Source organism: Castor canadensis, chromosome 17, assembly GCF_047511655.1.
Source record: "Castor canadensis chromosome 17, mCasCan1.hap1v2, whole genome shotgun sequence".
Taxonomy (NCBI): Eukaryota; Metazoa; Chordata; class Mammalia; order Rodentia; family Castoridae; genus Castor; species Castor canadensis.
The window spans coordinates 27,650,959-27,795,137 of NC_133402.1; positions in this window are offsets into that span (position 1 = coordinate 27,650,959).

Here is a 144,179-nt window from a genome sequence, read left to right on the forward strand (position 1 = left end):
CGGCCTATACAGTGTAGAAGAAAAACCACATCTATGACTCGAAAGATAGCCATCTGTTTTAGGAGCAGAAGCATCGAGCACCAGCACATTGTTTCCCTGTGAGAATTCAGTAAGTCTTTGATAGGAATCCATCCTGCAACTCAGGTTTCTCATGGTGGAGATAGGCTCACTATGTGCTAAGTAGACCCATACCTGTGAGTTGAAGAAACAAATGTATCTCTCCAAAGAAAACCACCTGTGTTAGGAGCTGCAGCAGGTAGCACATTGTTTCCCTGTGAGAATTGAGTTAATTTTTCAAAAGAATAATTCCTGCAGAAAAGGTTTTTCAAGGTGGAATTAGGATCACTTGGTTCCAAATAGGTGTATTGGGCTGAGTCGAAGAGACACATGTATCTGTCAAAAGAAAACCATTTTCTCCGAACCAGGAGTTTCCAGCACTTTGTACTCCTGAACGAATTGAGTTAGTATTTAAAAGGAGTACTTCCTAAAAGTTAGGTTTTTCAATGTGGAGCTAGGCTGTCTTTTTTCCAAATTGTCTTATTTAGCTAAGTTGAAGAAACGCATGTATTTCTTGACCGAAAACTTTCTCTCTTAGAAGCAGGAGAATCTAGCACATTGTTTCCCTGTGAGAACTGACTTAGTTTTTGAAAAGAATTCTTTCTGCAACTTCGGTTTTTCAAAGTGGAGTTTCTTTGTTCCAACTAGGCCTTTTCAGCTCATTTATGAAACACATTTATCTCTCCAAAGGAAAACATCTATCTATGTTGGAAGCTGCAGCTTGTGTGAGATTTGAGTTCGTGTTTAAACGGAATATTGCTGTAACAGGATTTTCACGGTGGACATAGGCTATGTTTATTCCAATTACGCCTCTTCAGCTGAGTTGAAGGAACACATGTATATCCTGAAAGAAAACCATGTGTGTTAGAAGCAGAAGCATCAAGCACATTGATTCCATGTGATATTTGAGTTGGTTTGGAAAGGAATACCTCCTGTCACATAAGGTCTGCAAGGCAGAAGTAGGGTCTCTTCGTTCCAATAGTGCATTGTAGCTAGTTGAAGAAACAAATGTATCTCTCGACAGAAAATCATATCTGTTAGAAGAAGGAGGATCTAGAGTATATTTTCCCTGTACGAATTGAGTTCCTTTGTGGAAGGAACACTTCATGCAACTTCGGATTTTCAAGGATGAGATTGGCACTCTTTGTTCCAAATAGACCTATTAAGCTAAGTTGAAGAAACACAGGTATCACCCGAAAGAAAATAATCTGTGTTAGAAGCAGGAGGATGTTAAACAATACTTCCCTGTGAAAGTTGAGTTAGTTTTTTAAAGGACTACTTCCAGCACTTAGGTATTTCAAGGTGGAGATGGGCTCTCGTTTTTCACAAGAGGCCTGTTTAGCTGAGTTGGAGAAACCCATGTGTCTCTCAAAAGAAACCCACTTATGTTAGAATCAGGAACACCTACAACGTTGTGTCCCAGTGAGAACTGAGTGAGTTTTTGAAGGGAATATTGACTGCAGCTTAGAATTCAAGGTAGACATAGGCTACGTTTGTTCCTATTCTGTATTTTCAGTTGAGTTGAAGAGACACGTGAATCTCTTGAAAGAAAACCTTCTGTGTTAGAAGCAGTCAGCTCTAGCACATTGATTCCCTGAGGGAATTGAGTTTCTTCTGAAATGAATACCTTTTCAACGTAAATTTTCCAAGGCACAGATAGGGTCTCTTTGCCCCAAATAGTCCTATTTACGTAAGTTGAAGAAACACATGGAGAACTAGAAAGAAAGACCATATTTGTTAGAGCATGTGCATGTAGGCCCAATTTGCCCTCTGACAGTTGAGTTAGTTCTGAAAGGAATTCATACACCCAATCCCAGTTTTCAAGGTGAAGAAAGGCTCATTTTGTGCCAAATAGGACTGTCCAGATAACTTGAAGAAACACATGAATTTCTCGGAAGAAATCCATCTATATTAGAAGCACAAGCATCAACCACATTGTTTCACTGTGAGGACGCAGTTAGTGTACTTAAGGCATATTTTTTGCAACTTAGGATTTTCAGCGTAGAGATAAGCTCTCCTTATTCCAATAGACCTATTCAGCTGACTTCAAAACCACGTGAATCGAACCAGAGAAAACCATCTACGTGGTAAGCCTCAGAATTTAGGTCATTGTTTCCCTGTGAGTACTGACTTAGTTAGTGGAAGGAATTCACATGGCCATCAGAGTTTTCAAGGTGGAGAGTGGCTCATTTTGTTCCAAATAGGCCTCTCCAGACAAGTTGAAGGAACTCATGTATCTCTCAAAGAAAACCATGGATGATAGAAGGAGGTGCATCTAGTCCATTATTTCTCTGTGAGAATTGAGTTAGTGTTTTAAAAGGAAACTTCCTGCAACTTAAGTATTTCAAGGTGGAGATTGCCTCTCTTTGTTCCAAACAGTCCAGTTCAGCTGACTTAATGAAACCCATGTATCTCTGAAAAGAAAACAGTCTATGTTAGAAGCAGGAGCATCTCACACTTTCTTTCAATGTAAGAATTGAGGTAGATTTTGCAAAGAATGCTTCCTTCAACTTAGGTTTTTCCAGGTGGACATAGGCTCTCTTGGTTCCAAGTAGGCTTATTAGGCTGGGGTGAAGAAACACATGCATCTCGCCAAAGAAACCCACTTGTGTTAGATGCGGGAAGATGGAGAACATTATTGCCCTCTGAGAACTGAGTTAGATTTGGCAAAGAATACCTCCTGAAACATAGGATTTTCAAGGTGCAGATAGGCTATGTATATTCCAAATTGGCCTTTTCAGCTGAGTTTAAGAAACACATTCATCTCTCAAAAGAAAACCGTTTGTGTCACAAACAGGAGTATCTAGCACATTGTTTCCCTCTGACAATCGAGTTAGTTCTCGAAAGGAATACCTCCTGCAACTTAGGTTTTTCAAAGTGCAGACGGGCCCTCTTTGTCCCAAACTGGTCTATACAGGTGAGTTGATGAAGCACGTAACTATCTCATTGGAAAACCATCTGTGTTAGAAGCAGGAGCAGCTAACACTTTGTATCCCTCTGAGAACTGAGGTAGGTTTTGAGAGGAACACTTCCTACACACTAGGTTTTTCAAGGTGGAGATAGGCTGTCTTTGTTCCAAATAGGCCTATTTAGCTAAGGTGTAGAAACACATATACGTCACAAAAGACAATGATTTAGGTTAGAAGCAGGAGCACCTAGCACAGTTTTCCTCTGAGAATTGATTTAGATTTTGTAAGGAATACACACTGCCAATGAGAATTTTCAAACAGGAGAAATGCTTATTTGGTTCCAAAGAGGACTGCCCAGCAAATTTGAAGGAACTCTTGTCACTCTCCAAAGAAAACTGTGTATGTTAGATGACTCAGACCCTAGGGCGTTGTTTCCTGTGAGAATTGATTTACTGTTCAGAGGAATTCCTACCGCCAGTCTGAGTGTCAAGGTGGAGACATGCATATTTTGTTCGAGCTAAGTGGAAGCAGCACATGTATCTCTGGAAAGAAATAAATCTGTGTTTGGAGCAGGAGGACCTAGCACATTGTTTTCCTGTGAGAATTGTGAGAGTTTTTGTCAGAAATACTTCCTGCAACTTTCAGTTTTAAAGGAGAAACATGATCTCTTTGATCCCAATCAGCCTATACAGTGTAGAAGAAAAACCACATCTATGACTCGAAAGATAGCCATCTGTTTTAGGAGCAGAAGCATCGAGCAGCAGCACATTGTTTCCCTGTGAGAATTGAGTAAGTCTTTGATAGGAATCCATCCTGCAACTCAGGTTTCTCATGGTGGAGATAGGCTCACTATGTGCTAAGTAGACCCATACCTGTGAGTAGAAGAAACAAATGTATCTCTCCAAAGAAAACCACCTGTGTTAGGAGCTGCAGCAGGTAGCACATTGTTTCCCTGTGAGAATTGAGTTAATTTTTGAAAAGAATAATTCCTGCAGAAAAGGTTTTTCAAGGTGGAATTAGGATCACTTGCTTCCAAATAGGTGTATTGGGCTGAGTTGAAGAGACACATGTATCTGTCAAAAGAAAACCATTTTCTCCGAACCAGGAGTTTCCAGCACTTTGTAGTCCTGAACGAATTGAGTTAGTATTTAAAAGGAGTACTTCCTAAAAGTTAGGTTTTTCAATGTGGAGCTAGGCTGTCTTTTTTCCAAATTGTCTTATTTAGCTAAGTTGAAGAAACGCATGTATTTCTTGACCGAAAACTTTCTCTCTTAGAAGCAGGAGAATCTAGCACATTGTTTCCCTGTGAGAACTGACTTAGTTTTTGAAAAGAATTCTTTCTGCAACTTCGGTTTTTCAAAGTGGAGTTTCTTTGTTCCATCTAGGCCTTTTCAGCTCATTTATGAAACACATTTATCTCTCCAAAGGAAAACATCTATCTATGTTGGAAGCTGCAGCTTGTGTGAGATTTGAGTTCGTGTTTAAACGGAATATTGCTGTAACAGGATTTTCACGGTGGACATAGGCTATGTTTACTCCAATTACGCCTCTTCAGCTGAGTTGAAGGAACACATGTATATCCTGAAAGAAAACCATGTGTGTTAGAAGCAGAAGCATCAAGCACATTGATTCCATGTGATATTTGACTTTGTTTGGAAAGGAATACCTCCTGTCACGTAAGGTCTGCAAGGCAGAAGTAGGGTCTCTTCGTTCCAATAGTGCATTGTAGCTAGTTGAAGAAACAAATGTATCTCTCGACAGAAAATCATATCTGTTAGAAGCAGGAGCATCTAGTAGAGTATTTTTTCCCTGTAAGAATTGAGTTCCTTTGTGGAAGGAACACTTCATGCAACTTCGGATTTTCAAGGATGAGATTGGCACTCTTTGTTCCAAATAGGCCTATTAAGCTAAGTTGAAGAAACACAGGTATCACCCGAAAGAAAATAATCTGTGTTAGAAGCAGGAGGATGTTAAACAATACTTCCCTGTGAAAGTTGAGTTAGTTTTTTAAAGGACTACTTCCAGCACTTAGGTATTTCAAGGTGGAGATGGGCTCTCGTTTTTCACAAGAGGCCTGTTTAGCTGAGTTGGAGAAACCCATGTGTCTCTCAAAAGAAACCCACTTGTGTTAGAAGCAGGAACACCTACAACGTTGTGTCCCAGTGAGAACTGAGTGAGTTTTTGAAGGGAATATTGACTGCAGCTTAGAATTCAAGGTAGAGATAGGCTACGTTTGTTCCTATTCTGTAATTTCAGTTGAGTTGAAGAGACATGTGAATCTCTTGAAAGAAAACCTTCTGTGTTAGAAGCAGGCACCTCAAGCACTTTGATTCCCTGAGGGAATTGAGTTTCTTCTGAAATGAGTACCTTTTCAACGTAAATTTTCCAAGGCAGAGATAGGGTCTCTTTGCCCCAAATAGTCCTATTTACGTAAGTTGAAGAAACACATGGAGAACTAGAAAGAAAGACCATATTTGTTAGAGCATGTGCATGTAGGCCCAATTTGCCCTCTGACAGTTGAGTTAGTTCTGAAAGGAATTCATACACCCAATCCCAGTTTTCAAGGTGAAGAAACGCTCATTTTGTGCCAAATAGGACTGTCCAGATAACTTGAAGAAACACATGAATTTCTCGGAAGAAATCCATCTATATTAGAATCACAAGCATCAACCACATTGTTTTACTGTGAGGACGCAGTTAGTGTACTTAAGGCATATTTTTTGCAACTTAGGATTTTCAGCGTAGAGATAAGCTCTCCTTATTCCAATAGACCTATTCAGCTGACTTCAAAACCACGTGAATCGAACCAGAGAAAACCATCTACGTGGTAAGCCTCAGAACTTAGGTCATGGTTTCCCTGCAAGTACTGACTTAGTTAGTGGAAGGAATTCACATGGCCATCAGAGTTTTCAAGGTGGAGAGTGGCTCATTTTGTTCCAAATAGGCCTCTCCAGACAAGTTGAAGGAACTCATGTATCTCTCAAAGAAAACCATGGATGATAGAAGGAGGTGCATCTAGTCCATTATTTCTCTGTGAGAATTGAGTTAGTGTTTTAAAAGGAAACTTCCTGCAACTTAAGTATTTCAAGGTGGAGATTGCCTCTCTTTGTTCCAAACAGTCCAGTTCAGCTGACTTGATGAAACCCATGTATCTCTGAAAAGAAAACAGTCTATGTTAGAAGCAGGAGCATCTCACACTTTCTTTCAATGTAAGAATTGAGGTAGATTTTGAAAAGAATGCTTCCTTCAACTTAGGTTTTTCCAGGTGGACATAGGCTCTCTTGGTTCCAAGTAGGCTTATTAGGCTGAGGTGAAAAAACACATGCATCTCGCCAAAGAAACCCACTTGTGTTAGATGAGGGAAGATGGAGAACATTATTGCCCTCTGAGAACTGAGTTAGATTTGGCAAAGAATACCTCCTGAAACATAGGATTTTCAAGGTGCAGATAGGCTATATATATTCCAAATTGGCCTTTTCAGCTGAGTTTAAGAAACACATTCATCTCTCAAAAGAAAACCGTTTGTGTCACAAGCAGGAGTATCTAGCACATTGTTTCCCTCTGACAATCAAGTTAGTTCTCGAAAGGAATACCTCCTGCAACTTAGGTTTTTCAAAGTGCAGATGGGCCCTCTTTGTCCCTAACAGGTCTATACAGGTGAGTTGATGAAGCACGTAACTATCGCATTGGAAAACCATCTGTGTTAGAAGCAGGAGCAGCTAACACTTTGTATCTCTCTGAGAACTGAGGTAGGTTTTGACAGGAACACTTCCTACACACTAGGTTTTTCAAGGTGGAGATAGGCTGTCTTTGTTCCAAATAGGCCTATTTAGCTAAGGTGTAGAAACACACATACGTCACAAAAGACAATGATTTAGGTTAGAAGCAGGAGCACCTAGCACATAGTTTTCCTCTGAGAAGTGATTTAGATTTTGTAAGGAATACACACTGCCAAGGAGAATTTTCAAACAGGAGAAATGCTTAGTTGGTTCCAAAGAGGACTGCCCAGCTAATTTGAAGGAACTCTTGTAACTCTCCAAAGAAAACTGTGTATGTTAGATGCCTCAGAACCTACGGCGTTGTTTCCTATGAGAACTGAGTTACTTTTCAGAGGAATTCCTACCGCCACTCTGAGTGTCCAGGTGGAAACATGCATATTTTGTTCGAGCTAAGTGGAAGCAGCACATGTATCTCTGGAAAGAAATAAATCTGTATGTGAAGCAGAAGGATCTAGCACATTGTTTTCCTGTGAGAATTGTGAGAGTTTTTGTCAGAAATGCTTCCTGCAACTTTCAGTTTTAAAGGAGAAACATGATCTCTTTGATCCAAATCGGCCTATACAGTGAAGATGAAAAACCACATCTATGACTCGAAAGATAGCCATCTGTTTTAGGAGCAGAAGCATCGAGCACCAGCACATTGTTTCCCTGTGAGAATTGAGTAAGTCTTTGATAGGAATACATCCTGCAACTCAGGTTTCTCATCGTGGAGATCGGCTCACTATGAGCTAAGTAGACCCATACCTGTGAGTTGAAGAAACACATGTATCTCTCCAAAGAAAACCACCTGTGTTAGGAGATGCAGCATGTAGCACGTTGTTTCCCTGTGAGAATTGAGTTAATTTTTGAAAAGAATAATTCCTGCAGAGAAGGTTTTTCAAGGTGGAATTAGGATCACTTGCTTCCAAATAGGTGTATTGGGCTGAGTCGAAGAGACACATGTATCTGTCAAAAGAAAACCATTTCCTCCGAACCAGGAGTTTCCAGCACTTTGTAGTCCTGAACGAATTGAGTTAGTATTTAAAAGGAGTACTTCCTAAAAGTTAGGTTTTTCAATGTGGAGCTAGGCTGTCTTTTTTCCAAATTGTCTTATTTAGCTAAGTTGAAGAAACGCATGTATTTCTTGACCGAAAACTTTCTCTCTTAGAAGCAGGAGAATCTAGCACATTGTTTCCCTGTGAGAACTGACTTAGTTTTTGAAAAGAATTCTTTCTGCAACTTCGGTTTTTCAAAGTGGAGTTTCTTTGTTCCAACTAGGCCTTTTCAGCTCATTTATGAAACACATTTATCTCTCCAAAGGAAAACATCTATCTATGTTGGAAGCTGCAGCTTGTGTGAGATTTGAGTTCGTGTTTAAACGGAATATTGCTGTAACAGGATTTTCACTGTCTACATAGGCTATGTTTATTCCAATTACGCCTCTTCAGCTGAGTTGAAGGAACACATGTATATCCTGAAAGAAAACCATGTGTGTTAGAAGCAGAAGCATCAAGCACATTGATTCCATGTGATATTTGAGTTTGTTTGGAAAGGAATACCTCCTGTCACGTAAGGTCTGCAAGGCAGAAGTAGGGTCTCTTCGTTCCAATAGTGCATTGTAGCTAGTTGAAGAAACAAATGTATCTCTCGACAGAAAATCATATCTGTTAGAAGCAGGAGCATCTAGTAGAGTATTTTTTCCCTGTAAGAATTGAGTTCCTTTGTGGAAGGAACACTTCATGCAACTTCGGATTTTCAAGGATGAGATTGGCACTCTTTGTTCCAAATAGGCCTATTAAGCTAAGTTGAAGAAACACAGGTATCACCCGAAAGAAAATAATCTGTGTTAGAAGCAGGAGGATGTTAAACAATACTTCCCTGTGAAAGTTGAGTTAGTTTTTTAAAGGACTACTTCCAGCACTTAGGTATTTCAAGGTGGAGATGGGCTCTCGTTTTCACAAGAGGCCTGTTTAGCTGAGTTAGAGAAACCTATGTGTCTCTCAAAAGAAACCCACTTGTGTTAGAAGCAGGAACACCTACAACGTTGTGTCCCAGTGAGAACTGAGTGAGTTTTTGAAGGGAATATTGACTGCAGCTTAGAATTCAAGGTAGAGATAGGCTACGTTTGTTCCTATTCTGTAATTTCAGTTGAGTTGAAGAGACATGTGAATCTCTTGAAAGAAAACCTTCTGTGTTAGAAGCAGGCACCTCAAGCACTTTGATTCCCTGAGGGAATTGAGTTTCTTCTGAAATGAATACCTTTTCAACGTAAATTTTCCAAGGCAGAGATAGGGTCTCTTTGCCCCAAATAGTCCTATTTACGTAAGTTGAAGAGACACATGGAGAACTAGAAAGAAAGACCATATTTGTTAGAGCATGTGCATGTAGGCCCAATTTGCCCTCTGACAGTTGAGTTAGTTCTGAAAGGAATTCATACACCCAATCCCAGTTTTCAAGGTGAAGAAAGGCTCATTTTGTGCCAAATAGGACTGTCCAGATAACTTGAAGAAACACGTGAACTTCTCGAAAGAAATCCATCTATATTAGAAGCACAAGCATCAACCACATTGTTTTACTGTGAGAACACAGTTAGTGTACTTAAGGCATATTTTTTGCAACTTAGGATTTTCAGCGTAGAGATAAGCTCTCCTTATTCCAATAGACCTATTCAACTGACTTCAAAACCACGTGAATCGAACCAGAGAAAACCATCTACGTGGTAAGCCTCAGAATTTAGGTCATGGTTTCCCTGCAAGTACTGACTTAGTTAGTGGAAGGAATTCACATGGCCATCAGAGTTTTTAAGGTGGAGAGTGGCTCATTTTGTTCCAAATAGGCCTCTCCAGACAAGTTGAAGGAACTCATGTATCTCTCAAAGAAAACCATGGATGATAGAAGGAGGTGCATCTAGTCCATTATTTCTCTGTGAGAATTGAGTTAGTGTTTTAAAAGGAAACTTCCTGCAACTTAAGTATTTCAAGGTGGAGATTGCCTCTCTTTGTTCCAAACAGTCCAGTTCAGCTGACTTGATGAAACCCATGTATCTCTGAAAAGAAAACAGTCTATGTTAGAAGCAGGAGCATCTCACACTTTCTTTCAATGTAAGAATTGAGGTAGATTTTGAAAAGAATGCTTCCTTCAACTTAGGTTTTTCCAGGTGGACATACGCTCTCTTGGTTCCAAGTAGGCTTATTAGGCTGAGGTGAAGAAACACATGCATCTCGCCAAAGAAACCCACTTGTGTTAGATGCGGGAAGATGGAGAACATTATTGCCCTCTGAGAACAGAGTTAGATTTGGCAAAGAATACCTCCTGAAACATAGGATTTTCAAGGTGCAGATAGGCTATATATATTCCAAATTGGCCTTTTCAGCTGAGTTTAAGAAACACATTCATCTCTCAAAAGAAAACCGTTTGTGTCACAAGCAGGAGTATCTAGCACATTGTTTCCCTCTGACAATCGAGTTAGTACTCGAAAGGAATACCTCCTGCAACTTAGGTTTTTCAAAGTGCAGATGGGCCCTCTTTGTCCCTAACAGGCCTATACAGGTGAGTTGATGAAGCACGTAACTATCTCATTGGAAAACCATCTGTGTTAGAAGCAGGAGCAGCTAACACTTTGTATCTCTCTGAGAACTGAGGTAGGTTTTGACAGGAACACTTCCTACACACTAGGTTTTTCAAGGTGGAGATAGGCTGTCTTTGTTCCAAATAGGCCTATTTAGCTAAGGTGTAGAAACACACATACGTCACAAAAGACAATGATTTAGGTTAGAAGCAGGAGCATGTAGCACATAGTTTTCCTCTGAGAATTGATTTAGATTTTGTAAGGAATACACACTGCCAATGAGAATTTTCAAACAGGAGAAATGCTTAGTTGGTTCCAAAGAGGACTGCCCAGCTAATTTGAAGGAACTCTTGTAACTCTCCAAAGAAAACTGTGTATGTTAGATGCCTCAGAACCTATTGCGTTGTTTCCTGTGAGAACTGAGTTACTTTTCAGAGGAATTCCTACCGCCAGTCTGAGTGTCAAGGTGGAGACATGCATATTTTGTTCGAGCTAAGTGGAAGCAGCACATGTATCTCTGGAAAGAAATAAATCTGTATGTGAAGCAGAAGGATCTAGCACATTGTTTTCCTGTGAGAATTGTGAGAGTTTTTGTCAGAAATGCTTCCTGCAACTTTCAGTTTTAAAGGAGAAACATGATCTCTTTGATCCAAATCGGCCTATACAGTGAAGATGAAAAACCACATCTATGACTCGAAAGATAGCCATCTGTTTTAGGAGCAGAAGCATCGAGCACCAGCACATTGTTTCCCTGTGAGAATTGAGTAAGTCTTTGATAGGAATACATCCTGCAACTCAGGTTTCTCATCGTGGAGATCGGCTCACTATGAGCTAAGTAGACCCATACCTGTGAGTTGAAGAAACACATGTATCTCTCCAAAGAAAACCACCTGTGTTAGGAGATGCAGCATGTAGCACGTTGTTTCCCTGTGAGAATTGAGTTAATTTTTGAAAAGAATAATTCCTGCAGAGAAGGTTTTTCAAGGTGGAATTACGATCACTTGCTTCCAAATAGGTGTATTGGGCTGAGTCGAAGAGACACATGTATCTGTCAAAAGAAAACCATTTCCTCCGAACCAGGAGTTTCCAGCACTTTGTAGTCCTGAACGAATTGAGTTAGTATTTAAAAGGAGTACTTCCTAAAAGTTAGGTTTTTCAATGTGGAGCTAGGCTGTCTTTTTTCCAAATTGTCTTATTTAGCTAAGTTGAAGAAACGCATGTATTTCTTGACCGAAAACTTTCTCTCTTAGAAGCAGGAGAATCTAGCACATTGTTTCCCTGTGAGAACTGACTTAGTTTTTGAAAAGAATTCTTTCTGCAACTTCGGTTTTTCAAAGTGGAGTTTCTTTGTTCCAACTAGGCCTTTTCAGCTCATTTATGAAACACATTTATCTCTCCAAAGGAAAACATCTATCTATGTTGGAAGCTGCAGCTTGTGTGAGATTTGAGTTCGTGTTTAAACGGAATATTGCTGTAACAGGATTTTCACTGTCTACATAGGCTATGTTTATTCCAATTACGCCTCTTCAGCTGAGTTGAAGGAACACATGTATATCCTGAAAGAAAACCATGTGTGTTAGAAGCAGAAGCATCAAGCACATTGATTCCATGTGATATTTGAGTTGGTTTGGAAAGGAATACCTCCTGTCACGTAAGGTCTGCAAGGCAGAAGTAGGGTCTCTTCGTTCCAATAGTGCATTGTAGCTAGTTGAAGAAACAAATGTATCTCTCGACAGAAAATCATATCTGTTAGAAGCAGGAGCATCTAGTAGAGTATTTTTTCCCTGTAAGAATTGAGTTCCTTTGTGGAAGGAACACTTCATGCAACTTCGGATTTTCAAGGATGAGATTGGCACTCTTTGTTCCAAATAGGCCTATTAAGCTAAGTTGAAGAAACACAGGTATCACCCGAAAGAAAATAATCTGTGTTAGAAGCAGGAGGATGTTAAACAATACTTCCCTGTGAAAGTTGAGTTAGTTTTTTAAAGGACTACTTCCAGCACTTAGGTATTTCAAGGTGGAGATGGGCTCTCGTTTTTCACAAGAGGCCTGTTTAGCTGAGTTGGAGAAACCCATGTGTCTCTCAAAAGAAACCCACTTGTGTTAGAAGCAGGAACACCTACAACGTTGTGTCCCAGTGAGAACTGAGTGAGTTTTTGAAGGGAATATTGACTGCAGCTTAGAATTCAAGGTAGAGATAGGCTACGTTTGTTCCTATTCTGTATTTTCAGTTGAGTTGAAGAGACACGTGAATCTCTTGAAAGAAAACCTTCTGTGTTAGAAGCAGGCAGCTCTAGCACATTGATTCCCTGAGGGAATTGAGTTTCTTCTGAAATGAATACCTATTCAACGTAAATTTTCCAAGGCACAGATAGGGTCTCTTTGCCCCAAATAGTCCTATTTACGTAAGTTGAAGAAACACATGGAGCACTCGAAAGAAAGACCATATTTGTTAGAGCATGTGCATGTAGGCCCAATTTGCCCTCTGACAGTTGACTTAGTTCTGAAAGGAATTCATACACCCAATCCCAGTTTTCAAGGTGAAGAAAGGCTCATTTTGTGCCAAATAGGACTGTCCAGATAACTTGAAGAAACATATGAATTTCTCGGAAGAAATCCATCTATATTAGAAGCACAAGCATCAACCACATTGTTTTACTGTGAGGACGCAGTTAGTGTACTTAAGGCATATTTTTTGCAACTTAGGATTTTCAGCGTAGAGATAAGCTCTCCTTATTCCAATAGACCTATTCAGCTGACTTCAAAACCACGTGAATCGAACCAGAGAAAACCATCTACGTGGTAAGCCTCAGAATTTAGGTCATTGTTTCCCTGCGAGTATTGACTTAGTTAGTGGAAGGAATTCACATGGCCATCAGAGTTTTCAAGGTGGAGAGTGGCTCATTTTGTTCCAAATAGGCCTCTCCAGACAAGTTGAAGGAACTCATGTATCTCTCAAAGAAAACCATGGATGATAGAAGGAGGTGCATCTAGTCCATTATTTCTCTGTGAGAATTGAGTTAGTGTTTTAAAAGGAAACTTCCTGCAACTTAAGTATTTCAAGGTGGAGATTGCCTCTCTTTGATCCAAACAGTCCAGTTCAGCTGACTTGATGAAACCCATGTATCTCTGAAAAGAAAACAGTCTATGTTAGAAGCAGGAGCATCTCACACTTTCTTTCAATGTAAGAATTGAGGTAGATTTTGAAAAGAATGCTTCCTTCAACTTAGGTTTTTCCAGGTGGACATAGGCACTCTTGGTTCCAAGTAGGCTTATTAGGCTGAGGTGAAGAAACACATGCATCTCGCCAAAGAAACCCACTTCTGTTAGATGCGGGAAGATGGAGAACATTATTGCCCTCTGAGAACTGAGTTAGATTTGGCAAAGAATACCTCCTGAAACATAGGATTTTCAAGGTGCAGATAGGCTATGTATATTCCAAATTGGCCTTTTCAGCTGAGTTTAAGAAACACATTCATCTCTCAAAAGAAAACCGTTTGTGTCACAAGCAGGAGTATCTAGCACATTGTTTCCCTCTGACAATCGAGTTAGTTCTTGAAAGGAATATCTCCCTTAACTTAGGTTTTTCAATAGAAGATTGACTCTCTTTTTCCAAATAGGCTTTTTTTAGCAAAATTGAAGAAACACATGTATCTCATGAAAGAAAACAATCTCTTTTCGAAGTTGGAGCATCTACAACATTCTTTCCTGTGAAAACTGAGTTAGTTTTTGAAAGGAATACTTCCTGCAACTTAGGCTTTCAATATGTAGGTTCGTTTTTTTTGTTCCAAATTGGCCTATTTAGCCTAGTGTAAAAAACACATGTATATCTCCAAAGAAAACTATCTGTGTTATAGGCCTCAACATCTAGGACATTATTTCCCTGTGAGAATTGATGTAGTTTTTGAATGCAATACATACTTCCAATCAGAGTTTTCAAGTTGGAGAAAAGCTTATTTTTTTCCAACTAAGCCTATGTAGTTTAGTTGAAGAAACACTTGTATCTCTCCAAAGAAAACTATCTGTGTTAGGACCAGGAGCACCTAGCCCAATGATATCCCATAAGAATTGAGTTAGTTTTTAAAAGAAATACTTCCTGCAATTATGTTTTTCCAGGTGGACATGGGCTCTCTTACTGCATATAGTCCTATTAAGTTGAGTTGAATAACCACATGAATCTCTCCAAGGAAAGCCATTCATGTTAGGAGCAGGACCATCTAGAACTTTGTTTCCCTGTGAGAACGTAGTCAATTTTTGAATGGAATATTTCCTTCAACTTCATTTTTCAAGGTTGGTATTGGCTGTGTGTTGTCCAAATAAGCCTTGTCAGCTGAATTGAAGAAACACATGTATTTCTCAAAAGAAAACAGTTAGTGTCAGAAGCAGGACGTTCTAGCCCATTGTTTCCTGTGAGATCTGAGTTAGTTTTTAAGTGGAATACTTCCTGCCACTTAGGATTTTCAACGTGGAGACGGGCTATTTCTCTATCAAATAGGTCTTTTGATCTGAGTTGCAAAAATACATTTGTGTCAGAAGCAGGAGTATGGAGTACATTGTTTGCCTGTGAGAAGTGAGTTAGTTTATGAAAGGAATACTTTCTGAAGCGTGGGTTTTTCAAGGTGCAGTTTGGTTTTCATTGTTCTAAATAGGACTATTTACTCGAGTGGAAAAACACATATAACTCTCCAAAGACAGATATCTATGTTATAAGCTTCAGCATCTAGGACATTATTTCTCTGTGAGAATTGAGGTAGTGTCTGAAAGCAATACATACTTCCAATCAGTATTTTCAAGGTGGATTAAGGCTACATTTTTTTCCAAATAGGCCTATCCAGCTTAGTTGAGGAAACACATGAATCTTTCGAAAGAAAACTATCTGTGTTAGAATCAGGAGCATCTAGCACATTGGTTCCCTGTGAGAATTCAGGGAATTTTTAAAAGATATACTTCCTGCAACTTAAGTTTTTCCAACTGGAGATATACTCTCTTTGTTCCAAATATGCCTATTAAGCTGAGTTGAATAACCACATGTATCTCTCCAAAGAAAACCACCTACGTTATAAACTTCCACATGTAGCACATTGTTTCCCTGTGAGAAATGCCTTAGTTTTTGAAAGGAATCCATCCTCCAACTTAGGTATTTCAAGGTGGACATAGCTTCTCTTTGTTCCAAATAGGGTTATTCAGCTGAGTTGAAGAAGCACATGTATCTCTCAGAAGAAAACTGTTACTGTCAAAAGCAGGAGCATCTAGCATAATGTTTCCCTAGGTTAACTGAGTTAGTTTTTGAAGGATACATTCTTCAACTTAGGACTTTCAAGGTGGTGATAGGCTGTGTTTTTTCCAAATAGGCCTTTTCAGCTGAGTTGAAGGAACAGATATATCTCTCAAAAGAAAACCATTTGTGTCAGAAGAAAGAGTATCTAGCACTTTGCTCCCTTTATGGATTGAGCTAGTCTTTGAAAGGAATAGCCTCTCTTTATTCCAAAAGGCCTATTCATATGAGTGGAAGACAAACATGTATCTCTCTGAAAAAAAGTTTCTACGTTATAAACTTCAGTGTCTAGAACACTGTTTCCCTGTGAGAATTGTGTTAGTTTTTGAAAAGAATACTTCCTGCAACATAGATATTTTTAAGGAGTATATTTGCTCTCTTAGATTCAAACAGGCCTATTCAGTTGAGTTGAAGAAATACATGTATCTCTCGAGAAAAATCCTCTGTGTTAGGATCAGTAACATGTAGCACATTGTTTCCTGAGGAATTCACTTAGTTTTTGAAAGGAATACTTCCCATAATTACTGTTTTTTAAAGTGAAGATCTGATCTCTTTGTTCCAATAGGCCTATGCTGCTGAGGGGAAGAAACACACCTATCTCTCCAAAGAAACCCATTTGTGATAGATTCAGGAATATCTAGCACATTGTTTGTCTGTGAGAACAGAGTTAGTTTTTGAAGGGAATACTTCTTGCAACTTAGGTTTTTCAAGGTGGTGATAGGCTCCCATTGCTTCAAATTGGCCTACTCAGATGATTTAGAAACACATGTATCTCTCCAAAGAAAACCATCTGTGTTAGAAGCAGGACCATCTAGCACATTGTTTCCCTGTGAGAATTGTATTACTTTTGAAAGGAAAACTTCCTGAAACTCAGGATTTTCCAGGCGGAGTTAGCTTCTTTTTTATACATAGGCCTATTCAGCTGAGTTGAAGAAACACATGTATGTCTCAAAAGAAAAGCATCTATGTTAGAACAGCAGCATCTAGCACATTGCTTCCCTGTGATAATTAAGTTAGTTTTTGATAGGAATACTTCGTGGAACTTACATTTTTCAATTTGGAGATAGGCTCAATTTGTAACAAATAGGCCTATTCAACTAAGTTGAAGAAACTCAGATATCTCTCGAAAGAAAACATCTGTGTAAGAAGTGGGAGCATTGAACACATTGCTTCCCAGTGAGAACTGAGTTAGTTGTAGAAAAGAATACTTTCTAGAAATTATGTTATTCCAGGTGAAGAAAGGCTCTTTGTTTGAAATATTCCTATTCAGCTGACTTGAAGGCAGACATGTATCTCTTGAAAGAAAACTGTCTGTGTTAGAAGCAGGAGTATCTAGCACATTGTTTCCCTGTGAGAATTGAGTTAGTGTTTGAAAGGAATATTTCCTTCAACTTAGTTTTTTCTAGGTAGAAGTAGGCTCTCTTTGTTTCAAATGGCTTATTCACCTGAGTTGATGAAACACATGTATCTCTTAAAAGAAAACAGTTGGTGTCAGTAGCAGGTACATCTTGCACATTGTTTCCCTGTGAGAACTGAGTTAGATTTGAAAGGAATAACACCTGCAACTCAGGTTTTTCAAGGTGGAGACAGGCTCTCTTTGTTCCAAATAATCCTATTAAGCTGAGTTGAAGAAATACATGTATCTCTTCAAAGAAAAAAATATATGTTAGAAGCATGAGCATCTAGCACACTGTTTACCTTTGAGAATTGAGATAGTGTTTAAAAAGAATGTTTCCATCCTTCACAGAACTGTAAATAAAGAAGCCAGCTGATGAAGGCTGGAATGGCAGCACCAGCCCAGCAAACAGGAGTGGGAAAGCTTGTAAAAGTGTCAGTGTGAGGAAAACTCCACTGGTGATGGGGGAAGAGACACTCTTCACGTGAACTGTAAAAAAAAACAAGTGGCTAGAGAAGGTGTGTGTTGTGTTACCTCCCTAAGTGTGCTTGGAAAGGGGAAAGCTTGTAATGGTGGTGGTCGTGCTCAGGAGAACTCTAAATAAACAAACCTTGAGGGGCTATGTGAGTGTTAAACTCACTCCTGAGACCTGCAATCAATAAAGACTGTAGCAACAGCTGGCTGAGAGCAGTGGACAGGTGAGTCGCAGCCTCAAGTAGACATTCACAAAGCTGTCTCTAGTCTCTTTTTTTGTCTTCCTTTGATGAGACAACTGAACTAAACCTGCATGCTGAAAAACTTACTAAAACTGTTTTTCATTTGAACTTGGGACACTTTGTTGTGTTTTTTTTTCCCCTTTGATGAGACAACGTCAGAACTACTTCTGAGACATCATCTCCAGTATTGGAGGCTGAGGGACTAACACAAAAATAATTGATACTGAAACTTTATTTCATTTGAACTTGGAGATTTTCTTTTATTCTCTCTCTGTCTCTCTAATGCCGGTTTAGCTTAATGTTAATTAGTACACTATCTCTCCCTGTTTATATCATTGACACTGTTGTTTGTTTTCTTTTCTTGTTTTGTTTTTTTACTTGTTTGTTTGTTTTTCCTTTCTTTACCTTCATTGCTTTCCCTCTCCTCTCACCCTTCATTCTAAATATGACCATTGTTATTATTACTAGCTAGAAAATACTTAATTGCACACAGTAAAGGGACAGTAACAATACCAGGAGCAATGACGGGAAGACAGAAAAAACAGGATAACCAGTTTCCCCACAGCAAAAACATAGTACAGGAACCAGAGGGAAATGAAGAAAACAGATACTCAGATCCAGACTCCAACAAAATGAAGATAAACTATGCCAAAGAACCCAATGAAGCCCACAAGAATAAACTGAAAGATGAAATCCTTCAAGTAATTTCAATGAGAATTTTATGGAGATGATGCTGGATATGGTCAACCAAAATGTACAGAAGACACTCAAGAAATTCCAAGGTAACAAAAAATAGAGAATTTGAGAAGGCACAAGAAGAAATAAAAGAAACCATAGATGCACTGTATAACACCAAAGTGAAACAAAGAACATGATTAATAAAGAGATAAATGAACTCAGGATGAAAATAGGCAATATTAAAGAGGAAGTGACTCAGGATATGGAAAACCTCAGAAAAAAGGACGAAACAGAAATGCAAAACAAAATGGAAGGCCAATCCAGCAGAATAGAACTAGCAGAAGACAGAATCTCAGAACTTGAAGATAAAATGGTAATTAAAGGAAAAACCAAAGAACTACTAGTTAAACAACTCAAGACCTGTGAAAAGAAAATGCAAGAACTCACTGACTCCATCAAAAGACCAAACCTGAGAATCATGGGCATTGAAGAAGGAGAAGAGGTGCAAGCAAAGGGAATGCATAATATATTCAACAAAATAATGGCAGAAAATTTCCCAAATCTAGAGAAAACTAAGCCCATACAGATGCAAGAGGCCTCCAGAGCACCAAACAGACTAAACCAAAATAGAACCACCCAACAGCATATTATCATTAAAATAACAAATACAGAGACTCGAGAAAGAATATTGAAGGGTGTAATAGAGAAAAAACAAATAACATACAAAGGTAAGCACATCAAAATTACAGCAGACTTCTCAACAGAAACATTAAAAGCAAGAAGAGTTTGGTGTGAGATATTCTGGGCACTGAATGAAAATAACTTCAACCCTAGGATACTCTATCCAGCAAAACAATCATTCAAAATACATGGAGCAATAAAAGTATTCCATGATAAGCAAAAACTAAAACAATATGTGACCACAAAGCCACCAATACAAAAGATTCTTCAAGGGATTCTACGCACAGAAAGTGAAACCCAACATAACCATAAGTTTGGTGCAGGCAGCACCAAACTACAGAAAAAGAAAAAGCAAGAAAGTAGAGAGTAACATCGATTTAGATACACACAATCAAACCTTCAAACAACTAAGACAACTAAATGACAGGAATCGCCACATATCTATCAGTACTAACATTTAGCATTCATGGACTTAATTCCCACATCAAAAGGCACCATTTGACAAATTGGATTAAAAAGGAAGATCCAACTATTTGTTGCTTACAGGAGACCTATCTCACTGACAGAAATAAGCATAGGCCTAGGATGAAAGGCTGGAAGATTTACCAAGCCAATGGCACCCCAAAACAGGCAGGAGTAGCAGTACTTATCTCTGACAAAGTAGACTTCAAAGTACATTGATCAAATGAAATAAAGAAGGACATTCCATACTAATTAAAGGGGAAATAGACCAAAAGGAAATAATAATCATTAACCTATATGCACCCAATGTCAATGCACACAATTTCATCAAACATACCAAGAAGGACTTAAAAGCATTTATTGATTCCAACACAGTGGTCGTGGGAGACTTTAACACCCCATTACCATCAATAAATAGGTTATCCAAACAAAAAATCAATAAAGAAATCCTAGGTCTAAAATATACCATAGATCAACTGGACCTAGTTGATGTCTACAGAACATTTCATCCAACTTCTACACAACATACATTCTTCTCAGCAGCACACAGAACCTTCTCCAAAATAGACCATATCCTAGGGCACAAAGCAAGCCTCAGCAAGTATAAGAAAATAGAAATTATACCATGCATTGTATCTGATCGCAGTGCAATAAAAGTAGAACTCAACAACAAAAATAAAGACAAAAAATATGCAAACAGCTGTAAACTGAATAAGTCATTGCTTAATGAACAATGGGTCTTTGATGAAATAATAGAGGAAATTAAAAAGTTCCTGGAATTCAATGAAAATTAAAACACAACCTACCAGCACCTATGGGACACAGCAAAGGCAGTCCTGACAGGAAAGTTTATATCTATGAATGCATATACTAAAAAGACTGAAAGATCTCAAATCAATGACCTAATGATACACCTCAAAGTCCTAGAAAAACAAGAAGAAGCAAATCCCAAAACAAACAGAAGGACAAAAATAATAAACAGAAGAACTGAAATTAATGAAATAGAAACCAGAAAAACCATACAAAGAATTAATGAAACAAAAAGTTGGCTCTTTGAAAAAATGAGCAATATCGACAGACCCCTGGCAAACCTGACAAAAATGAGGAGAGAAAAAACCCAAATTATTAGCATCAGGGATGCAAAAGGGGAGATAACAACAAACACCATGGAAGTCCAGGAAAACATTAGAGACTACTTCCAGAACCTATATTCAAACAAATTCTAAAATCTTAAAGAAATGGACAGATTTATAGATATATATGATCATCCAAAACTGAACCAAGAGGGTATTAATCACCTGAATGGATCTATAACACAAAATGAAATTGAAGCAGCAACCAAGAGTCTCCCTAAAAAGAAAAGTCTAGGACATGATGGATTCTCTGCTGAATTCTATCAGACTTTTAAAGAAGAACTGCTACCAACCCTCCTTAAATTGTTCCATGAAATAGAAAGGGAAGGAAAACTGCCTAACACATTTTCTGAAGCCAGTAAGTATTACAGTTATCCCAAAACCAGGCAAAGACACCTCCAAAAAGGAGAACTATAGGCCAATCTCCTTAATGAACATTGATGGAAAAATCCTCAGTAAAATAATGGCAAACCGAATTCAACAACACATCAAAAAGATCATTCACCACTACCAAATAGACTTCATCTCAGGAATTCAGGGGTAGTTCAACATATGAAAATCAATAAACATAATAAACCACATTATCAGAAGCAAAGACAAAAACCACTTGATCATCTCAATAGGTGCAGAAAAAGCCTTTGATAAGATCCAACACTATCTCTTGATAAAAGCTCTAAGAAAACTAGGAATAGAAGGAAAGTATCTCAATATTATAAAAGATATATATGACAAATCTACAACCACCATTATACTTAATGGTGAAAAACTGAAAACTTTCCCTCTAAAATCAGGAACAAGACAAGAATGCCCACTATCTCCACTCCTGTTTAACATACTGCTGGAATTTCCAGCCAGTTCAATTAGGCAAGAAGAAGGAATAAAAGGAATATAAATAGGTAAAGAAACTGTCAAAGCATCCCTATTTGCAGACGATATGATCCTATACCTTAAAGACCCAAAAAACTCAATTCAAAAGCTCCTAGATAGCATCAATAGCTATAACAAGGTAGCAGGATATAAAACCAACATAGAAAAATCAGTAGCATTTTTATACACTAATAACAAACAAACTGAGAAAGAATATATGAAAATAATTCCATTTACAATAACCTTAAAAAAAAATCAAATACCTAAGTGTAAACTTAAAAAAGGATGTGAACGACCTCATCAAGGAAAACTATAAACTTCTGAAGACAGAGATTGAGGAAGACTATAGAAATTGAAGAACAACACTGAAAGTATCATGATACCTGACTTCAAACTATATTACAAAGCAATAACAATAAAAACAGTATGGTACTGACACAAGAACAGACATGAAGACCGGTGGAACAGAATAGAAGACTCAGATATGAAGCCACACAACTATAACCAACTTGACTTTGTCAAATATATGATGGAGAAAAGACAACCTTTTCAACAAAAAACTGCTGGGAAAACTGCTTAACAGTCTGCAAAAAACTGAAACTAGATCCAGGTTTATCACCCTGCTCATGGATTGGCAGAATCAACATAGTAAAAATGTCTATACTGCCAAAAGTAATCTACAGGTTTAATGAAATTCCCATCAAAATTGCAATGACATTCATTAAAGAGATTGAAAAATCTACTGCTAAATTTATATGGAAACACAAGAGACCATGAATAGCCAAGGCAATTCTCAGTCAAAAGAACAATGCTAGACCTGACTTCAAAATACATTACAATGTAATAACAATAAAAACAGCATGGTGCTGGCACAAAAACAGACATGAAGACCAGTGGAACAGAAGAGAGGACCCAGATATGAAGCCACACAACTATAACCAACTTGTCTTTGACAAAAGCACTAAAAATATATGATGGAGAAAAGACAGCCTCTTCAACAAAAACTTCTGGGAAAACTGGTTAGCAATCTGCAAAAAACTGAAACTAGATCCATGTATATCACCTTATACCAATATTAACTCGAAATGGATCAAAGATCTCAATATCAGACCCAAAACTCTAAAGTTGATACAGGAAAGAGTAGGAAATACTCTGAAATTAATAGGTATAGGTAAGAACTTTCTCAATGGAACCCCAGCAGCACAGCAACTAAGAGAAAGCATATGTAAATGGGACTTCATAAAACTAAAAAGCTTCTGCTCTACAAAAGAAATGGTCTCTAAACTGAAGAGAACATCCACAGAGTGGGAGAAAATATTTGCCAGCTACACATCAGACAAATGACTGATTACAAGAATATATAGGGAACTTAAAAATCTAAATTCTCCCAAAATTAATGAACCAATAAAGAAATGGGCAAGTGAACTAAACAGAAATTTCTCAAAAGAAGAAATTCAAATGACCAAAACACACATGAAAAAATGCTCACCATCTCTAGCAATAACGGAAATGCAAATTAAAACCACACTAAGATTCCACCTCACCCCTGTTAGAATAGCCATCATTAGCAATACCACTAACAACAGGTTTTGGCGAGGATGTGGGGAAAAAGGAACACTCTTACACTGCTGGTGGGAATGTAAACTAGTACAACCACTCTGGAAAAAATTTTGGAGGCTACTTAAAAAGCTAAACATTGATCTACCATATGATCCATCAATACCACTCTTGGGGATATACCCAAAACACCGTGACACAGGTTACTCCAGAGGCACCTGCACACCCATGTTTATTGCAGCACTATTCATAATAGTCAAGTTATGGAAACAGCCACGATGCCCCACTACTGACAAATGGATTAAGAAAATGTGGTATTTATATGCAATGGAATTTTATAGAGCGAAGAAGAAGAATGAAATATTATCATTTGCTGGTAAATGGATGGAATTGGAGATCATCATTCTGAGTGAGGTTAGCCTGGCCCAAAATACCAAAAATCATATGTTCTACCTCATATGTGGATCAAGGGCAAACACAACAAGGGGATTGGACTTGATCACATGATAAAGCGAGAAAACAGAAGGACAGTACGAGGATAGGTAAGACACCCAAAAAATTAGAAAGCATTTGTTGCCCTCAACACAGAGACACTAAAACAGATACTTTAAAACAAATGAGGCCAATAAGAGAAGGGGATCAGGAACTAGAGAAAAGGTTAGTTCAAGAAGAATTAACTTAGAAGGTAACACAAATGTACAGGAAATTAGTCCGTGTCAGCTGCCTGTATAGCTATCCTTATCTGAACTAGCAAAAACACTTGGTCCTTCGTATTATTGCTCATACTCTCTCTTCAACAAAATAAGAAATATGGGCAGAACAGTTTCTGCCTGGTAGTGACAGGTAAGGGGGGTAAGGGAGAGAGTAGAAAGGGGAGGAGAGGGGGAAGGAACAGGAGGAAGGGGGAAGAAATGACCCAACATTGTACGCACATATGAATAAAATAAAATTTAAAAAAAAATCAAACAACTTAGGTTTTTCAAGGTGGAGATAGGCTATGTTTTTTCCAAATAGTCCATATCAGTTGAGTTTAAGAAACACATGTATTTCTCAAAAGAAAACAGACAGTGTCAAAAGCAGGAACATCTAGCACATTATTTCCCAGTGAGAACTGAGTTAGTTTTTCAAAGGAATACTTCCTGCAACTTAAGATTTTCCAGGTAGAGATAGCCTCTCTTGTTTCAAATAGGTATACTCAGCTGAGTTGAAGAAACACATGTGTCTCTCCAAAGAAAACCATCTATGTTAGAAGCTGCAACACCTAGCTCATGGTTTCCCTGTGAGAATTGAGTTCGTTTTTGTAAGGATTACTACCTGCAACTTAGATTTTTTAAGGTGGAGATAAGCTCTCATTTGTCCAAGTAGTCCTATACAGCTGAGCTAAAGAAATATAGATATTTCTTGAAAGATAACCATCTGTGTTAGAAGCAGGAGCATGTAGCACATTGTTTTCCTGTGAGAATTGAGTTAGCTTTTGAAAAAAATACATCCTGCCAATCAGTGTTTTTAAGGTGGAGAAATGCTCATTTTGATCCAAATAGGTCTATCCAGCTACCACAAAGAAACATATTTGTCTCTTGAAGAAAACCATTTATGTTAGGAGCCACAGCACGTAGCACATTGTTTCCCTGTGAGAACTTAGTTAGTTTTTAAAAGGAATACACCCTGCAACTTAGCTTTTTTAGCTCTCTCTGTTCCAAACAGGCCTATTCAGCTGAGTTGAAGAAACACCTGTACTTCTCCAAGGAAAACCATTAGTGTCAGAAAAGGAGCATCAAGCACATTGTTTCATTGTAACAAGTGAGTTAGTTTTAGAAAGGAATACCTCCTGACAATCAGAGTTTTCAAGGTAGAAAAAGGCTAATTTTCTTCAAAATAGGCCTACCAAGTAAACTTGAAGAAACACATGTATCTCGACAGAAAACCAACTGTGTGAGAGGCAGGAGCATCTAGCCCATTGTTTCCATATGAGAATTGAGTAAGTTTGCAAAGGAATATTTCCTTCAACTTAGATTTTTCAAGGTTGGGATAGACTCACTTTGTTTCAAATAAGCAACTTCAGCTGAGTTGAAGAAACACGTGTGTCTCTCCAAAGAAAACCGTCTGTGTTAGAAGCTGCAGCATCTAGCACATTGTTTCCCTGTGAGACTTGAGTTAATTTTTGACATGAATACTTCCTGCAACATAGGTTTTTCAAGGTGGAAATAAGCTCCCTTGGTTCAAAGTAGACCTATTCAGCTGAGTTGAAGAAACACATGTATCTCTGATAGAGAACTATCTATGTTAGAAACGGCAGCATCTAGCACATTGTTTTCTGTAAGAAATGATTTAGTTTTTAAAAGGTATACTTCAAGATACTTAGGTATATCAAGGTGTAGAAAGGCTTTCTTTGTTCCAAGTAGGCCTACTCAGCTGAGTTGAAAAAAACACATGTATCTCTCCAAAGAAAACCAGCTATGTTACAAACTTAAGCATCTAGCACATTGTTTCCCCCTTAGAAATGAGTTCGTTTTCTAAGAAATATTTCCTGCCAATCAGTGTTTTCAAGGTGGAAAAAGGCTCATTTTGTTCAAAACAGGCTTATCCAGCTAATTTGAAGAAACACATGTATCTCACAACAGAAAACCATCTGTGTTAGAATCAGGAGCATCCAGCATATTGTTTCCCTGTGATAATTGAGTAGGTTTTGCAAAGGAATACTTCCAGCAACTCAGGTTTTCAAGGTTGGGATAGGCTCAATTTGATCCAAATAGACACATTCAGGTGAGATGATGAAACACATGTATCTTTAAAAGAAAACCATCTATGTTAGAAGCTGCAGCATTTAGCACATTGTTTTCTTATGAGTATTTACTTAAAATTTAAAAGGAGTACTTCAGGTAACTTAGGTTTTTGAGGTGTAGGTAGGCTCTCTTTGTTCCAAATAGGCCTGTTGAGCTGATTTGAAGAAACACATATATCTTCCAAAGAAAACCACGTGTGTTAGAAGCAGGAGCATCTAGCACATTGTTTCCCTGTGAGAATTGAGTTAGTGTTTAATAGAAATACTTTCCACAACTAGCGTTTTTCAAGGTAGAGATAGGATTTCTTTGTTCCAAATATGCCTATTCTGCTGATTTGAAGAAACACCTGTGTCTCTCCAAAAAAAATGAACGTTGAAGCTGCATCACTCAGCACATCATTTCCCTGTGAGAACTAAGTAAGTTTTGAGGAGGAATACTTCCTGCAACATAGGTTTTTCAAGGTTGTGATAGCCTCACTTTGTTCCAAATAGGCAATTTCCAGTGAGTTGAAGAAACTCATGTATCTCTAAAAGAAAACCACATGTGTTAGCAGCTGCAACATGTAGCACAATGTTTCCTGTGTGTATTGAGTTACATTTTGAAAGAAATACTTCCTGCATCATAGATTTTTCAAGGTGGAGTTAGGCTGTTTTTGTTTCAAATGATCTATTCACCTGAGATGAAGAAACACGTGTATCTCTCAAAAGAAAACAGTTAGTGTCAGAAGCAGGAACATCTTGCACATTGTTTCCCTGTGAAAATTGAGTTAGTTTATGAAACAAATACTTCCTGCATCATAGGTTTTTCAAGGTGTAGATTGGTTTTCTTTGTTCCAAATAGGCCTATTTAGTTGAGTGGAAAAAACACACATATCTCTCCTAAGATGTTGGAGATGTCCAACGTCTAGGGCATTATTTCCTGTGAGAATTGAGGTAGTTTTTGAAAGCAATACATACTTCCAATCAGTGTTTTCAAGTTGGAGACAGGCTCATTATGTTCCAAATAGGCTTATCTAGCTAAGTTGAAGAAACACATGTATCTCTCACAAGACAACCATCTGTGTTAGAACCCAGATCATCTAGCACATTGTTTCCCTGTGAGAATAGAGTTAGTTTTTGAATGGAATACTTCTTGCAACTTAGGTTTTTCCAGGTGGAGATAGGCTCATTTTTTTCCATGTAGGCCAATTAAGCTGAGTTGAATAACCACATGTACCTCTCCAAGGAAACCCATTTGTGTTAGAAGCAGGAACATCTAGAACATTGTTTCCCTGTGAGAACTGAGTGAATTTTTGAAAGGAATAGTTCCTCCAACTTTGATTTTCAAGGTTGGGATAGGCTATGGTTTTTCCAAATAAGCCTTTCAGCTGAGTTGAAGAAACACATGTCTCTCTCAAAACAAAGCAGTTAGTGTCAGAAGCAGGAGCATAAGGCACATTGTTTTTCTGTGAGAACTAAGTTAGTTTTTGAAAGGAATACTTCCACCAACTTAGGATTTTCAAGGTGGAGATAGGCAATTTTTGTTCCAAATAGGCCTTTTTAGCTGAGTTGAAAAACACATGCATCTCTCCAAAGAAAACCATCTATGTCACAAACTTCAGCATCTAACACATTGTTTTCCCCTTAGAAATGAGTTAGTTTTTTTAAGAAATCCTTCTTGCCTATCAGAGATTTCAAGTTCGAGAAAGGCTCTTTTTGTTCCAAATAGGCCTGTTCACCTATGTTTAAGAAACACATGTATCTGTCAAAAGAAAACCATCTGTTTTTGTAGCAGGAGCACCTAGCACATTGTTTCCTTGTGAGAACTGAGTTAGTTTTAGAACGGAATATGTCCTGTGAATCATAGTTTCCAAGGTGGAGACAGGCTCATTTTGTTCAAAATAGGCCTAATCAGCTAATTTGAAGAAACATATGTATCTCTCCACATAAAACCAAGTTTGTGTGAAGCAGAACCATCTAGCACACATTTTCACTGTGTGAATTTAATAAGTTTTTGAAAAAAATACATCCTGCACCTTTGGTTTTTCAAGGTTGACATAGCCTCTCTATGTTCCAAATAGGCTATTCAGCTGAGTTGAAGAAACACATGTATCTCCCAAAAGAAAACCATCTGTGTTAGAAGCAGGACCATCTTGCACATTGTTTCCCTATGAGAATTGAGAAAGTTTTTAAGAGACTACTTCCTGCAGTATAGGTTTTTCAACGTTAAGATATGATCACTTTGTTCCAAATAGGCCCATTCAGCTGAGTTGAAGAAACATTTATCTCTCCAAGGAAACCATCCATGTTAGAAGCTGCAGAATCTAGCATATTGTTTCCCTGTGAGAATTCAGTAGTTTTCAAAAGAAATATTTCTGGCAACTTAAGTTTTCAAGTTGGAGATAGGCTCTCTTTCTTCCAAATAGGCCTATTCAGCTGAGCTGAAGAAACACATGTATCTCTCTAAAGAAAAAGATCTATATTGTAAACTTCAGCATCTAGCACATTGCTTCCCTGTGAGATATAAGTTTGCTTTTCAAGGAATACTACCTGCAACTTGGGATTTTCAAGGTGGAGATGGGCTATGATTTTCCAAATAAGCCTTTTCAGCTGAGTTGAAGAAATACATATATCTCTCAAAAGGAAACCAATAGTGTCAGAAGCAGGAGCATCTAGAACATTGTTTCTTTGTAACAAGTGAGTTAGTTTTAGAAAGGTATATGACCTGCCAATCAGAGTTTTCAAGAGTTTATAGAGTAAGGCTCCCTATATTCCAAATATGCCTCTTCAGCTGTGTTGAAGAAACACGTGTCTCTCAAAAGAACACCATCTGGGTTAGAAGCACAGGCATCTAGCACATTGTTTCCCTGTGAGAACTGAGGGGTTTTTTAAAAAGGAATAAGTCCTGTCATTCAGAGTTTTCAAGATGGAGATTGGTTCTCGTGGTTCCATAAAGTCCTATACAGCTGATTTGAAGAAAAATATGTATCTCTCCAAAGAAAACCATCTATGTTAGAAGCAAGAGTATCTAGCACATTGTTTCTCTCTGAGACTGAGTTAGTTTTTGAAGGAACTATCTCCTGCAACTTAGGTTTTTCAATGTCGACAGAGAATCTCTTTTTTCTAAATATGCCTATTCAGATGAGGTGAAGAAACATGAGTCTCTTCATAGAAAACCATCTATTTTAGATGCTGTACCTCTTAGTATATTGTTTTCCTGTGAGAATTAAATTATTTTTTGAAAGAAATACTCCCTGAAATTTAAGTTTTTCAAGGTGGAGATAGGCTCCCTGTGTTCCAAATAGATGTATTCAGCTGAGTTGAGGAAATACATGTGTCTTTCACAAGAACACCTTTTGGGTTAGAAGCAGGAACATATAGCATATTGTTTCCCTGTGAGAATTCAGTAAGTTTTTGAAAGGACTACTTCCTTCAAATTAGGATTTTAAAATTTGAGATAGGATCACTTTGTTCCAAATAGGCCCATTCAGCTGTGTTCAGGAAACACATATATCTCTGCAAGAAACACATTTATGCTAGAAGCTGCAGCATCTAGCACATTGTTTCCTATGAGATTTCAGTGAGTTTTCAAAAGGTATAGTTCGAACAAGTTAGGTTTTTCAAGGTGGAGATAGCTCTCTTTGTTCCAAGTAGGCCTATTAAGCTTGAGTTGACAAAACACATGTATCTCTACAAAGAAAGCCATCTACATTACAAGCTTCAGCAATTAGCACATTGTTTCTCTGTTAGAAATGAGTTAATTTTGTAAGAAATACTTCTTGCCAATCAGAGTTTGCAAGGTGGAGAAATGCTTGTTTTATTCCCATTAATCCTATCGAGCTAAATGGAAGAAATACATGTACCTCTAGAAATAAAATCATCTGTGCTAAGCAGAAGCATCTAGCACATTGTTTCCTTCTGAGAATTGAGTTAGCTTTGGAAAGGAATACGTCCTGCCAATCAGAGATTTCAAGGTGGAGAAAGGCTCATTTTGTTCAAAACATGCTTATCCAGCTAGCTTGAAGAAACACATGTATCTCTTGACAGAAAACCATCAGGTTAGAAGCAGAAGTATCCATCACATTGTCTCCCTGTGAGAATAGAGTTAGTTTTTGAAAGGAACACTTCCCACAACTTAGGTTTTTCAAGGTTGGTATAGGCTCACTTTGTTCCAAATAGACACATTCAGGTGAGCTGATGAAACACATGTATCTCTAAAAGAAAACCATCTTTGTTGAAGCTGCAGCTCCCAGGACATTGTTTCCTTGTGAGAAATCAGTAACCTTGTATGGGAATTCATGCTGCAACTTAGGTTCTGCAAGGATGAGACAGGCTCAGTTTATTCCAAATATGCACATTCAGGTGAGTTGAAGAAACTCATGTATCTTTAAAAGAAAACCATCTTTGTAAGGAGCTGTGGCATGTAGCAAATTATTTCACTGCATGTATTGAGTTACTTTTTAAAAGGAATACATCAGGAAACTTAGGTTTTTGAAGGTGGACATAGGCTATGGTTTTTTCCAAATAGACCTATTCAGCTGATGTGAAAAAACTTATATATCTCTCCAAAGAAAACCAACTATGTTAGAAGCAGGAGGGTCAAGCACATAGTTTCCCTGTGAGAATTGATTTTGTTTTTAAAAGGAATACTTTGGGCAGCTTAAGTTTTTCAAAGTGGATAGAGTCGCACTTCCTTGCAAATAAGCCTCCTCAGTTGAGTTGAAGAAACACATGTGCCTCTTGAAAGAACACCATCTGGGTTAGAAGAAGGAGCATCTAGAACATTGTTTCCCTGTGAGAATTGAGTTAGTTTTTGAAATGAAAACATCCTGCCATTCGTGTTTTCAAGATGGAGATAAGTCCTCTTGTTCCTTATGGCCTATTCAGCTGATTTGAAGAAAAACATGTATCTCTCGGAAAGAAAACCATGTATGTTAGAAGCAGGAGTATCTGGCACCATGTTTCCCTATGAGATTGAGTTAGTTCTTGAAGGAAATACCTCCTGCAACTTCGGTTTTCCAATGTCAAGTGAGAATCTCTTTGTTCCTAATACACCTGTTCAACTGAGTTGAAGAAACACATTGTGTGTCCAAGACAACCATCTATGTTAGAAGCTGCAGCACCTAGCACATTGTTTCCCAGGGAAAAGTGAGTTAGTTTTTGAGAGGAATACTTCCAGCAACTTAGGTTTTAAAGGTTGAGAGAGGCTCCCTTTGTTCCAAATAAACCTATCCAGCTGAGTTGAAGTAACACATGTGTCTCTCACAAGCAAACCATCTGGCCTTGAAGCAGGAGTATCTAGCACACTGATTCCCTGTGAGAACTGAGTTACTTTTTGAAAGAAATAAGTCATACAACTTTGCTTTTTCAAGGTGGACTTAGTCTCTCCATTCTAAATAGGTATAATCTCCGGTGTTGAAGAAACATATATCTCTCCCAGGAAAACCTTCCATGTTCAAAGCACAATCGTCTAGCACATTGCATCCTGATGAGAATGCAGAAGGTTTTTGGAAGGAATTCTTCCTGCCAATCATAGTTTTCAAGATGGAGAAGGGCTTGTATTGTTCCAAATGGGCCTATTCAGCTCATTATAAGAAACACATATATCTCTCCAAAGAAACCATGTATGTTAGAAGCAGGAGGGTCTAACACATTGTTTCCCTGTGAGATCTGAGTTAGTTTTTGAAAGGAATACTTTCTGCAACTTAGGTTTTTCAAGGCTGAGATAGACTCTTTTTTTCCAATTAGGCCTATTCTGCTCAGTTGATGAAGCACATGTGTCTGTCTGAAGAAAACCATCTATGTTAGAAGGTGCAACAACTAGCATATTGATTCCCTGTGAGAATTTGCTTAGTTTTTAAAAGGAATTGTTCCTGGAACTTAGGATTTCCAAGGAGTGAAAAGGCTGTTTTCATTCCAAATAGGCCTTTTCAGCTGAGTTGAAGAAACACATGCATCTCTCAAAAGAAAACCATCTGTGTCTGAAGCAGAAGCATCAGGCACATTGTTTTTTTGTGAGAACTGAGTTAGTTTTTGAAAGGAATACCTTCTTCAGCATTGCTTTTTGAAGATGGAGATAGGCTCTTTTTGTTTGTAATAGACCCATTAAGCCTATTTGAAGAAACACAGGTATCTCCTGAAAGAAAACCATCCACTTTAGTAGCAGGACCATCTAGCACATTGTTTCCTGTGAGAATTGAATAAGTTTTTTGAAAGACTGCTACCTGACACTTGTGTTTTTGATGTTGTGATGGAAACACTTTTTTCCAAATACACCCTTTCAGCTCAGTTGTAGAAACACATGTATCTCTTCATGAAAACCATCTATGTTAGGAGTGGCAGTGTATTGCACATTGTTTCCTATGAGAATTGAGTTAGTTTTTAAAAGGCATACTTAGGGTAATTCGGTTTTTCAAGGTGGATTTAGACTCTCTGTTTTCCAAGTAGGACTGTTCAGCTGAGTTGAAAAAACACATGTATCTCTTAAAGAAAACCATCTATATTACAAACTTCAGCATCTAGCACATTGTTTCCCAGGGAGAGCTGACTTAGTTTTTGAGAAGAATACTTCATGCCACCTAGGTTTTAAAGGTAGAGAGAGGCTCCCTTTGTTCCAAATAGACATATCCAGCTGAGTTGAAGAAACACATGTGTCTCTCACAAGCACAGCATCTGACCTTGAAGCTGGCATATCTAGAACAATGCATCCCTGTGAGAACTGAGTTACTTTTTGAAAGAAATACGTCCGGCAACTTTGCTTTTTCAAGGTGGACTTGGGCTGTCTTTATTCTAAATAGGTCTGATCTCCTACATTGAGGAAACACATGTATCTCTCCCAGGGAAAACTTTCATGTTTGAAGCATGAACATATAGCACATTTTCAAGATGTTGATAGGTCCACATTGTTCCATATAGGCCTATTCTGGTGAATTGAAGAAAAAAATGTATCTCTGTTTTCCAAGTTGGCCTGTTCAAATGAGTTGAAAAAACACAGTTTTCTCTACAAACAAAACCATCTATGTTACAAACTGCAGCATGTAGCACATTGTTCCCCTTTTAGAAATGAGTGAGTTTTCATAAGAAATATTTCCTGCCATTCAGAGTGTTCCAGGTAGAGAAAGTATTGGTTTTGCCCAAATAGCCTTATCCAGCTAAGTTGAAGAAATCTATGTATATCTCAAAAGAATATCATGTGTGTCAGAAGCAGGAGCATTGATCATTTGTTTGCTTTGGAAATTGAGTTGGTGTTAGGAAGGAAAACCTTCTGACAGTCACCATTTTCAAGGTGGAGAAAGGTCATGTTTTTCAAAAATGGCATATACAGCAAGTTGAAGGAACACATAGATCTCTCAACAGAAAAGCATGTGTGTTAGAAGAAGAAGCATCGAGCATATTTTTTTACCAGTGAGAATTGAGTGTATTTGTCAAAGGAATACTTCCCACAACTTAGGTTTAACAAGGATGAGGTAGGCTTACTTCATTCCATGTGGGCACAATCATATGTTTTGAAGAAACACTTGTATCTCTAAAAGAAAACGATCTATGTTAGAAGCTCCAGCAAGTAGCACATTGATTCCCCGTGAGAATTGAGCTACTTTTTAAAAAGAACACTTCAGGCAACTTAGGTGTTTCAAGGTGGAGATAGGCTCCCTTTCTTCCAAATAGGTCTCTTTAGCTGAGTTGAAAAAGAACATGTGTCTCTTGAAAGAATACCATCTTGTTTAGAAGCAGGAGGAACTAGCACATGTTTCCATGTGAGAATTGTGTTAGTTTTTGAAAGGAAAACATCCCGCCAATCAAAGTTTTCAAGACAAAGATAGTCTTCGTTGTTCCATATAGGCCTATTCAGGTGATTTGAAGAAAAAAAATGTATCTCTCTAAAGAAAACCATGAATTCAGCAAGGAGGAGTATCTAACACATTGTTTCCCTCCTAGATACATTTACTTTTTGAATGAAATACCTCCTGCAACTTCGGTTTATCATTACTGAGTGAGAATCTTTTTATTCCAAATATGCCTGTTCAGCTGAGTTGAAAAACACATTTATGTCTCTGAGAGAACCATCTATGTTAGAAGCTGGAGCACCAGGCACATTTTATCCCAGAGAGAACTGACTTAGTTTTTTGAATACTTCCTGCAACTTAGGTTTTAAAGGTTGAGAGAGACTCCCTTTTTTCAAAATATACCTATCCAGCTGAGTTGATGAAACTCATGTGTCTCTCACAAGCATAGCATCTGGCCTTGAAGCAGGCGTATTCAGCACATTGTGTCCCTGTGAGAACTGAGTTACTTTTTGAAAGAAATACGTATGGCAACTTTGCTTTTTCATAGTGGATTTAGGCTCTGTTTGTGCTAAATAGGTCTGATCTCCTGCATTGAAGAAACACATGTAATTCTCACAGGGAAAACTTCTGTGTTTGAAGCATGAACATCTAGCACATTGCTTCCAGTGAGAAAGGAGATTGTTTTTGGAAGCAATTCTTCCTGACAACCATAGTTTTCAAGATGGAGAAAGGCTTGTTTTCATCGAACTAGGCCTATCCAGCTAATTTGAAGAAACACATATATCTCTCCAAAGAAAACCATGTATGTTAGAAGCAGAAGGGACTAGCAGATTGTTTCCCTGGGAGAGTTCAGTTAGTTTATGAAAGGAATACTTCCAGCACCTTAGGATGTTCAAGGTGGAGGTAGGCTCTCTTTGTTCCATATAGGTTTATTCAGCTGAGGTGAAGGAACACACACATATTTTGAAAGAAATCCATGTGTGTTAGAAGCAGGAGTATCTAGCACATTGATTCCCTGTGAGAATTGAGATCGTTTTTGAAAGAAGTTCCTCCTGCACCTTAGGATTTTCTAGGCTGAGATAGGCCCACTTTTTCCAATTAGGCCTGCTCTGCTCAGTTGATGAAACACATGTGTTTTTCAAAAGAAAACCATGTATATTAGAAGGTGCAGCCCCTAGCACATTGATTCGCTGTGAATTTGGTTAATTTTTGAAAGGAATAAATCCTGGAAGTAGGATCTCCAAGGTATAGATTCGTGATTTTCGTTCCACAGTGGCCCTTTCTGCTGAGTTGAAGAAACACATGCATCTCTCAAATGAAAACCATTTGTGTCAGAAGTAGAAGCACAAGGCACATTGTTTTTCTGTGAAAACTAAGATAGTTTTTGAAAGGAATACCTACTCCAGCATAACTTTGTCAAGGCGGAGATAAGCTCTTTTGGTTTCTAATAGACGTATTTCATGACTTTGAACAAACACAGGCATCTCCTGAAAGAAAACACTCCACGTCAGAAGCAGTACGATCTAGCACATTGTTTCCCTGTGAGATTTGAATACGTTTTTTGAAAGACTACTTCCTGCAATTTATGTTTTTGAGGTGGTGATGGAATCACTTTTTTCCAAATAGGCCCTTTCAGCTCAGTTGAAGAAACACATGTATCTCTTCATGAAAACCATCTATGTTAGAAGCTGCAGCATCTTGCAGATTGTTTCCTATGAAATTGAGATAGTTTTGAAAAGGCATACTTCGGGTAATTCGGCTGTTCAAGTTGGATTTAGGCTGTCTTTTTTCCAAGTAGGGCTATTCAGCTGAGTTGAAAAAACACATGTATCTCTTCACAAAAACCACCTATATTACAAACTTCAACGTCTAGCACATTGTTCCCCTTTTAGAAATGAGTGAGTTTTTGTAGAAATACTTCCTGCCAGTTAGAGTGTTCAAGGTAGAGAAAGCCTCCTTTTGTCACAAATAGGCTTATTCAGCAAAATTGTAGAAATCAATGTATTGCCCCAAAGGAACTCATGTGTTTTAGAAGCAGGAGCATTGAGCGAATTCTTTCCTTTTGAGAACTGAGTTAGTTTTAGTAAGGAAAACCTTCAGACAATTGGAGTTTAGAAGGTGGAGAAAGGTCATATTTTTCAAAATTGACCTATTCAGCAATTTGAAGGAACACATGGATCTCTCTACAGAAAAGCATGTGTGTTAGAAGAATAAGATTCCAGCATATTTTTTTACCAGTGAGAATTGAGTGTATTTGTCAAAGGAATACTTCCTACAACTTAGGTTTAATAAGGATGAGGTCGGCTTACTTAGTTCCAAGTGGGCACATTCATGTGAGTTGAAGAAACACATGTATCTCTAAAAGTAAACGATCTATGTTATAATCTCCAGCCTGTAGCACATTGATTCCTTGTGAGAATTGAGCTACTTTTTAAAAAGAACACTTCAGGCAACTTAAGTGTTTCAAGGTAGAGATAGGTTCCCTTTCTTCCAAGTAGGCCTCTTCAGCTGAGTTGAAGAAACACATGTGTCTCTTGAAAGAACACCATCTGGTGTTCTGGTGCAGCCCCTAGCACATTGATTTGTGGTGAATTCGGTTAGTTTTTGAAATGAATACATTCTGGAAGTTAGGACCACCAAGGTGTAGATTCGCGATTTTCATTCCAACATAGACAAAGCCTCCTTTTGTCACAAATAGGCTTATGCAGCTAAATTTTAGAAACCCATGTATTTCTCCAAAGAAACTCTTGTGTTTTAGAAGTAGGAGATTCGAGCACATTGTTTCCCTTTGAGAACTGAGTTGGTTTTAGTAAGGAAAACCTTCTGACAATCAGAGTTAAGAAGGTGGAGAAAGGTGATGTTTTTCAAAATTGGCCTATACAGCAAGTGGAAGGAACACATGGATCTCTCGACAAAAACCCATGTGTGTTAGAAGAATAAGCATCCAGCATACTTTTTTACCAATGAGAATTGAGTATATTTGTCAAAGAAATACTTCCTACAACTTAGGTGTATCAAGGATGGGGTAGGCTTGCTTTGTTCCAAGTGGGTACGTTCATGTGAGTTGAAGAAACACATGAATCTCTAAAAGAAAACCATCTATATTAGAAGCTCCAGCATGTAGCACATTGATTCCCTGTGAGAATTGAACTTCTTTTTAAAAGAACAGTTCTGGCAACTTAGGTGTTTCAACATGGAGAAAGGCAAAGTTTGTTCCAAATAGGCCTATTCAGCTGATTTGAAGAAACATATAAATCTCTCCAAAGAAAACCAGCCATGTTGGAAGTAGAAGTGTGAAACACATGGTTTCCCGATGAGAATTAAATTTGTTTTTAAAAAGAATGCTTCAGGCAACTTTGGTTTTTCAACGTGGGGATAGAATCCCTTTCTTCCAAAAAGGCCTCTTCAGCTGAGTTGAAGAAACACTTGTGTCTCTTGAAAGAACACCATCTGGGTTAGAAGCAGGAGCATTTGACACATTGTTTCCCTGTGAGAATGGCATTAGTTTTTGAAAGGGAAGCGTCCTGCCATTCAGAGTTTTCAAGAGCGAGATAGGTCCTCTTTGTTCCATATAGGCCTATTCAGCTGATTTGAAGAAAAACATGTACCTCTCCAAAGAAAACCATGAATGGTGGAAGCAGGAGTATATAGTACATTGTTTCCCTCTGAGATTGAGTTAGTTTTTGAACAAAATACCTCCTGCAACTTCACTTTTCCATTATCGAGTGGGAATCTCTCAGTTCCAAATATGCCTGTTCAGCTGAGTTGAAGAAACACATTTATGTCTCCCAGAGAACCATCTATGTTAGAAGCTGCAGCACCTAGCACATTGTTTCCCAGGGAGAGCAGAGTTAGTTTTTGAGAGGAATTCTTCCTGGAACTTAGGATTTCCAAGGTGTAGAAAGGCTGTTTCATTCCAAATAGGCCTTTTCAGCGGAGTTGAAGAAACACATGCATCACTCAAAAAAAATCATTTGTGTTGAAGTAAAAGCATCAGGCACAAGGTTTTTCTTTGAGAAATGAGTTAGTTATTGAAAGGAATACTCCTCCAGTATTGCTTTTTCAAAGTGGAGATAGGCTCTTTTTGTTTCTAATAGACCTGTTTAACTTCTTTGAACAAACTCACCTATCTCCTGAAAGAACACCATCCACGTTAGAAGCAGAACTATGTAGCACATTGTTCCCCTTGAGAATTGAATAATTTTTTTAAAGACTACTTCTTGCAACTAAGGTTTTCTAAGGGTGAGATGGAATCCCTTTGTTCCAAATAGGCCCTTTCAGCTCAGTTGAAGAAACACATGTATCTCTACACGATAGCATCTATGTTAGAAGCTGCAGCATGTAGCACAGTGTTTTCTTTGAGAATTGAGTTAGTTTTTACAAGGCATATTTCGGGTAATTCGGTTTTTGCAGGTGGATTTATGCTCTCTGTTTTCCAACTAGTACTGTTCAGTTGAGTTGAATAAACACATGTATCTCTTAAAGAAAACCATCTATGTTACAAACTTCAGCATCTAGCACATTGTTACCCTTTTAGAATTGAGTGAGTTTTCATAGAAATACTTCCTGCCAGTCAGAGTGTTCAAGGTAGAAAAAGCTTCCTTTTGTTATAAATAGGATTATTCAGGTAAATTGTAGAAATCCATGTAAATCTCGAAAGAAAATCATGTGTGTTAGAAGCAGCAGCATCAAGCACATTATTTCCTTTTGAGACTGAGTTGGTTTTAGCAAGGAAAACCTTCTGACAATCAGTGTTAAGAAGGTGGAGAAAGGTCATGTTTTTCAAAATTGACCTATTCAGCAAGTTGAAGGAACACATGGATCTCTTGACAAAAAACCGTGTGTGTTAGAAGAATAAGCATCCAGCATATTTTTTTACCAATGAGAATTGAGTGTATTTGTCAAAGGAAGACTTCCTACAACTTAGGTGTATTAAGGATGAAGTAGGCTTACTTTGTTCCAAGTAGGCACATTCAAGTGTGTTGAAGAAATACATGTATCTCTAAAAGTAAATGATCTATGTTAAAAGCTCCAGCCTGTAGCACATTGATTCCCTGTGAGAATTGAACTACTTTTTAAAAAGAACACTTCAGGCAACTTAGGTTTTCAAGGTGGAGATAGGCTCCCTTTCTTCCAAATAGGCCTCTTCAACTGAGTTGAAGAAATACGTGTCTTTTGAAAGAACACCATCTCGTTGAGAAGCAGGAGCAACTAGCACATTGTTTCCCAGTGAGAATTGCATTAGTTTTTGAAAGGAAAACTTCCTGCCATTCAAAGTTTTCAAGATGGAGATAGGTCCTCGTTGTTCCTTATAGGCCTATTCAGCTGATTTAAGAAAAACATGTATCTCTCTAAAAAAAACTGTGAATGGTAGAAGCAGGAGTATCTAGCACATTGTTTCCCTCTGAGATTGAGTTAGTTTTTGAACAACATACCTCCTGCAACTTTTGTTTTCCATTATCGATTGGGAATATGTTTGTTCCAAGCATGCCTGTTCAGTTGAGTTGAAAAACACATTTATGTCTCCAAGAGAACCATCCATGTTAGAATCTGCAGCACCTAGCACATTTTTTCCCCTGAGAAAGCTGAGTTAGATTTTGAGAGGAATACTTCCTGCAAGTTAACATTTACAGTTTGAGAGAGGCTACCTTTGTTGCAAAAAGACCTATCCAGCTTAGGTAAGGAAACACATGTGTCACTCACAAGCACACCATCTGGCCTTGAGGCAGGCATATCTAGCACATTGCTTCCCTGTGAGAATTGAGTTGCTTTTTGAAAGAAATAAGTCCTACAACATTGCTTTTTCAAGGTGGAATTAGGCTCCCTTTGTTTTAATAGGTCTACTCTCCTGCGTTGAAGAAACACCTGTATCTCTCCTAGGAAAATCTTCCTTGTTCCAAGCACGAACATCTAGCATATTGCTTCCCAGTGGGAATGGAGATTGTTTTTGGAAGTAATTCTTCCTGCTAATCATAGTTTTCACGATGGAGAAAGACCCGTTTTGTTCCAAATGGGCCTATCCAGCTAATTTGAAGAAACACATATATCTCTCAAAAGAAAACCATGTATGTTAGAAGCAGGAGGATCTAACACATTTTTTCCCTGTGAGATCTGAGTTAGTTTTTGAAAGGAATACTTCCTGCAACTTAGGTTGTTCAAGGTGGAGATGGGTTCTCTTTGTTCCAAATAGGCCTATTCAGCTGAGCTGAAGACACACATGTATCTTGTGAAAGAAATCCATCTGTGTTAGAAGCAGGAGTATCTAGGACATTGATTCCCTGTGAGAATTGAGATAGTTTTTGAAGGAAATACCTATATCAACTTAGGTTTTTTCAAGGCTGAGATAGGCTCTTTTTTTTGAAATAGGCCTATTCTGCTCAGTTGATGAGGCACATGTGTCTGTCCGAAGATAACCATCTATGTTAGAAGGTGCAACACCTAGCACATTGATTCCCTTTGAGAATTTGCTTAGTTTTTGAAAGGAATTTTTCCTGGAACTTAGGATTTCCAAGGGGTAGATAGCCTGTTTCATTCCAAATAGAACTTTTCAGCTGAGTTGAAGAAACATATGCATCTCTCAAAAGAAAACCATTTGTTTCTGAAGAAGAAGCATCCGGCACATGGTTTGTCTGTGAGAACTGAATTAATTTTTGAAAGGAATACCTCTTTCAACATTGCTTTTTCAAGGTAGAGATAGACTCTTTTTGTTTCTAATAGACCTATTTAGCCTATTTGAAGAAACACAGGTAACTCCTGAAAGAAAACCATCGACATTAGAAGCAGGACCATCTGGCACATTTTTTCACTGTGAGAATTGAATAAATTTTTTAAAAGACTATTCCTGTAAATAGGGTTTTTAAGGGTGTGAGGGAATCACTTTCTTCCAAATAGGCGCATTCAGCTCAGTTGAAGGAACACATGTATTTCTACGTGAAACCATCTATGTTAGAAGCTGAAGCATCTAGCACATGGTTTTTTGAGAATTGAGTTTGTCATACTTAGGGTTTTTCAGTTTTTTTAAAGGTGAATTTAGGCTCTCTGTTTTCCAAGTTGGACTATTCAGCTGAGTTGAAAAAACACATGTATCTCTTAATGAAAACCATCTATGTTACAAACCTCAGCTTCTAGAACATTGTTCCCCTTTTAGAAATGAGTGAGTTTTCGTAGAAATACTTCCTGCCAGTTAGAGTGTTCAAGGTAGAGAAAGCCTCCTTTCATCACAAATAGGTTTATTTAGCTAAAATGTAGAAACCCATGCATTTCCCCAATGAAAATCATATGTGCTAGAAGCAGGAGCATCGAGCACATTCTTTCCTTTTGAGAACTGAGTTGGTTTTAGTAAGGAAAACCTTCTGACAATCAGAGTTTAGAAGGTGGAGAAAGGCCATGTTTTTCAAAATTGGCCTATAAAGCAAGTTGAAGGTACACATGGATCTCTCAACAGAAAAGCATGTGTGTTAGAAGAATCATCCAGCATATTTTTTACCAGTGAGACTAGAGTGTATTTGTCAAAGGAATACTTCCCACATCTTAGGTTTATCAAGGATGAGCTAGGCTTACTTTGTTCCATGTGGGCACATTCATGTGAGTTGAAGAAACATATATACCTCCAAAAGAAAATGCTCTATGTTAGAAGCTCCAGCATGTAGCACCTTGATTCCCTGTGAGAATTGAGCTACTTTTTAAAAAGAACACTTCAGGCAACTTAGGTGTTTCAAGGTGGAGATGGGCTCCCTTTCTTCCAAATAGGTCTCTTCAGCTGAGTTGAAGAAACACATGTGACTCTTGGAAGAACACTATCTGGATTAGAAGCAGGAGGAATTAGCACATTGTTTCCATGTGAGAATTGCATTAGTTTTTGAAAGGAAAACGTTTGGCCATTCAAAGTTTGAAGATGGAGATGGGTCCTCGTTGTTCCATGTAGGCTATTCAGGTGATTTAAGCAAAACAACTGTATCTCTCCAAAGAAAAAAATGACTTGAGGAAGGAGGAGTATCTAGCATATTGTTTCCCTATGAGATAGCATTAGTTTTTGAAGGAGATACCTCCTGCAACTTCGGTTTTCCATATTGAGTGAGAATCTCTTTGTTCCAAATATGCCTGTTCAGCTGAATTGAAAAACACATTTATGTCTCCAAGAGAACCATCTATGTTAGAAGCCACAGCACTTAGCACATTGTTTCCCAGGGAGAACAGACTTAGTTTTTGAGAGGAATACCTCATGCAACTTAGGTTTTAAAGGTTGAGATTGGCTCCCTTTGTTCCAAATAGATCTCTCCAGCTGAGTTGAAGAAATACATGTGTCTCTCACAAGCACAGCATCTGGCTTTGAAGCAGGTGTATCTAGCACATTGCATCCCTGTGAGAACTGAGTTACTTTTTGAAATAAATATGTCTGGCAACTTTGCTTTTTCAAGGTGGACTTAGGCTCTCTTTGTTCTAAATAGATCTGATCTCCTGGTTGAAGAAACCCATGTATCTCTCCGAGGGAAACCTTCCATTTTTGAAGCATGAACATCTAGCACATTGCTTCCCAGTGAGAAAGAAGATTGGTTTTGGAGAGTATTCTTCCTGGCAACCATAGTTTTCAAATGGAGAAATGCTCGTTTTCTTCCAACTAGGCCTATCCAGCTAATTTAAGGAAACACATATATCTCTCCAAAGAGAACCATGTATGTTAGAATTGGGAGGGACTAGCAGATTGTTCCCTGGGAGAGTTAAGTTAGTTTATGAAAGGAATATTTCCTGCACCTTAGGTTGTTCAAGGTAGTGATAGGCTCTCTTTGTTCCAAATTATTTTTATTCAGCCTAGGTGAAGGAACACACTCATATTTTGAAAGAAATCCATCTGTGTTAGAAGCAAGAGTATCTAGCACATTGATTCCCTGTGAGAATTGAGATAGTTTTTGAAAGAAGTTCCTCCTGCACCTTAGGATTTTCAAGGCTGAGATAGGCCCTGCTTTTCCAACTAGGCCTGCTCTGCTAAGTTGATGAAACACTTGTGTTACTCCAAAGAAAACCATGTATGTTAGAAGGTGAAGCCCCTACCACATTCATTCACTGTGAATTCAGTTAGTTTTTGAAATTAATACAAGCTGGGATTTAGGATCTCCAAGGTGTAGATTCACGATATTCATTCCATACAGGCCATTTCTGCTGAGTTGAAAAACACATGCATCTCTCAAAAGAAAACCATTTGTGTCAGAAGCAGAAACACAAGGCACAGTGTTTTTCTGTGAAAACTGAGTTAATTTTTTAAAGGAATACATACTCTAGCATAGCTTTGTCAAGGAGGAGATAGGCTCTTTTGGTTTCTAAGATACGTATCTCACAACTTTGAACAGCATAGGTATCTCCTGAAAGAAAACACTCCACGTTAGAAGCAGGACAATTTAGTACATTGTTTCCCTGTGAGATTTCAATAAGTCTTTTGAAAGACTACTTCCTGCAACTTATGTTTTTGGGGTTGTGATGGAATCACTTTTTTCCATTAGGCCCATTCAGCTCAGTTGAAGAAACAGATGTATCTCTTCACAAAAACCATCTATGTTAGAAGCTGCAGCATCTTGCACATTGTTTCCTATGAGAATTGAGTTAGTTTTTAAAGAGCATACTTTGGGTAATTCGGTTTTTCAAGGTGGATTTAGGCTCTCTGTTTTCCAAGTAGGACTATTCAACTGAGTTGAAAAAACACATGTATCTCTTAACGAAAACCGTCTATGTTACAAACTTCAGCATCTAGCACATTGTTCCCCTTTCAGAAATGAGTGAGCTTTTGTAAAAAATGCATCCTGCCTGTCAGAGTATTCAAGGTAGAGAAAGCATCCTTTTGTCACAAATATGCTTATTCAGCTAAACTGTAGAAACCCATGTATTTCTCCAAAGAAAATCATGTGTGTTAGAATGAGGAGCATCAAGCACCTTGTTTCCTTTTGAGAACTGGGTTGGTTTTAGTAAGGAAAACCTTCCAACAATCAGAGTTTAGAAGGTCGAGAAAGGTCATGTTTTTTAAAATTGGCCAATAAAGCAAGTTGAAGGAACACATGGATCTATCGACAGAAAAACATGTGTGTTAGAAGAAGGAGCATGCAGCATATTTTTTTACCAGTGAGAATTGAGTGTATTTGTCAAAGGAATACTTCCTACAACTTAAGTTTATCAAAGATGAGATAGTTCTACTGTGTTCCAAGAGGGCACATTCATGTGAGTTGAAGAAACACATGGACCTCCAAAAGAAAATGCTCTATGTTAGAAGGTCCAGCATGTAGCACATTGATTCCCTGTGAGAATTGAGCTACTTTTTTAAAAGAACAGTTCAGGCAACTTAGGTGTTTCAAGGTGGAGATAGGGTCCCTTTCTTTCAAATAGGTCTCTTCAGCTGAGTTGAAGAAACACATGTATCTCTTGAAAGAACAACATCTGGTATAGAAGGAGGCGGAACTAGCACATGTTTCCAAGTGAGAACTGCATTAGTTTTTGAAAGGAAAATGTCCTGCCATTCAGAGTTTTCCAAAGGGAGATAGGTCCTCTTTGTTTCATGTAGACCGATTCAGCTGATTTGAAGAAAAACATGTATCTCTCCAAAGAAAACCATGAATCATAGAAGTAGGAGGATCTAGCACATTGTTTCCCTCTGAAATTGAGTTAGTTTTTGAATGAAATACCTCCTGCAGCTTTGGTTTTCCATTATCAAGTGAGAATCTCTTTCTTCCAAATATGTCCTTTCAGAGGAGGTGAAAAACACAGTTATGTCTCCAAGAGAACCATCTATGTTAGAAGCTGCAGTACCTAGCACATTTTCTCCCAGGGAGAAATGACTTCGTTTTTCAGAGGACTATTTCCTACAATTTAGGTTTTCAAGGTTGAGAGAGGCTCCCTTTGGTCCAAACAGACCTGTCCAGCTGAGTTGAAGAAACACATGTGTCTCTCACCAGCACACCATATGGCCTTGAAGCAGGAGTATCTAGCACATTGCTTCCATGTGAGAATTGAGTTACTGTTAGCTAAAAGACAGCCTGCAACTTTGATTATTCCAAGTGGACTTAGGCCCTCTTTCTTCTAAATAGGCCTATTCTGCTGAGTTGAAGAAACACATGTATCTCTACAAGAAAACATTCCCCATTACAAGTAGGAACATCTAGCAGATTGCACACCGGTGAGAATGGAGATAGTTTTTGGAAGAAAATCTTCCTGCCAATCATAGCTTTCAAGATGGAGAAAGGATCGTTTTCTTCCAAATAGGCCTATCCAGCTAATTTGAAGAAGCACATATATCTCTCCAAAGAAGAAGCAGAAGGATCTAGCACATTGTTTCACTTTGAGATCTGAGTAAGTTTTTGAAAGGAATACTTCCCTGCAACTTAGGTTGTTCAAGGTGGAGATGGGCTCTCTCTGTTCCAAACAGGCCTATTCAGAGGAGAAGACCCACACGTATCTTTTGAAAGAAATCCATCTGTGTGCGAAGCAGGAGTATCTAGGACCTTGATTCCCTGTGAGAATTGAGGTAGTTTTGGAAAGAAATATCTCCTGCAACTTAGGTTTTTCAAGGATATGTTAGGCTCTCTTTTGTCCAATTAGGCCTATTCTGCTCAGCTATTGAAGCATATGTCTCTGTCCAAAGAAAACCATCTGTGTTAGAAGGTGCAGCGCTCAGCACATATATTCCCTGTGAGAATTTATTTGTTTTTGGAAGGAATTGTTCCTGGAACTTAGGATTTCTAAGGGGTAGAGAGGCTATATTCCTTCCAAAGAGGCCTTTTCAGCAGAGTTGAAGAAACACATGCAATACTGAAAAGGAAACCATTTGTGTCTGAAGCAGTAGCATCAGACACATTGCTTTTCTGGGGGAACTGAGTTAGTTTTTGAAAGGAATACATCCTCCAGCATTGGCTTTTCAAGGTGGAGATCGGCTCCTTTTGCTTCTAGTAGACATCTTGAGCTTACTTGAACAAATAACGGTATCTCCTGAAAGAAAACCATCCAGGTTAGAAGCAGGTCCATCTAGCACATTGTTTCCCTGTTGGAATTGAAGAAGTGATTTTCAGAGACTCTCTCCTGCAACTTAGGTTTCTTTAGGGTGAGATGGAATCACTTTCTTCCAAATAGGCCCTTTCAGCTCAGTTGAAGAAACACATGTATCGCTACATGATAGCATCTATGTTAGAAGCTGCAGCATCTAGCACAGTGTTTTCTTTGAGAATTGAGTTAGTTTTTACAAGGCTTACTTCGGGTAATTCGGTTTTTGCAGGTGGATTTATGCTCTCTGTTTTCCAACTAGTACTGTTCAGTTGAGTTGAGAAAACACATGTATCTCTTAAAGAAAACCATCTATGTTGCAAACTTCATCATCTAGCACATTGTTCCCCTTTTAGAAATGAGTGAGTTGTCGTAGAAATACTTCCTGTGAGTCAGGGTGTTCCAGGTGGACAAAGCCTCAGTTTGTGACAAACAGACTTATCCAGCTAAGTTGAAGAAACCCACGTGTATCTCGAGCGAAAACGATGTGTGTTAGAAGCAGGAGCATCGACCACGTTGGTTCCTTTTGAGAACTGAGTTGGTTTTACTAAGGAAAACCTACTCACAATCAGAGTTTTCAAGGTGGAGAAAGGCTCGTTTTGTCCCAAGTAGGCCTATCAAGCTAATTTGAACACATATATCTTTCCAAAGAAAACCATGTACGTTAGAAGAAGGAGGGTCTAGCACATTGTTTCCCTGTGAGATCTGAGCGAGTTCGTGAAAGGAATACTTCCTGCAACTTACGTCCTGCAAGGTGGAGATGGGCTCTCTTTCTTCCAATAGGACTATTCAGAGGAGTGGAAGACACAGCCATGTCTTTGGAAAGAAATCCGTCTGTTTTAGAAGCAGCAGTATCTAGGACATTGATTCCCTGTGAGAATTGAGATAGTTTTTAAAAGAAATACCTCCTGCAACGTAGGTTTTCCAAGGCTCACATAGGCTCTCTTTTTTTTTCCGTTTAGGCGTATTCTTCTCATCTGATGAAGCACATGTGTCTGTCCGAAGAAAACCAGCTATGTTAGAATGTGCAACACCAAGCATGTTGATTCCCTGTGAGAATTTACTTAGTTTCTGAAAGGAATTGTTCCTGGAACTTAGGGTTTCCAAGGGGTAGATCGGATACTGTCCTTCCAAATAGGCCTTTTCAGCAGAGATGAAGAAACACATGCAATTCTCAAAAGAAAACCATTTGTGTCTGAAGCAGAAGCATCAGGCATATTGTTTTTCTGTGAGAACTGAGTTAGTTTATGAAAAGAATACATCCTCCACCCTTGTTTTCTCACGGTGGAGTTTAGCTCTTTTAGTTTCTAGTAGACGTATTCAGGTTATTTGAACAAATACAAGTATCTCCTGAAAGAAAACCATCCACGTTAGAAGGAGGAACATCTAGCGCATTGTATCCCTGTGAGAACTGAATAGGTGTTTTAACAGACTACTTCCTGCAAGTTCGATTTTTTGAGGGTGAGATGAAATCACTTCCTTCCTTATAGGCCTTTTCAGCTACTTTGAAGAAACACATTTATCTCTACAGGAAACCATCTGTGTTGGAAACTGCCACATCTAAGACATTGTTTTCTTTGAGAATTGAGTTAGTTTCTAAAAGGTACACTTCGGGTAATTCGGTTTTTCAAGGTGGATTTAGGTTCTCTGTTTTCCCACTAGGGCTGTTCAGCCGAGTTGAAAAAACACATTTATGTCTTAAAGAAAACCATTAATGTTGCAAACTTCAGCATCTAGCACATTGTTCGCCTTTGAGAAGTGAGTGAGTTTTCCCAGAAATACTTCCTGCCAATGAGAGTGTACAAGGTGGAGAAAGCCTCGTTTTGTCACAAATAGGCTTATCCAGCAACGTTGAAGAAACCCATGTGAATCTCCAAAGTAAATCACGTGTGTTAGAAGCATGAGCACAGAGCACATTGTTTCCTTTTGAAACTGAGCAGGTTTCACCAAGGAAAACCTTCCCACAATCAGAGATTTCAAGGTGGAGAAAGGTCATATTGTTCAAAATTGGCCTATTCAGCAAGTTGAAGGAACACATGTATATGTCGACAGAAAAGCATGTGTGTTAGAAGCAGAGCATTCAGCATAATTTTTAACAGTGAGAATTGGGTGTATTTGTCAAAGGAATATTTCGTACAACTTAGGATTATCAACGATGAGGTAGGCTTCCTTTGTTTATCGTGGGCACATTCATGTTAGTTGAAGAAACACATGTATCTCTAAAAGAAAACCATGTATGTTAGAAGCTCCAGTATGTAGCACATTGATTCCCTCTGAGAATGGAGCAACTTCTTAAAAAGAACACTTCAGTCAATTTAGGTTTTTCAAGGAGAAGATAGGCTCCCTTTCTTCCAGCTGAGTTGAAGAAACACATGTGTCTCTTGAAAGAACACCATCGGGTTTAGAAGCAGGAGCAACTACCACATGTTTCCAAGTGAGAACTGCATTAGTTTTTGAAAGGAAAATGTCCTGCCATTCAGAGTTTTCCAAAGGGAGATAGGTCCTCTTTGTTTCATGTAGGCCTATTCAGCTGATTTGAAGAAAATCATGTATCTCTCCAAAGAAAACCATGAATCATAGAAGTAGGAGGATCTAGCACATTGTTTCCCTCTGAAATTGAGTTAGTTTTTGAATGAAATACCTCCTGCAGCTTTGGTTTTCCATTATCAAGTGAGAATCTCTTTCTTCCAAATATGTCCTTTCAGAGGAGGTGAAAAACACAGTTATGTCTCCAAGAGAACCATCTATGTTAGAAGCTGCAGTACCTAGCACATTTTCTCCCAGGGAGAAATGACTTCGTTTTTCAGAGGACTATTTCCTACAATTTAGGTTTTCAAGGTTGAGAGAGGCTCCCTTTGGTCCAAACAGACCTGTCCAGCTGAGTTGAAGAAACACATGTGTCTCTCACAAGCACACCATCTGGCCTTGAAGCAGGAGTATCTAGCACATTGCTTCCATGTGAGAATTGAGTTACTATTAGCTAGAAGACAGCCGGCAACTTTGCTTTTTCCAAGGGGACTTAGGCCCTCTTTCTTCTAAATAGGCCTATTCTGCTGAGTTGAAGAAACACATGTATCTCTACAAGAAAACATTCCCCATTACAAGTAGGAACATCTAGCAGATTGCATCCCGGGGAGAATGGAGATAGTTTTTGGAAGACTATCTTCCTGCCAATCATAGTTTTCAAGATGGAGAAACTCGTTTTCTTCCAAATGGGCCTATCCAGCTAATTTGAAGAAGCACATATATCTCTCCAAAGAAAAGCATGTATGTTAGAAGCAGAAGGGTCTAGCACATGCTTTCACTTTGAGATCTGAGTAAGTTTTTGAAAGAATACTTCCCTGCAACTTAGGTTGTTCAAGGTGGAGATGGGCTCTCTCTGTTCCAAACAGGCCTATTAAGCGGAGCAGAAGACCCACACGTATCTTTTGAAAGAAATCCATCTGTGTGCGAAGCAGGAGTATCTAGGACCTTGATTCCCTGTGAGAATTGAGGTAGTTTTGGAAAGAAATATCTCCTGCAACTTAGGTTTTTCAAGGATATGTTAGGCTCTCTTTTGTCCAATTAGGCCTATTCTGCTCAGCTGATGAAGCATATGTGTCTGTCCAAAGAAATCCATCTGTGTGAGAACGTGCAGCACTCAGCACATATATTCCTTGTGATAATTTATTTGTTTTTGGATGGAATTGTTCCTGGAACTTAGGATTTCCAAGGGGTAGAGAGGCTATATTCCTTCCAAACAGGCCTTTTCAGCAGAGTTGAAGAAACACATGCAATGCTGAAAAGGAAACCAGTTGTGTCTGAAGCAGTAGCATCAGACACATTGCTTTTCTGGGGGAACTGAGTTAGTTTTTGAAAGGAATACATCCTCCAGCCTTGGCTTTTCAAGGTGGAGATCGGCTCCTTTTGCTTCTAGTAGACATCTTGAGCTTACTTGAACAAATACCGGTATCTCCTGAAAGAAAACTATCCAGGTTAGAAGCACGAACATCTTGCACATTGTTTCCCTGTTGGAATTGAAGAAGTGTTTTTCAAAGACTCCGTCCTGCAACTTAGGTTTCTTTAGGGTGAGATGGAGTCACTTTCTTCCAAATAGGCCCTTTCAGCTCAGTTGAAGAAACACATGTATCGCTACACGATAGCATGTATGTTAGAAGCTGCAGCATCTCGCACAATGTTTTCTTTGAGAATTGAGTTAGTTTTTACAAGGCTTACTTCGGGTAATTTGGTTTTTGCAGGTGGATTTATGCTCTCTGTTTTCCAACTAGTACTGTTCAGCTGAGTTGAGAAATCACATGTATCTCTTAAAGAAAACCAACTATGTTGCAAACATCATCATCCAGCACATTGTTCCCCTTTTAGAAATGAATGAGTTGTCATAGAAATACTTCCTGTGAGTCAGGGTGTTCCAGGTGGACAAAGCCTCAGTTTATGACAAATAGACTTATCCAGCTAAGTTGAAGAAACCCATGTGTATCTCGATCGAAAACCATGCGTGTTAGAAGCAGGAGCATCGAGCACGTTGGTTTCTTTTGAGAACTGAGTTGGTTTTACTAAGGAAAACCTTCTCACAATCAGAGTTTTCAAGGTGGAGAAAGGCTCGTTTTGTCCCAAGTAGGCCTATCAAGCTAATTTGAACACATATATCTCTCCAAAGTAAACCACGTACGTTGGAAGAAGGAGGGTCTAGCACGTTGTTTTCCTGTGAGATCTGAATGAGTTCTTGAAAGGAATACTTCCTGCAACTTACGTTGTTCAAGGTGGAGATGGGCTCTCTTTCTTCCTATAGGACTATTCAGAGGAGTGGAAGACACAGCCATGTCTTTGGAAAGAAATCCATCTGTGTTAGAAGCAGGAGTATCTAGGACATTGATTCCCTGTGAGAATTGTGATAGTTTTTGAAAGAAATACCTCCTGCAACTTAGGTTTTCCAAGGCTCACATAGGCTCTCTTTTTTTTCCATTTAGGCGTATTCTTCTCAGTTGATGAAGCACATGTGTCTGTCCGAAGAAAACCTTCTATGTTAGAATGTGCAACACCTAGCATGTTGATTCCCTGTGAGAATTTACTTAATTTCTGAAAGGAATTGTTCCTGGAACTTAGGGTTTCCAAGGGGTAGATCGGATATTGTCCTTCCAAATAGGCCTTTTCAGCAGAGATGAAGAAACACATGCAATTCTCAAAAGAAAACCATGTGTGACCGAACAGAAGCATCAGGCATATTGTTTTTCTGTGAGAACTGAGTTAGTTTATGAAAGGAATACATCCTCCAGCCTTGGTTTTTCACAGTGGAGTTTAGCTCTTTTTGTTTCTAGTAGACGTATTCAGGTTATTTGAACAAATACAAGTATCTCCTGAAAGAAAACCATCCACGTTAGAAGGAGGAACATCTAGTGCATTGTATCCCTGTGAGAACTGAATAGGTGTTTTAACAGACTACTTCCTGCAAGTTCGATTTTTTGAGGGTGAGATGAAATCACTTCCTTCCTTATAGGCCTTTTCAGCTACTTTGAAGAAACACATTTATCTCTACAGGAAACCATCTGTGTTGGAAACTGCCACATCTAAGACATTGTTTTCTTTGAGAATTGAGTTAGTTTCTAAAAGGTACACTTCGGGTAATTCGGTTTTTCAAGGTGGATTTAGGTTCTCTGTTTTCCCACTAGGGCTGTTCAGCCGAGTTGAAAAAACACATTTATGTCTTAAAGAAAACCATTAATGTTGCAAACTTCAGCATCTAGCACATTGTTCGCCTTTGAGAAGTGAGTGAGTTTTCCCAGAAATACTTCCTGCCAATGAGAGTGTACAAGGTGGAGAAAGCCTCGTTTTGTCACAAATAGGCTTATCCAGCAACGTTGAAGAAACCCATGTGAATCTCCAAAGTAAATCACGTGTGTTAGAAGCATGAGCACAGAGCACATTGTTTCCTTTTGAAACTGAGCAGGTTTCACCAAGGAAAACCTTCCCACAATCAGAGATTTCAAGGTGGAGAAAGGTCATATTGTTCAAAATTGGCCTATTCAGCAAGTTGAAGGAACACATGTATATGTCGACAGAAAAGCATGTGTGTTAGAAGCAGAGCATTCAGCATAATTTTTAACAGTGAGAATTGGGTGTATTTGTCAAAGGAATATTTCGTACAACTTAGGATTATCAACGATGAGGTAGGCTTCCTTTGTTTATCGTGGGCACATTCATGTTAGTTGAAGAAACACATGTATCTCTAAAAGAAAACCATGTATGTTAGAAGGTCCAGTATGTAGCACATTGATTCCCTCTGAGAATGGAGCAACTTCTTAAAAAGAACACTTCAGTCAATTTAGTTTTTTCAAGGAGAAGATAGGCTCCCTTTCTTCCAGCTGAGTTGAAGAAACACATGTGTCTCTTGAAAGAACACCATCGGGTTTAGAAGCAGGAGCAACTACCACATGTTTCCAAGTGAGAACTGCATTAGTTTTTGAAAGGAAAATGTCCTGCCATTCAGAGTTTTCCAAAGGGAGATAGGTCCTCTTTGTTTCATGTAGGCCTATTCAGCTGATTTGAAGAAAATCATGTATCTCTCCAAAGAAAACCATGAATCATAGAAGTAGGAGGATCTAGCACATTGTTTCCCTCTGAAATTGAGTTAGTTTTTGAATGAAATACCTCCTGCAGCTTTGGTTTTCCATTATCAAGTGAGAATCTCTTTCTTCCAAATATGTCCTTTCAGAGGAGGTGAAAAACACAGTTATGTCTCCAAGAGAACCATCTATGTTAGAAGCTGCAGTACCTAGCACATTTTCTCCCAGGGAGAAATGACTTCGTTTTTCAGAGGACTATTTCCTACAATTTAGGTTTTCAAGGTTGAGAGAGGCTCCCTTTGGTCCAAACAGACCTGTCCAGCTGAGTTGAAGAAACACATGTGTCTCTCACAAGCACACCATCTGGCCTTGAAGCAGGAGTATCTAGCACATTGCTTCCATGTGAGAATTGAGTTACTATTAGCTAGAAGACAGCCGGCAACTTTGCTTTTTCCAAGGGGACTTAGGCCCTCTTTCTTCTAAATAGGCCTATTCTGCTGAGTTGAAGAAACACATGTATCTCTACAAGAAAACATTCCCCATTACAAGTAGGAACATCTAGCAGATTGCATCCCGGGGAGAATGGAGATAGTTTTTGGAAGACTATCTTCCTGCCAATCATAGTTTTCAAGATGGAGAAACTCGTTTTCTTCCAAATGGGCCTATCCAGCTAATTTGAAGAAGCACACATATCTCTCCAAAGAAAAGCATGTATGTTAGAAGCAGAAGGTTCTAGCACATGCTTTCCCTTTGAGATCTGAGTAAGTTTTTGAAAGAATACTTCCCTGCAACTTAGGTTGTTCAAGGTGGAGATGGGCTCTCTCTGTTCCAAACAGGCCTATTAAGCGGAGCAGAAGACCCACACGTATCTTTTGAAAGAAATCCATCTGTGTGCGAAGCAGGAGTATCTAGGACCTTGATTCCCTGTGAGAATTGAGGTAGTTTTGGAAAGAAATATCTCCTGCAACTTAGGTTTTTCAAGGATATGTTAGGCTCTCTTTTGTCCAATTAGGCCTATTCTGCTCAGCTGATGAAGCATATGTGTCTGTCCAAAGAAAACCATCTGTGTGAGAACGTGCAGCACTCAGCACATATATTCCTTGTGATAATTTATTTGTTTTTGGATGGAATTGTTCCTGGAACTTAGGATTTCCAAGGGGTAGAGAGGCTATATTCCTTCCAAACAGGCCTTTTCAGCAGAGTTGAAGAAACACATGCAATGCTGAAAAGGAAACCAGTTGTGTCTGAAGCAGTAGCATCAGACACATTGCTTTTCTGGGGGAACTGAGTTAGTTTTTGAAAGGAATACATCCTCCAGCATTGGCTTTTCAAGGTGGAGATCGGCTCCTTTTGCTTCTAGTAGACATCTTGAGCTTACTTGAACAAATACCGGTATCTCCTGAAAGAAAACTATCCAGGTTAGAAGCACGAACATCTTGCACATTGTTTCCCTGTTGGAATTGAAGAAGTGTTTTTCAAAGACTCCGTCCTGCAACTTAGGTTTCTTTAGGGTGAGATGGAGTCACTTTCTTCCAAATAGGCCCTTTCAGCTCACTTGAAGAAACACATGTATCTCTACACGATAGCATCTATGTTAGAAGCTGCAGCATCTCGCACAGTGTTTTCTTTGAGAATTGAGTTAGTTTTTACAAGGCTTACTTCGGGTAATTCGGTTTTTGCAGGTGGATTTATGCTCTCTGTTTTCCAACTAGTACTGTTCAGCTGAGTTGAGAAAACACATGTATCTCTTAAAGAAAACCAACTATGTTGCAAACATCATCATCCAGCACATTGTTCCCCTTTTAGAAATGAATGAGTTGTCATAGAAATACTTCCTGTGAGTCAGGGTGTTCCAGGTGGACAAAGCCTCAGTTTATGACAAATAGACTTATCCAGCTAAGTTGAAGAAACCCATGTGTATCTCGATCGAAAACCATGCGTGTTAGAAGCAGGAGCATCGAGCACGGTGGTTTCTTTTGAGAACTGAGTTGGTTTTACTAAGGAAAACCTTCTCACAATCAGAGTTTTCAAGGTGGAGAAAGGCTCGTTTTGTCCCAAGTAGGCCTATCAAGCTAATTTGAACACATATATCTCTCCAAAGTAAACCACGTACGTTGGAAGAAGGAGGGTCTAGCACGTTGTTTTCCTGTGAGATCTGAGTGAGTTCTTGAAAGGAATACTTCCTGCAACTTAGGTTGTTCAAGGTGGAGATGGGTTCTCTTTGTTCCAAATAGGCCTATTCAGCTGAGCTGAAGACACACATGTATCTTGTGAAAGAAATCCATCTGTGTTAGAAGCAGGAGTATCTAGGACATTGATTCCCTGTGAGAATTGTGAGAGTTTTTGAAAAAATTACCTCCTGCAACTTAGGTTTTCCAAGGCTCACATAGGCTCTCTTTTTTTTCCGTTTAGGCGTATTCTTCTCATTTGATGAAGCACATGTGTCTGTCCGAAGAAAACCTTCTATGTTAGAATGTGCAACACCTAGCATGTTGATTCCCTGTGAGAATTTACTTAATTTCTGAAAGGAATTGTTCCTGGAACTTAGGGTTTCCAAGGGGTAGATCGGATATTGTCCTTCCAAATAGGCCTTTTCAGCAGAGATGAAGAAACACATGCAATTCTCAAAAGAAAACCATGTGTGACCGAACAGAAGCATCAGGCATATTGTTTTTCTGTGAGAACTGAGTTAGTTTATGAAAGGAATACATCCTCCAGCCTTGGTTTTTCACAGTGGAGTTTAGCTCTTTTTGTTTCTAGTAGACGTATTCAGGTTATTTGAACAAATACAAGTATCTCCTGAAAGAAAACCATCCACGTTAGAAGGAGGAACATCTAGCGCATTGTATCCCTGTGAGAACTGAATAGGTGTTTTAACAGACTACTTCCTGCAAGTTCGATTTTTTGAGGGTGAGATGAATTCACTTCCTTCCTTATAGGCCTTTTCAGCTACTTTGAAGAAACACATTTATCTCTACAGGAAACCATCTGTGTTGGAAACTGCCACATCTAAGACATTGTTTTCTTTGAGAATTGAGTTAGTTTCTAAAAGGTACACTTCGGGTAATTCGGTTTTTCAAGGTGGATTTAGGTTCTCTGTTTTCCCACTAGGGCTGTTCAGCCGAGTTGAAAAATCACATTTATGTCTTAAAGAAAACCATTAATGTTGCAAACTTCAGCATCTAGCACATTGTTCGCCTTTGAGAAGTGAGTGAGTTTTCCCAGAAATACTTCCTGCCAATGAGAGTGTACAAGGTGGAGAAAGCCTCGTTTTGTCACAAATAGGCTTATCCAGCAACGTTGAAGAAACCCATGTGAATCTCCAAAGTAAATCACGTGTGTTAGAAGCATGAGCACAGAGCACATTGTTTCCTTTTGAAACTGAGCAGGTTTCACCAAGGAAAACCTTCCCACAATCAGAGATTTCAAGGTGGAGAAAGGTCATATTGTTCAAAATTGGCCTATTCAGCAAGTTGAAGGAACACATGTATATGTCGACAGAAAAGCATGTGTGTTAGAAGCAGAGCATTCAGCATAATTTTTAACAGTGAGAATTGGGTGTATTTGTCAAAGGAATATTTCGTACAACTTAGGATTATCAACGATGAGGTAGGCTTCCTTTGTTTATCGTGGGCACATTCATGTTAGTTGAAGAAACACATGTATCTCTAAAAGAAAACCATTTATGTTAGAAGCTCCAGTATGTAGCACATTGATTCCCTCTGAGAATGGAGCAACTTCTTAAAAAGAACACTTCAGTCAATTTAGGTTTTTCAAGGAGAAGATAGGCTCCCTTTCTTCCAGCTGAGTTGAAGAAACACATGTGTCTCTTGAAAGAACACCATCGGGTTTAGAAGCAGGAGCAACTACCACATGTTTCCAAGTGAGAACTGCATTAGTTTTTGAAAGGAAAATGTCCTGCCATTCAGAGTTTTCCAAAGGGAGATAGGTCCTCTTTGTTTCATGTAGGCCTATTCAGCTGATTTGAAGAAAATCATGTATCTCTCCAAAGAAAACCATGAATCATAGAAGTAGGAGGATCTAGCACATTGTTTCCCTCTGAAATTGAGTTAGTTTTTGAATGAAATACCTCCTGCAGCTTTGGTTTTCCATTATCAAGTGAGAATCTCTTTCTTCCAAATATGTCCTTTCAGAGGAGGTGAAAAACACAGTTATGTCTCCAAGAGAACCATCTATGTTAGAAGCTGCAGTACCTAGCACATTTTCTCCCAGGGAGAAATGACTTCGTTTTTCAGAGGACTATTTCCTACAATTTAGGTTTTCAAGGTTCAGAGAGGCTCCCTTTGGTCCAAACAGACCTGTCCAGCTGAGTTGAAGAAACACATGTGTCTCTCCCAAGCACACCATCTGGCCTTGAAGCAGGAGTATCTAGCACATTGCTTCCATGTGAGAATTGAGTTACTATTAGCTAGAAGACAGCCGGCAACTTTGCTTTTTCCAAGGGGACTTAGGCCCTCTTTCTTCTAAATAGGCCTATTCTGCTGAGTTGAAGAAACACATGTATCTCTACAAGAAAACATTCCCCATTAAAAGTAGGAACATCTAGCAGATTGCATCCCGGGGAGAATGGAGATAGTTTTTGGAAGACTATCTTCCTGCCAATCATAGTTTTCAAGATGGAGAAACTCGTTTTCTTCCAAATGGGCCTATCCAGCTAATTTGAAGAAGCACACATATCTCTCCAAAGAAAAGCATGTATGTTAGAAGCAGAAGGGTCTAGCACATGCTTTCCCTTTGAGATCTGAGTAAGTTTTTGAAAGAATACTTCCCTGCAACTTAGGTTGTTCAAGGTGGAGATGGGCTCTCTCTGTTCCAAACAGGCCTATTAAGCGGAGCAGAAGACCCACACGTATCTTTTGAAAGAAATCCATCTGTGTGCGAAGCAGGAGTATCTAGGACCTTGATTCCCTGTGAGAATTGAGGTAGTTTTGGAAAGAAATATCTCCTGCAACTTAGGTTTTTCAAGGATATGTTAGGCTCTCTTTTGTCCAATTAGGCCTATTCTGCTCAGCTGATGAAGCATATGTGTCTATCCAAAGAAAACCATCTGTGTGAGAACGTGCAGCACTCAGCACATATATTCCTTGTGATAATTTATTTGTTTTTGGATGGAATTGTTCCTGGAACTTAGGATTTCCAAGGGGTAGAGAGGCTATATTCCTTCCAAACAGGCCTTTTCAGCAGAGTTGAAGAAACACATGCAATGCTGAAAAGGAAACCAGTTGTGTCTGAAGCAGTAGCATCAGACACATTGCTTTTCTGGGGGAACTGAGTTAGTTTTTGAAAGGAATACATCCTCCAGCATTGGCTTTTCAAGGTGGAGATCGGCTCCTTTTGCTTCTAGTAGACATCTTGAGCTTACTTGAACAAATACCGGTATCTCCTGAAAGAAAACTATCCAGGTTAGAAGCACGAACATCTTGCACATTGCTTCCCTGTTGGAATTGAAGAAGTGTTGTTCAAAGACTCCGTCCTGCAACTTAGGTTTCTTTAGGGTGAGATGGAGTCACTTTCTTCCAAATAGGCCCTTTCAGCTCACTTGAAGAAACACATGTATCTCTACACGATAGCATCTATGTTAGAAGCTGCAGCATCTCGCACAGTGTTTTCTTTGAGAATTGAGTTAGTTTTTACAAGGCTTACTTCGGGTAATTCGGTTTTTGCAGGTGGATTTATGCTCTCTGTTTTCCAACTAGTACTGTTCAGCTGAGTTGAGAAAACACATGTATCTCTTAAAGAAAACCAACTATGTTGCAAACATCATCATCCAGCACATTGTTCCCCTTTTAGAAATGAATGAGTTGTCATAGAAATACTTCCTGTGAGTCAGGGTGTTCCAGGTGGACAAAGCCTCAGTTTATGACAAATAGACTTATCCAGCTAAGTTGAAGAAACCCATGTGTATCTCGATCGAAAACCATGCGTGTTAGAAGCAGGAGCATCGAGCACGTTGGTTTCTTTTGAGAACTGAGTTGGTTTTACTAAGGAAATCCTTCTCACAATCAGAGTTTTCAAGGTGGAGAAAGGCTCGTTTTGTCCCAAGTAGGCCTATCAAGCTAATTTGAACACATATATCTCTCCAAAGTAAACCACGTACGTTGGAAGAAGGAGGGTCTAGCACGTTGTTTTCCTGTGAGATCTGAGTGAGTTCTTGAAAGGAATACTTCCTGCAACTTACGTTGTTCAAGGTGGAGATGGGCTCTCTTTCTTCCTATAGGACTCTTCAGAGGAGTGGAAGACACAGCCATGTCTTTGGAAAGAAATCCATCTGTGTTAGAAGCAGGAGTATCTAGGACATTGATTCCCTGTGAGAATTGTGATAGTTTTTGAAAGAAATACCTCCTGCAACTTAGGTTTTCCAAGGCTCACATAGGCTCTCTTTTTTTTCCATTTAGGCGTATTCTTCTCAGTTGATGAAGCACATGTGTCTGTCCGAAGAAAACCTTCTATGTTAGAATGTGCAACACCTAGCATGTTGATTCCCTGTGAGAATTTACTTAATTTCTGAAAGGAATTGTTCCTGGAACTTAGGGTTTCCAAGGGGTAGATCGGATATTGTCCTTCCAAATAGGCCTTTTCAGCAGAGATGAAGAAACACATGCAATTCTCAAAAGAAAACCATGTGTGACCGAACAGAAGCATCAGGCATATTGTTTTTCTGTGAGAACTGAGTTAGTTTATGAAAGGAATACATCCTCCAGCCTTGGTTTTTCACAGTGGAGTTTAGCTCTTTTTGTTTCTAGTAGACGTATTCAGGTTATTTGAACAAATACAAGTATCTCCTGAAAGAAAACCATCCACGTTAGAAGGAGGAACATCTAGCGCATTGTATCCCTGTGAGAACTGAATAGGTGTTTTAACAGACTACTTCCTGCAAGTTCGATTTTTTGAGGGTGAGATGAAATCACTTCCTTCCTTATAGGCCTTTTCAGCTACTTTGAAGAAACACATTTATCTCTACAGGAAACCATCTGTGTTGGAAACTGCCACATCTAAGACATTGTTTTCTTTGAGAATTGAGTTAGTTTCTAAAAGGGACACTTCGGGTAATTCGGTTTTTCAAGGTGGATTTAGGTTCTCTGTTTTCCCACTAGGGCTGTTCAGCCGAGTTGAAAAATCACATTTATGTCTTAAAGAAAACCATTAATGTTGCAAACTTCAGCATCTAGCACATTGTTTGCCTTTGAGAAGTGAGTGAGTTTTCCCAGAAATACTTCCTGCCAATGAGAGTGTACAAGGTGGAGAAAGCCTCGTTTTGTCACAAATAGGCTTATCCAGCAACGTTGAAGAAACCCATGTGAATCTCCAAAGTAAATCACGTGTGTTAGAAGCATGAGCACAGAGCACATTGTTTCCTTTTGAAACTGAGCAGGTTTCACCAAGGAAAACCTTCCCACAATCAGAGATTTCAAGGTGGAGAAAGGTCATATTGTTCAAAATTGGCCTATTCAGCAAGTTGAAGGAACACATGTATATGTCGACAGAAAAGCATGTGTGTTAGAAGCAGAGCATTCAGCATAATTTTTAACAGTGAGAATTGGGTGTGTTTGTCAAAGGAATATTTCGTACAACTTAGGATTATCAACGATGAGGTAGGCTTCCTTTGTTTATCGTGGGCACATTCATGTTAGTTGAAGAAACACATGTATCTCTAAAAGAAAACCATGTATGTTAGAAGCTCCAGTATGTAGCACATTGATTCCCTCTGAGAATGGAGCAACTTCTTAAAAAGAACACTTCAGTCAATTTAGGTTTTTCAAGGAGAAGATAGGCTCCCTTTCTTCCAGCTGAGTTGAAGAAACACATGTGTCTCTTGAAAGAACACCATCGGGTTTAGAAGCAGGAGCAACTACCACATGTTTCCAAGTGAGAACTGCATTAGTTTTTGAAAGGAAAATGTCCTGCCATTCAGAGTTTTCCAAAGGGAGATAGGTCCTCTTTGTTTCATGTAGGCCTATTCAGCTGATTTGAAGAAAATCATGTATCTCTCCAAAGAAAACCATGAATCATAGAAGTAGGAGGATCTAGCACATTGTTTCCCTCTGAAATTGAGTTAGTTTTTGAATGAAATACCTCCTGCAGCTTTGGTTTTCCATTATGAAGTGAGAATCTCTTTCTTCCAAATATGTCCTTTCAGAGGAGGTGAAAAACACAGTTATGTCTCCAAGAGAACCATCTATGTTAGAAGCTGCAGTACCTAGCACATTTTCTCCCAGAGAGAAATGACTTCGTTTTTCAGAGGACTATTTCCTACAATTTAGGTTTTCAAGGTTGAGAGAGGCTCCCTTTGGTCCAAACAGACCTGTCCAGCTGAGTTGAAGAAACACATGTGTCTCTCACAAGCACACCATCTGGCCTTGAAGCAGGAGTATCTAGCACATTGCTTCCATGTGAGAATTGAGTTACTATTAGCTAGAAGACAGCCGGCAACTTTGCTTTTTCCAAGGGGACTTAGGCCCTCTTTCTTCTAAATAGGCCTATTCTGCTGAGTTGAAGAAACACATGTATCTCTACAAGAAAACATTCCCCATTACAAGTAGGAACATCTAGCAGATTGCATCCCGGGGAGAATGGAGATAGTTTTTGGAAGACTATCTTCCTGCCAATCATAGTTTTCAAGATGGAGAAACTCGTTTTCTTCCAAATGGGCCTATCCAGCTAATTTGAAGAAGCACATATATCTCTCCAAAGAAAAGCATGTATGTTAGAAGCAGAAGGGTCTAGCACATGCTTTCCCTTTGAGATCTGAGTAAGTTTTTGAAAGAATACTTCCCTGCAACTTAGGTTGTTCAAGGTGGAGATGGGCTCTCTCTGTTCCAAACAGGCCTATTAAGCGGAGCAGAAGACCCACACGTATCTTTTGAAAGAAATCCATCTGTGTGCGAAGCAGGAGTATCTAGGACCTTGATTCCCTGTGAGAATTGAGGTAGTTTCGGAAAGAAATATCTCCTGCAACTTAGGTTTTTCAAGGATATGTTAGGCTCTCTTTTGTCCAATTAGGCCTATTCTGCTCAGCTGATGAAGCATATGTGTCTGTCCAAAGAAAACCATCTGTGTGAGAACGTGCAGCACTCAGCACATATATTCCTTGTGATAATTTATTTGTTTTTGGATGGAATTGTTCCTGGAACTTAGGATTTCCAAGGTGTAGAGAGGCTATATTCCTTCCAAACAGGCCTTTTCAGCAGAGTTGAAGAAACACATGCAATGCTGAAAAGGAAACCAGTTGTGTCTGAAGCAGTAGCATCAGACACATTGCTTTTCTGGGGGAACTGAGTTAGTTTTTGAAAGGAATACATCCTCCAGCATTGGCTTTTCAAGGTGGAGATCGGCTCCTTTTGCTTCTAGTAGACATCTTGAGCTTACTTGAACAAATACCGGTATCTCCTGAAAGAAAACTATCCAGGTTAGATGCACGAACATCTTGCACATTGTTTCCCTGTTGGAATTGAAGAAGTGTTTTTCAAAGACTCCGTCCTGCAACTTAGGTTTCTTTAGGGTGAGATGGAGTCACTTTCTTCCAAATAGGCCCTTTCAGCTCACTTGAAGAAACACATGTATCTATACACGATAGCATCTATGTTAGAAGCTGCAGCATCTCGCACAATGTTTTCTTTGAGAATTGAGTTAGTTTTTACAAGGCTTACTTCGGTTAATTCGGTTTTTGCAGGTGGATTTATGCTCTCTGTTTTCCAACTAGTACTGTTCAGCTGAGTTGAGAAAACACATGTATCTCTTAAAGAAAACCAACTATGTTGCAAACATCATCATCCAGCACATTGTTCCCCTTTTAGAAATGAATGAGTTGTCATAGAAATACTTCCTGTGAGTCAGGGTGTTCCAGGTGGACAAAGCCTCAGTTTATGACAAATAGACTTATCCAGCTAAGTTGAAGAAACCCATGTGTATCTCGATCGAAAACCATGCGTGTTAGAAGCAGGAGCATCGAGCACGTTGGTTTCTTTTGAGAACTGAGTTGGTTTTACTAAGGAAAACCTTCTCACAATCAGAGTTTTCAAGGTGGAGAAAGGCTCGTTTTGTCCCAAGTAGGCCTATCAAGCTAATTTGAACACATATATCTCTCCAAAGTAAACCACGTACGTTGGAAGAAGGAGGGTCTAGCACGTTCTTTTCCTGTGAGATCTGAGTGAGTTCTTGAAAGGAATACTTCCTGCAACTTACGTTGTTCAAGGTGGAGATGGGCTCTCTTTCTTCCTATAGTTCTATTCAGAGGAGTGGAAGACACAGCCATGTCTTTGGAAAGAAATCCATCTGTGTTAGAAGCAGGAGTATCTAGGACATTGATTCCCTGTGAGAATTGTGAGAGTTTTTGAAAAAATTACCTCCTGCAACTTAGGTTTTCCAAGGCTCACATAGGCTCTCTTTTTTTTCCATTTAGGCGTATTCTTCTCAGTTGATGAAGCACATGTGTCTGTCCGAAGAAAACCTTCTATGTTAGAATGTGCAACACCTAGCATGTTGATTCCCTGTGAGAATTTACTTAATTTCTGAAAGGAATTGTTCCTGGAACTTAGGGTTTCCAAGGGGTAGATCGGATATTGTCCTTCCAAATAGGCCTTTTCAGCAGAGATGAAGAAACACATGCAATTCTCAAAAGAAAACCATGTGTGACCGAACAGAAGCATCAGGCATATTGTTTTTCTGTGAGAACTGAGTTAGTTTATGAAAGGAATACATCCTCCAGCCTTGGTTTTTCACAGTGGAGTTTAGCTCTTTTTGTTTCTAGTAGACGTATTCAGGTTATTTGAACAAATACAAGTATCTCCTGAAAGAAAACCATCCACGTTAGAAGGAGGAACATCTAGCGCATTGTATCCCTGTGAGAACTGAATAGGTGTTTTAACAGACTACTTCCTGCAAGTTCGATTTTTTGAGGGTGAGATGAATTCACTTCCTTCCTTATAGGCCTTTTCAGCTACTTTGAAGAAACACATTTATCTCTACAGGAAACCATCTGTGTTGGAAACTGCCACATCTAAGACATTGTTTTCTTTGAGAATTGAGTTAGTTTCTAAAAGGTACACTTCGGGTAATTCGGTTTTTCAAGGTGGATTTAGGTTCTCTGTTTTCCCACTAGGGCTGTTCAGCCGAGTTGAAAAAACACATTTATGTCTTAAAGAAAACCATTAATGTTGCAAACTTCAGCATCTAGCACATTGTTCGCCTTTGAGAAGTGAGTGAGTTTTCCCAGAAATACTTCCTGCCAATGAGAGTGTACAAGGTGGAGAAAGCCTCGTTTTGTCACAAATAGGCTTATCCAGCAACGTTGAAGAAACCCATGTGAATCTCCAAAGTAAATCACGTGTGTTAGAAGCATGAGCACAGAGCACATTGTTTCCTTTTGAAACTGAGCAGGTTTCACCAAGGAAAACCTTCCCACAATCAGAGATTTCAAGGTGGAGAAAGGTCATATTGTTCAAAATTGGCCTATTCAGCAAGTTGAAGGAACACATGTATATGTCGACAGAAAAGCATGTGTGTTAGAAGCAGAGCATTCAGCATAATTTTTAACAGTGAGAATTGGGTGTATTTGTCAAAGGAATATTTCGTACAACTTAGGATTATCAACGATGAGGTAGGCTTCCTTTGTTTATCGTGGGCACATTCATGTTAGTTGAAGAAACACATGTATCTCTAAAAGAAAACCATTTATGTTAGAAGCTCCAGTATGTAGCACATTGATTCCCTCTGAGAATGGAGCAACTTCTTAAAAAGAACACTTCAGTCAATTTAGGTTTTTCAAGGAGAAGATAGGCTCCCTTTCTTCCAGCTGAGTTGAAGAAACACATGTGTCTCTTGAAAGAACACCATCGGGTTTAGAAGCAGGAGCAACTAGCACATGTTTCCAAGTGAGAACTGCATTAGTTTTTGAAAGGAAAATGTCCTGCCATTCAGAGTTTTCCAAAGGGAGATAGGTCCTCTTTGTTTCATGTAGGCCTATTCAGCTGATTTGAAGAAAATCATGTATCTCTCCAAAGAAAACCATGAATCATAGAAGTAGGAGGATCTAGCACATTGTTTCCCTCTGAAATTGAGTTAGTTTTTGAATGAAATACCTCCTGCAGCTTTGGTTTTCCATTATCAAGTGAGAATCTCTTTCTTCCAAATATGTCCTTTCAGAGGAGGTGAAAAACACAGTTATGTCTCCAAGAGAACCATCTATGTTAGAAGCTGCAGTACCTAGCACATTTTCTCCCAGAGAGAAATGACTTCGTTTTTCAGAGGACTATTTCCTACAATTTAGGTTTTCAAGGTTGAGAGAGGCTCCCTTTGGTCCAAACAGACCTGTCCAGCTGAGTTGAAGAAACACATGTGTCTCTCACAAGCACACCATCTGGCCTTGAAGCAGGAGTATCTAGCACATTGCTTCCATGTGAGAATTGAGTTACTATTAGCTAGAAGACAGCCGGCAACTTTGCTTTTTCCAAGGGGACTTAGGCCCTCTTTCTTCTAAATAGGCCTATTCTGCTGAGTTGAAGAAACACATGTATCTCTACAAGAAAACATTCCCCATTACAAGTAGGAACATCTAGCAGATTGCATCCCGGGGAGAATGGAGATAGTTTTTGGAAGACTATCTTCCTGCCAATCATAGTTTTCAAGATGGAGAAACTCGTTTTCTTCCAAATGGGCCTATCCAGCTAATTTGAAGAAGCACATATATCTCTCCAAAGAAAAGCATGTATGTTAGAAGCAGAAGGGTCTAGCACATGCTTTCCCTTTGAGATCTGAGTAAGTTTTTGAAAGAATACTTCCCTGCAACTTAGGTTGTTCAAGGTGGAGATGGGCTCTCTCTGTTCCAAACAGGCCTATTAAGCGGAGCAGAAGACCCACACGTATCTTTTGAAAGAAATCCATCTGTGTGCGAAGCAGGAGTATCTAGGACCTTGATTCCCTGTGAGAATTGAGGTAGTTTCGGAAAGAAATATCTCCTGCAACTTAGGTTTTTCAAGGATATGTTAGGCTCTCTTTTGTCCAATTAGGCCTATTCTGCTCAGCTGATGAAGCATATGTGTCTGTCCAAAGAAAACCATCTGTGTGAGAACGTGCAGCACTCAGCACATATATTCCTTGTGATAATTTATTTGTTTTTGGATGGAATTGTTCCTGGAACTTAGGATTTCCAAGGGGTAGAGAGGCTATATTCCTTCCAAACAGGCCTTTTCAGCAGAGTTGAAGAAACACATGCAATGCTGAAAAGGAAACCAGTTGTGTCTGAAGCAGTAGCATCAGACACATTGCTTTTCTGGGGGAACTGAGTTAGTTTTTGAAAGGAATACATCCTCCAGCATTGGCTTTTCAAGGTGGAGATCGGCTCCTTTTGCTTCTAGTAGACATCTTGAGCTTACTTGAACAAATACCGGTATCTCCTGAAAGAAAACTATCCAGGTTAGATGCACGAACATCTTGCACATTGTTTCCCTGTTGGAATTGAAGAAGTGTTTTTCAAAGACTCCGTCCTGCAACTTAGGTTTCTTTAGGGTGAGATGGAGTCACTTTCTTCCAAATAGGCCCTTTCAGCTCACTTGAAGAAACACATGTATCTATACACGATAGCATCTATGTTAGAAGCTGCAGCATCTCGCACAATGTTTTCTTTGAGAATTGAGTTAGTTTTTACAAGGCTTACTTCGGTTAATTCGGTTTTTGCAGGTGGATTTATGCTCTCTGTTTTCCAACTAGTACTGTTCAGCTGAGTTGAGAAAACACATGTATCTCTTAAAGAAAACCAACTATGTTGCAAACATCATCATCCAGCACATTGTTCCCCTTTTAGAAATGAATGAGTTGTCATAGAAATACTTCCTGTGAGTCAGGGTGTTCCAGGTGGACAAAGCCTCAGTTTATGACAAATAGACTTATCCAGCTAAGTTGAAGAAACCCATGTGTATCTCGATCGAAAACCATGCGTGTTAGAAGCAGGAGCATCGAGCACGTTGGTTTCTTTTGAGAACTGAGTTGGTTTTACTAAGGAAAACCTTCTCACAATCAGAGTTTTCAAGGTGGAGAAAGGCTCGTTTTGTCCCAAGTAGGCCTATCAAGCTAATTTGAACACATATATCTCTCCAAAGTAAACCACGTACGTTGGAAGAAGGAGGGTCTAGCACGTTCTTTTCCTGTGAGATCTGAGTGAGTTCTTGAAAGGAATACTTCCTGCAACTTACGTTGTTCAAGGTGGAGATGGGCTCTCTTTCTTCCTATAGTTCTATTCAGAGGAGTGGAAGACACAGCCATGTCTTTGGAAAGAAATCCATCTGTGTTAGAAGCAGGAGTATCTAGGACATTGATTCCCTGTGAGAATTGTGAGAGTTTTTGAAAAAATTACCTCCTGCAACTTAGGTTTTCCAAGGCTCACATAGGCTCTCTTTTTTTTCCATTTAGGCGTATTCTTCTCAGTTGATGAAGCACATGTGTCTGTCCGAAGAAAACCTTCTATGTTAGAATGTGCAACACCTAGCATGTTGATTCCCTGTGAGAATTTACTTAATTTCTGAAAGGAATTGTTCCTGGAACTTAGGGTTTCCAAGGGGTAGATCGGATATTGTCCTTCCAAATAGGCCTTTTCAGCAGAGATGAAGAAACACATGCAATTCTCAAAAGAAAACCATGTGTGACCGAACAGAAGCATCAGGCATATTGTTTTTCTGTGAGAACTGAGTTAGTTTATGAAAGGAATACATCCTCCAGCCTTGGTTTTTCACAGTGGAGTTTAGCTCTTTTTGTTTCTAGTAGACGTATTCAGGTTATTTGAACAAATACAAGTATCTCCTGAAAGAAAACCATCCACGTTAGAAGGAGGAACATCTAGCGCATTGTATCCCTGTGAGAACTGAATAGGTGTTTTAACAGACTACTTCCTGCAAGTTCGATTTTTTGAGGGTGAGATGAATTCACTTCCTTCCTTATAGGCCTTTTCAGCTACTTTGAAGAAACACATTTATCTCTACAGGAAACCATCTGTGTTGGAAACTGCCACATCTAAGACATTGTTTTCTTTGAGAATTGAGTTAGTTTCTAAAAGGTACACTTCGGGTAATTCGGTTTTTCAAGGTGGATTTAGGTTCTCTGTTTTCCCACTAGGGCTGTTCAGCCGAGTTGAAAAAACACATTTATGTCTTAAAGAAAACCATTAATGTTGCAAACTTCAGCATCTAGCACATTGTTCGCCTTTGAGAAGTGAGTGAGTTTTCCCAGAAATACTTCCTGCCAATGAGAGTGTACAAGGTGGAGAAAGCCTCGTTTTGTCACAAATAGGCTTATCCAGCAACGTTGAAGAAACCCATGTGAATCTCCAAAGTAAATCACGTGTGTTAGAAGCATGAGCACAGAGCACATTGTTTCCTTTTGAAACTGAGCAGGTTTCACCAAGGAAAACCTTCCCACAATCAGAGATTTCAAGGTGGAGAAAGGTCATATTGTTCAAAATTGGCCTATTCAGCAAGTTGAAGGAACACATGTATATGTCGACAGAAAAGCATGTGTGTTAGAAGCAGAGCATTCAGCATAATTTTTAACAGTGAGAATTGGGTGTATTTGTCAAAGGAATATTTCGTACAACTTAGGATTATCAACGATGAGGTAGGCTTCCTTTGTTTATCGTGGGCACATTCATGTTAGTTGAAGAAACACATGTATCTCTAAAAGAAAACCATTTATGTTAGAAGCTCCAGTATGTAGCACATTGATTCCCTCTGAGAATGGAGCAACTTCTTAAAAAGAACACTTCAGTCAATTTAGGTTTTTCAAGGAGAAGATAGGCTCCCTTTCTTCCAGCTGAGTTGAAGAAACACATGTGTCTCTTGAAAGAACACCATCGGGTTTAGAAGCAGGAGCAACTAGCACATGTTTCCAAGTGAGAACTGCATTAGTTTTTGAAAGGAAAATGTCCTGCCATTCAGAGTTTTCCAAAGGGAGATAGGTCCTCTTTGTTTCATGTAGGCCTATTCAGCTGATTTGAAGAAAATCATGTATCTCTCCAAAGAAAACCATGAATCATAGAAGTAGGAGGATCTAGCACATTGTTTCCCTCTGAAATTGAGTTAGTTTTTGAATGAAATACCTCCTGCAGCTTTGGTTTTCCATTATCAAGTGAGAATCTCTTTCTTCCAAATATGTCCTTTCAGAGGAGGTGAAAAACACAGTTATGTCTCCAAGAGAACCATCTATGTTAGAAGCTGCAGTACCTAGCACATTTTCTCCCAGAGAGAAATGACTTCGTTTTTCAGAGGACTATTTCCTACAATTTAGGTTTTCAAGGTTCAGAGAGGCTCCCTTTGGTCCAAACAGACCTGTCCAGCTGAGTTGAAGAAACACATGTGTCTCTCCCAAGCACACCATCTGGCCTTGAAGCAGGAGTATCTAGCACATTGCTTCCATGTGAGAATTGAGTTACTATTAGCTAGAAGACAGCCGGCAACTTTGCTTTTTCCAAGGGGACTTAGGCCCTCTTTCTTCTAAATAGGCCTATTCTGCTGAGTTGAAGAAACACATGTATCTCTACAAGAAAACATTCCCCATTACAAGTAGGAACATCTAGCAGATTGCATCCCGGGGAGAATGGAGATAGTTTTTGGAAGACTATCTTCCTGCCAATCATAGTTTTCAAGATGGAGAAACTCGTTTTCTTCCAAATGGGCCTATCCAGCTAATTTGAAGAAGCACATATATCTCTCCAAAGAAAAGCATGTATGTTAGAAGCAGAAGGGTCTAGCACATGCTTTCCCTTTGAGATCTGAGTAAGTTTTTGAAAGAATACTTCCCTGCAACTTAGGTTGTTCAAGGTGGAGATGGGCTCTCTCTGTTCCAAACAGGCCTATTAAGCGGAGCAGAAGACCCACACGTATCTTTTGAAAGAAATCCATCTGTGTGCGAAGCAGGAGTATCTAGGACCTTGATTCCCTGTGAGAATTGAGGTAGTTTCGGAAAGAAATATCTCCTGCAACTTAGGTTTTTCAAGGATATGTTAGGCTCTCTTTTGTCCAATTAGGCCTATTCTGCTCAGCTGATGAAGCATATGTGTCTGTCCAAAGAAAACCATCTGTGTGAGAACGTGCAGCACTCAGCACATATATTCCTTGTGATAATTTATTTGTTTTTGGATGGAATTGTTCCTGGAACTTAGGATTTCCAAGGGGTAGAGAGGCTATATTCCTTCCAAACAGGCCTTTTCAGCAGAGTTGAAGAAACACATGCAATGCTGAAAAGGAAACCAGTTGTGTCTGAAGCAGTAGCATCAGACACATTGCTTTTCTGGGGGAACTGAGTTAGTTTTTGAAAGGAATACATCCTCCAGCATTGGCTTTTCAAGGTGGAGATCGGCTCCTTTTGCTTCTAGTAGACATCTTGAGCTTACTTGAACAAATACCGGTATCTCCTGAAAGAAAACTATCCAGGTTAGAAGCACGAACATCTTGCACATTGTTTCCCTGTTGGAATTGAAGAAGTGTTTTTCAAAGACTCCGTCCTGCAACTTAGGTTCCTTTAGGGTGAGATGGAGTCACTTTCTTCCAAATAGGCCCTTTCAGCTCACTTGAAGAAACACATGTATCTCTACACGATAGCATCTATGTTAGAAGCTGCAGCATCTCGCACAGTGTTTTCTTTGAGAATTGAGTTAGTTTTTACAAGGCTTACTTCGGTTAATTCGGTTTTTGCAGGTGGATTTATGCTCTCTGTTTTCCAACTAGTACTGTTCAGCTGAGTTGAGAAAACACATGTATCTCTTAAAGAAAACCAACTATGTTGCAAACATCATCATCCAGCACATTGTTCCCCTTTTAGAAATGAATGAGTTGTCATAGAAATACTTCCTGTGAGTCAGGGTGTTCCAGGTGGACAAAGCCTCAGTTTATGACAAATAGACTTATCCAGCTAAGTTGAAGAAACCCATGTGTATCTCGATCGAAAACCATGCGTGTTAGAAGCAGGAGCATCGAGCACGTTGGTTTCTTTTGAGAACTGAGTTGGTTTTACTAAGGAAATCCTTCTCACAATCAGAGTTTTCAAGGTGGAGAAAGGCTCGTTTTGTCCCAAGTAGGCCTATCAAGCTAATTTGAACACATATATCTCTCCAAAGTAAACCACGTACGTTGGAAGAAGGAGGGTCTAGCACGTTGTTTTCCTGTGAGATCTGAGTGAGTTCTTGAAAGGAATACTTCCTGCAACTTACGTTGTTCAAGGTGGAGATGGGCTCTCTTTCTTCCTATAGGACTCTTCAGAGGAGTGGAAGACACAGCCATGTCTTTGGAAAGAAATCCATCTGTGTTAGAAGCAGGAGTATCTAGGACATTGATTCCCTGTGAGAATTGTGAGAGTTTTTGAAAGAAATACCTCCTGCAACTTAGGTTTTCCAAGGCTCACATAGGCTCTCTTTTTTTTCCATTTAGGCGTATTCTTCTCAGTTGATGAAGCACATGTGTCTGTCCGAAGAAAACCTTCTATGTTAGAATGTGCAACACCTAGCATGTTGATTCCCTGTGAGAATTTACTTAATTTCTGAAAGGAATTGTTCCTGGAACTTAGGGTTTCCAAGGGGTAGATCGGATATTGTCCTTCCAAATAGGCCTTTTCAGCAGAGATGAAGAAACACATGCAATTCTCAAAAGAAAACCATGTGTGACCGAACAGAAGCATCAGGCATATTGTTTTTCTGTGAGAACTGAGTTAGTTTATGAAAGGAATACATCCTCCAGCCTTGGTTTTTCACAGTGGAGTTTAGCTCTTTTTGTTTCTAGTAGACGTATTCAGGTTATTTGAACAAATACAAGTATCTCCTGAAAGAAAACCATCCACGTTAGAAGGAGGAACATCTAGCGCATTGTATCCCTGTGAGAACTGAATAGGTGTTTTAACAGACTACTTCCTGCAAGTTCGAATTTTGAAGGGTGAGATGAAATCACTTCCTTCCTCATAGGCCTTTTCAGCTACTTTGAAGAAACACATTTATCTCTACAGGAAACCATCTGTGTTGGAAACTGCCACATCTAAGACATTGTTTTCTTTGAGAATTGAGTTAGTTTCTAAAAGGGACACTTCGGGTAATTCGGTTTTTCAAGGTGGATTTAGGTTCTCTGTTTTCCCACTAGGGCTGTTCAGCCGAGTTGAAAAAACACATTTATGTCTTAAAGAAAACCATTAATGTTGCAAACTTCAGCATCTAGCACATTGTTCGCCTTTGAGAAGTGAGTGAGTTTTCCCAGAAATACTTCCTGCCAATGAGAGTGTACAAGGTGGAGAAAGCCTCGTTTTGTCACAAATAGGCTTATCCAGCAACGTTGAAGAAACCCATGTGAATCTCCAAAGTAAATCACGTGTGTTAGAAGCATGAGCACAGAGCACATTGTTTCCTTTTGAAACTGAGCAGGTTTCACCAAGGAAAACCTTCCCACAATCAGAGATTTCAAGGTGGAGAAAGGTCATATTGTTCAAAATTGGCCTATTCAGCAAGTTGAAGGAACACATGTATATGTCGACAGAAAGCATGTGTGTTAGAAGCAGAGCATTCAGCATAATTTTTAACAGTGAGAATTGGGTGTATTTGTCAAAGGAATATTTCGTACAACTTAGGATTATCAACGATGAGGTAGGCTTCCTTTGTTTATCGTGGGCACATTCATGTTAGTTGAAGAAACACATGTATCTCTAAAAGAAAACCATGTATGTTAGAAGCTCCAGTATGTAGCACATTGATTCCCTCTGAGAATGGAGCAACTTCTTAAAAAGAACACTTCAGTCAATTTAGGTTTTTCAAGGAGAAGATAGGCTCCCTTTCTTCCAGCTGAGTTGAAGAAACACATGTGTCTCTTGAAAGAACACCATCGGGTTTAGAAGCAGGAGCAACTAGCACATGTTTCCAAGTGAGAACTGCATTAGTTTTTGAAAGGAAAATGTCCTGCCATTCAGAGTTTTCCAAAGGGAGATAGGTCCTCTTTGTTTCATGTAGGCCTATTCAGCTGATTTGAAGAAAATCATGTATCTCTCCAAAGAAAACCATGAATCATAGAAGTAGGAGGATCTAGCACATTGTTTCCCTCTGCAATTGAGTTAGTTTTTGAATGAAATACCTCCTGCAGCTTTGGTTTTCCATTATCAAGTGAGAATCTCTTTCTTCCAAATATGTCCTTTCAGAGGAGGTGAAAAACACAGTTATGTCTCCAAGAGAACCATCTATGTTAGAAGCTGCAGTACCTAGCACATTTTCTCCCAGGGAGAAATGACTTCGTTTTTCAGAGGACTATTTCCTACAATTTAGGTTTTCAAGGTTGAGAGAGGCTCCCTTTGGTCCAAACAGACCTGTCCAGCTGAGTTGAAGAAACACATGTGTCTCTCACAAGCACACCATCTGGCCTTGAAGCAGGAGTATCTAGCACATTGCTTCCATGTGAGAATTGAGTTACTATTAGCTAGAAGACAGCCGGCAACTTTGCTTTTTCCAAGGGGACTTAGGCCCTCTTTCTTCTAAATAGGCCTATTCTGCTGAGTTGAAGAAACACATGTATCTCTACAAGAAAACATTCCCCATTACAAGTAGGAACATCTAGCAGATTGCATCCCGGGGAGAATGGAGATAGTTTTTGGAAGACTATCTTCCTGCCAATCATAGTTTTCAAGATGGAGAAACTCGTTTTCTTCCAAATGGGCCTATCCAGCTAATTTGAAGAAGCACATATATCTCTCCAAAGAAAAGCATGTATGTTAGAAGCAGAAGGGTCTAGCACATGCTTTCCCTTTGAGATCTGAGTAAGTTTTTGAAAGAATACTTCCCTGCAACTTAGGTTGTTCAAGGTGGAGATGGGCTCTCTCTGTTCCAAACAGGCCTATTAAGCGGAGCAGAAGACCCACACGTATCTTTTGAAAGAAATCCATCTGTGTGCGAAGCAGGAGTATCTAGGACCTTGATTCCCTGTGAGAATTGAGGTAGTTTCGGAAATAAATATCTCCTGCAACTTAGGTTTTTCAAGGATATGTTAGGCTCTCTTTTGTCCAATTAGGCCTATTCTGCTCAGCTGATGAAGCATATGTGTCTGTCCAAAGAAAACCATCTGTGTGAGAACGTGCAGCACTCAGCACATATATTCCTTGTGATAATTTATTTGTTTTTGGATGGAATTGTTCCTGGAACTTAGGATTTCCAAGGGGTAGAGAGGCTATATTCCTTCCAAACAGGCCTTTTCAGCAGAGTTGAAGAAACACATGCAATGCTGAAAAGGAAACCAGTTGTGTCTGAAGCAGTAGCATCAGACACATTGCTTTTCTGGGGGAACTGAGTTAGTTTTTGAAAGGAATACATCCTCCAGCATTGGCTTTTCAAGGTGGAGATCGGCTCCTTTTGCTTCTAGTAGACATCTTGAGCTTACTTGAACAAATACCGGTATCTCCTGAAAGAAAACTATCCAGGTTAGAAGCACGAACATCTTGCACATTGTTTCCCTGTTGGAATTGAAGAAGTGTTTTTCAAAGACTCCGTCCTGCAACTTAGGTTCCTTTAGGGTGAGATGGAGTCACTTTCTTCCAAATAGGCCCTTTCAGCTCACTTGAAGAAACACATGTATCTCTACACGATAGCATCTATGTTAGAAGCTGCAGCATCTCGCACAGTGTTTTCTTTGAGAATTGAGTTAGTTTTTACAAGGCTTACTTCGGTTAATTCGGTTTTTGCAGGTGGATTTATGCTCTCTGTTTTCCAACTAGTACTGTTCAGCTGAGTTGAGAAAACACATGTATCTCTTAAAGAAAACCAACTATGTTGCAAACATCATCATCCAGCACATTGTTCCCCTTTTAGAAATGAATGAGTTGTCATAGAAATACTTCCTGTGAGTCAGGGTGTTCCAGGTGGACAAAGCCTCAGTTTATGACAAATAGACTTATCCAGCTAAGTTGAAGAAACCCATGTGTATCTCGATCGAAAACCATGCGTGTTAGAAGCAGGAGCATCGAGCACGTTGGTTTCTTTTGAGAACTGAGTTGGTTTTACTAAGGAAATCCTTCTCACAATCAGAGTTTTCAAGGTGGAGAAAGGCTCGTTTTGTCCCAAGTAGGCCTATCAAGCTAATTTGAACACATATATCTCTCCAAAGTAAACCACGTACGTTGGAAGAAGGAGGGTCTAGCACGTTGTTTTCCTGTGAGATCTGAGTGAGTTCTTGAAAGGAATACTTCCTGCAACTTACGTTGTTCAAGGTGGAGATGGGCTCTCTTTCTTCCTATAGGACTCTTCAGAGGAGTGGAAGACACAGCCATGTCTTTGGAAAGAAATCCATCTGTGTTAGAAGCAGGAGTATCTAGGACATTGATTCCCTGTGAGAATTGTGAGAGTTTTTGAAAGAAATACCTCCTGCAACTTAGGTTTTCCAAGGCTCACATAGGCTCTCTTTTTTTTCCATTTAGGCGTATTCTTCTCAGTTGATGAAGCACATGTGTCTGTCCGAAGAAAACCTTCTATGTTAGAATGTGCAACACCTAGCATGTTGATTCCCTGTGAGAATTTACTTAATTTCTGAAAGGAATTGTTCCTGGAACTTAGGGTTTCCAAGGGGTAGATCGGATATTGTCCTTCCAAATAGGCCTTTTCAGCAGAGATGAAGAAACACATGCAATTCTCAAAAGAAAACCATGTGTGACCGAACAGAAGCATCAGGCATATTGTTTTTCTGTGAGAACTGAGTTAGTTTATGAAAGGAATACATCCTCCAGCCTTGGTTTTTCACAGTGGAGTTTAGCTCTTTTTGTTTCTAGTAGACGTATTCAGGTTATTTGAACAAATACAAGTATCTCCTGAAAGAAAACCATCCACGTTAGAAGGAGGAACATCTAGCGCATTGTATCCCTGTGAGAACTGAATAGGTGTTTTAACAGACTACTTCCTGCAAGTTCGAATTTTTGAGGGTGAGATGAAATCACTTCCTTCCTCATAGGCCTTTTCAGCTACTTTGAAGAAACACATTTATCTCTACAGGAAACCATCTGTGTTGGAAACTGCCACATCTAAGACATTGTTTTCTTTGAGAATTGAGTTAGTTTCTAAAAGGGACACTTCGGGTAATTCGGTTTTTCAAGGTGGATTTAGGTTCTCTGTTTTCCCACTAGGGCTGTTCAGCCGAGTTGAAAAAACACATTTATGTCTTAAAGAAAACCATTAATGTTGCAAACTTCAGCATCTAGCACATTGTTCGCCTTTGAGAAGTGAGTGAGTTTTCCCAGAAATACTTCCTGCCAATGAGAGTGTACAAGGTGGAGAAAGCCTCGTTTTGTCACAAATAGGCTTATCCAGCAACGTTGAAGAAACCCATGTGAATCTCCAAAGTAAATCACGTGTGTTAGAAGCATGAGCACAGAGCACATTGTTTCCTTTTGAAACTGAGCAGGTTTCACCAAGGAAAACCTTCCCACAATCAGAGATTTCAAGGTGGAGAAAGGTCATATTGTTCAAAATTGGCCTATTCAGCAAGTTGAGGGAACACATGTATATGTCGACAGAAAAGCATGTGTGTTAGAAGCAGAGCATTCAGCATAATTTTTAACAGTGAGAATTGGGTGTATTTGTCAAAGGAATATTTCGTACAACTTAGGATTATCAACAATGAGGTAGGCTTCCTTTGTTTATCGTGGGCACATTCATGTTAGTTGAAGAAACACATGTATCTCTAAAAGAAAACCATGTATGTTAGAAGCTCCAGTATGTAGCACATTGATTCCCTCTGAGAATGGAGCAACTTCTTAAAAAGAACACTTCAGTCAATTTAGGTTTTTCAAGGAGAAGATAGGCTCCCTTTCTTCCAGCTGAGTTGAAGAAACACATGTGTCTCTTGAAAGAACACCATCGGGTTTAGAAGCAGGAGCAACTACCACATGTTTCCAAGTGAGAACTGCATTAGTTTTTGAAAGGAAAATGTCCTGCCATTCAGAGTTTTCCAAAGGGAGATAGGTCCTCTTTGTTTCATGTAGGCCTATTCAGCTGATTTGAAGAAAATCATGTATCTCTCCAAAGAAAACCATGAATCATAGAAGTAGGAGGATCTAGCACATTGTTTCCCTCTGCAATTGAGTTAGTTTTTGAATGAAATACCTCCTGCAGCTTTGGTTTTCCATTATCAAGTGAGAATCTCTTTCTTCCAAATATGTCCTTTCAGAGGAGGTGAAAAACACAGTTATGTCTCCAAGAGAACCATCTATGTTAGAAGCTGCAGTACCTAGCACATTTTCTCCCAGGGAGAAATGACTTCGTTTTTCAGAGGACTATTTCCTACAATTTAGGTTTTCAAGGTTGAGAGAGGCTCCCTTTGGTCCAAACAGACCTGTCCAGCTGAGTTGAAGAAACACATGTGTCTCTCACAAGCACACCATCTGGCCTTGAAGCAGGAGTATCTAGCACATTGCTTCCATGTGAGAATTGAGTTACTATTAGCTAGAAGACAGCCGGCAACTTTGCTTTTTCCAAGGGGACTTAGGCCCTCTTTCTTCTAAATAGGCCTATTCTGCTGAGTTGAAGAAACACATGTATCTCTACAAGAAAACATTCCCCATTACAAGTAGGAACATCTAGCAGATTGCATCCCGGGGAGAATGGAGATAGTGTTTGGAAGACTATCTTCCTGCCAATCATAGTTTTCAAGATGGAGAAACTCGTTTTCTTCCAAATGGGCCTATCCAGCTAATTTGAAGAAGCACATATATCTCTCCAAAGAAAAGCATGTATGTTAGAAGCAGAAGGGTCTAGCACATGCTTTCCCTTTGAGATCTGAGTAAGTTTTTGAAAGAATACTTCCCTGCAACTTAGGTTGTTCAAGGTGGAGATGGGCTCTCTCTGTTCCAAACAGGCCTATTAAGCGGAGCAGAAGACCCACACGTATCTTTTGAAAGAAATCCATCTGTGTGCGAAGCAGGAGTATCTAGGACCTTGATTCCCTGTGAGAATTGAGGTAGTTTTGGAAAGAAATATCTCCTGCAACTTAGGTTTTTCAAGGATATGTTAGGCTCTCTTTTGTCCAATTAGGCCTATTCTGCTCAGCTGATGAAGCATATGTGTCTGTCCAAAGAAAACCATCTGTGTGAGAACGTGCAGCACTCAGCACATATATTCCTTGTGATAATTTATTTGTTTTTGGATGGAATTGTTCCTGGAACTTAGGATTTCCAAGGGGTAGAGAGGCTATATTCCTTCCAAACAGGCCTTTTCAGCAGAGTTGAAGAAACACATGCAATGCTGAAAAGGAAACCAGTTGTGTCTGAAGCAGTAGCATCAGACACATTGCTTTTCTGGGGGAACTGAGTTAGTTTTTGAAAGGAATACATCCTCCAGCATTGGCTTTTCAAGGTGGAGATCGGCTCCTTTTGCTTCTAGTAGACATCTTGAGCTTACTTGAACAAATACCGGTATCTCCTGAAAGAAAACTATCCAGGTTAGAAACACGAACATCTTGCACATTGTTTCCCTGTTGGAATTGAAGAAGTGTTTTTCAAAGACTCCGTCCTGCAACTTAGGTTCCTTTAGGGTGAGATGGAGTCACTTTCTTCCAAATAGGCCCTTTCAGCTCACTTGAAGAAACACATGTATCTCTACACGATAGCATCTATGTTAGAAGCTGCAGCATCTCGCACAGTGTTTTCTTTGAGAATTGAGTTAGTTTTTATAAGGCTTACTTCGGTTAATTCGGTTTTTGCAGGTGGATTTATGCTCTCTGTTTTCCAACTAGTACTGTTCAGCTGAGTTGAGAAAACACATGTATCTCTTAAAGAAAACCAACTATGTTGCAAACATCATCATCCAGCACATTGTTCCCCTTTTAGAAATGAATGAGTTGTCATAGAAATACTTCCTGTGAGTCAGGGTGTTCCAGGTGGACAAAGCCTCAGTTTATGACAAGTAGACTTATCCAGCTAAGTTGAAGAAACCCATGTGTATCTCGATCGAAAACCATGCGTGTTAGAAGCAGGAGCATCGAGCACGTTGGTTTCTTTTGAGAACTGAGTTGGTTTTACTAAGGAAATCCTTCTCACAATCAGAGTTTTCAAGGTGGAGAAAGGCTCGTTTTGTCCCAAGTAGGCCTATCAAGCTAATTTGAACACATATATCTCTCCAAAGTAAACCACGTACGTTGGAAGAAGGAGGGTCTAGCACGTTGTTTTCCTGTGAGATCTGAGTGAGTTCTTGAAAGGAATACTTCCTGCAACTTACGTTGTTCAAGGTGGAGATGGGCTCTCTTTCTTCCTATAGGACTCTTCAGAGGAGTGGAAGACACAGCCATGTCTTTGGAAAGAAATCCATCTGTGTTAGAAGCAGGAGTATCTAGGACATTGATTCCCTGTGAGAATTGTGAGAGTTTTTGAAAGAAATACCTCCTGCAACTTAGGTTTTCCAAGGCTCACATAGGCTCTCTTTTTTTTCCATTTAGGCGTATTCTTCTCAGTTGATGAAGCACATGTGTCTGTCCGAAGAAAACCTTCTATGTTAGAATGTGCAACACCTAGCACGTTGATTCCCTGTGAGAATTTACTTAATTTCTGAAAGGAATTGTTCCTGGAACTTAGGGTTTCCAAGGGGTAGATCGGATATTGTCCTTCCAAATAGGCCTTTTCAGCAGAGATGAAGAAACACATGCAATTCTCAAAAGAAAACCATGTGTGACCGAACAGAAGCATCAGGCATATTGTTTTTCTGTGAGAACTGAGTTAGTTTATGAAAGGAATACATCCTCCAGCCTTGGTTTTTCACAGTGGAGTTTAGCTCTTTTTGTTTCTAGTAGACGTATTCAGGTTATTTGAACAAATACAAGTATCTCCTGAAAGAAAACCATCCACGTTAGAAGGAGGAACATCTAGCGCATTGTATCCCTGTGAGAACTGAATAGGTGTTTTAACAGACTACTTCCTGCAAGTTCGAATTTTTGAGGGTGAGATGAAATCACTTCCTTCCTCATAGGCCTTTTCAGCTACTTTGAAGAAACACATTTATCTCTACAGGAAACCATCTGTGTTGGAAACTGCCACATCTAAGACATTGTTTTCTTTGAGAATTGAGTTAGTTTCTAAAAGGGACACTTCGGGTAATTCGGTTTTTCAAGGTGGATTTAGGTTCTCTGTTTTCCCACTAGGGCTGTTCAGCCGAGTTGAAAAAACACATTTATGTCTTAAAGAAAACCATTAATGTTGCAAACTTCAGCATCTAGCACATTGTTCGCCTTTGAGAAGTGAGTGAGTTTTCCCAGAAATACTTCCTGCCAATGAGAGTGTACAAGGTGGAGAAAGCCTCGTTTTGTCACAAATAGGCTTATCCAGCAACGTTGAAGAAACCCATGTGAATCTCCAAAGTAAATCACGTGTGTTAGAAGCATGAGCACAGAGCACATTGTTTCCTTTTGAAACTGAGCAGGTTTCACCAAGGAAAACCTTCCCACAATCAGAGATTTCAAGGTGGAGAAAGGTCATATTGTTCAAAATTGGCCTATTCAGCAAGTTGAGGGAACACATGTATATGTCGACAGAAAAGCATGTGTGTTAGAAGCAGAGCATTCAGCATAATTTTTAACAGTGAGAATTGGGTGTATTTGTCAAAGGAATATTTCGTACAACTTAGGATTATCAACGATGAGGTAGGCTTCCTTTGTTTATCGTGGGCACATTCATGTTAGTTGAAGAAACACATGTATCTCTAAAAGAAAACCATGTATGTTAGAAGCTCCAGTATGTAGCACATTGATTCCCTCTGAGAATGGAGCAACTTCTTAAAAAGAACACTTCAGTCAATTTAGGTTTTTCAAGGAGAAGATAGGCTCCCTTTCTTCCAGCTGAGTTGAAGAAACACATGTGTCTCTTGAAAGAACACCATCGGGTTTAGAAGCAGGAGCAACTACCACATGTTTCCAAGTGAGAACTGCATTAGTTTTTGAAAGGAAAATGTCCTGCCATTCAGAGTTTTCCAAAGGGAGATAGGTCCTCTTTGTTTCATGTAGGCCTATTCAGCTGATTTGAAGAAAATCATGTATCTCTCCAAAGAAAACCATGAATCATAGAAGTAGGAGGATCTAGCACATTGTTTCCCTCTGAAATTGAGTTAGTTTTTGAATGAAATACCTCCTGCAGCTTTGGTTTTCCATTATCAAGTGAGAATCTCTTTCTTCCAAATATGTCCTTTCAGAGGAGGTGAAAAACACAGTTATGTCTCCAAGAGAACCATCTATGTTAGAAGCTGCAGTACCTAGCACATTTTCTCCCAGGGAGAAATGACTTCGTTTTTCAGAGGACTATTTCCTACAATTTAGGTTTTCAAGGTTGAGAGAGGCTCCCTTTGGTCCAAACAGACCTGTCCAGCTGAGTTGAAGAAACACATGTGTCTCTCACAAGCACACCATCTGGCCTTGAAGCAGGAGTATCTAGCACATTGCTTCCATGTGAGAATTGAGTTACTATTAGCTAGAAGACAGCCGGCAACTTTGCTTTTTCCAAGGGGACTTAGGCCCTCTTTCTTCTAAATAGGCCTATTCTGCTGAGTTGAAGAAACACATGTATCTCTACAAGAAAACATTCCCCATTACAAGTAGGAACATCTAGCAGATTGCATCCCGGGGAGAATGGAGATAGTGTTTGGAAGACTATCTTCCTGCCAATCATAGTTTTCAAGATGGAGAAACTCGTTTTCTTCCAAATGGGCCTATCCAGCTAATTTGAAGAAGCACATATATCTCTCCAAAGAAAAGCATGTATGTTAGAAGCAGAAGGGTCTAGCACATGCTTTCCCTTTGAGATCTGAGTAAGTTTTTGAAAGAATACTTCCCTGCAACTTAGGTTGTTCAAGGTGGAGATGGGCTCTCTCTGTTCCAAACAGGCCTATTAAGCGGAGCAGAAGACCCACACGTATCTTTTGAAAGAAATCCATCTGTGTGCGAAGCAGGAGTATCTAGGACCTTGATTCCCTGTGAGAATTGAGGTAGTTTTGGAAAGAAATATCTCCTGCAACTTAGGTTTTTCAAGGATATGTTAGGCTCTCTTTTGTCCAATTAGGCCTATTCTGCTCAGCTGATGAAGCATATGTGTCTGTCCAAAGAAAACCATCTGTGTGAGAACGTGCAGCACTCAGCACATATATTCCTTGTGATAATTTGTTTTTGGATGGAATTGTTCCTGGAACTTAGGATTTCCAAGGGGTAGAGAGGCTATATTCCTTCCAAACAGGCCTTTTCAGCAGAGTTGAAGAAACACATGCAATGCTGAAAAGGAAACCAGTTGTGTCTGAAGCAGTAGCATCAGACACATTGCTTTTCTCGGGGAACTGAGTTAGTTTTTGAAAGGAATACATCCTCCAGCATTGGCTTTTCAAGGTGGAGATCGGCTCCTTTTGCTTCTAGTAGACATCTTGAGCTTACTTGAACAAATACCGGTATCTCCTGAAAGAAAACTATCCAGGTTAGAAGCACGAACATCTTGCACATTGTTTCCCTGTTGGAATTGAAGAAGTGTTTTTCAAAGACTCCGTCCTGCAACTTAGGTTCCTTTAGGGTGAGATGGAGTCACTTTCTTCCAAATAGGCCCTTTCAGCTCACTTGAAGAAACACATGTATCTCTACACGATAGCATCTATGTTAGAAGCTGCAGCATCTCGCACAGTGTTTTCTTTGAGAATTGAGTTAGTTTTTACAAGGCTTACTTCGGGTAATTCGGTTTTTGCAGGTGGATTTATGCTCTCTGTTTTCCAACTAGTACTGTTCAGCTGAGTTGAGAAAACACATGTATCTCTTAAAGAAAACCAACTATGTTGCAAACATCATCATCCAGCACATTGTTCCCCTTTTAGAAATGAATGAGTTGTCATAGAAATACTTCCTGTGAGTCAGGGTGTTCCAGGTGGACAAAGCCTCAGTTTATGACAAATAGACTTATCCAGCTAAGTTGAAGAAACCCATGTGTATCTCGATCGAAAACCATGCGTGTTAGAAGCAGGAGCATCGAGCACGTTGGTTTCTTTTGAGAACTGAGTTGGTTTTACTAAGGAAATCCTTCTCACAATCAGAGTTTTCAAGGTGGAGAAAGGCTCGTTTTGTCCCAAGTAGGCCTATCAAGCTAATTTGAACACATATATCTCTCCAAAGTAAACCACGTACGTTGGAAGAAGGAGGGTCTAGCACGTTGTTTTCCTGTGAGATCTGAGTGAGTTCTTGAAAGGAATACTTCCTGCAACTTACGTTGTTCAAGGTGGAGATGGGCTCTCTTTCTTCCTATAGGACTCTTCAGAGGAGTGGAAGACACAGCCATGTCTTTGGAAAGAAATCCATCTGTGTTAGAAGCAGGAGTATCTAGGACATTGATTCCCTGTGAGAATTGTGAGAGTTTTTGAAAGAAATACCTCCTGCAACTTAGGTTTTCCAAGGCTCACATAGGCTCTCTTTTTTTTCCATTTAGGCGTATTCTTCTCAGTTGATGAAGCACATGTGTCTGTCCGAAGAAAACCTTCTATGTTAGAATGTGCAACACCTAGCATGTTGATTCCCTGTGAGAATTTACTTAATTTCTGAAAGGAATTGTTCCTGGAACTTAGGGTTTCCAAGGGGTAGATCGGATATTGTCCTTCCAAATAGGCCTTTTCAGCAGAGATGAAGAAACACATGCAATTCTCAAAAGAAAACCATGTGTGACCGAACAGAAGCATCAGGCATATTGTTTTTCTGTGAGAACTGAGTTAGTTTATGAAAGGAATACATCCTCCAGCCTTGGTTTTTCACAGTGGAGTTTAGCTCTTTTTGTTTCTAGTAGACGTATTCAGGTTATTTGAACAAATACAAGTATCTTCTGAAAGAAAACCATCCACGTTAGAAGGAGGAACATCTAGCGCATTGTATCCCTGTGAGAACTGAATAGGTGTTTTAACAGACTACTTCCTGCAAGTTCGAATTTTTGAGGGTGAGATGAAATCACTTCCTTCCTCATAGGCCTTTTCAGCTACTTTGAAGAAACACATTTATCTCTACAGGAAACCATCTGTGTTGGAAACTGCCACATCTAAGACATTGTTTTCTTTGAGAATTGAGTTAGTTTCTAAAAGGGACACTTCGGGTAATTCGGTTTTTCAAGGTGGATTTAGGTTCTCTGTTTTCCCACTAGGGCTGTTCAGCCGAGTTGAAAAAACACATTTATGTCTTAAAGAAAACCATTAATGTTGCAAACTTCAGCATCTAGCACATTGTTCGCCTTTGAGAAGTGAGTGAGTTTTCCCAGAAATACTTCCTGCCAATGAGAGTGTACAAGGTGGAGAAAGCCTCGTTTTGTCACAAATAGGCTTATCCAGCAACGTTGAAGAAACCCATGTGAATCTCCAAAGTAAATCACGTGTGCTAGAAGCATGAGCACAGAGCACATTGTTTCCTTTTGAAACTGAGCAGGTTTCACCAAGGAAAACCTTCCCACAATCAGAGATTTCAAGGTGGAGAAAGGTCATATTGTTCAAAATTGGCCTATTCAGCAAGTTGAGGGAACACATGTATATGTCGACAGAAAAGCATGTGTGTTAGAAGCAGAGCATTCAGCATAATTTTTAACAGTGAGAATTGGGTGTATTTGTCAAAGGAATATTTCGTACAACTTAGGATTATCAACGATGAGGTAGGCTTCCTTTGTTTATCGTGGGCACATTCATGTTAGTTGAAGAAACACATGTATCTCTAAAAGAAAACCATGTATGTTAGAAGCTCCAGTATGTAGCACATTGATTCCCTCTGAGAATGGAGCAACTTCTTAAAAAGAACACTTCAGTCAATTTAGGTTTTTCAAGGAGAAGATAGGCTCCCTTTCTTCCAGCTGAGTTGAAGAAACACATGTGTCTCTTGAAAGAACACCATCGGGTTTAGAAGCAGGAGCAACTACCACATGTTTCCAAGTGAGAACTGCATTAGTTTTTGAAAGGAAAATGTCCTGCCATTCAGAGTTTTCCAAAGGGAGATAGGTCCTCTTTGTTTCATGTAGGCCTATTCAGCTGATTTGAAGAAAATCATGTATCTCTCCAAAGAAAACCATGAATCATAGAAGTAGGAGGATCTAGCACATTGTTTCCCTCTGCAATTGAGTTAGTTTTTGAATGAAATACCTCCTGCAGCTTTGGTTTTCCATTATCAAGTGAGAATCTCTTTCTTCCAAATATGTCCTTTCAGAGGAGGTGAAAAACACAGTTATGTCTCCAAGAGAACCATCTATGTTAGAAGCTGCAGTACCTAGCACATTTTCTCCCAGGGAGAAATGACTTCGTTTTTCAGAGGACTATTTCCTACAATTTAGGTTTTCAAGGTTGAGAGAGGCTCCCTTTGGTCCAAACAGACCTGTCCAGCTGAGTTGAAGAAACACATGTGTCTCTCACAAGCACACCATCTGGCCTTGAAGCAGGAGTATCTAGCACATTGCTTCCATGTGAGAATTGAGTTACTATTAGCTAGAAGACAGCCGGCAACTTTGCTTTTTCCAAGGGGACTTAGGCCCTCTTTCTTCTAAATAGGCCTATTCTGCTGAGTTGAAGAAACACATGTATCTCTACAAGAAAACATTCCCCATTACAAGTAGGAACATCTAGCAGATTGCATCCCGGGGAGAATGGAGATAGTGTTTGGAAGACTATCTTCCTGCCAATCATAGTTTTCAAGATGGAGAAACTCGTTTTCTTCCAAATGGGCCTATCCAGCTAATTTGAAGAAGCACATATATCTCTCCAAAGAAAAGCATGTATGTTAGAAGCAGAAGGGTCTAGCACATGCTTTCCCTTTGAGATCTGAGTAAGTTTTTGAAAGAATACTTCCCTGCAACTTAGGTTGTTCAAGGTGGAGATGGGCTCTCTCTGTTCCAAACAGGCCTATTAAGCGGAGCAGAAGACCCACACGTATCTTTTGAAAGAAATCCATCTGTGTGCGAAGCAGGAGTATCTAGGACCTTGATTCCCTGTGAGAATTGAGGTAGTTTTGGAAAGAAATATCTCCTGCAACTTAGGTTTTTCAAGGATATGTTAGGCTCTCTTTTGTCCAATTAGGCCTATTCTGCTCAGCTGATGAAGCATATGTGTCTGTCCAAAGAAAACCATCTGTGTGAGAACGTGCAGCACTCAGCACATATATTCCTTGTGATAATTTGTTTTTGGATGGAATTGTTCCTGGAACTTAGGATTTCCAAGGGGTAGAGAGGCTATATTCCTTCCAAACAGGCCTTTTCAGCAGAGTTGAAGAAACACATGCAATGCTGAAAAGGAAACCAGTTGTGTCTGAAGCAGTAGCATCAGACACATTGCTTTTCTCGGGGAACTGAGTTAGTTTTTGAAAGGAATACATCCTCCAGCATTGGCTTTTCAAGGTGGAGATCGGCTCCTTTTGCTTCTAGTAGACATCTTGAGCTTACTTGAACAAATACCGGTATCTCCTGAAAGAAAACTATCCAGGTTAGAAGCACGAACATCTTGCACATTGTTTCCCTGTTGGAATTGAAGAAGTGTTTTTCAAAGACTCCGTCCTGCAACTTAGGTTCCTTTAGGGTGAGATGGAGTCACTTTCTTCCAAATAGGCCCTTTCAGCTCACTTGAAGAAACACATGTATCTCTACACGATAGCATCTATGTTAGAAGCTGCAGCATCTCGCACAGTGTTTTCTTTGAGAATTGAGTTAGTTTTTACAAGGCTTACTTCGGTTAATTCGGTTTTTGCAGGTGGATTTATGCTCTCTGTTTTCCAACTAGTACTGTTCAGCTGAGTTGAGAAAACACATGTATCTCTTAAAGAAAACCAACTATGTTGCAAACATCATCATCCAGCACATTGTTCCCCTTTTAGAAATGAATGAGTTGTCATAGAAATACTTCCTGTGAGTCAGGGTGTTCCAGGTGGACAAAGCCTCAGTTTATGACAAATAGACTTATCCAGCTAAGTTGAAGAAACCCATGTGTATCTCGATCGAAAACCATGCGTGTTAGAAGCAGGAGCATCGAGCACGTTGGTTTCTTTTGAGAACTGAGTTGGTTTTACTAAGGAAATCCTTCTCACAATCAGAGTTTTCAAGGTGGAGAAAGGCTCGTTTTGTCCCAAGTAGGCCTATCAAGCTAATTTGAACACATATATCTCTCCAAAGTAAACCACGTACGTTGGAAGAAGGAGGGTCTAGCACGTTGTTTTCCTGTGAGATCTGAGTGAGTTCTTGAAAGGAATACTTCCTGCAACTTACGTTGTTCAAGGTGGAGATGGGCTCTCTTTCTTCCTATAGGACTCTTCAGAGGAGTGGAAGACATAGCCATGTCTTTGGAAAGAAATCCATCTGTGTTAGAAGCAGGAGTATCTAGGACATTGATTCCCTGTGAGAATTGTGAGAGTTTTTGAAAGAAATACCTCCTGCAACTTAGGTTTTCCAAGGCTCACATAGGCTCTCTTTTTTTTCCATTTAGGCGTATTCTTCTCAGTTGATGAAGCACATGTGTCTGTCCGAAGAAAACCTTCTATGTTAGAATGTGCAACACCTAGCATGTTGATTCCCTGTGAGAATTTACTTAATTTCTGAAAGGAATTGTTCCTGGAACTTAGGGTTTCCAAGGGGTAGATCGGATATTGTCCTTCCAAATAGGCCTTTTCAGCAGAGATGAAGAAACACATGCAATTCTCAAAAGAAAACCATGTGTGACCGAACAGAAGCATCAGGCATATTGTTTTTCTGTGAGAACTGAGTTAGTTTATGAAAGGAATACATCCTCCAGCCTTGGTTTTTCACAGTGGAGTTTAGCTCTTTTTGTTTCTAGTAGACGTATTCAGGTTATTTGAACAAATACAAGTATCTCCTGAAAGAAAACCATCCACGTTAGAAGGAGGAACATCTACCGCATTGTATCCCTGTGAGAACTGAATAGGTGTTTTAACAGACTACTTCCTGCAAGTTCGAATTTTTGAGGGTGAGATGAAATCACTTCCTTCCTCATAGGCCTTTTCAGCTACTTTGAAGAAACACATTTACCTCTACAGGAAACCATCTGTGTTGGAAACTGCCACATCTAAGACATTGTTTTCTTTGAGAATTGAGTTAGTTTCTAAAAGGGACACTTCGGGTAATTCGGTTTTTCAAGGTGGATTTAGGTTCTCTGTTTTCCCACTAGGGCTGTTCAGCCGAGTTGAAAAAACACATTTATGTCTTAAAGAAAACCATTAATGTTGCAAACTTCAGCATCTAGCACATTGTTCGCCTTGGAGAAGTGAGTGAGTTTTCCCAGAAATACTTCCTGCCAATGAGAGTGTACAAGGTGGAGAAAGCCTCGTTTTGTCACAAATAGGCTTATCCAGCAACGTTGAAGAAACCCATGTGAATCTCCAAAGTAAATCACGTGTGTTAGAAGTATGAGCACAGAGCACATTGTTTCCTTTTGAAACTGAGCAGGTTTCACCAAGGAAAACCTTCCCACAATCAGAGATTTCAAGGTGGAGAAAGGTCATATTGTTCAAAATTGGCCTATTCAGCAAGTTGAGGGAACACATGTATATGTCGACAGAAAAGCATGTGTGTTAGAAGCAGAGCATTCAGCATAATTTTTAACAGTGAGAATTGGGTGTATTTGTCAAAGGAATATTTCGTACAATTTAGGATTATCAACGATGCGGTAGGCTTCCTTTGTTTATCGTGGGCACATTCATGTTAGTTGAAGAAACACATGTATCTCTAAAAGAAAACCATGTATGTTAGAAGCTCCAGTATGTAGCACATTGATTCCCTCTGAGAATGGAGCAACTTCTTAAAAAGAACACTTCAGTCAATTTAGGTTTTTCAAGGAGAAGATCGGCTCCCTTTCTTCCAGCTGAGTTGAAGAAACACATGTGTCTCTTGAAAGAACACCATCGGGTTTAGAAGCAGGAGCAACTACCACATGTTTCCAAGTGAGAACTGCATTAGTTTTTGAAAGGAAAATGTCCTGCCATTCAGAGTTTTCCAAGGGGAGATAGGTCCTCTTTGTTTCATGTAGGCCTATTCAGCTGATTTGAAGAAAATCATGTATCTCTCCAAAGAAAACCATGAATCATAGAAGTAGGAGGATCTAGCACATTGTTTCCCTCTGAAATTGAGTTAGTTTTTGAATGAAATACCTCCTGCAGCTTTGGTTTTCCATTATGAAGTGAGAATCTCTTTCTTCCAAATATGTCCTTTCAGAGGAGGTGAAAAACACAGTTATGTCTCCAAGAGAACCATCTATGTTAGAAGCTGCAGTACCTAGCACATTTTCTCCCAGGGAGAAATGACTTCATTTTTCAGAGGACTATTTCCTACAATTTAGGTTTTCAAGGTTGAGAGAGGCTCCCTTTGGTCCAAACAGACCTGTCCAGCTGAGTTGAAGAAACACATGTGTCTCTCACCAGCACACCATCTGGCCTTGAAGCAGGAGTATCTAGCACATTGCTTCCATGTGAGAATTGAGTTACTATTAGCTAGAAGACAGCCGGCAACTTTGCTTTTTCCAAGGGGACTTAGGCCCTCTTTCTTCTAAATAGGCCTATTCTGCTGAGTTGAAGAAACACATGTATCTCTACAAGAAAACATTCCCCATTACAAGTAGGAACATCTAGCAGATTGCATCCCGGGGAGAATGGAGATAGTGTTTGGAAGACTATCTTCCTGCCAATCATAGTTTTCAAGATGGAGAAACTCGTTTTCTTCCAAATGGGCCTATCCAGCTAATTTGAAGAAGCACATATATCTCTCCAAAGAAAAGCATGTATGTTAGAAGCAGAAGGGTCTAGCACATGCTTTCCCTTTGAGATCTGAGTAAGTTTTTGAAAGAATACTTCCCTGCAACTTAGGTTGTTCAAGGTGGAGATGGGCTCTCTCTGTTCCAAACAGGCCTATTAAGCGGAGCAGAAGACCCACACGTATCTTTTGAAAGAAATCCATCTGTGTGCGAAGCAGGAGTATCTAGGACCTTGATTCCCTGTGAGAATTGAGGTAGTTTTGGAAAGAAATATCTCCTGCAACTTAGGTTTTTCAAGGATATGTTAGGCTCTCTTTTGTCCAATTAGGCCTATTCTGCTCAGCTGATGAAGCATATGTGTCTGTCCAAAGAAAACCATCTGTGTGAGAACGTGCAGCACTCAGCACATATATTCCTTGTGATAATTTGTTTTTGGATGGAATTGTTCCTGGAACTTAGGATTTCCAAGGGGTAGAGAGGCTATATTCCTTCCAAACAGGCCTTTTCAGCAGAGTTGAAGAAACACATGCAATGCTGAAAAGGAAACCAGTTGTGTCTGAAGCAGTAGCATCAGACACATTGCTTTTCTCGGGGAACTGAGTTAGTTTTTGAAAGGAATACATCCTCCAGCATTGGCTTTTCAAGGTGGAGATCGGCTCCTTTTGCTTCTAGTAGACATCTTGAGCTTACTTGAACAAATACCGGTATCTCCTGAAAGAAAACTATCCAGGTTAGAAGCACGAACATCTTGCACATTGTTTCCCTGTTGGAATTGAAGAAGTGTTTTTCAAAGACTCCGTCCTGCAACTTAGGTTCCTTTAGGGTGAGATGGAGTCACTTTCTTCCAAATAGGCCCTTTCAGCTCACTTGAAGAAACACATGTATCTCTACACGATAGCATCTATGTTAGAAGCTGCAGCATCTCGCACAGTGTTTTCTTTGAGAATTGAGTTAGTTTTTACAAGGCTTACTTCGGTTAATTCGGTTTTTGCAGGTGGATTTATGCTCTCTGTTTTCCAACTAGTACTGTTCAGCTGAGTTGAGAAAACACATGTATCTCTTAAAGAAAACCAACTATGTTGCAAACATCATCATCCAGCACATTGTTCCCCTTTTAGAAATGAATGAGTTGTCATAGAAATACTTCCTGTGAGTCAGGGTGTTCCAGGTGGACAAAGCCTCAGTTTATGACAAATAGACTTATCCAGCTAAGTTGAAGAAACCCATGTGTATCTCGATCGAAAACCATGCGTGTTAGAAGCAGGAGCATCGAGCACGTTGGTTTCTTTTGAGAACTGAGTTGGTTTTACTAAGGAAATCCTTCTCACAATCAGAGTTTTCAAGGTGGAGAAAGGCTCGTTTTGTCCCAAGTAGGCCTATCAAGCTAATTTGAACACATATATCTCTCCAAAGTAAACCACGTACGTTGGAAGAAGGAGGGTCTAGCACGTTGTTTTCCTGTGAGATCTGAGTGAGTTCTTGAAAGGAATACTTCCTGCAACTTACGTTGTTCAAGGTGGAGATGGGCTCTCTTTCTTCCTATAGGACTCTTCAGAGGAGTGGAAGACATAGCCATGTCTTTGGAAAGAAATCCATCTGTGTTAGAAGCAGGAGTATCTAGGACATTGATTCCCTGTGAGAATTGTGAGAGTTTTTGAAAGAAATACCTCCTGCAACTTAGGTTTTCCAAGGCTCACATAGGCTCTCTTTTTTTTCCATTTAGGCGTATTCTTCTCAGTTGATGAAGCACATGTGTCTGTCCGAAGAAAACCTTCTATGTTAGAATGTGCAACACCTAGCATGTTGATTCCCTGTGAGAATTTACTTAATTTCTGAAAGGAATTGTTCCTGGAACTTAGGGTTTCCAAGGGGTAGATCGGATATTGTCCTTCCAAATAGGCCTTTTCAGCAGAGATGAAGAAACACATGCAATTCTCAAAAGAAAACCATGTGTGACCGAACAGAAGCATCAGGCATATTGTTTTTCTGTGAGAACTGAGTTAGTTTATGAAAGGAATACATCCTCCAGCCTTGGTTTTTCACAGTGGAGTTTAGCTCTTTTTGTTTCTAGTAGACGTATTCAGGTTATTTGAACAAATACAAGTATCTCCTGAAAGAAAACCATCCACGTTAGAAGGAGGAACATCTACCGCATTGTATCCCTGTGAGAACTGAATAGGTGTTTTAACAGACTACTTCCTGCAAGTTCGAATTTTTGAGGGTGAGATGAAATCACTTCCTTCCTCATAGGCCTTTTCAGCTACTTTGAAGAAACACATTTACCTCTACAGGAAACCATCTGTGTTGGAAACTGCCACATCTAAGACATTGTTTTCTTTGAGAATTGAGTTAGTTTCTAAAAGGGACACTTCGGGTAATTCGGTTTTTCAAGGTGGATTTAGGTTCTCTGTTTTCCCACTAGGGCTGTTCAGCCGAGTTGAAAAAACACATTTATGTCTTAAAGAAAACCATTAATGTTGCAAACTTCAGCATCTAGCACATTGTTCGCCTTGGAGAAGTGAGTGAGTTTTCCCAGAAATACTTCCTGCCAATGAGAGTGTACAAGGTGGAGAAAGCCTCGTTTTGTCACAAATAGGCTTATCCAGCAACGTTGAAGAAACCCATGTGAATCTCCAAAGTAAATCACGTGTGTTAGAAGTATGAGCACAGAGCACATTGTTTCCTTTTGAAACTGAGCAGGTTTCACCAAGGAAAACCTTCCCACAATCAGAGATTTCAAGGTGGAGAAAGGTCATATTGTTCAAAATTGGCCTATTCAGCAAGTTGAGGGAACACATGTATATGTCGACAGAAAAGCATGTGTGTTAGAAGCAGAGCATTCAGCATAATTTTTAACAGTGAGAATTGGGTGTATTTGTCAAAGGAATATTTCGTACAATTTAGGATTATCAACGATGCGGTAGGCTTCCTTTGTTTATCGTGGGCACATTCATGTTAGTTGAAGAAACACATGTATCTCTAAAAGAAAACCATGTATGTTAGAAGCTCCAGTATGTAGCACATTGATTCCCTCTGAGAATGGAGCAACTTCTTAAAAAGAACACTTCAGTCAATTTAGGTTTTTCAAGGAGAAGATCGGCTCCCTTTCTTCCAGCTGAGTTGAAGAAACACATGTGTCTCTTGAAAGAACACCATCGGGTTTAGAAGCAGGAGCAACTACCACATGTTTCCAAGTGAGAACTGCATTAGTTTTTGAAAGGAAAATGTCCTGCCATTCAGAGTTTTCCAAGGGGAGATAGGTCCTCTTTGTTTCATGTAGGCCTATTCAGCTGATTTGAAGAAAATCATGTATCTCTCCAAAGAAAACCATGAATCATAGAAGTAGGAGGATCTAGCACATTGTTTCCCTCTGAAATTGAGTTAGTTTTTGAATGAAATACCTCCTGCAGCTTTGGTTTTCCATTATGAAGTGAGAATCTCTTTCTTCCAAATATGTCCTTTCAGAGGAGGTGAAAAACACAGTTATGTCTCCAAGAGAACCATCTATGTTAGAAGCTGCAGTACCTAGCACATTTTCTCCCAGGGAGAAATGACTTCATTTTTCAGAGGACTATTTCCTACAATTTAGGTTTTCAAGGTTGAGAGAGGCTCCCTTTGGTCCAAACAGACCTGTCCAGCTGAGTTGAAGAAACACATGTGTCTCTCACCAGCACACCATCTGGCCTTGAAGCAGGAGTATCTAGCACATTGCTTCCATGTGAGAATTGAGTTACTATTAGCTAGAAGACAGCCGGCAACTTTGCTTTTTCCAAGGGGACTTAGGCCCTCTTTCTTCTAAATAGGCCTATTCTGCTGAGTTGAAGAAACACATGTATCTCTACAAGAAAACATTCCCCATTACAAGTAGGAACATCTAGCAGATTGCATCCCGGGGAGAATGGAGATAGTGTTTGGAAGACTATCTTCCTGCCAATCATAGTTTTCAAGATGGAGAAACTCGTTTTCTTCCAAATGGGCCTATCCAGCTAATTTGAAGAAGCACATATATCTCTCCAAAGAAAAGCATGTATGTTAGAAGCAGAAGGGTCTAGCACATGCTTTCCCTTTGAGATCTGAGTAAGTTTTTGAAAGAATACTTCCCTGCAACTTAGGTTGTTCAAGGTGGAGATGGGCTCTCTCTGTTCCAAACAGGCCTATTAAGCGGAGCAGAAGACCCACACGTATCTTTTGAAAGAAATCCATCTGTGTGCGAAGCAGGAGTATCTAGGACCTTGATTCCCTGTGAGAATTGAGGTAGTTTTGGAAAGAAATATCTCCTGCAACTTAGGTTTTTCAAGGATATGTTAGGCTCTCTTTTGTCCAATTAGGCCTATTCTGCTCAGCTGATGAAGCATATGTGTCTGTCCAAAGAAAACCATCTGTGTGAGAACGTGCAGCACTCAGCACATATATTCCTTGTGATAATTTATTTGTTTTTGGATGGAATTGTTCCTGGAACTTAGGATTTCCAAGGGGTAGAGAGGCTATATTCCTTCCAAACAGGCCTTTTCAGCAGAGTTGAAGAAACACATGCAATGCTGAAAAGGAAACCAGTTGTGTCTGAAGCAGTAGCATCAGACACATTGCTTTTCTGGGGGAACTGAGTTAGTTTTTGAAAGGAATACATCCTCCAGCATTGGCTTTTCAAGGTGGAGATTGGCTCCTTTTGCTTCTAGTAGACATCTTGAGCTTACTTGAACAAATACCGGTATCTCCTGAAAGAAAACTATCCAGGTTAGAAGCACGAACATCTTGCACATTGTTTCCCTGTTGGAATTGAAGAAGTGTTTTTCAAAGACTCCGTCCTGCAACTTAGGTTTCTTTAGGGTGAGATGGAGTCACTTTCTTCCAAATAGGCCCTTTCAGCTCACTTGAAGAAACACATGTATCTCTACACGATAGCATCTATGTTAGAAGCTGCAGCATCTCGCACAGTGTTTTCTTTGAGAATTGAGTTAGTTTTTACAAGGCTTACTTCGGGTAATTCGGGTTTTGCAGGTGGATTCATGCTCTCTGTTTTCCAACTAGTACTGTTCAGCTGAGTTGAGAAAACACATGTATCTCTTAAAGAAAACCAACTATGTTGCAAACATCATCATCCAGCACATTGTTCCCCTTTTAGAAATGAATGAGTTGTCATAGAAATACTTCCTGTGAGTCAGGGTGTTCCAGGTGGACAAAGCCTCAGTTTATGACAAATAGACTTATCCAGCTAAGTTGAAGAAACCCATGTGTATCTCGATCGAAAACCATGCGTGTTAGAAGCAGGAGCATCGAGCACGTTGGTTTCTTTTGAGAACTGAGTTGGTTTTACTAAGGAAATCCTTCTCACAATCAGAGTTTTCAAGGTGGAGAAAGGCTCGTTTTGTCCCAAGTAGGCCTATCAAGCTAATTTGAACACATATATCTCTCCAAAGTAAACCACGTACGTTGGAAGAAGGAGGGTCTAGCACGTTGTTTTCCTGTGAGATCTGAGTGAGTTCTTGAAAGGAATACTTCCTGCAACTTACGTTGTTCAAGGTGGAGATGGGCTCTCTTTCTTCCTATAGGACTCTTCAGAGGAGTGGAAGACCCAGCCATGTCTTTGGAAAGAAATCCATCTGTGTTAGAAGCAGGAGTATCTAGGACATTGATTCCCTGTGAGAATTGTGAGAGTTTTTGAAAGAAATACCTCCTGCAACTTAGGTTTTCCAAGGCTCACATAGGCTCTCTTTTTTTTTCATTTAGGCGTATTCTTCTCAGTTGATGAAGCACATGTGTCTGTCCGAAGAAAACCTTCTATGTTAGAATGTGCAACACCTAGCATGTTGATTCCCTGTGAGAATTTACTTAATTTCTGAAAGGAATTGTTCCTGGAACTTAGGGTTTCCAAGGGGTAGATCGGATATTGTCCTTCCAAATAGGCCTTTTCAGCAGAGATGAAGAAACACATGCAATTCTCAAAAGAAAACCATGTGTGACCGAACAGAAGCATCAGGCATATTGTTTTTCTGTGAGAACTGAGTTAGTTTATGAAAGGAATACATCCTCCAGCCTTGGTTTTTCACAGTGGAGTTTAGCTCTTTTTGTTTCTAGAAGACGTATTCAGGTTATTTGAACAAATACAAGTATCTCCTGAAAGAAAACCATCCACGTTAGAAGGAGGAACATCTAGCGCATTGTATCCCTGTGAGAACTGAATAGGTGTTTTAACAGACTACTTCCTGCAAGTTCGATTTTTTGAGGGTGAGATGAAATCACTTCCTTCCTTATAGGCCTTTTCAGCTACTTTGAAGAAACACATTTATCTCTACAGGAAACCATCTGTGTTGGAAACTGCCACATCTAAGACATTGTTTTCTTTGAGAATTGAGTTAGTTTCTAAAAGGTACACTTCGGGTAATTCGGTTTTTCAAGGTGGATTTAGGTTCTCTGTTTTCCCACTAGGGCTGTTCAGCCGAGTTGAAAAAACACATTTATGTCTTAAAGAAAACCATTAATGTTGCAAACTTCAGCATCTAGCACATTGTTCGCCTTTGAGAAGTGAGTGAGTTTTCCCAGAAATACTTCCTGCCAATGAGAGTGTACAAGGTGGAGAAAGCCTCGTTTTGTCACAAATAGGCTTATCCAGCAACGTTGAAGAAACCCATGTGAATCTCCAAAGTAAATCACGTGTGTTAGAAGTATGAGCACAGAGCACATTGTTTCCTTTTGAAACTGAGCAGGTTTCACCAAGGAAAACCTTCCCACAATCAGAGATTTCAAGGTGGAGAAAGGTCATATTGTTCAAAATTGGCCTATTCAGCAAGTTGAGGGAACACATGTATATGTCGACAGAAAAGCATGTGTGTTAGAAGCAGAGCATTCAGCATAATTTTTAACAGTGAGAATTGGGTGTATTTGTCAAAGGAATATTTCGTACAATTTAGGATTATCAACGATGCGGTAGGCTTCCTTTGTTTATCGTGGGCACATTCATGTTAGTTGAAGAAACACATGTATCTCTAAAAGAAAACCATGTATGTTAGAAGCTCCAGTATGTAGCACATTGATTCCCTCTGAGAATGGAGCAACTTCTTAAAAAGAACACTTCAGTCAATTTAGGTTTTTCAAGGAGAAGATAGGCTCCCTTTCTTCCAGCTGAGTTGAAGAAACACATGTGTCTCTTGAAAGAACACCATCGGGTTTAGAAGCAGGAGCAACTACCACATGTTTCCAAGTGAGAACTGCATTAGTTTTTGAAAGGAAAATGTCCTGCCATTCAGAGTTTTCCAAAGGGAGATAGGTCCTCTTTGTTTCATGTAGGCCTATTCAGCTGATTTGAAGAAAATCATGTATCTCTCCAAAGAAAACCATGAATCATAGAAGTAGGAGGATCTAGCACATTGTTTCCCTCTGAAATTGAGTTAGTTTTTGAATGAAATACCTCCTGCAGCTTTGGTTTTCCATTATGAAGTGAGAATCTCTTTCTTCCAAATATGTCCTTTCAGAGGAGGTGAAAAACACAGTTATGTCTCCAAGAGAACCATCTATGTTAGAAGCTGCAGTACCTAGCACATTTTCTCCCAGGGAGAAATGACTTCGTTTTTCAGAGGACTATTTCCTACAATTTAGGTTTTCAAGGTTGAGAGAGGCTCCCTTTGGTCCAAACAGACCTGTCCAGCTGAGTTGAAGAAACACATGTGTCTCTCCCAAGCACACCATCTGGCCTTGAAGCAGGAGTATCTAGCACATTGCTTCCATGTGAGAATTGAGTTACTATTAGCTAGAAGACAGCCGGCAACTTTGCTTTTTCCAAGGGGACTTAGGCCCTCTTTCTTCTAAATAGGCCTATTCTGCTGAGTTGAAGAAACACATGTATCTCTACAAGAAAACATTCCCCATTACAAGTAGGAACATCTAGCAGATTGCATCCCGGGGAGAATGGAGATAGTGTTTGGAAGACTATCTTCCTGCCAATCATAGTTTTCAAGATGGAGAAACTCGTTTTCTTCCAAATGGGCCTATCCAGCTAATTTGAAGAAGCACATATATCTCTCCAAAGAAAAGCATGTATGTTAGAAGCAGAAGGGTCTAGCACATGCTTTCCCTTTGAGATCTGAGTAAGTTTTTGAAAGAATACTTCCCTGCAACTTAGGTTGTTCAAGGTGGAGATGGGCTCTCTCTGTTCCAAACAGGCCTATTAAGCGGAGCAGAAGACCCACACGTATCTTTTGAAAGAAATCCATCTGTGTGCGAAGCAGGAGTATCTAGGACCTTGATTCCCTGTGAGAATTGAGGTAGTTTTGGAAAGAAATATCTCCTGCAACTTAGGTTTTTCAAGGATATGTTAGGCTCTCTTTTGTCCAATTAGGCCTATTCTGCTCAGCTGATGAAGCATATGTGTCTGTCCAAAGAAAACCATCTGTGTGAGAACGTGCAGCACTCAGCACATATATTCCTTGTGATAATTTATTTGTTTTTGGATGGAATTGTTCCTGGAACTTAGGATTTCCAAGGGGTAGAGAGGCTATATTCCTTCCAAACAGGCCTTTTCAGCAGAGTTGAAGAAACACATGCAATGCTGAAAAGGAAACCAGTTGTGTCTGAAGCAGTAGCATCAGACACATTGCTTTTCTGGGGGAACTGAGTTAGTTTTTGAAAGGAATACATCCTCCAGCATTGGCTTTTCAAGGTGGAGATCGGCTCCTTTTGCTTCTAGTAGACATCTTGAGCTTACTTGAACAAATACCAGTATCTCCTGAAAGAAAACTATCCAGGTTAGAAGCACGAACATCTTGCACATTGTTTCCCTGTTGGAATTGAAGAAGTGTTTTTCAAAGACTCCGTCCTGCAACTTAGGTTTCTTTAGGGTGAGATGGAGTCACTTTCTTCCAAATAGGCCCTTTCAGCTCACTTGAAGAAACACATGTATCTCTACACGATAGCATCTATGTTAGAAGCTGCAGCATCTCGCACAGTGTTTTCTTTGAGAATTGAGTTAGTTTTTACAAGGCTTACTTCGGGTAATTCGGTTTTTGCAGGTGGATTTATGCTCTCTGTTTTCCAACTAGTACTGTTCAGCTGAGTTGAGAAAACACGTGTATCTCTTAAAGAAAACCAACTATGTTGCAAACATCATCATCCAGCACATTGTTCCCCTTTTAGAAATGAATGAGTTGTCATAGAAATACTTCCTGTGAGTCAGGGTGTTCCAGGTGGACAAAGCCTCAGTTTATGACAAATAGACTTATCCAGCTAAGTTGAAGAAACCCATGTGTATCTCGATCGAAAACCATGCGTGTTAGAAGCAGGAGCATCGAGCACGTTGGTTTCTTTTGAGAACTGAGTTGGTTTTACTAAGGAAATCCTTCTCACAATCAGAGTTTTCAAGGTGGAGAAAGGCTCGTTTTGTCCCAAGTAGGCCTATCAAGCTAATTTTAACACATATATCTCTCCAAAGTAAACCACGTACGTTGGAAGAAGGAGGGTCTAGCACGTTGTTTTCCTGTGAGATCTGAGTGAGTTCTTGAAAGGAATACTTCCTGCAACTTACGTTGTTCAAGGTGGAGATGGGCTCTCTTTCTTCCTATAGGACTCTTCAGAGGAGTGGAAGACACAGCCATGTCTTTGGAAAGAAATCCATCTGTGTTAGAAGCAGGAGTATCTAGGACATTGATTCCCTGTGAGAATTGTGAGAGTTTTTGAAAGAAATACCTCCTGCAACTTAGGTTTTCCAAGGCTCACATAGGCTCTCTTTTTTTTCCATTTAGGCGTATTCTTCTCAGTTGATGAAGCACATGTGTCTGTCCGAAGAAAACCTTCTATGTTAGAATGTGCAACACCTAGCATGTTGATTCCCTGTGAGAATTTACTTAATTTCTGAAAGGAATTGTTCCTGGAACTTAGGGTTTCCAAGGGGTAGATCGGATATTGTCCTTCCAAATAGGCCTTTTCAGCAGAGATGAAGAAACACATGCAATTCTCAAAAGAAAACCATGTGTGACCGAACAGAAGCATCAGGCATATTGTTTTTCTGTGAGAACTGAGTTAGTTTATGAAAGGAATACATCCTCCAGCCTTGGTATTTCACAGTGGAGTTTAGCTCTTTTTGTTTCTAGTAGACGTATTCAGGTTATTTGAACAAATACAAGTATCTCCTGAAAGAAAACCATCCACGTTAGAAGGAGGAACATCTAGCGCATTGTATCCCTGTGAGAACTGAATAGGTGTTTTAACAGACTACTTCCTGCAAGTTCGATTTTTTGAGGGTGAGATGAAATCACTTCCTTCCTTATAGGCCTTTTCAGCTACTTTGAAGAAACACATTTATCTCTACAGGAAACCATCTGTGTTGGAAACTGCCACATCTAAGACATTGTTTTCTTTGAGAATTGAGTTAGTTTCTAAAAGGTACACTTCGGGTAATTCGGTTTTTCAAGGTGGATTTAGGTTCTCTGTTTTCCCACTAGGGCTGTTCAGCCGAGTTGAAAAAACACATTTATGTCTTAAAGAAAACCATTAATGTTGCAAACTTCAGCATCTAGCACATTGTTCGCCTTTGAGAAGTGAGTGAGTTTTCCCAGAAATACTTCCTGCCAATGAGAGTGTACAAGGTGGAGAAAGCCTCGTTTTGTCACAAATAGGCTTATCCAGCAACGTTGAAGAAACCCATGTGAATCTCCAAAGTAAATCACGTGTGTTAGAAGTATGAGCACAGAGCACATTGTTTCCTTTTGAAACTGAGCAGGTTTCACCAAGGAAAACCTTCCCACAATCAGAGATTTCAAGGTGGAGAAAGGTCATATTGTTCAAAATTGGCCTATTCAGCAAGTTGAGGGAACACATGTATATGTCGACAGAAAAGCATGTGTGTTAGAAGCAGAGCATTCAGCATAATTTTTAACAGTGAGAATTGGGTGTATTTGTCAAAGGAATATTTCGTACAATTTAGGATTATCAACGATGCGGTAGGCTTCCTTTGTTTATCGTGGGCACATTCATGTTAGTTGAAGAAACACATGTATCTCTAAAAGAAAACCATGTATGTTAGAAGCTCCAGTATGTAGCACATTGATTCCCTCTGAGAATGGAGCAACTTCTTAAAAAGAACACTTCAGTCAATTTAGGTTTTTCAAGGAGAAGATAGGCTCCCTTTCTTCCAGCTGAGTTGAAGAAACACATGTGTCTCTTGAAAGAACACCATCGGGTTTAGAAGCAGGAGCAACTACCACATGTTTCCAAGTGAGAACTGCATTAGTTTTTGAAAGGAAAATGTCCTGCCATTCAGAGTTTTCCAAAGGGAGATAGGTCCTCTTTGTTTCATGTAGGCCTATTCAGCTGATTTGAAGAAAATCATGTATCTCTCCAAAGAAAACCATGAATCATAGAAGTAGGAGGATCTAGCACATTGTTTCCCTCTGAAATTGAGTTAGTTTTTGAATGAAATACCTCCTGCAGCTTTGGTTTTCCATTATGAAGTGAGAATCTCTTTCTTCCAAATATGTCCTTTCAGAGGAGGTGAAAAACACAGTTATGTCTCCAAGAGAACCATCTATGTTAGAAGCTGCAGTACCTAGCACATTTTCTCCCAGGGAGAAATGACTTCGTTTTTCAGAGGACTATTTCCTACAATTTAGGTTTTCAAGGTTGAGAGAGGCTCCCTTTGGTCCAAACAGACCTGTCCAGCTGAGTTGAAGAAACACATGTGTCTCTCCCAAGCACACCATCTGGCCTTGAAGCAGGAGTATCTAGCACATTGCTTCCATGTGAGAATTGAGTTACTATTAGCTAGAAGACAGCCGGCAACTTTGCTTTTTCCAAGGGGACTTAGGCCCTCTTTCTTCTAAATAGGCCTATTCTGCTGAGTTGAAGAAACACATGTATCTCTACAAGAAAACATTCCCCATTACAAGTAGGAACATCTAGCAGATTGCATCCCGGGGAGAATGGAGATAGTGTTTGGAAGACTATCTTCCTGCCAATCATAGTTTTCAAGATGGAGAAACTCGTTTTCTTCCAAATGGGCCTATCCAGCTAATTTGAAGAAGCACATATATCTCTCCAAAGAAAAGCATGTATGTTAGAAGCAGAAGGGTCTAGCACATGCTTTCCCTTTGAGATCTGAGTAAGTTTTTGAAAGAATACTTCCCTGCAACTTAGGTTGTTCAAGGTGGAGATGGGCTCTCTCTGTTCCAAACAGGCCTATTAAGCGGAGCAGAAGACCCACACGTATCTTTTGAAAGAAATCCATCTGTGTGCGAAGCATGAGTATCTAGGACCTTGATTCCCTGTGAGAATTGAGGTAGTTTTGGAAAGAAATATCTCCTGCAACTTAGGTTTTTCAAGGATATGTTAGGCTCTCTTTTGTCCAATTAGGCCTATTCTGCTCAGCTGATGAAGCATATGTGTCTGTCCAAAGAAAACCATCTGTGTGAGAACGTGCAGCACTCAGCACATATATTCCTTGTGATAATTTATTTGTTTTTGGATGGAATTGTTCCTGGAACTTAGGATTTCCAAGGGGTAGAGAGGCTATATTCCTTCCAAACAGGCCTTTTCAGCAGAGTTGAAGAAACACATGCAATGCTGAAAAGGAAACCAGTTGTGTCTAAAGCAGTAGCATCAGACACATTGCTTTTCTGGGGGAACTGAGTTAGTTTTTGAAAGGAATACATCCTCCAGCATTGGCTTTTCAAGGTGGAGATCGGCTCCTTTTGCTTCTAGTAGACATCTTCAGCTTACTTGAACAAATACCGGTATCTCCTGAAAGAAAACTATCCAGGTTAGAAGCACGAACATCTTGCACATTGTTTCCCTGTTGGAATTGAAGAAGTGTTTTTCAAAGACTCCGTCCTGCAACTTAGGTTTCTTTAGGGTGAGATGGAGTCACTTTCTTCCAAATAGGCCCTTTCAGCTCACTTGAAGAAACACATGTATCTCTACACGATAGCATCTATGTTAGAAGCTGCAGCATCTCGCACAGTGTTTTCTTTGAGAATTGAGTTAGTTTTTACAAGGCTTACTTCGGGTAATTCGGTTTTTGCAGGTGGATTTATGCTCTCTGTTTTCCAACTAGTACTGTTCAGCTGAGTTGAGAAAACACATGTATCTCTTAAAGAAAACCAACTATGTTGCAAACATCATCATCCAGCACATTGTTCCCCTTTTAGAAATGAATGAGTTGTCATAGAAATACTTCCTGTGAGTCAGGGTGTTCCAGGTGGACAAAGCCTCAGTTTATGACAAATAGACTTATCCAGCTAAGTTGAAGAAACCCATGTGTATCTCGATCGAAAACCATGCGTGTTAGAAGCAGGAGCATCGAGCACGTTGGTTTCTTTTGAGAACTGAGTTGGTTTTACTAAGGAAATCCTTCTCACAATCAGAGTTTTCAAGGTGGAGAAAGGCTCGTTTTGTCCCAAGTAGGCCTATCAAGCTAATTTGAACACATATATCTCTCCAAAGTAAACCACGTACGTTGGAAGAAGGAGGGTCTAGCACGTTGTTTTCCTGTGAGATCTGAGTGAATTCTTGAAAGGAATACTTCCTGCAACTTACGTTGTTCAAGGTGGAGATGGGCTCTCTTTCTTCCTATAGGACTCTTCAGAGGAGTGGAAGACACAGCCATGTCTTTGGAAAGAAATCCATCTGTGTTAGAAGCAGGAGTATCTAGGACATTGATTCCCTGTGAGAATTGTGAGAGTTTTTGAAAGAAATACCTCCTGCAACTTAGGTTTTCCAAGGCTCACATAGGCTCTCTTTTTTTTCCATTTAGGCGTATTCTTCTCAGTTGATGAAGCACATGTGTCTGTCCGAAGAAAACCTTCTATGTTAGAATGTGCAACACCTAGCATGTTGATTCCCTGTGAGAATTTACTTAATTTCTGAAAGGAATTGTTCCTGGAACTTAGGGTTTCCAAGGGGTAGATCGGATATTGTCCTTCCAAATAGGCCTTTTCAGCAGAGATGAAGAAACACATGCAATTCTCAAAAGAAAACCATGTGTGACCGAACAGAAGCATCAGGCATATTGTTTTTCTGTGAGAACTGAGTTAGTTTATGAAAGGAATACATCCTCCAGCCTTGGTTTTTCACAGTGGAGTTTAGCTCTTTTTGTTTCTAGTAGACGTATTCAGGTTATTTGAACAAATACAAGTATCTCCTGAAAGAAAACCATCCACGTTAGAAGGAGGAACATCTAGCGCATTGTATCCCTGTGAGAACTGAATAGGTGTTTTAACAGACTACTTCCTGCAAGTTCGATTTTTTGAGGGTGAGATGAAATCACTTCCTTCCTTATAGGCCTTTTCAGCTACTTTGAAGAAACACATTTATCTCTACAGGAAACCATCTGTGTTGGAAACTGCCACATCTAAGACATTGTTTTCTTTGAGAATTGAGTTAGTTTCTAAAAGGTACACTTCGGGTAATTCGGTTTTTCAAGGTGGATTTAGGTTCTCTGTTTTCCCACTAGGGCTGTTCAGCCGAGTTGAAAAAACACATTTATGTCTTAAAGAAAACCATTAATGTTGCAAACTTCAGCATCTAGCACATTGTTCGCCTTTGAGAAGTGAGTGAGTTTTCCCAGAAATACTTCCTGCCAATGAGAGTGTACAAGGTGGAGAAAGCCTCGTTTTGTCACAAATAGGCTTATCCAGCAACGTTGAAGAAACCCATGTGAATCTCCAAAGTAAATCACGTGTGTTAGAAGTATGAGCACAGAGCACATTGTTTCCTTTTGAAACTGAGCAGGTTTCACCAAGGAAAACCTTCCCACAATCAGAGATTTCAAGGTGGAGAAAGGTCATATTGTTCAAAATTGGCCTATTCAGCAAGTTGAGGGAACACATGTATATGTCGACAGAAAAGCATGTGTGTTAGAAGCAGAGCATTCAGCATAATTTTTAACAGTGAGAATTGGGTGTATTTGTCAAAGGAATATTTCGTACAATTTAGGATTATCAACGATGCGGTAGGCTTCCTTTGTTTATCGTGGGCACATTCATGTTAGTTGAAGAAACACATGTATCTCTAAAAGAAAACCATGTATGTTAGAAGCTCCAGTATGTAGCACATTGATTCCCTCTGAGAATGGAGCAACTTCTTAAAAAGAACACTTCAGTCAATTTAGGTTTTTCAAGGAGAAGATAGGCTCCCTTTCTTCCAGCTGAGTTGAAGAAACACATGTGTCTCTTGAAAGAACACCATCGGGTTTAGAAGCAGGAGCAACTACCACATGTTTCCAAGTGAGAACTGCATTAGTTTTTGAAAGGAAAATGTCCTGCCATTCAGAGTTTTCCAAAGGGAGATAGGTCCTCTTTGTTTCATGTAGGCCTATTCAGCTGATTTGAAGAAAATCATGTATCTCTCCAAAGAAAACCATGAATCATAGAAGTAGGAGGATCTAGCACATTGTTTCCCTCTGAAATTGAGTTAGTTTTTGAATGAAATACCTCCTGCAGCTTTGGTTTTCCATTATGAAGTGAGAATCTCTTTCTTCCAAATATGTCCTTTCAGAGGAGGTGAAAAACACAGTTATGTCTCCAAGAGAACCATCTATGTTAGAAGCTGCAGTACCTAGCACATTTTCTCCCAGGGAGAAATGACTTCGTTTTTCAGAGGACTATTTCCTACAATTTAGGTTTTCAAGGTTGAGAGAGGCTCCCTTTGGTCCAAACAGACCTGTCCAGCTGAGTTGAAGAAACACATGTGTCTCTCCCAAGCACACCATCTGGCCTTGAAGCAGAAGTATCTAGCACATTGCTTCCATGTGAGAATTGAGTTACTATTAGCTAGAAGACAGCCGGCAACTTTGCTTTTTCCAAGGGGACTTAGGCCCTCTTTCTTCTAAATAGGCCTATTCTGCTGAGTTGAAGAAACACATGTATCTCTACAAGAAAACATTCCCCATTACAAGTAGGAACATCTAGCAGATTGCATCCCGGGGAGAATGGAGATAGTGTTTGGAAGACTATCTTCCTGCCAATCATAGTTTTCAAGATGGAGAAACTCGTTTTCTTCCAAATGGGCCTATCCAGCTAATTTGAAGAAGCACATATATCTCTCCAAAGAAAAGCATGTATGTTAGAAGCAGAAGGGTCTAGCACATGCTTTCCCTTTGAGATCTGAGTAAGTTTTTGAAAGAATACTTCCCTGCAACTTAGGTTGTTCAAGGTGGAGATGGGCTCTCTCTGTTCCAAACAGGCCTATTAAGCGGAGCAGAAGACCCACACGTATCTTTTGAAAGAAATCCATCTGTGTGCGAAGCATGAGTATCTAGGACCTTGATTCCCTGTGAGAATTGAGGTAGTTTTGGAAAGAAATATCTCCTGCAACTTAGGTTTTTCAAGGATATGTTAGGCTCTCTTTTGTCCAATTAGGCCTATTCTGCTCAGCTGATGAAGCATATGTGTCTGTCCAAAGAAAACCATCTGTGTGAGAACGTGCAGCACTCAGCACATATATTCCTTGTGATAATTTATTTGTTTTTGGATGGAATTGTTCCTGGAACTTAGGATTTCCAAGGGGTAGAGAGGCTATATTCCTTCCAAACAGGCCTTTTCAGCAGAGTTGAAGAAACACATGCAATGCTGAAAAGGAAACCAGTTGTGTCTAAAGCAGTAGCATCAGACACATTGCTTTTCTGGGGGAACTGAGTTAGTTTTTGAAAGGAATACATCCTCCAGCATTGGCTTTTCAAGGTGGAGATCGGCTCCTTTTGCTTCTAGTAGACATCTTCAGCTTACTTGAACAAATACCGGTATCTCCTGAAAGAAAACTATCCAGGTTAGAAGCACGAACATCTTGCACATTGTTTCCCTGTTGGAATTGAAGAAGTGTTTTTCAAAGACTCCGTCCTGCAACTTAGGTTTCTTTAGGGTGAGATGGAGTCACTTTCTTCCAAATAGGCCCTTTCAGCTCACTTGAAGAAACACATGTATCTCTACACGATAGCATCTATGTTAGAAGCTGCAGCATCTCGCACAGTGTTTTCTTTGAGAATTGAGTTAGTTTTTACAAGGCTTACTTCGGGTAATTCGGTTTTTGCAGGTGGATTTATGCTCTCTGTTTTCCAACTAGTACTGTTCAGCTGAGTTGAGAAAACACATGTATCTCTTAAAGAAAACCAACTATGTTGCAAACATCATCATCCAGCACATTGTTCCCCTTTTAGAAATGAATGAGTTGTCATAGAAATACTTCCTGTGAGTCAGGGTGTTCCAGGTGGACAAAGCCTCAGTTTATGACAAATAGACTTATCCAGCTAAGTTGAAGAAACCCATGTGTATCTCGATCGAAAACCATGCGTGTTAGAAGCAGGAGCATCGAGCACGTTGGTTTCTTTTGAGAACTGAGTTGGTTTTACTAAGGAAATCCTTCTCACAATCAGAGTTTTCAAGGTGGAGAAAGGCTCGTTTTGTCCCAAGTAGGCCTATCAAGCTAATTTGAACACATATATCTCTCCAAAGTAAACCACGTACGTTGGAAGAAGGAGGGTCTAGCACGTTGTTTTCCTGTGAGATCTGAGTGAATTCTTGAAAGGAATACTTCCTGCAACTTACGTTGTTCAAGGTGGAGATGGGCTCTCTTTCTTCCTATAGGACTCTTCAGAGGAGTGGAAGACACAGCCATGTCTTTGGAAAGAAATCCATCTGTGTTAGAAGCAGGAGTATCTAGGACATTGATTCCCTGTGAGAATTGTGAGAGTTTTTGAAAGAAATACCTCCTGCAACTTAGGTTTTCCAAGGCTCACATAGGCTCTCTTTTTTTTCCATTTAGGCGTATTCTTCTCAGTTGATGAAGCACATGTGTCTGTCCGAAGAAAACCTTCTATGTTAGAATGTGCAACACCTAGCATGTTGATTCCCTGTGAGAATTTACTTAATTTCTGAAAGGAATTGTTCCTGGAACTTAGGGTTTCCAAGGGGTAGATCGGATATTGTCCTTCCAAATAGGCCTTTTCAGCAGAGATGAAGAAACACATGCAATTCTCAAAAGAAAACCATGTGTGACCGAACAGAAGCATCAGGCATATTGTTTTTCTGTGAGAACTGAGTTAGTTTATGAAAGGAATACATCCTCCAGCCTTGGTTTTTCACAGTGGAGTTTAGCTCTTTTTGTTTCTAGTAGACGTATTCAGGTTATTTGAACAAATACAAGTATCTCCTGAAAGAAAACCATCCACGTTAGAAGGAGGAACATCTAGCGCATTGTATCCCTGTGAGAACTGAATAGGTGTTTTAACAGACTACTTCCTGCAAGTTCGATTTTTTGAGGGTGAGATGAAATCACTTCCTTCCTTATAGGCCTTTTCAGCTACTTTGAAGAAACACATTTATCTCTACAGGAAACCATCTGTGTTGGAAACTGCCACATCTAAGACATTGTTTTCTTTGAGAATTGAGTTAGTTTCTAAAAGGTACACTTCGGGTAATTCGGTTTTTCAAGGTGGATTTAGGTTCTCTGTTTTCCCACTAGGGCTGTTCAGCCGAGTTGAAAAAACACATTTATGTCTTAAAGAAAACCATTAATGTTGCAAACTTCAGCATCTAGCACATTGTTCGCCTTTGAGAAGTGAGTGAGTTTTCCCAGAAATACTTCCTGCCAATGAGAGTGTACAAGGTGGAGAAAGCCTCGTTTTGTCACAAATAGGCTTATCCAGCAACGTTGAAGAAACCCATGTGAATCTCCAAAGTAAATCACGTGTGTTAGAAGTATGAGCACAGAGCACATTGTTTCCTTTTGAAACTGAGCAGGTTTCACCAAGGAAAACCTTCCCACAATCAGAGATTTCAAGGTGGAGAAAGGTCATATTGTTCAAAATTGGCCTATTCAGCAAGTTGAGGGAACACATGTATATGTCGACAGAAAAGCATGTGTGTTAGAAGCAGAGCATTCAGCATAATTTTTAACAGTGAGAATTGGGTGTATTTGTCAAAGGAATATTTCGTACAATTTAGGATTATCAACGATGCGGTAGGCTTCCTTTGTTTATCGTGGGCACATTCATGTTAGTTGAAGAAACACATGTATCTCTAAAAGAAAACCATGTATGTTAGAAGCTCCAGTATGTAGCACATTGATTCCCTCTGAGAATGGAGCAACTTCTTAAAAAGAACACTTCAGTCAATTTAGGTTTTTCAAGGAGAAGATAGGCTCCCTTTCTTCCAGCTGAGTTGAAGAAATACATGTGTCTCTTGAAAGAACACCATCGGGTTTAGAAGCAGGAGCAACTACCACATGTTTCCAAGTGAGAACTGCATTAGTTTTTGAAAGGAAAATGTCCTGCCATTCAGAGTTTTCCAAAGGGAGATAGGTCCTCTTTGTTTCATGTAGGCCTATTCAGCTGATTTGAAGAAAATCATGTATCTCTCCAAAGAAAACCATGAATCATAGAAGTAGGAGGATCTAGCACATTGTTTCCCTCTGAAATTGAGTTAGTTTTTGAATGAAATACCTCCTGCAGCTTTGGTTTTCCATTATGAAGTGAGAATCTCTTTCTTCCAAATATGTCCTTTCAGAGGAGGTGAAAAACACAGTTATGTCTCCAAGAGAACCATCTATGTTAGAAGCTGCAGTACCTAGCACATTTTCTCCCAGGGAGAAATGACTTCGTTTTTCAGAGGACTATTTCCTACAATTTAGGTTTTCAAGGTTGAGAGAGGCTCCCTTTGGTCCAAACAGACCTGTCCAGCTGAGTTGAAGAAACACATGTGTCTCTCCCAAGCACACCATCTGGCCTTGAAGCAGGAGTATCTAGCACATTGCTTCCATGTGAGAATTGAGTTACTATTACCTAGAAGACAGCCGGCAACTTTGCTTTTTCCAAGTGGACTTAGGCCCTCTTTCTTCTAAATAGGCCTATTCTGCTGAGTTGAAGAAACACATGTATCTCTACAAGAAAACATTCCCCATTACAAGTAGGAACATCTAGCAGATTGCATCCCGGGGAGAATGGAGATAGTGTTTGGAAGACTATCTTCCTGCCAATCATAGTTTTCAAGATGGAGAAACTCGTTTTCTTCCAAATGGGCCTATCCAGCTAATTTGAAGAAGCACATATATCTCTCCAAAGAAAAGCATGTATGTTAGAAGCAGAAGGGTCTAGCACATGCTTTCCCTTTGAGATCTGAGTAAGTTTTTGAAAGAATACTTCCCTGCAACTTAGGTTGTTCAAGGTGGAGATGGGCTCTCTCTGTTCCAAACAGGCCTATTAAGCGGAGCAGAAGACCCACACGTATCTTTTGAAAGAAATCCATCTGTGTGCGAAGCAGGAGTATCTAGGACCTTGATTCCCTGTGAGAATTGAGGTAGTTTTGGAAAGAAATATCTCCTGCAACTTAGGTTTTTCAAGGATATGTTAGGCTCTCTTTTGTCCAATTAGGCCTATTCTGCTCAGCTGATGAAGCATATGTGTCTGTCCAAAGAAAACCATCTGTGTGAGAACGTGCAGCACTCAGCACATATATTCCTTGTGATAATTTATTTGTTTTTGGATGGAATTGTTCCTGGAACTTAGGATTTCCAAGGGGTAGAGAGGCTATATTCCTTCCAAACAGGCCTTTTCAGCAGAGTTGAAGAAACACATGCAATGCTGAAAAGGAAACCAGTTGTGTCTGAAGCAGTAGCATCAGACACATTGCTTTTCTGGGGGAACTGAGTTAGTTCTTGAAAGGAATACATCCTCCAGCATTGGCTTTTCAAGGTGGAGATCGGCTCCTTTTGCTTCTAGTAGACATCTTGAGCTTACTTGAACAAATACCGGTATCTCCTGAAAGAAAACTATCCAGGTTAGAAGCACGAACATCTTGCACATTGTTTCCCTGTTGGAATTGAAGAAGTGTTTTTCAAAGACTCCGTCCTGCAACTTAGGTTTCTTTAGGGTGAGATGGAGTCACTTTCTTCCAAATAGGCACTTTCAGCTCACTTGAAGAAACACATGTATCTCTACACGATAGCATCTATGTTAGAAGCTGCAGCATCTCGCACAGTGTTTTCTTTGAGAATTGAGTTAGTTTTTACAAGGCTTACTTCGGGTAATTCGGTTTTTGCACGTGGATTTATGCTCTCTGTTTTCCAACTAGTACTGTTCAGCTGAGTTGAGAAAACACATGTATCTCTTAAAGAAAACCAACTATGTTGCAAACATCATCATCCAGCACATTGTTCCCCTTTTAGAAATGAATGAGTTGTCATAGAAATACTTCCTGTGAGTCAGGGTGTTCCAGGTGGACAAAGCCTCAGTTTATGACAAATAGACTTATCCAGCTAAGTTGAAGAAACCCATGTGTATCTCGATCGAAAACCATGCGTGTTAGAAGCAGGAGCATCGAGCACGTTGGTTTCTTTTGAGAACTGAGTTGGTTTTACTAAGGAAATCCTTCTCACAATCAGAGTTTTCAAGGTGGAGAAAGGCTCGTTTTGTCCCAAGTAGGCCTATCAAGCTAATTTGAACACATATATCTCTCCAAAGTAAACCACGTACGTTGGAAGAAGGAGGGTCTAGCATGTTGTTTTCCTGTGAGATCTGAGTGAGTTCTTGAAAGGAATACTTCCTGCAACTTACGTTGTTCAAGGTGGAGATGGGCTCTCTTTCTTCCTATAGGACTCTTCAGAGGAGTGGAAGACACAGCCATGTCTTTGGAAAGAAATCCATCTGTGTTAGAAGCAGGAGTATCTAGGACATTGATTCCCTGTGAGAATTGTGAGAGTTTTTGAAAGAAATACCTCCTGCAACTTAGGTTTTCCAAGGCTCAATAGGCTCTCTTTTTTTTCCATTTAGGCGTATTCTTCTCAGTTGATGAAGCACATGTGTCTGTCCGAAGAAAACCTTCTATGTTAGAATGTGCAACACCTAGCATGTTGATTCCCTGTGAGAATTTACTTAATTTCTGAAAGGAATTGTTCCTGGAACTTAGGGTTTCCAAGGGGTAGATCGGATATTGTCCTTCCAAATAGGCCTTTTCAGCAGAGATGAAGAAACACATGCAATTCTCAAAAGAAAACCATGTGTGACCGAACAGAAGCATCAGGCATATTGTTTTTCTGTGAGAACTGAGTTAGTTTATGAAAGGAATACATCCTCCAGCCTTGGTTTTTCACAGTGGAGTTTAGCTCTTTTTGTTTCTAGTAGACGTATTCAGGTTATTACAAGTATCTCCTGAAAGAAAACCATCCACGTTAGAAGGAGGAACATCTAGCGCATTGTATCCCTGTGAGAACTGAATAGGTGTTTTAACAGACTACTTCCTGCAAGTTCGATTTTTTGAGGGTGAGATGAAATCACTTCCTTCCTTATAGGCCTTTTCAGCTACTTTGAAGAAACACATTTATCTCTACAGGAAACCATCTGTGTTGGAAACTGCCACATCTAAGACATTGTTTTCTTTGAGAATTGAGTTAGTTTCTAAAAGGTACACTTCGGGTAATTCGGTTTTTCAAGGTGGATTTAGGTTCTCTGTTTTCCCACTAGGGCTGTTCAGCCGAGTTGAAAAAACACATTTATGTCTTAAAGAAAACCATTAATGTTGCAAACTTCAGCATCTAGCACATTGTTCGCCTTTGAGAAGTGAGTGAGTTTTCCCAGAAATACTTCCTGCCAATGAGAGTGTACAAGGTGGAGAAAGCCTCGTTTTGTCACAAATAGGCTTATCCAGCAACGTTGAAGAAACCCATGTGAATCTCCAAAGTAAATCACGTGTGTTAGAAGCATGAGCACAGAGCACATTGTTTCCTTTTGAAACTGAGCAGGTTTCACCAAGGAAAACCTTCCCACAATCAGAGATTTCAAGGTGGAGAAAGGTCATATTGTTCAAAATTGGCCTATTCAGCAAGTTGAGGGAACACATGTATATGTCGACAGAAAAGCATGTGTGTTAGAAGCAGAGCATTCAGCATAATTTTTAACAGTGAGAATTGGGTGTATTTGTCAAAGGAATATTTCGTACAACTTAGGATTATCAACGATGAGGTAGGCTTCCTTTGTTTATCGTGGGCACATTCATGTTAGTTGAAGAAACACATGTATCTCTAAAAGAAAACCATGTATGTTAGAAGCTCCAGTATGTAGCACATTGATTCCCTCTGAGAATGGAGCAACTTCTTAAAAAGAACACTTCAGTCAATTTAGGTTTTTCAAGGAGAAGATAGGCTCCCTTTCTTCCAGCTGAGTTGAAGAAACACATGTGTCTCTTGAAAGAACACCATCGGGTTTAGAAGCAGGAGCAACTACCACATGTTTCCAAGTGAGAACTGCATTAGTTTTTGACAGGAAAATGTCCTGCCATTCAGAGTTTTCCAAAGGGAGATAGGTCCTCTTTGTTTCATGTAGGCCTATTCAGCTGATTTGAAGAAAATCATGTATCTCTCCAAAGAAAACCATGAATCATAGAAGTAGGAGGATCTAGCACATTGTTTCCCTCTGAAATTGAGTTAGTTTTTGAATGAAATACCTCCTGCAGCTTTGGTTTTCCATTATCAAGTGAGAATCTCTTTCTTCCAAATATGTCCTTTCAGAGGAGGTGAAAAACACAGTTATGTCTCCAAGAGAACCATCTATGTTAGAAGCTGCAGTACCTAGCACATTTTCTCCCAGGGAGAAATGACTTCGTTTTTCAGAGGACTATTTCCTACAATTTAGGTTTTCAAGGTTGAGAGAGGCTCCCTTTGGTCCAAACAGACCTGTCCAGCTGAGTTGAAGAAACACATGTGTCTCTCCCAAGCACACCATCTGGCCTTGAAGCAGGAGTATCTAGCACATTGCTTCCATGTGAGAATTGAGTTACTATTAGCTAGAAGACAGCTGGCAACTTTGCTTTTTCCAAGGGGACTTAGGCCCTCTTTCTTCTAAATAGGCCTATTCTGCTGAGTTGAAGAAACACATGTATCTCTACAAGAAAACATTCCCCATTACAAGTAGGAACATCTAGCAGATTGCATCCCGGGGAGAATGGAGATAGTGTTTGGAAGACTATCTTCCTGCCAATCATAGTTTTCAAGATGGAGAAACTCGTTTTCTTCCAAATGGGCCTATCCAGCTAATTTGAAGAAGCACATATATCTCTCCAAAGAAAAGCATGTATGTTAGAAGCAGAAGGGTCTAGCACATGCTTTCCCTTTGAGATCTGAGTAAGTTTTTGAAAGAATACTTCCCTGCAACTTAGGTTGTTCAAGGTGGAGATGGGCTCTCTCTCTTCCAAACAGGCCTATTAAGCGGAGCAGAAGACCCACACGTATCTTTTGAAAGAAATCCATCTGTGTGCGAAGCAGGAGTATCTAGGACCTTGATTCCCTGTGAGAATTGAGGTAGTTTTGGAAAGAAATATCTCCTGCAACTTAGGTTTTTCAAGGATATGTTAGGCTCTCTTTTGTCCAATTAGGCCTATTCTGCTCAGCTGATGAAGCATATGTGTCTGTCCAAAGAAAACCATCTGTGTGAGAACGTGCAGCACTCTGCACATATATTCCTTGTGATAATTTATTTGTTTTTGGATGGAATTGTTCCTGGAACTTAGGATTTCCAAGGGGTAGAGAGGCTATATTCCTTCCAAACAGGCCTTTTCAGCATAGTTGAGGAAACACATGCAATGCTGAAAAGGAAACCAGTTGTGTCTGAAGCAGTAGCATCAGACACATTGCTTTTCTGGGGGAACTGAGTTAGTTTTTCAAAGGAATACATCCTCCAGCATTGGCTTTTCAAGGTGGAGATCGGCTCCTTTTGCTTCTAGTAGACATCTTGAGCTTACTTGAACAAATACCGGTATCTCCTGAAAGAAAACTATCCAGGTTAGAAGCACGAACATCTTGCACATTGTTTCCCTGTTGGAATTGAAGAAGTGTTTTTCAAAGACTCCGTCCTGCAACTTAGGTTTCTTTAGGGTGAGATGGAGTCACTTTCTTCCAAATAGGCCCTTTCAGCTCACTTGAAGAAACACATGTATCTCTACACGATAGCATCTATGTTAGAAGCTGCAGCATCTCGCACAGTGTTTTCTTTGAGAATTGAGTTAGTTTTTACAAGGCTTACTTCGGGTAATTCGGGTTTTGCAGGTGGATTTATGCTCTCTGTTTTCCAACTAGTACTGTTCAGCTGAGTTGAGAAAACACATGTATCTCTTAAAGAAAACCAACTATGTTGCAAACATCATCATTCAGCACATTGTTCCCCTTTTAGAAATGAATGAGTTGTCATAGAAATACTTCCTGTGAGTCAGGGTGTTCCAGGTGGACAAAGCCTCAGTTTATGACAAATAGACTTATCCAGCTAAGTTGAAGAAACCCATGTGTATCTCGATCGAAAACCATGCGTGTTAGAAGCAGGAGCATCGAGCACGTTGGTTTCTTTTGAGAACTGAGTTGGTTTTACTAAGGAAATCCTTCTCACAATCAGAGTTTTCAAGGTGGAGAAAGGCTCGTTTTGTCCCAAGTAGGCCTATCAAGCTAATTTGAACACATATATCTCTCCAAAGTAAACCACGTACGTTGGAAGAAGGAGGGTCTAGCACGTTGTTTTCCTGTGAGATCTGAGTGAGTTCTTGAAAGGAATACTTCCTGCAACTTACGTTGTTCAAGGTGGAGATGGGCTCTCTTTCTTCCTATAGGACTCTTCAGAGGAGTGGAAGACACAGCCATGTCTTTGGAAAGAAATCCATCTGTGTTAGAAGCAGGAGTATCTAGGACATTGATTCCCTGTGAGAATTGTGAGAGTTTTTGAAAGAAATACCTCCTGCAACTTAGGTTTTCCAAGGCTCACATGGGCTCTCTTTTTTTTCCATTTAGGCGTATTCTTCTCAGTTGATGACGCACATGTGTCTGTCCGAAGAAAACCTTCTATGTTAGAATGTGCAACACCTAGCATGTTGATTCCCTGTGAGAATTTACTTAATTTCTGAAAGGAATTGTTCCTGGAACTTAGGGTTTCCAAGGGGTAGATCGGATATTGTCCTTCCAAATAGGCCTTTTCAGCAGAGATGAAGAAACACATGCAATTCTCAAAAGAAAACCATGTGTGACCGAACAGAAGCATCAGGCATATTGTTTTTCTGTGAGAACTGAGTTAGTTTATGAAAGGAATACATCCTCCAGCCTTGGTTTTTCACAGTGGAGTTTAGCTCTTTTTGTTTCTAGTAGACGTATTCAGGTTATTTGAACAAATACAAGTATCTCCTGAAAGAAAACCATCCACGTTAGAAGGAGGAACATCTAGCGCATTGTATCCCTGTGAGAACTGAATAGGTGTTTTAACAGACTACTTCCTGCAAGTTCGATTTTTTGAGGGTGAGATGAAATCACTTCCTTCCTTATAGGCCTTTTCAGCTACTTTGAAGAAACACATTTATCTCTACAGGAAACCATCTGTGTTGGAAACTGCCACATCTAAGACATTGTTTTCTTTGAGAATTGAGTTAGTTTCTAAAAGGTACACTTCGGGTAATTCGGTTTTTCAAGGTGGATTTAGGTTCTCTGTTTTCCCACTAGGGCTGTTCAGCCGAGTTGAAAAAACACATTTATGTCTTAAAGAAAACCATTAATGTTGCAAACTTCAGCATCTAGCACATTGTTCGCCTTTGAGAAGTGAGTGAGTTTTCCCAGAAATACTTCCTGCCAATGAGAGTGTACAAGGTGGAGAAAGCCTCGTTTTGTCACAAATAGGCTTATCCAGCAACGTTGAAGAAACCCATGTGAATCTCCAAAGTAAATCACGTGTGTTAGAAGCATGAGCACAGAGCACATTGTTTCCTTTTGAAACTGAGCAGGTTTCACCAAGGAAAACCTTCCCACAATCAGAGATTTCAAGGTGGAGAAAGGTCATATTGTTCAAAATTGGCCTATTCAGCAAGTTGAGGGAACACATGTATATGTCGACAGAAAAGCATGTGTGTTAGAAGCAGAGCATTCAGCATAATTTTTAACAGTGAGAATTGGGTGTATTTGTCAAAGGAATATTTCGTACAACTTAGGATTATCAACGATGAGGTAGGCTTCCTTTGTTTATCGTGGGCACATTCATGTTAGTTGAAGAAACACATGTATCTCTAAAAGAAAACCATGTATGTTAGAAGCTCCAGTATGTAGCACATTGATTCCCTCTGAGAATGGAGCAACTTCTTAAAAAGAACACTTCAGTCAATTTAGGTTTTTCAAGGAGAAGATAGGCTCCCTTTCTTCCAGCTGAGTTGAAGAAACACATGTGTCTCTTGAAAGAACACCATCGGGTTTAGAAGCAGGAGCAACTACCACATGTTTCCAAGTGAGAACTGCATTAGTTTTTGAAAGGAAAATGTCCTGCCATTCAGAGTTTTCCAAAGGGAGATAGGTCCTCTTTGTTTCATGTAGGCCTATTCAGCTGATTTGAAGAAAATCATGTATCTCTCCAAAGAAAACCATGAATCATAGAAGTAGGAGGATCTAGCACATTGTTTCCCTCTGCAATTGAGTTAGTTTTTGAATGAAATACCTCCTGCAGCTTTGGTTTTCCATTATCAAGTGAGAATCTCTTTCTTCCAAATATGTCCTTTCAGAGGAGGTGAAAAACACAGTTATGTCTCCAAGAGAACCATCTGTGTTAGAAGCTGCAGTACCTAGCACATTTTCTCCCAGGGAGAAATGACTTCGTTTTTCAGAGGACTATTTCCTACAATTTAGGTTTTCAAGGTTGAGAGAGGCTCCCTTTGGTCCAAACAGACCTGTCCAGCTGAGTTGAAGAAACACATGTGTCTCTCCCAAGCACACCATCTGGCCTTGAAGCAGGAGTATCTAGCACATTGCTTCCATGTGAGAATTGAGTTACTATTAGGTAGAAGACAGCCGGCAACTTTGCTTTTTCCAAGGGGACTTAGGCCCTCTTTCTTCTAAATAGGCCTATTCTGCTGAGTTGAAGAAACACATGTATCTCTACAAGAAAACATTCCCCATTACAAGTAGGAACATCTAGCAGATTGCATCCCGGGGAGAATGGAGATAGTTTTTGGAAGACTATCTTCCTGCCAATCATAGTTTTCAAGATGGAGAAACTCGTTTTCTTCCAAATGGGCCTATCCAGCTAATTTGAAGAAGCACATATATCTCTCCAAAGAAAAGCATGTATGTTAGAAGCAGAAGGGTCTAGCACATGCTTTCCCTTTGAGATCTGAGTAAGTTTTTGAAAGAATACTTCCCTGCAACTTAGGTTGTTCAAGGTGGAGATGGGCTCTCTCTGTTCCAAACAGGCCTATTAAGCGGAGCAGAAGACCCACACGTATCTTTTGAAAGAAATCCATCTGTGTGCGAAGCAGGAGTATCTAGGACCTTGATTCCCTGTGAGAATTGAGGTAGTTTTGGAAAGAAATATCTCCTGCAACTTAGGTTTTTCAAGGATATGTTAGGCTCTCTTTTGTCCAATTAGGCCTATTCTGCTCAGCTGATGAAGCATATGTGTCTGTCCAAAGAAAACCATCTGTGTGAGAACGTGCAGCACTCAGCACATATATTCCTTGTGATAATTTATTTGTTTTTGGATGGAATTGTTCCTGGAACTTAGGATTTCCAAGGGGTAGAGAGGCTATATTCCTTCCAAACAGGCCTTTTCAGCAGAGTTGAAGAAACACATGCAATGCTGAAAAGGAAACCATTTGTGTCTGAAGCAGTAGCATCAGACACATTGCTTTTCTGGGGGAACTGAGTTAGTTCTTGAAAGGAATACATCCTCCAGCATTGGCTTTTCAAGGTGGAGATCGGCTCCTTTTGCTTCTAGTAGACATCTTGAGCTTACTTGAACAAATACCGGTATCTCCTGAAAGAAAACTATCCAGGTTAGAAGCACGAACATCTTGCACATTGTTTCCCTGTTGGAATTGAAGAAGTGTTTTTCAAAGACTCCGTCCTGCAACTTAGGTTCCTTTAGGGTGAGATGGAGTCACTTTCTTCCAAATAGGCCCTTTCAGCTCACTTGAAGAAACACATGTATCTCTACACGATAGCATCTATGTTAGAAGCTGCAGCATCTCGCACAGTGTTTTCTTTGAGAATTGAGTTAGTTTTTACAAGGCTTACTTCGGGTAATTCGGTTTTTGCAGGTGGATTTATGCTCTCTGTTTTCCAACTAGTACCGTTCAGCTGAGTTGAGAAAACACATGTATCTCTTAAAGAAAACCAACTATGTTGCAAACATCATCATCCAGCACATTGTTCCCCTTTTAGAAATGAATGAGTTGTCATAGAAATACTTCCTGTGAGTCAGGGTGTTCCAGGTGGACAAAGCCTCAGTTTATGACAAATAGACTTATCCAGCTAAGTTGAAGAAACCCATGTGTATCTCGATCGAAAACCATGCGTGTTAGAAGCAGGAGCATCGAGCACGTTGGTTTCTTTTGAGAACTGAGTTGGTTTTACTAAGGAAATCCTTCTCACAATCAGAGTTTTCAAGGTGGAGAAAGGCTCGTTTTGTCCCAAGTAGGCCTATCAAGCTAATTTGAACACATATATCTCTCCAAAGTAAACCACGTACGTTGGAAGAAGGAGGGTCTAGCACGTTGTTTTCCTGTGAGATCTGAGTGAGTTCTTGAAAGGAATACTTCCTGCAACTTACGTTGTTCAAGGTGGAGATGGGCTCTCTTTCTTCCTATAGGACTCTTCAGAGGAGTGGAAGACACAGCCATGTCTTTGGAAAGAAATCCATCTGTGTTAGAAGCAGGAGTATCTAGGACATTGATTCCCTGTGAGAATTGTGAGAGTTTTTGAAAGAAATACCTCCTGCAACTTAGGTTTTCCAAGGCTCACATAGGCTCTCTTTTTTTTCCATTTAGGCGTATTCTTCTCAGTTGATGACGCACATGTGTCTGTCCGAAGAAAACCTTCTATGTTAGAATGTGCAACACCTAGCATGTTGATTCCCTGTGAGAATTTACTTAATTTCTGAAAGGAATTGTTCCTGGAACTTAGGGTTTCCAAGGGGTAGATCGGATATTGTCCTTCCAAATAGGCCTTTTCAGCAGAGATGAAGAAACACATGCAATTCTCAAAAGAAAACCATGTGTGACCGAACAGAAGCATCAGGCATATTGTTTTTCTGTGAGAACTGAGTTAGTTTATGAAAGGAATACATCCTCCAGCCTTGGTTTTTCACAGTGGAGTTTAGCTCTTTTTGTTTCTAGTAGACGTATTCAGGTTATTTGAACAAATACAAGTATCTCCTGAAAGAAAACCATCCACGTTAGAAGGAGGAACATCTAGCGCATTGTATCCCTGTGAGAACTGAATAGGTGTTTTAACAGACTACTTCCTGCAAGTTCGATTTTTTGAGGGTGAGATGAAATCACTTCCTTCCTTATAGGCCTTTTCAGCTACTTTGAAGAAACACATTTATCTCTACAGGAAACCATCTGTGTTGGAAACTGCCACATCTAAGACATTGTTTTCTTTGAGAATTGAGTTAGTTTCTAAAAGGTACACTTCGGGTAATTCGGTTTTTCAAGGTGGATTTAGGTTCTCTGTTTTCCCACTAGGGCTGTTCAGCCGAGTTGAAAAAACACATTTATGTCTTAAAGAAAACCATTAATGTTGCAAACTTCAGCATCTAGCACATTGTTCGCCTTTGAGAAGTGAGTGAGTTTTCCCAGAAATACTTCCTGCCAATGAGAGTGTACAAGGTGGAGAAAGCCTCGTTTTGTCACAAATAGGCTTATCCAGCAACGTTGAAGAAACCCATGTGAATCTCCAAAGTAAATCACGTGTGTTAGAAGCATGAGCACAGAGCACATTGTTTCCTTTTGAAACTGAGCAGGTTTCACCAAGGAAAACCTTCCCACAATCAGAGATTTCAAGGTGGAGAAAGGTCATATTGTTCAAAATTGGCCTATTCAGCAAGTTGAGGGAACACATGTATATGTCGACAGAAAAGCATGTGTGTTAGAAGCAGAGCATTCAGCATAATTTTTAACAGTGAGAATTGGGTGTATTTGTCAAAGGAATATTTCGTACAACTTAGGATTATCAACGATGAGGTAGGCTTCCTTTGTTTATCGTGGGCACATTCATGTTAGTTGAAGAAACACATGTATCTCTAAAAGAAAACCATGTATGTTAGAAGCTCCAGTATGTAGCACATTGATTCCCTCTGAGAATGGAGCAACTTCTTAAAAAGAACACTTCAGTCAATTTAGGTTTTTCAAGGAGAAGATAGGCTCCCTTTCTTCCAGCTGAGTTGAAGAAACACATGTGTCTCTTGAAAGAACACCATCGGGTTTAGAAGCAGGAGCAACTACCACATGTTTCCAAGTGAGAACTGCATTAGTTTTTGAAAGGAAAATGTCCTGCCATTCAGAGTTTTCCAAAGGGAGATAGGTCCTCTTTGTTTCATGTAGGCCTATTCAGCTGATTTGAAGAAAATCATGTATCTCTCCAAAGAAAACCATGAATCATAGAAGTAGGAGGATCTAGCACATTGTTTCCCTCTGCAATTGAGTTAGTTTTTGAATGAAATACCTCCTGCAGCTTTGGTTTTCCATTATCAAGTGAGAATCTCTTTCTTCCAAATATGTCCTTTCAGAGGAAGTGAAAAACACAGTTATGTCTCCAAGAGAACCATCTATGTTATAAGCTGCAGTACCTAGCACATTTTCTCCCAGGGAGAAATGACTTCGTTTTTCAGAGGACTATTTCCTACAATTTAGGTTTTCAAGGTTGAGAGAGGCTCCCTTTGGTCCAAACAGACCTGTCCAGCTGAGTTGAAGAAACACATGTGTCTCTCCCAAGCACACCATCTGGCCTTGAAGCAGGAGTATCTAGCACATTGCTTCCATGTGAGAATTGAGTTACTATTAGCTAGAAGACAGCCGGCAACTTTGCTTTTTCCAAGGGGACTTAGGCCCTCTTTCTTCTAAATAGGCCTATTCTGCTGAGTTGAAGAAACACATGTATCTCTACAAGAAAACATTCCCCATTACAAGCAGGAACATCTAGCAGATTGCATCCCGGGGAGAATGGAGATAGTTTTTGGAAGACTATCTTCCTGCCAATCATAGTTTTCAAGATGGAGAAACTCGTTTTCTTCCAAATGGGCCTATCCAGCTAATTTGAAGAAGCACATATATCTCTCCAAAGAAAAGCATGTATGTTAGAAGCAGAAGGGTCTAGCACATGCTTTCCCTTTGAGATCTGAGTAAGTTTTTGAAAGAATACTTCCCTGCAACTTAGGTTGTTCAAGGTGGAGATGGGCTCTCTCTGTTCCAAACAGGCCTATTAAGCGGAGCAGAAGACCCACACGTATCTTTTGAAAGAAATCCATCTGTGTGCGAAGCAGGAGTATCTAGGACCTTGATTCCCTGTGAGAATTGAGGTAATTTTGGAAAGAAATATCTCCTGCAACTTAGGTTTTTCAAGGATATGTTAGGCTCTCTTTTGTCCAATTAGGCCTATTCTGCTCAGCTGATGAAGCATATGTGTCTGTCCAAAGAAAACCATCTGTGTGAGAACGTGCAGCACTCAGCACATATATTCCTTGTGATAATTTATTTGTTTTTGGATGGAATTGTTCCTGGAACTTAGGATTTCCAAGGGGTAGAGAGGCTATATTCCTTCCAAACAGGCCTTTTCAGCAGAGTTGAAGAAACACATGCAATGCTGAAAAGGAAACCAGTTGTGTCTGAAGCAGTAGCATCAGACACATTGCTTTTCTGGGGGAACTGAGTTAGTTTTTGAAAGGAATACATCCTCCAGCATTGGCTTTTCAAGGTGGAGATCGGCTCCTTTTGCTTCTAGTAGACATCTTGAGCTTACTTGAACAAATACCGGTATCTCCTGAAAGAAAACTATCCAGGTTAGAAGCACGAACATCTTGCACATTGTTTCCCTGTTGGAATTGAAGAAGTGTTTTTCAAAGACTCCGTCCTGCAACTTAGGTTCCTTTAGGGTGAGATGGAGTCACTTTCTTCCAAATAGGCCCTTTCAGCTCACTTGAAGAAACACATGTATCTCTACACGATAGCATCTATGTTAGAAGCTGCAGCATCTCGCACAGTGTTTTCTTTGAGAATTGAGTTAGTTTTTACAAGGCTTACTTCGGGTAATTCGGTTTTTGCAGGTGGATTTATGCTCTCTGTTTTCCAACTAGTACTGTTCAGCTGAGTTGAGAAAACACATGTATCTCTTAAAGAAAACCAACTATGTTGCAAACATCATCATCCAGCACATTGTTCCCCTTTTAGAAATGAATGAGTTGTCATAGAAATACTTCCTGTGAGTCAGGGTGTTACAGGTGGACAAAGCCTCAGTTTATGACAAATAGACTTATCCAGCTAAGTTGAAGAAACCCATGTGTATCTCGATCAAAAACCATGCGTGTTAGAAGCAGGAGCATCGAGCACGTTGGTTTCTTTTGAGACTGAGTTGGTTTTACTAAGGAAATCCTTCTCACAATCAGAGTTTTCAAGGTGGAGAAAGGCTCATTTTGTCCCAAGTAGGCCTATCAAGCTAATTTGAACACATATATCTCTCCAAAGTAAACCACGTACGTTGGAAGAAGGAGGGTCTAGCACGTTGTTTTCCTGTGAGATATGAGTGAGTTCTTGAAAGGAATACTTCCTGCAACTTACGTTGTTCAAGGTGGAGATGGGCTCTCTTTCTTCCTATAGGACTCTTCAGAGGAGTGGAAGACACAGCCATGTCTTTGGAAAGAAATCCATCTGTGTTAGAAGCAGGAGTATCTAGGACATTGATTCCCTGTGAGAATTGTGAGAGTTTTTGAAAGAAATACCTCCTGCAACTTAGGTTTTCCAAGGCTCACATAGGCTCTCTTTTTTTTCCATTTAGGCGTATTCTTCTCAGTTGATGACGCACATGTGTCTGTCCGAAGAAAACCTTCTATGTTAGAATGTGCAACACCTAGCATGTTGATTCCCTGTGAGAATTTACTTAATTTCTGAAAGGAATTGTTCCTGGAACTTAGGGTTTCCAAGGGGTAGATCGGATATTGTCCTTCCAAATAGGCCTTTTCAGCAGAGATGAAGAAACACATGCAATTCTCAAAAGAAAACCATGTGTGACCGAACAGAAGCATCAGGCATATTGTTTTTCTGTGAGAACTGAGTTAGTTTATGAAAGGAATACATCCTCCAGCCTTGGTTTTTCACAGTGGAGTTTAGCTCTTTTTGTTTCTAGTAGACGTATTCAGGTTATTTGAACAAATACAAGTATCTCCTGAAAGAAAACCATCCACGTTAGAAGGAGGAACATCTAGCGCATTGTATCCCTGTGAGAACTGAATAGGTGTTTTAACAGACTACTTCCTGCAAGTTCGATTTTTTGAGGGTGAGATGAAATCACTTCCTTCCTTATAGGCCTTTTCAGCTACTTTGAAGAAACACATTTATCTCTACAGGAAACCATCTGTGTTGGAAACTGCCACATCTAAGACATTGTTTTCTTTGAGAATTGAGTTAGTTTCTAAAAGGTACACTTCGGGTAATTCGGTTTTTCAAGGTGGATTTAGGTTCTCTGTTTTCCCACTAGGGCTGTTCAGCCGAGTTGAAAAAACACATTTATGTCTTAAAGAAAACCATTAATGTTGCAAACTTCAGCATCTAGCACATTGTTCGCCTTTGAGAAGTGAGTGAGTTTTCCCAGAAATACTTCCTGCCAATGAGAGTGTACAAGGTGGAGAAAGCCTCGTTTTGTCACAAATAGGCTTATCCAGCAACGTTGAAGAAACCCATGTGAATCTCCAAAGTAAATCACGTGTGTTAGAAGCATGAGCACAGAGCACATTGTTTCCTTTTGAAACTGAGCAGGTTTCACCAAGGAAAACCTTCCCACAATCAGAGATTTCAAGGTGGAGAAAGGTCATATTGTTCAAAATTGGCCTATTCAGGAAGTTGAAGAAACACATGTATATGTCGACAGAAAAGCATGTGTGTTAGAAGCAGAGCATTCAGCATAATTTTTAACAGTGAGAATTGGGTGTATTTGTCAAAGGAATATTTCGTACAACTTAGGATTATCAACGATGAGGTAGGCTTCCTTTGTTTATCGTGGGCACATTCATGTTAGTTGAAGAAACACATGTATCTCTAAAAGAAAACCATGTATGTTAGAAGCTCCAGTATGTAGCACATTGATTCCCTCTGAGAATGGAGCAACTTCTTAAAAAGAACACTTCAGTCAATTTAGGTTTTTCAAGGAGAAGATAGGCTCCCTTTCTTCCAGCTGAGTTGAAGAAACACATGTGTCTCTTGAAAGAACACCATCGGGTTTAGAAGCAGGAGCAACTACCACATGTTTCCAAGTGAGAACTGCATTAGTTTTTGAAAGGAAAATGTCCTGCCATTCAGAGTTTTCCAAAGGGAGATAGGTCCTCTTTGTTTCATGTAGGCCTATTCAGCTGATTTGAAGAAAATCATGTATCTCTCCAAAGAAAACCATGAATCATAGAAGTAGGAGGATCTAGCACATTGTTTCCCTCTGCAATTGAGTTAGTTTTTGAATGAAATACCTCCTGCAGCTTTGGTTTTCCATTATCAAGTGAGAATCTCTTTCTTCCAAATATGTCCTTTCAGAGGAGGTGAAAAACACAGTTATGTCTCCAAGAGAACCATCTATGTTAGAAGCTGCAGTACCTAGCACATTTTCTCCCAGGGAGAAATGACTTCGTTTTTCAGAGGACTATTTCCTACAATTTAGGTTTTCAAGGTTGAGAGAGGCTCCCTTTGGTCCAAACAGACCTGTCCAGCTGAGTTGAAGAAACACATGTGTCTCTCACAAGCACACCATCTGGCCTTGAAGCAGGAGTATCTAGCACATTGCTTCCATGTGAGAATTGAGTTACTATTAGCTAGAAGACAGCCGGCAACTTTGCTTTTTCCAAGGGGACTTAGGCCCTCTTTCTTCTAAATAGGCCTATTCTGCTGAGTTGAAGAAACACATGTATCTCTACAAGAAAACATTCCCCATTACAAGCAGGAACATCTAGCAGATTGCATCTCGGGGAGAATGGAGATAGTTTTTGGAAGACTATCTTCCTGCCAATCATAGTTTTCAAGATGGAGAAACTCGTTTTCTTCCAAATGGGCCTATCCAGCTAATTTGAAGAAGCACATATATCTCTCCAAAGAAAAGCATGTATGTTAGAAGCAGAAGGGTCTAGCACATGCTTTCCCTTTGAGATCTGAGTAAGTTTTTGAAAGAATACTTCCCTGCAACTTAGGTTGTTCAAGGTGGAGATGGGCTCTCTCTGTTCCAAACAGGCCTATTAAGCGGAGCAGAAGACCCACACGTATCTTTTGAAAGAAATCCATCTGTGTGCGAAGCAGGAGTATCTAGGACCTTGATTCCCTGTGAGAATTGAGGTAGTTTTGGAAAGAAATATCTCCTGCAACTTAGGTTTTTCAAGGATATGTTAGGCTCTCTTTTGTCCAATTAGGCCTATTCTGCTCAGCTGATGAAGCATATGTGTCTGTCCAAAGAAAACCATCTGTGTGAGAACGTGCAGCACTCAGCACATATATTCCTTGTGATAATTTATTTGTTTTTGGATGGAATTGTTCCTGGAACTTAGGATTTCCAAGGGGTAGAGAGGCTATATTCCTTCCAAACAGGCCTTTTCAGCAGAGTTGAAGAAACACATGCAATGCTGAAAAGGAAACCAGTTGTGTCTGAAGCAGTAGCATCAGACACATTGCTTTTCTGGGGGAACTGAGTTAGTTTTTGAAAGAAACACATCCTCCAGCATTGGCTTTTCAAGGTGGAGATCGGCTCCTTTTGCTTCTAGTAGACATCTTGAGCTTACTTGAACAAATACCGGTATCTCCTGAAAGAAAACTATCCAGGTTAGAAGCACGAACATCTTGCACATTGTTTCCCTGTTGGAATTGAAGAAGTGTTTTTCAAAGACTCCGTCCTGCAACTTAGGTTCCTTTAGGGTGAGATGGAGTCACTTTCTTCCAAATAGGCCCTTTCAGCTCACTTGAAGAAACACATGTATCTCTACACGATAGCATCTATGTTAGAAGCTGCAGCATCTCGCACAGTGTTTTCTTTGAGAATTGAGTTAGTTTTTACAAGGCTTACTTCGGGTAATTCGGTTTTTGCAGGTGGATTTATGCTCTCTGTTTTCCAACTAGTACTGTTCAGCTGAGTTGAAAAAACACATGTATCTCTTAGAGAAAACCAACTATGTTGCAAACTTCATCATCCAGCACATTGTTCCCCTTTTAGAAATGAATGAGTTGTCATAGAAATACTTCCTGGGAGTCAGGGTGTTCCAGCTGGACAAAGCCTCAGTTTGTGACCAATAGACTTATCCAGCTAAGTTGAAGAAACCCATGTGTATCTCGATCGAAAACCATGCGTGTTAGAAGCAGGAGCATCGAGCACGTTGGTTCCTTTTGAGAACTGAGTTGGTTTTACTAAGGAAAACCTTCTCACAATCAGAGTTTTCAAGGTGGAGAAAGGCTCGTTTTGTCCCAAGTAGGCCTATCAAGCTAATTTGAACACATATATCTCTCCAAAGAAAACCATGTACGTTGGAAGAAGGAGGGTCTAGCACGTTGTTTCCCTGTGAGATCTGAGTGAGTTCTTGAAAGGAATACTTCCTGCAACTTACGTTGTTCAAGGTGGAGATGGGCTCTCTTTCTTCCAATAGGACTATTCAGAGGGGTGGAAGACACACCCATGTCTTTGGAAAGAAATCCGTCTGTGTTAGAAGCAGGAGTATCTAGGACATTGATTCCCTGTGAGAATTGAGATAGTTTTCGAAACAAATACCTCCTGCAACTTAGGTTTTCCAAGGCTCAGATAGGCTCTCTTTTTTTTTCCATTTAGGCGTATTCTTCTCAGTTGATGAAGCACATGTGTCTGTCCGAAGAAAACCTTCTATGTTAGAATGTGCAACACCTAGCATGTTGATTCCCTGTGAGAATTTACTTAATTTCTGAAAGGAATTGTTCCTGGAACTTAGGGTTTCCAAGGGGTAGATCGGATATTGTCCTTCCAAATAGGCCTTTTCAGCAGAGATGAAGAAACACATGCAATTCTCAAAAGAAAACCATTTGTGTCTGAAGCAGAAGCATCAGGCATATTGATTTTCTGTGAGAACTGAGTTAGTTTATGAAAGGAATACATCCTCCAGCCTTGGTTTTTCACCGTGGACTTTAGCTCTTTTTATATCTACTAGACATATTCAGGTTATTTGAACAAATACAAGTATCTCCTGAAAGAAAACCATCCACGTTAGGAGGAGGAACATCTAGCGCATTGTATCCCTGTGAGAACTGAATAGGTGTTTTAACAGACTACTTCCTGCAAGTTCGAATTTTTGAGGGTGAGATGAAATCACTTCCTTCCTCATAGGCCTTTTCAGCTACTTTGTAGAAACACATTTATCTCTACAGGAAACCATCTGTGTTGGAAACTGGCACATCTAAAACATTGTTTTCTTTGAGAATTGAGTTAGTTTCTAAAAGGTACACTTTGGGTAATTCGGTTTTTCAAGGTGGATTTAGGTTCTCTGTTTTCCCACTAGGGCTGTTCAGCCGAGTTGAAAAAACACATTTATGTCTTAAAGAAAACCATTAATGTTGCAAACTTCAGCATCTAGCACATTGTTTCCCTTTTAGAAGTGAGTGGGTTTTCCCAGAAATACTTCCTGCCAATGAGAGTGTACAAGGTGGAGAAAGCCTCGTTTTGTCACAAATAGGCTTATCCAGCAACGTTGAAGAAACCCATGTAAATCTCGAAAGTAAATCACGTGTGTTAGAAGCATGAGCACAGAGCACATTGTTTCCTTTTGAAACTGAGCAGGTTTCACCAAGGAAAACCTTCCCACAATCAGAGATTTCAAGGTGGAGAAAAGTCATATTGTTCAAAATTGGCCTATTCAGCAAGTTGAAGGAACACATGTATATGTCGACAGAAAAGCATGTGTGTTAGAAGCAGGAGCATTCAGCATAATTTTTAACAGTGAGAATTGCGTGTATTTGTCAAAGGAATAATTCGTACAATTTAGGATTATCAACGATGAGGTAGGCTTCCTTTGTTTATCGTGGGCACATTCATGTTAGTTGAAGAAACACATGTATCTCTAAAAGAAAACCATGTATGTTAGAAGCTCCAGTATGTAGCACATTGATTCCCTCTGAGAATGGAGCAACTTCTTAAAAAAGAACACTTCAGTCAATTTAGGTTTTTCAAGGAGAAGATAGGCTCCCTTTCTTCCAGCTGAGTTGAAGAAACACATGTGTCTCTTGAAAGAACACCATCGGGTTTAGAAGCAGGAGCAACTACCACATGTTTCCAAGTGAGAACTGCATTAGTTTTTGAAAGGAAAGTGTCCTGCCATTCAGAGTTTTCCAAAGGGAGATAGGTCCTCTTTGTTTCATGTAGGCCTATTCAGCTGATTTGAAGAAAAACATGTATCTCTCCAAAGAAAACCATGAATCATAGAAGTAGGAGTATCTAGCACATTGTTTCCCTCTGAAATTGAGTTAGTTTTTGAATGAAATACCTCCTGCAGCTTTGGTTTTCCATTATCAACTGAGAATCTCTTTCTTCCAAATATGTCCTTTCAGTTGAGGTGAAAAACACAGTTATGTCTCCAAGAGAACCATCTATGTTAGAAGCTGCAGTACCTAGCACATTTTCTCCCAGAGAGAAATGACTTCGTTTTTCAGAGGACTATTTCCTACAATTTAGGTTTTCAAGGTTGAGAGAGGCTCCCTTTGGTCCAAATAGACCTGTCCAGCTGAGTTGAAGAAACACATGTGTCTCTCACAAGCACACCATCTGGCCTTGAAGCAGGAGTATCTAGCACATTGCTTCCATGTGAGAATTGAGTTCCTATTAGCTAGAAGACAGCCGGCAACTTTGCTTTTTCCAAGTGGACTTAGGGCCTCTTTCTTCTAAATAGGCCTATTCTGCTGAGTTGAAGAAACACATGTATCTCTACAAGAAAACATTCCCCATTACAAGTAGGAACATCTAGCAGATTGCATCCCGGGGAGAATGGAGATAGTGTTTGGAAGACTATCTTCCTGCCAATCATAGTTTTCAAGATGGAGAAACTTGTTTTCTTCCAAATGGGCCTATCCAGCTAATTTGAAGAAGCACATATATCTCTCCAAAGAAAAGCATGTATGATAGAAGCAGAAGGGTCTAGCACATGCTTTCCCTTTGAGATCTGAGTAAGTTTTTGAAAGAATACTTCCCTGCAACTTAGGTTGTTCAAGGTGGAGATGGGCTCTCTCTGTTCCAAACAGGCCTATTCAGCAGAGCAGAAGACCCACACGTATCTTTTGAAAGAAATCCATCTGTGTGCGAAGCAGGAGTATCTAGGACCTTGATTCCCTGTGAGAATTGATTTAGTTTTGGAAAGAAATATCTCCTGCAACTTAGGTTTTTCAAGGATATGTTAGGCTCTCTTTTGTCCAATTAGGCCTATTCTGCTCAGCTGATGAAGCCTATGTGTCTGTCCAAAGAAAACCATCTGTGTGAGAACGTGCAGCACTCAGCACACATATTCCCTGTGAGAATTTATTTGCTTTTGGATGGAATTGTTCCTGGAACTTAGGATTTCCAAGGGGTAGAGAGGCTATATTCCTTCCAAACAGGCCTTTTCAGCAGAGTTGAAGAAACACATGCAATGCTGAAAAGGAAACCATTTGTGTCTGAAGCAGTAGCATCAGACACATTGCTTTTCTGGGGGAACTGAGTTAGTTTTTGAAAGGAATACATCCTCCAGCATTGGCTTTTCAAGGTGGAGATCGTGTTAGTTTTTGAAAGGAATACATCCTCCAGCTTTGGCTTTTCAAGGTGGAGATCGTGTTAGTTTTTGAAAGGAATACATCCTCCAGCATTGGCTTTTCAAGGTGGAGATCGGCTCCTTTTGCTTCTAGTAGACATCTTGAGCTTACTTGAACAAATACCGGTATCTCCTGAAAGAAAACTATCCAGGTTAGAAGCACGACCATCTAGCACATTGTTTCCCTGTTGGAATTGAAGAAGTGTTTTTCAAAGACTCCCTCCTGCAACTTAGGTTTCTTTAGGGTGAGATGGAATCACTTTCTTCCAAATAGGCCCTTTCAGCTCACTTGAAGAAACACATGTATCTCTACACGATAGCATCTATGTTAGAAGCTGCAGCATCTAGCACAGTGTTTTCTTTGAGAATTGAGTTAGTTTTTACAAGGCTTACTTCGGGTAATTCGGTTTTTGCAGGTGGATTTATGCTCTCTGTTTTCCAACTAGTACTGTTCAGCTGAGTTGAAAAAACACATGTATCTCTTAGAGAAAACCAACTATGTTGCAAACTTCATCATCCAGCACATTGTTCCCCTTTTAGAAATGAATGAGTTGTCATAGAAATACTTCCTGGGAGTCAGGGTGTTCCAGCTGGACAAAGCCTCAGTTTGTGACCAATAGACTTATCCAGCTAAGTTGAAGAAACCCATGTGTATCTCGATCGAAAACCATGCGTGTTAGAAGCAGGAGCATCGAGCACGTTGGTTCCTTTTGAGAACTGAGTTGGTTTTACTAAGGAAAACCTTCTCACAATCAGAGTTTTCAAGGTGGAGAAAGGCTCGTTTTGTCCCAAGTAGGCCTATGAAGCTAATTTGAACACATATATCTCTCCAAAGAAAACCATGTACGTTGGAAGAAGGAGGGTCTAGCACGTTGTTTCCCTGTGAGATCTGAGTGAGTTCTTGAAAGGAATACTTCCTGCAACTTACGTTGTTCAAGGTGGAGATGGGCTCTCTTTCTTCCAATAGGACTATTCAGAGGGGTGGAAGACACACCCATGTCTTTGGAAAGAAATCCGTCTGTGTTAGAAGCAGGAGTATCTAGGACATTGATTCCCTGTGAGAATTGAGATAGTTTTCGAAACAAATACCTCCTGCAACTTAGGTTTTCCAAGGCTCAGATAGGCTCTCTTTTTTTTTCCATTTAGGCGTATTCTTCTCAGTTGATGAAGCACATGTGTCTGTCCGAAGAAAACCTTCTATGTTAGAATGTGCAACACCTAGCATGTTGATTCCCTGTGAGAATTTACTTAATTTCTGAAAGGAATTGTTCCTGGAACTTAGGGTTTCCAAGGGGTAGATCGGATATTGTCCTTCCAAATAGGCCTTTTCAGCAGAGATGAAGAAACACATGCAATTCTCAAAAGAAAACCATTTGTGTCTGAAGCAGAAGCATCAGGCATATTGATTTTCTGTGAGAACTGAGTTAGTTTATGAAAGGAATACATCCTCCAGCCTTGGTTTTTCACCGTGGACTTTAGCTCTTTTTATATCTACTAGACATATTCAGGTTATTTGAACAAATACAAGTATCTCCTGAAAGAAAACCATCCACGTTAGGAGGAGGAACATCTAGCGCATTGTATCCCTGTGAGAACTGAATAGGTGTTTTAACAGACTACTTCCTGCAAGTTCGAATTTTTGAGGGTGAGATGAAATCACTTCCTTCCTCATAGGCCTTTTCAGCTACTTTGTAGAAACACATTTATCTCTACAGGAAACCATCTGTGTTGGAAACTGGCACATCTAAAACATTGTTTTCTTTGAGAATTGAGTTAGTTTCTAAAAGGTACACTTTGGGTAATTCGGTTTTTCAAGGTGGATTTAGGTTCTCTGTTTTCCCACTAGGGCTGTTCAGCCGAGTTGAAAAAACACATTTATGTCTTAAAGAAAACCATTAATGTTGCAAACTTCAGCATCTAGCACATTGTTTCCCTTTTAGAAGTGAGTGGGTTTTCCCAGAAATACTTCCTGCCAATGAGAGTGTACAAGGTGGAGAAAGCCTCGTTTTGTCACAAATAGGCTTATCCAGCAACGTTGAAGAAACCCATGTAAATCTCGAAAGTAAATCACGTGTGTTAGAAGCATGAGCACAGAGCACATTGTTTCCTTTTGAAACTGAGCAGGTTTCACCAAGGAAAACCTTCCCACAATCAGAGATTTCAAGGTGGAGAAAAGTCATATTGTTCAAAATTGGCCTATTCAGCAAGTTGAAGGAACACATGTATATGTCGACAGAAAAGCATGTGTGTTAGAAGCAGGAGCATTCAGCATAATTTTTAACAGTGAGAATTGCGTGTATTTGTCAAAGGAATAATTCGTACAATTTAGGATTATCAACGATGAGGTAGGCTTCCTTTGTTTATCGTGGGCACATTCATGTTAGTTGAAGAAACACATGTATCTCTAAAAGAAAACCATGTATGTTAGAAGCTCCAGTATGTAGCACATTGATTCCCTCTGAGAATGGAGCAACTTCTTAAAAAAGAACACTTCAGTCAATTTAGGTTTTTCAAGGAGAAGATAGGCTCCCTTTCTTCCAGCTGAGTTGAAGAAACACATGTGTCTCTTGAAAGAACACCATCGGGTTTAGAAGCAGGAGCAACTACCACATGTTTCCAAGTGAGAACTGCATTAGTTTTTGAAAGGAAAGTGTCCTGCCATTCAGAGTTTTCCAAAGGGAGATAGGTCCTCTTTGTTTCATGTAGGCCTATTCAGCTGATTTGAAGAAAAACATGTATCTCTCCAAAGAAAACCATGAATCATAGAAGTAGGAGTATCTAGCACATTGTTTCCCTCTGAAATTGAGTTAGTTTTTGAATGAAATACCTCCTGCAGCTTTGGTTTTCCATTATCAACTGAGAATCTCTTTCTTCCAAATATGTCCTTTCAGTTGAGGTGAAAAACACAGTTATGTCTCCAAGAGAACCATCTATGTTAGAAGCTGCAGTACCTAGCACATTTTCTCCCAGAGAGAAATGACTTCGTTTTTCAGAGGACTATTTCCTACAATTTAGGTTTTCAAGGTTGAGAGAGGCTCCCTTTGGTCCAAATAGACCTGTCCAGCTGAGTTGAAGAAACACATGTGTCTCTCACAAGCACACCATCTGGCCTTGAAGCAGGAGTATCTAGCACATTGCTTCCATGTGAGAATTGAGTTACTATTAGCTAGAAGACAGCCGGCAACTTTGCTTTTTCCAAGTGGACTTAGGGCCTCTTTCTTCTAAATAGGCCTATTCTGCTGAGTTGAAGAAACACATGTATCTCTACAAGAAAACATTCCCCATTACAAGTAGGAACATCTAGCAGATTGCATCCCGGGGAGAATGGAGATAGTGTTTGGAAGACTATCTTCCTGCCAATCATAGTTTTCAAGATGGAGAAACTTGTTTTCTTCCAAATGGGCCTATCCAGCTAATTTGAAGAAGCACATATATCTCTCCAAAGAAAAGCATGTATGATAGAAGCAGAAGGGTCTAGCACATGCTTTCCCTTTGAGATCTGAGTAAGTTTTTGAAAGAATACTTCCCTGCAACTTAGGTTGTTCAAGGTGGAGATGGGCTCTCTCTGTTCCAAACAGGCCTATTCAGCAGAGCAGAAGACCCACACGTATCTTTTGAAAGAAATCCATCTGTGTGCGAAGCAGGAGTATCTAGGACCTTGATTCCCTGTGAGAATTGATTTAGTTTTGGAAAGAAATATCTCCTGCAACTTAGGTTTTTCAAGGATATGTTAGGCTCTCTTTTGTCCAATTAGGCCTATTCTGCTCAGCTGATGAAGCCTATGTGTCTGTCCAAAGAAAACCATCTGTGTGAGAACGTGCAGCACTCAGCACACATATTCCCTGTGAGAATTTATTTGCTTTTGGAAGGAATTGTTCCTGGAACTTAGGATTTCCAAGGGGTAGAGAGGCTATATTCCTTCCAAACTGGCCTTTTCAGCAGAGTTGAAGAAACACATGCAATGGTGAAAATGAAACCATTTGTGTCTGAAGCAGTAGCATCAGACACATTGCTTTTCTGGGGGAACTGAGTTAGTTTTTGAAAGGAATACATCCTCCAGCTTTGGCTTTTCAAGGTGGAGATCGTGTTAGTTTTTGAAAGGAATACATCCTCCAGCATTGGCTTTTCAAGGTGGAGATCGGCTCCTTTTGCTTCTAGTAGACATCTTGAGCTTACTTGAACAAATACCGGTATCTCCTGAAAGAAAACTATCCAGGTTAGAAGCACGACCATCTAGCACATTGTTTCCCTGTTGGAATTGAAGAAGTGTTTTTCAAAGACTCCCTCCTGCAACTTAGGTTTCTTTAGGGTGAGATGGAATCACTTTCTTCCAAATAGGCCCTTTCAGCTCACTTGAAGAAACACATGTATCTCTACACGATAGCATCTATGTTAGAAGCTGCAGCATCTAGCACAGTGTTTTCTTTGAGAATTGAGTTAGTTTTTACAAGGCTTACTTCGGGTAATTCGGTTTTTGCAGGTGGATTTATGCTCTCTGTTTTCCAACTAGTACTGTTCAGCTGAGTTGAAAAAACACATGTATCTCTTAGAGAAAACCAACTATGTTGCAAACTTCATCATCCAGCACATTGTTCCCCTTTTAGAAATGAATGAGTTGTCATAGAAATACTTCCTGGGAGTCAGGGTGTTCCAGCTGGACAAAGCCTCAGTTTGTGACCAATAGACTTATCCAGCTAAGTTGAAGAAACCCATGTGTATCTCGATCGAAAACCATGCGTGTTAGAAGCAGGAGCATCGAGCACGTTGGTTCCTTTTGAGAACTGAGTTGGTTTTACTAAGGAAAACCTTCTCACAATCAGAGTTTTCAAGGTGGAGAAAGGCTCGTTTTGTCCCAAGTAGGCCTATGAAGCTAATTTGAACACATATATCTCTCCAAAGAAAACCATGTACGTTGGAAGAAGGAGGGTCTAGCACGTTGTTTCCCTGTGAGATCTGAGTGAGTTCTTGAAAGGAATACTTCCTGCAACTTACGTTGTTCAAGGTGGAGATGGGCTCTCTTTCTTCCAATAGGACTATTCAGAGGGGTGGAAGACACACCCATGTCTTTGGAAAGAAATCCGTCTGTGTTAGAAGCAGGAGTATCTAGGACATTGATTCCCTGTGAGAATTGAGATAGTTTTCGAAACAAATACCTCCTGCAACTTAGGTTTTCCAAGGCTCAGATAGGCTCTCTTTTTTTTTCCATTTAGGCGTATTCTTCTCAGTTGATGAAGCACATGTGTCTGTCCGAAGAAAACCTTCTATGTTAGAATGTGCAACACCTAGCATGTTGATTCCCTGTGAGAATTTACTTAATTTCTGAAAGGAATTGTTCCTGGAACTTAGGGTTTCCAAGGGGTAGATCGGATATTGTCCTTCCAAATAGGCCTTTTCAGCAGAGATGAAGAAACACATGCAATTCTCAAAAGAAAACCATTTGTGTCTGAAGCAGAAGCATCAGGCATATTGATTTTCTGTGAGAACTGAGTTAGTTTATGAAAGGAATACATCCTCCAGCCTTGGTTTTTCACCGTGGACTTTAGCTCTTTTTATATCTACTAGACATATTCAGGTTATTTGAACAAATACAAGTATCTCCTGAAAGAAAACCATCCACGTTAGGAGGAGGAACATCTAGCGCATTGTATCCCTGTGAGAACTGAATAGGTGTTTTAACAGACTACTTCCTGCAAGTTCGAATTTTTGAGGGTGAGATGAAATCACTTCCTTCCTCATAGGCCTTTTCAGCTACTTTGTAGAAACACATTTATCTCTACAGGAAACCATCTGTGTTGGAAACTGGCACATCTAAAACATTGTTTTCTTTGAGAATTGAGTTAGTTTCTAAAAGGTACACTTTGGGTAATTCGGTTTTTCAAGGTGGATTTAGGTTCTCTGTTTTCCCACTAGGGCTGTTCAGCCGAGTTGAAAAAACACATTTATGTCTTAAAGAAAACCATTAATGTTGCAAACTTCAGCATCTAGCACATTGTTTCCCTTTTAGAAGTGAGTGGGTTTTCCCAGAAATACTTCCTGCCAATGAGAGTGTACAAGGTGGAGAAAGCCTCGTTTTGTCACAAATAGGCTTATCCAGCAACGTTGAAGAAACCCATGTAAATCTCGAAAGTAAATCACGTGTGTTAGAAGCATGAGCACAGAGCACATTGTTTCCTTTTGAAACTGAGCAGGTTTCACCAAGGAAAACCTTCCCACAATCAGAGATTTCAAGGTGGAGAAAAGTCATATTGTTCAAAATTGGCCTATTCAGCAAGTTGAAGGAACACATGTATATGTCGACAGAAAAGCATGTGTGTTAGAAGCAGGAGCATTCAGCATAATTTTTAACAGTGAGAATTGCGTGTATTTGTCAAAGGAATAATTCGTACAATTTAGGATTATCAACGATGAGGTAGGCTTCCTTTGTTTATCGTGGGCACATTCATGTTAGTTGAAGAAACACATGTATCTCTAAAAGAAAACCATGTATGTTAGAAGCTCCAGTATGTAGCACATTGATTCCCTCTGAGAATGGAGCAACTTCTTAAAAAAGAACACTTCAGTCAATTTAGGTTTTTCAAGGAGAAGATAGGCTCCCTTTCTTCCAGCTGAGTTGAAGAAACACATGTGTCTCTTGAAAGAACACCATCGGGTTTAGAAGCAGGAGCAACTACCACATGTTTCCAAGTGAGAACTGCATTAGTTTTTGAAAGGAAAGTGTCCTGCCATTCAGAGTTTTCCAAAGGGAGATAGGTCCTCTTTGTTTCATGTAGGCCTATTCAGCTGATTTGAAGAAAAACATGTATCTCTCCAAAGAAAACCATGAATCATAGAAGTAGGAGTATCTAGCACATTGTTTCCCTCTGAAATTGAGTTAGTTTTTGAATGAAATACCTCCTGCAGCTTTGGTTTTCCATTATCAACTGAGAATCTCTTTCTTCCAAATATGTCCTTTCAGTTGAGGTGAAAAACACAGTTATGTCTCCAAGAGAACCATCTATGTTAGAAGCTGCAGTACCTAGCACATTTTCTCCCAGAGAGAAATGACTTCGTTTTTCAGAGGACTATTTCCTACAATTTAGGTTTTCAAGGTTGAGAGAGGCTCCCTTTGGTCCAAATAGACCTGTCCAGCTGAGTTGAAGAAACACATGTGTCTCTCACAAGCACACCATCTGGCCTTGAAGCAGGAGTATCTAGCACATTGCTTCCATGTGAGAATTGAGTTCCTATTAGCTAGAAGACAGCCGGCAACTTTGCTTTTTCCAAGTGGACTTAGGGCCTCTTTCTTCTAAATAGGCCTATTCTGCTGAGTTGAAGAAACACATGTATCTCTACAAGAAAACATTCCCCATTACAAGTAGGAACATCTAGCAGATTGCATCCCGGGGAGAATGGAGATAGTGTTTGGAAGACTATCTTCCTGCCAATCATAGTTTTCAAGATGGAGAAACTTGTTTTCTTCCAAATGGGCCTATCCAGCTAATTTGAAGAAGCACATATATCTCTCCAAAGAAAAGCATGTATGATAGAAGCAGAAGGGTCTAGCACATGCTTTCCCTTTGAGATCTGAGTAAGTTTTTGAAAGAATACTTCCCTGCAACTTAGGTTGTTCAAGGTGGAGATGGGCTCTCTCTGTTCCAAACAGGCCTATTCAGCAGAGCAGAAGACCCACACGTATCTTTTGAAAGAAATCCATCTGTGTGCGAAGCAGGAGTATCTAGGACCTTGATTCCCTGTGAGAATTGATTTAGTTTTGGAAAGAAATATCTCCTGCAACTTAGGTTTTTCAAGGATATGTTAGGCTCTCTTTTGTCCAATTAGGCCTATTCTGCTCAGCTGATGAAGCCTATGTGTCTGTCCAAAGAAAACCATCTGTGTGAGAACGTGCAGCACTCAGCACACATATTCCCTGTGAGAATTTATTTGCTTTTGGATGGAATTGTTCCTGGAACTTAGGATTTCCAAGGGGTAGAGAGGCTATATTCCTTCCAAACAGGCCTTTTCAGCAGAGTTGAAGAAACACATGCAATGCTGAAAAGGAAACCATTTGTGTCTGAAGCAGTAGCATCAGACACATTGCTTTTCTGGGGGAACTGAGTTAGTTTTTGAAAGGAATACATCCTCCAGCATTGGCTTTTCAAGGTGGAGATCGTGTTAGTTTTTGAAAGGAATACATCCTCCAGCTTTGGCTTTTCAAGGTGGAGATCGTGTTAGTTTTTGAAAGGAATACATCCTCCAGCATTGGCTTTTCAAGGTGGAGATCGGCTCCTTTTGCTTCTAGTAGACATCTTGAGCTTACTTGAACAAATACCGGTATCTCCTGAAAGAAAACTATCCAGGTTAGAAGCACGACCATCTAGCACATTGTTTCCCTGTTGGAATTGAAGAAGTGTTTTTCAAAGACTCCCTCCTGCAACTTAGGTTTCTTTAGGGTGAGATGGAATCACTTTCTTCCAAATAGGCCCTTTCAGCTCACTTGAAGAAACACATGTATCTCTACACGATAGCATCTATGTTAGAAGCTGCAGCATCTAGCACAGTGTTTTCTTTGAGAATTGAGTTAGTTTTTACAAGGCTTACTTCGGGTAATTCGGTTTTTGCAGGTGGATTTATGCTCTCTGTTTTCCAACTAGTACTGTTCAGCTGAGTTGAAAAAACACATGTATCTCTTAGAGAAAACCAACTATGTTGCAAACTTCATCATCCAGCACATTGTTCCCCTTTTAGAAATGAATGAGTTGTCATAGAAATACTTCCTGGGAGTCAGGGTGTTCCAGCTGGACAAAGCCTCAGTTTGTGACCAATAGACTTATCCAGCTAAGTTGAAGAAACCCATGTGTATCTCGATCGAAAACCATGCGTGTTAGAAGCAGGAGCATCGAGCACGTTGGTTCCTTTTGAGAACTGAGTTGGTTTTACTAAGGAAAACCTTCTCACAATCAGAGTTTTCAAGGTGGAGAAAGGCTCGTTTTGTCCCAAGTAGGCCTATGAAGCTAATTTGAACACATATATCTCTCCAAAGAAAACCATGTACGTTGGAAGAAGGAGGGTCTAGCACGTTGTTTCCCTGTGAGATCTGAGTGAGTTCTTGAAAGGAATACTTCCTGCAACTTACGTTGTTCAAGGTGGAGATGGGCTCTCTTTCTTCCAATAGGACTATTCAGAGGGGTGGAAGACACACCCATGTCTTTGGAAAGAAATCCGTCTGTGTTAGAAGCAGGAGTATCTAGGACATTGATTCCCTGTGAGAATTGAGATAGTTTTCGAAACAAATACCTCCTGCAACTTAGGTTTTCCAAGGCTCAGATAGGCTCTCTTTTTTTTTCCATTTAGGCGTATTCTTCTCAGTTGATGAAGCACATGTGTCTGTCCGAAGAAAACCTTCTATGTTAGAATGTGCAACACCTAGCATGTTGATTCCCTGTGAGAATTTACTTAATTTCTGAAAGGAATTGTTCCTGGAACTTAGGGTTTCCAAGGGGTAGATCGGATATTGTCCTTCCAAATAGGCCTTTTCAGCAGAGATGAAGAAACACATGCAATTCTCAAAAGAAAACCATTTGTGTCTGAAGCAGAAGCATCAGGCATATTGATTTTCTGTGAGAACTGAGTTAGTTTATGAAAGGAATACATCCTCCAGCCTTGGTTTTTCACCGTGGACTTTAGCTCTTTTTATATCTACTAGACATATTCAGGTTATTTGAACAAATACAAGTATCTCCTGAAAGAAAACCATCCACGTTAGGAGGAGGAACATCTAGCGCATTGTATCCCTGTGAGAACTGAATAGGTGTTTTAACAGACTACTTCCTGCAAGTTCGAATTTTTGAGGGTGAGATGAAATCACTTCCTTCCTCATAGGCCTTTTCAGCTACTTTGTAGAAACACATTTATCTCTACAGGAAACCATCTGTGTTGGAAACTGGCACATCTAAAACATTGTTTTCTTTGAGAATTGAGTTAGTTTCTAAAAGGTACACTTTGGGTAATTCGGTTTTTCAAGGTGGATTTAGGTTCTCTGTTTTCCCACTAGGGCTGTTCAGCCGAGTTGAAAAAACACATTTATGTCTTAAAGAAAACCATTAATGTTGCAAACTTCAGCATCTAGCACATTGTTTCCCTTTTAGAAGTGAGTGGGTTTTCCCAGAAATACTTCCTGCCAATGAGAGTGTACAAGGTGGAGAAAGCCTCGTTTTGTCACAAATAGGCTTATCCAGCAACGTTGAAGAAACCCATGTAAATCTCGAAAGTAAATCACGTGTGTTAGAAGCATGAGCACAGAGCACATTGTTTCCTTTTGAAACTGAGCAGGTTTCACCAAGGAAAACCTTCCCACAATCAGAGATTTCAAGGTGGAGAAAAGTCATATTGTTCAAAATTGGCCTATTCAGCAAGTTGAAGGAACACATGTATATGTCGACAGAAAAGCATGTGTGTTAGAAGCAGGAGCATTCAGCATAATTTTTAACAGTGAGAATTGGGTGTATTTGTCAAAGGAATAATTCGTACAATTTAGGATTATCAACGATGAGGTAGGCTTCCTTTGTTTATCGTGGGCACATTCATGTTAGTTGAAGAAACACATGTATCTCTAAAAGAAAACCATGTATGTTAGAAGCTCCAGTATGTAGCACATTGATTCCCTCTGAGAATGGAGCAACTTCTTAAAAAAGAACACTTCAGTCAATTTAGGTTTTTCAAGGAGAAGATAGGCTCCCTTTCTTCCAGCTGAGTTGAAGAAACACATGTGTCTCTTGAAAGAACACCATCGGGTTTAGAAGCAGGAGCAACTACCACATGTTTCCAAGTGAGAACTGCATTAGTTTTTGAAAGGAAAGTGTCCTGCCATTCAGAGTTTTCCAAAGGGAGATAGGTCCTCTTTGTTTCATGTAGGCCTATTCAGCTGATTTGAAGAAAAACATGTATCTCTCCAAAGAAAACCATGAATCATAGAAGTAGGAGTATCTAGCACATTGTTTCCCTCTGAAATTGAGTTAGTTTTTGAATGAAATACCTCCTGCAGCTTTGGTTTTCCATTATCAACTGAGAATCTCTTTCTTCCAAATATGTCCTTTCAGTTGAGGTGAAAAACACAGTTATGTCTCCAAGAGAACCATCTATGTTAGAAGCTGCAGTACCTAGCACATTTTCTCCCAGAGAGAAATGACTTCGTTTTTCAGAGGACTATTTCCTACAATTTAGGTTTTCAAGGTTGAGAGAGGCTCCCTTTGGTCCAAATAGACCTGTCCAGCTGAGTTGAAGAAACACATGTGTCTCTCACAAGCACACCATCTGGCCTTGAAGCAGGAGTATCTAGCACATTGCTTCCATGTGAGAATTGAGTTCCTATTAGCTAGAAGACAGCCGGCAACTTTGCTTTTTCCAAGTGGACTTAGGGCCTCTTTCTTCTAAATAGGCCTATTCTGCTGAGTTGAAGAAACACATGTATCTCTACAAGAAAACATTCCCCATTACAAGTAGGAACATCTAGCAGATTGCATCCCGGGGAGAATGGAGATAGTGTTTGGAAGACTATCTTCCTGCCAATCATAGTTTTCAAGATGGAGAAACTTGTTTTCTTCCAAATGGGCCTATCCAGCTAATTTGAAGAAGCACATATATCTCTCCAAAGAAAAGCATGTATGATAGAAGCAGAAGGGTTTAGCACATGCTTTCCCTTTGAGATCTGAGTAAGTTTTTGAAAGAATACTTCCCTGCAACTTAGGTTGTTCAAGGTGGAGATGGGCTCTCTCTGTTCCAAACAGGCCTATTCAGCAGAGCAGAAGACCCACACGTATCTTTTGAAAGAAATCCATCTGTGTGCGAAGCAGGAGTATCTAGGACCTTGATTCCCTGTGAGAATTGATTTAGTTTTGGAAAGAAATATCTCCTGCAACTTAGGTTTTTCAAGGATATGTTAGGCTCTCCTTTGTCCAATTAGGCCTATTCTGCTCAGCTGATGAAGCCTATGTGTCTGTCCAAAGAAAACCATCTGTGTGAGAACGTGCAGCACTCAGCACACATATTCCCTGTGAGAATTTATTTGCTTTTGGATGGAATTGTTCCTGGAACTTAGGATTTCCAAGGGGTAGAGAGGCTATATTCCTTCCAAACAGGCCTTTTCAGCAGAGTTGAAGAAACACATGCAATGCTGAAAAGGAAACCATTTGTGTCTGAAGCAGTAGCATCAGACACATTGCTTTTCTGGGGGAACTGAGTTAGTTTTTGAAAGGAATACATCCTCCAGCTTTGGCTTTTCAAGGTGGAGATCGTGTTAGTTTTTGAAAGGAATACATCCTCCAGCATTGGCTTTTCAAGGTGGAGATCGGCTCCTTTTGCTTCTAGTAGACATCTTGAGCTTACTTGAACAAATACCGGTATCTCCTGAAAGAAAACTATCCAGGTTAGAAGCACGACCATCTAGCACATTGTTTCCCTGTTGGAATTGAAGAAGTGTTTTTCAAAGACTCCCTCCTGCAACTTAGGTTTCTTTAGGGTGAGATGGAATCACTTTCTTCCAAATAGGCCCTTTCAGCTCACTTGAAGAAACACATGTATCTCTACACGATAGCATCTATGTTAGAAGCTGCAGCATCTAGCACAGTGTTTTCTTTGAGAATTGAGTTAGTTTTTACAAGGCTTACTTCGGGTAATTCGGTTTTTGCAGGTGGATTTATGCTCTCTGTTTTCCAACTAGTACTGTTCAGCTGAGTTGAAAAAACACATGTATCTCTTAGAGAAAACCAACTATGTTGCAAACTTCATCATCCAGCACATTGTTCCCCTTTTAGAAATGAATGAGTTGTCATAGAAATACTTCCTGGGAGTCAGGGTGTTCCAGCTGGACAAAGCCTCAGTTTGTGACCAATAGACTTATCCAGCTAAGTTGAAGTAACCCATGTGTATCTCGATCGAAAACCATGCGTGTTAGAAGCAGGAGCATCGAGCACGTTGGTTCCTTTTGAGAACTGAGTTGGTTTTACTAAGGAAAACCTTCTCACAATCAGAGTTTTCAAGGTGGGAAAGGCTCGTTTTGTCCCAAGTAGGCCTATCAAGCTAATTTGAACACATATATCTCTCCAAAGAAAACCATGTACGTTGGAAGGAGGAGGGTCTAGCACGTTGTTTCCCTGTGAGATCTGAGTGAGTTCTTGAAAGGAATACTTCCTGCAACTTACGTTGTTCAAGGTGGAGATGGGCTCTCTTTCTTCCAATAGGACTCTCAGAGGAGTGGAAGACACACCCATGTCTTTGGAAAGAAATCCGTCTGTGTTAGAAGCAGGAGTATCTAGGACATTGATTCCCTGTGAGAATTGAGATCGTTTTTGAAAAAAATACCTCCTGCAACTTAGGTTTTCCAAGGCTCTGATAGGCTCTCTTTTTTTTCCATTTAGGCGTATTCTTCTCAGTTGATGAAGCACATGTGTCTGTCCGAAGAAAACCTTCTATGTTAGAATGTGCAACACCTAGCATGTTGATTCCCTGTGAGAATTTACTTAATTTCTGAAAGGAATTGTTCCTGGAACTTAGGGTTTCCAAGGGGTAGATCGGATATTGTCCTTCCAAATAGGCCTTTTCAGCAGAGATGAAGAAACACATGCAATTCTCAAAAGAAAACCATTTGTGTCTGAAGCAGAAGCATCAGGCATATTGATTTTCTGTGAGAACTGAGTTAGTTTATGAAAGGAATACATCCTCCAGCCTTGGTTTTTCACCGTGGACTTTAGCTCTTTTTATATCTACTAGACATATTCAGGTTATTTGAACAAATACAAGTATCTCCTGAAAGAAAACCATCCACGTTAGGAGGAGGAACATCTAGCGCATTGTATCCCTGTGAGAACTGAATAGGTGTTTTAACAGACTACTTCCTGCAAGTTCGAATTTTTGAGGGTGAGATGAAATCACTTCCTTCCTCATAGGCCTTTTCAGCTACTTTGTAGAAACACATTTATCTCTACAGGAAACCATCTGTGTTGGAAACTGGCACATCTAAAACATTGTTTTCTTTGAGAATTGAGTTAGTTTCTAAAAGGTACACTTTGGGTAATTCGGTTTTTCAAGGTGGATTTAGGTTCTCTGTTTTCCCACTAGGGCTGTTCAGCCGAGTTGAAAAAACACATTTATGTCTTAAAGAAAACCATTAATGTTGCAAACTTCAGCATCTAGCACATTGTTTCCCTTTTAGAAGTGAGTGGGTTTTCCCAGAAATACTTCCTGCCAATGAGAGTGTACAAGGTGGAGAAAGCCTCGTTTTGTCACAAATAGGCTTATCCAGCAACGTTGAAGAAACCCATGTAAATCTCGAAAGTAAATCACGTGTGTTAGAAGCATGAGCACAGAGCACATTGTTTCCTTTTGAAACTGAGCAGGTTTCACCAAGGAAAACCTTCCCACAATCAGAGATTTCAAGGTGGAGAAAAGTCATATTGTTCAAAATTGGCCTATTCAGCAAGTTGAAGGAACACATGTATATGTCGACAGAAAAGCATGTGTGTTAGAAGCAGGAGCATTCAGCATAATTTTTAACAGTGAGAATTGCGTGTATTTGTCGAAGGAATAATTCGTAC